The 144,179-nt window shown below is 40.3% G+C and overlaps 2 protein-coding genes and 1 pseudogene across 4 annotated transcripts; 1 reads left to right on the forward strand and 2 right to left on the reverse strand.

Moving 5' to 3' along the window:
- Positions 1–17,844: 17,844 nt before the first annotated feature.
- Positions 17,845–19,337, reverse strand: KCNE5 (potassium voltage-gated channel subfamily E regulatory subunit 5). The gene has a single exon (XM_005905779.2). It carries the CDS (start codon positions 19,140–19,142, stop codon positions 18,705–18,707), a length of 438 nt encoding a protein of 145 aa, XP_005905841.2. The 5' UTR covers positions 19,143–19,337; the 3' UTR covers positions 17,845–18,704.
- Positions 19,338–36,090: 16,753 nt separating this feature from the next.
- Positions 36,091–113,681, reverse strand: ACSL4 (acyl-CoA synthetase long chain family member 4). Of its 3 annotated transcripts, none has more exons than XM_070366143.1 (16): positions 113,541–113,681; positions 83,347–83,399; positions 69,868–70,104; positions 69,455–69,632; positions 68,975–69,084; positions 68,719–68,857; positions 65,855–66,005; positions 65,591–65,714; positions 64,769–64,840; positions 55,493–55,632; positions 54,328–54,500; positions 52,419–52,493; positions 49,782–49,973; positions 48,083–48,197; positions 45,610–45,767; positions 36,091–39,096 (listed from the first exon to the last, which is right to left on the reverse strand). In XM_070366143.1, the coding sequence occupies exons 3-16, from the start codon at positions 70,093–70,095 to the stop codon at positions 38,939–38,941; spliced, it is 2,013 nt and encodes a 670-aa protein (XP_070222244.1). In that variant the 5' UTR covers positions 70,096–70,104; positions 83,347–83,399; positions 113,541–113,681; the 3' UTR covers positions 36,091–38,938. The 3 variants fall into 3 exon arrangements, with proteins under 3 accessions (XP_070222244.1, XP_005905832.1, XP_070222243.1); XM_005905770.3 differs by having other exon boundaries at positions 69,868–70,107; XM_070366142.1 differs by having other exon boundaries at positions 69,868–70,284.
- LOC102277920 (ferritin heavy chain pseudogene) lies at positions 105,099–105,867 on the forward strand (annotated as a pseudogene).
- Positions 113,682–144,179: the final 30,498 nt, after the last annotated feature.

Here is a 144,179-nt window from a genome sequence, read left to right on the forward strand (position 1 = left end):
ACAGGGAAGCCTGGCATGCTGCAGTGCATGGGGAAAGCAAAGAGTCAGACATGACTTACCAATTGAATAAGAACAAGAACAAAAGGCTTTATTCTTCTACATAATTATGCCATCGTGTATACCTGAGACTTCCACATTTGCCTGAGCCTATACTTGAATGAAGTCCATTTAACATTATACATCACTATACATCTGTGGGTTGTCTTTTCGTTTTGTTTATGATTTCCTTTGCTATGCAAAAACTTTTGAGTATAATTAGGTCCCATTTGTTTATTTTGTTTTTCTTTCTGTTAGACTCAATGACAGATTGAAAAAGATATTGCTGCAATTTAGAAAAAAGAAAAAGAGTGTGTGGCCTACATTTTCCTTTAAGAGATTCTCACTTTGAGGTCTTTAATCCATTTTGAGCTTATTTTGTGTATGGTATTAAAGAATATTTTAGTTTAATTTTTATATGTAGCTGTCCAGTGTTCCCAGCACCATCTATTGAAGAGACTGTCTTTCCACCATTGTATAGTCTTGATCCCTTTGTCGTAGATTAACTGACCATAGGAGCATGGGTTTATTTCTGCGCTTTCTATCCTGTTTCATTGGTCTATGTTTCTATTTTTGTGAAGACATCCTTTCTTCTTTTTCAAAAGTTGACCAGCACACACTGAGGAGAAGGCCCAATGGACAGACTCTGCATATTGTATTTGCACTGGGCCTGGTCTTAAAGGAGAAATGCCACTTTTCTCTAGCTAAATGAGAGCATGTTTGTTTCACCAAAGCCAGGGACCCCCTTCAGATCAGCTGACAGTGCTCAGTGGCACATGTCCCTGAATCTGTTATAGGAAACCCTTGCCCCTACATCTCCCCTTCCAGGCATGTTGCTTGAATTCCAGTTCTCTGTTCTCCCACTTTTAGGAAAGCTCAAGTCAGTGTCACCAGATATGCATAGGTAGCAACATCAGCCTTGAGAAAGAGATCCTTCCAACTAGAAACATCTCTGAGACTGACCTAGATGAGAGGGCAAGAAGGGTTGTAATTGTGGGTGGTCCCTCCAAAGACTCAGTGGAAAGGAGCAGAAGACCAGTGGCAAAGGGAGCTAAAGAAATGGGTGGGATAGAGGGAAAATGCAGAGAAGAAGCCTAACATCCCTTCCCATGTTAGTTGCTTTCAGATGGAAGCTTCTAGAAGCCAGAGTCGACATATTGCTCAGAGAGCATTGGGTCAGCATTTGCTCTCTGTATCACTGTGAGGTGGGCCCTGATGCTAGTTAGTTGCCAGTCCCAAGAGTTGCCAGTCATAAGTGCCACTGTATGCCTTGAGCACTGGCAGATTTTTCCCCTAGGGAAAGCATATTCGATCCCTGGGTCAGGAAGATCCCCTGGAGGAGGGCATGGCAGCCCATTGCAGTAATCCTGCCTGGAGAATCCCATGGACAGACGAGACTGCCGGGCTACATTCTATAGGGTCGCACAAAGTTGGACATGACTGAAGTGACTTAGCATGCATGTACACATATATAATTATTATTGCTGTTATTATTATGAAGAAACTGAGGCTCCAAGAATTAACTCACTTACCCAAGGCCACCCAGCAAGTAAGTGGCAGAACAGGAAGTCTGATCTGTCTGCATGATCCAAGAGGCTATGCTGACTCCTTCCAAAACTTTATCAATCAATTATCATTCCCTTCACTTCATTTCCAACATTCCCCAAAGAATAGTCCATACAACTGTTTTCTGTTCCTACCACCATCTCACTCCTTACCTCTTTCCCTCAGGCTTTCCCTGTCCCCCACTAAATAGTCATCTGGAAGGTTACTAGTGACAATCACAAGCACAATCAGACATGCCCTCCTTCCTCAAACTCTGTCTCCTTTGGCCTGTATGATTTCTCCATTTCCCTGTTACCTTCCTATCTCTTCTTCTCTGTTTTCTTCCGTAGATTCCTCTTATGTTACTCTCCTTATAGATGTAGATTTTTCCTTAAAGGCTCTGCCTTCAGCCTTGCCTCTATTGTCCTAGATTCAAGTGTTCTCTCTTTGCAGATGAAATGGTCCCTGAGAGAGGCAGCACAGTATAGGGCTGGGAGCAGTGACCCTAAAATCAGTCTGCTTGAGTTCCGATCCCCTCAGACCCCATCACATGCTAGTAACTTTGGCAAGTTACTCTGTACCTTTGTTTGCACATCTGTAACATGAGGATCTATTGAGATCATGTATATAAGAGGATTTGGACCAGTCTCTAACCAGTAGTGAGCCTCATGTGTTTGCTGTTGTATAGTCTTAACCCCCAGGCCTGAACTTTCACTGTGTACTCCAGATCCATTCCAACTAGTTGCTTCATATCTGCCCCAAAGGTCTCTAAGAAATTCAACATGTCCATAATTGCCTTCATATTTTCTTCATTTCTCCTTGTGCAAAGTCTCACTTTCTATTCACTCACCTCTGTTACAGATCACCATTATGCTGATCAGCATGCCAACCAAGCCTAACGAACTTGACCCATCCATCTCACTCACCATCTATATTCCATCCATTACACAGCCCTGCCACTTGGACCTTTTCAAATTCTCCAATCTGGGTGATGAAAATGTTTTGAAAGTGATAGTGCTGGTCATTGCACACCATGTGAATATACTGAATATCACTGAATTGTACATTTTAAAATGATTCAAAGGGTGAATTTATGTTAAGTGTATTTTACCACACACAAAAAAATCTGTTTACATCTCTCCACCTCCATAGCCACCACCATAGTCCAGGCCACTGTCATTTCCTCTGGAATACTCTCATAGCCTCCTCACTGGTCTTTTATGCTCTCACTTTAGCCTACCTTCAGAGGTACTGATCTAGTAGGTCTGAGGGTAGAGCCTGGAAATCTGTGCTATTAACAAGCACCTCACAGAGGGCTGCCTGAAGTTGGGGAATCACTGCCTACGGGAAGAAGTTCAGACTCCTTAGTCTGGCAAGATCCTTCATGTCTTCCTTTAGTGTTTCTCTTTTCCCCTATATTTTACTTTTCCTATAGTTACTTTATATTTTGACCAAGGTTGATAATTGGCCATGAACTGAGGAGTAGGATGAGAACTCTCTGAACTTGAAGGAAAGAGAGGGAGAGCAAGAGGGAAAGTGACAGGGAGAGGAAAAAAGAACAGGATTTAGATCTTAGCTTAAATCTTAGCTTCACCACTTACTAGCTCTAAGAGCCAAAGTAAGTCACATAACCTTTCTGATCCCCAGTCTTATTAATTTTTAAAAAATGGTACTATGCTACAAGCTGTCTATGAAGATTAAGTTAGATAACACACCAAGTACAATGCTTTTGTTTTCAAAAATGCTCTTTTAAGCTTAGAGAGGAAAAGGAAAGGATACATGTTAAAAGCACAGTTTTTCAGTGAACATCAGTCGTTTTATCAGTACGTATCCAAGTGCATGGTCCATATCCAGAGCTAAATACTTTTGTTTTGCTGCTGTTATTATTAATATCATTAAAGCTGGAACTCAGATCAAGCACACTGGCAGAGAGCTTAACCTTGGCAAGGTGAAGGGACACATCTTCCTGAGAGCCGGAAGCGTTTGAGATGGCGATGTAGAGATGGCTCTGATGGAAGCCGAAGAAGCTCCTGTCAGTTGGCCTCAATCTTCTCACTAATGAAGGAGGTGAAGTCATCTCCTGAGAATGAGGGGGAGGGCTGGGGCTGGGGGCTTGAGGAAAGCACAGGAAGTTTGGAGCAGCTGCTGTAGGGAATGTGATAGGGAGTCAGCAAGCGAGGAATGAATGGATTGTTGAACAGCCAGAGGGGCCAGCTTAGGGTAGAGAGCATGCATTGGCAGCAAACACGATGAGCAGGGTTTCTCCCACAGGCCGAGAGTGGAAACACTCACCTTCCACTCAAGGGGTCACCCAGGGCTGCAGATTGGAAAAGCAAGAGGAGAACAAAAGTTATGGTGGTAAAGGACTCTAGGGTAGGCACAGAAACAGTGGAAACATCGGCAAACCTGGGCTAAAAAGGAGGGTTCACTTATTCATTGAACAGGCATTTAACCAACACATGCTATATAAATAATATACAGGTGCCTGGGCATGGGAGATTTGCAAATAACCAGATGCACAAAATCCCTGCCTTCAACATAGATCCACATAAAGACTTGCACACCCATGTTAATGGAAGTTTTTGTTCATCATTGTGAAAAACTGGAAACAACCCAGATGTCCTTCAACAGGTGAATGGATAAGCCAACTGCGGTACATTTCTATAATTACTCAGTAATAAGGAGAAACAAACTCTTGAAATATGCAACAACATGGGTGAATCTCAAAATCAGTTTGCTGAGGGAAAAAAGTGCATCCTGTAGGACTGCATGTATCTAGAATTCTAGAAAATGCAAATTGATCAATAGCAACAAAAAGCAGATTGTTGACTGATTATCTGGACCAGAAGGAAGAGGACACAAAGGATCACAAGGAAACTTTTGGTGGTGAAGGGTATGTTCATTAATGTGACTCTGATGATGATTTCATACATGTATACATATGTCAAAATCAACCATGTTATGTATTTTAGATTTGTGCACTTTTTCATGTTAATTATCCCTCAATGACATAACAAAAATAAATTTAAGGAATTTTAATTGACCTAAAATATCCCTGCTTTCATGGGACTTGCAGTCTACATGGGAGAGATTGACAGTAAACTATAGTATTTTTAGACAGTGCTTTGTGGTGTGAATTTAAAATAAATAGGGTAATGGAATAGAGAATAGAGTGGAGCAGATAAAAACAAGCAACTACAGACAGGATGATCAAGGCCTCTGGGGAAGTGAGGTTTGAGCTGAGACTGAATGATAAGAAGGAAACAGCCTTGAGAAGATGTCAGTCAGTCAGTCAGTTCAGTCGCTCAGTCGTGTCCAACTCTTTGTGACCCCATGGACCGTAGCACACCAGGCCTCCCTGTCCATCACCAACTCCCAGAGTTTACTCAAACTCATGGTCATTGAGTCTGTGATGCCATCCAACCATCTCACCCTCTGTCGTCCCCTTCTCCTCCTGCCTCAGTCTTTTCCAGCATCAAGATCTTTTCAAATGAGTCAGTTCTTCACATCAGGTGGCCAAAGTATTATGAATTTCAGCTTCAGCATCAGTCTTTCCAATGAATATTCAGGACTGATTTCCTTTAGGATGGACTGGTTTGATCTCCTCGCAGTCCAAGGGACTCTCAAGAGTCTTCTCCAACACCACAGTTCAAAAGCATCAATTCTTTGGCACTCAGCTTTCCTTATAGTCCACCTCTCAATCCATACATGATTGCTGGAAAAACCATAGCTTTGACTATGTGGACCTTTGTTGGCAAAATAATGTCTCTGCTTTTTAATATGCTGACTAGGTTGGTCCTAACTTTTCTTCCCAGGAGCAAGCATCTTTTAATTTCATGGCTGCAGTCACCATCTGCTGTGATTTTGGAGACCCAAAAAATAAAGTCTCTCACTGTTTCCATTGTTTCCCCATCTATTTAACATGAAGTGATGGGACCAGATGCCATGATCTTCGTTTTCTGAATGTTGAGTTTTAAGCCAACTTTTTCACTCTCCTCTTTCACTTTCATCAAGAGGCTCTTTCATTCTTCTTCTCTTTCTGCCATAAGGGTGGTGTCATCTGCATATATAAGGTTACTGATTATTTCCCCCAGCAACCTTGATTCCAGCTTGTGCTTCCTCCAGCCCAGCGTTTCTCATGATGTACTCTGCATATAAGCTAAATAAGCAGGGTGACAATATACAGCCTTGACGTACTCCTTTCCCGATTTGAAACCAGTCTGTTGTTCCATGTCCGGTTCTAACTGTTACTTCCTGACTTGTATACAGATTTCTTAGGAGTCAAGTCAGATGGCCTGGTATTCCCATGTTTGAAGAATTTTCCGGAGATTGTTGTGGTCCACACAGTCAAAGGCTTTGGCATAGTCAATAAAGCTAAAGTAGATGTTTTTCTGGAACTCTTGATTTTTTGAGAAGACGTGGAGGAACAATATTCCAGGCAGAGGAAACAGCATGCTCTGAAGCAGGAATGAGCTTGAGGTATTTAAAAAACAAGAAGAAGACTAGTATAACCTGAGTTTAATGAGGAAGTCAAAAGAGTATCAGAAGATGAGGTTGGCAAGGGTTGGTTTGCATGCGGTCTTATAGACCATGGTAAGGCATTAACATTATATTCTAATTGGATGGGTCAACCAATGGAGGGCCTTAAGTAGAGACAGAACATACTCTTCTCTATGCTTTAATATTGTTCTGGCTGTTGTGTAGAGAACTAAGGGTGAAAACAAGAGGACCAGTTAGAAAATGTAATATTAGTTCAGGGAAGAAATGATGGGGGTGTAGACTAGGGTAGTAGAAGAACAGATCTTGAGAAGAGGTCCTATGTACAATCCCTTTTGGAAGTAGAGTTCAAAGGACTTGGCTTCTAAATTGACTGTGGAAGGGTGAGGGAAAGAGTAGAATCAATATGACTCTTGTTTTTGCTTAACCATTTACAAAAAAATAGGGGCAGAGATTAATGTGGTAATGCCCTCCAACTGACAATCACCAGGAACAAACCTTCATTTGAACAGGCTGACTGTATTGCTCATGGCAGAAATGAAGAATTCATAGCATGGCAAACCATGAGTATCTAAGTAAGAAGTGTTAGAAAGGACTTATTATTGGGCTGGAGCTTATGTTAGGTTTTTTTAGGGAAGGTCCAAGGAAGCAAGTGTTCACTCTGAGTTGGATGCTGTTAGGCAGTGAGGTTAAGTCTATAATTGAGTAAATCTTATCCAAAAATAATGAAAGCTAGAGCAAGACTAAAGAAGTGATGGATAGAGAAGTAGCAGTCACTCAGATTGGCTGGGAAAGGATGCTGTTTGGTGCTTTGTGAGTTTCCCAGTAACCTTATTTTTGTCAGTACTTAAATAACATTATTAAACATTCTTATTTTGTCTCATTCAATCATGGTCACAGAAACATGTCCTATCTAATGTGGTGTTCTGTGAGATTATATCTATCTGACAGGAGAATAACATGGCCTATCTGTGAACAGCTTCTAACCAACAGTGACACCTAGACGGAAATATCAGACCCATTCCCAAATGGCAAGAAACTTTCATTCTCAAGTGGAGGAGTAAATTTTAGGGCAAGGGATTCAAAACCTCTGATTTTGGCATGTAAACTTTGAGACAGGTATAGATACCCAGATAGAGATGTTAAGTAGGCAGTCAGATATTAAACCCTGGAGTTCAAAGTAGGGGATTTCAGGGATAAATATGTATATATATTGGAATCATCATTATAAAGGTGGTATTCATATATGAAGATGATATTTTGAATGTTGGGACTAGTAGACATCACCAAGGGAGACAGAATAGATGAAAAAGAAAAGAAGTCCCAGAATGGAGCCCTGGGCAACTCAATGTTGAGAGGTTGAGGAGAGGATGAGAAACCAAGAAAAGAAAGACTAAGAAGGAAAGGAGCTGGTGAAGAAGGAGGCAAAGCGGGAGACTAAGGTGTTTTGGAAGTCAAGGAAAAAAGTTTCAAGGAAGGAGTGATCGATTGGATTAAATGCTGCCTAGTATCATAGAAAATGAGGACTGAGTATTGAGTACTTGATTCAGCAACATGCAGGTCATCAGTGACCAATGACAAAGTCGTTTCGTTGGTGTGGTGTAGGTGACAACCCTGCATGTAATCCAGGCAAGATTGGAAGCTACGATTACTGAACCTTTACCCAGAACCAGGTACTATGTTAAGCATTCAATCTTCACAGCAACTCAGGGAGGTGGGCGTTATTCTTCCATCCATTTTACAGATGGAGAAACAAAGCTTAGAGAGAGTGAAGTCCTGTTTCTGACATTACCTAGCTGATGAAAGGCAGACCATCGATGTGGCCCTAGGTAGCCTGGCTCTAGAGCCCATGCCCTATGCACTACACCATCCTACTTTCCTGGATGACAGAGAAAGTCAAAAGGTGGGGGCTTTTGAACTGACCAGCACCCTGGACTTGCTGGAGGGAAATCCTAATTTCTGAGAGATGGTACCAGTTACTTCGAGCTGGGATGGAGACTAACCCAGCTGATTGCAGAGCAGCCTCCTCTTAGCAGGGCTTGTTAGTTAGTCACAGCCTTGGTTTGGCACAAATGTATAGGGCAGTGGCAGAAAAACAATAGGAATTCCATCCTGACAGTTCTGAAGGTATCTACCCTAATATTTCTTTTCTCACTCAACTTAGCCATCCCTCTCTGGTGTCCTGTTTGCTAAATTAGCCTCCCAATGTACAGAGACCTAACTGAAGAGTAGGCAAAGGGTTTCTCATCTTTCTGCTTGTTCCAGTTACTCCTATCTCCACACCCATCCCACCCTTCCCCCCAACCCCAAGAGGCTCACCTGGAAATGCAGGTGCCCTCCTACATGGCTAAAGTTAAGTCTTCTGAACACCCGCTAGAAGGAATGAGGATAAAGAAAGAGCCAAACTTCTGTTCTCAAGTTTACCAAAACGATGTGACTGTCGGAGACGTCTTACTCAAATCAGATTTGGGTGTCCTAGGACACGTCCCTCTTGACACCTTTCTCCTTGATCCAGTGTCTAAAAGCCACCATTAAAGATACACTCCTTGACCTATGAGTGATTCATGTTGATGTATGGCTGAAATCAACACAATATTGTAAAGCAATTGTCCTCCAATTAAAAATAAATTTTTTTGAAAAAAGGTACACTCCTTGGATCATCACTGGGATGAGCAGCAGATTAGATGTATATGAATAAGATCATTCAGTTCAGTTCAGTTCAGCCACTCAGTCATGTCCGACTCTTTGCGACCCCATGAATGGCAGCACGCCAGGCCTCCCTGTCCATCACCATCTCCCAGAGTTCACTCAAACTCACGTCCATCGAGTCAGTGATGCCATCCAGCCATCTTGTCCTCTGTCGTCCCCTTTTCCTCCTGCCCCCAATCCCTCCCAGCATCAGAGTCTTTTCCAATGAGTCAACTCTTCGCATGAGGTGGCCAAAGTACTGGAGTTTCAGCTTTAGCAGACCCTGGCAATAGGGAAGAAACAGTTTTGGAGGACTGGGAATGGCCAAGGGAAGGTTGGAGTAGGACAAGGGGAAATGAGATAAGTATCAATCCCATAGTTTTACTAAGAACTGGTCCTGACCACAAGTATCCCCAGAGGAGTGGCCCCACAAGAAGAGGAGCAAAATTAATGTGCCCTCTCAGGCCCACTCAAGCTGTTTCCCCATCTATTTCCCATGAAGTGATGGGACCAGATGTCATGATCTTAGCTTTCTGAATGTTGAGTTTTAAGCCAACTTTTTCACTCTCCTCTTTCACTTTCATCAAGAGGCTCTTTCATTCTTCCTCACTTTCTGCCATAAGGGTGGTGTCATCTGCATATGTGAGGTTACTAATTATTTCCCCCAGCAATCTTGATTCCAGCTTGTGCTTCTTCCAGCCCAGCGTTTCTCATGTTGTACTCTGCATAGAAGTTAAATAAGCAGGGTGACAGTATATACAGCCTTGATGTACTCCTTTCCCTATTTGGAACCAGTCTGTTGTTCCATGTCCAGTTCTAACTGTAGTTTCCTGACCTGCATACAGATTTCTTAAGAGGCAGGTCAGGTGGTTTGGTATTCCCATGCCTTGAAGAATTTTCCAGAGTTTGTTGTGATCCACACAGTCAAAGGCTTTGGCATAATCAATAAAGCAGAAGTAGATATTTTTCTGGAACTCTCTTGCTTTTTTGATGATCCAATGGATGTTGGCAATTTGATCTCCCATTCCTCTCTACCTTTTCTGAATCCAGCTCGAACATCTGGAAGTTCACAGTTTACATATTGCTGAAGCCTGGCTTGGAGAATTTTGAGCATTACTTTACTAGCATGTGAGATTAGTGCAATTGTGCGGTAGTTTGAGCATTCTTTGGCATTGCCTTTCTTCGGGATTGGAATGAAAACTGACCTTTTCCAGTCCTGTGGCCAGTGCTGAGTTTTCCAAATTTGCTGGCATATTGAGTGCAGCACTTTCACAGCATCATCTTTCAGGATTTGAAACAGCTCAACTGGAATTCCATCACCTCCACTAGCTTTGTTCGTAGCCATGCTTCCTAAGGCCCTCTTGACTTCACATTCTAGGATGTCTGGCTCTAGGTTGGTGATCACACCATCGTGATTATCTGGGTTGTGAAGATCTTTTTTGCATAGTTCTTCTGTGTATTCTTGCCACCTCTTCTTAATATCTTCTGCTTCTGTTAGGTCCATACCATTTCTGTTCTTTATTGTGCCAATCTTTGCATGAAATATTCCCTTGGTATCTCTAATTTTCTTGAAGAGGTCTCTAGTCTTTCCCATTCTATTGTTTTCCTCTATTTCTTTGCATTGATCACTGAGGAAGGCTTTCTTATCTCTCCTTGCTATTCTTTGGAACTCTGCATTCAAATGGGTATATCTTTCCTTTTCTCCTTTGCCTTTCACTTCCCTTCTATTCACAGCTATTTGTAAGGCCTCCTCAGACAACCATTTTGCCTTTTTGCATTTCTTTTTCTTGGGATGGTCTTGATCCCTGCCTCTGTATAATGTCCTGAACCTCCATCCATACTTCTTCAGGCACTCTGTCTGTCAGATATAATCCCTTGAATCTATTTGTCATTTCCAGTTTATAATCATAAGGGATTTAATTTAGGTCATACCTGAATCAGATCAGATCAGATCAGTCGCTCAGTCGTGTCCGACTCTTTGCGACCCCATGAATTGCAGCACGCCAGGCCTCCCCGTCCATCACCAACTCCCAGAGTTCACTCAGACTCACGTCCATCGAGTCAATGATGCCATCCAGCCATCTCATCCTCTGTCGTCCCCTTCTCCTCCTGCCCCCAATCCCTCCCAGCATCAGAGTCTTTTCCAATGAGTCAACTCTTCGCATGAGGTGGCCAACGTACTGGAGTTTCAGCTTTAGCATCATTCCTTCCAAAGAAATCCCAGGGCTGATCTCCTTCAGAATGGACTGGTTGGATCTCCTTGCAGTCCAAGGGACTCTCAAGAGTCTTCTCCAACACCACAGTTCAAAGGCAGCAATTCTTCAGCACTCAGCCTTCTTCACAGTCCAACTCTCACATCCATACATGACCACAGGAAAAACCATAGCCTTGACTAGATGGACCTTTGTTGGCAAAGTAATGTCTCTGTTTTTGAATATGTTATCTAGGTTGGTCATAACGTTCCTTCCAAGGAGTAAGCGTCTTTTAATTTCATGGCTGCAGTCACCATCTGTAGTGATTTTGGAGCCCAGAAAAATAAAGTCTGACACTGTTTCCACTGTTTCCCCATCTATTTCCCATGAAGTGGTGGGACCAGATGCCACGATCTTCATTTTCTGAATGTTGAGCTTTAAGCCAACTTTCTCACTCTCCACTTTCACTTTCATTAAGAGGCTTTTGAGTTCCTCTTCACTTTCTGCCATAAGGGTGGTGTCATCTGCATATCTGAGGTTATTGATATTTTTCCCGGCAATCTTGATTCCAGTTTGTGTTTCTTCCAGTCCAGCGTTTCTCATGATGTACTCTGCATAGAAGTTAAATAAGCAGGGTGACAATATACAGCCTTGACGAACTCCTTTTCCTATTTGGAATCAGTCTGTTGTTCCATGTCCAGTTCTAACTGTTGCTGCCTGACCTGCATACAAATTTCTCAAGAGGCAGTGGTTTTCCCTACTTTCTTCCATTTAAGTCTGAATTTGGCAATAAGGAGTTCATGATCTGAGCCACAGTCAGCTCCCAGTCTTGTTTTTGCTGACTGTATAGAGCTTCTCCATCTTCGGCTGCAAATATAATCAATCTGATTTCGGTGTTGACCATCTGGTGATGTCCACGTGTAGAGTCTTCTCTTGTGTTGTTGGAAGAGGTTGTTTGCTATGACCAGTGCGTTCTCTTGGCAAAACTCTATTAACCTTTGCCCTGCTTCATTCTGTACTCCAAGTCCAAATTTGCCTGTTACTGCAGATATTTCTTGACCCCCTACTTTTGCATTCCAGTCCCCTATAATGAAAAGGACATCTTTTTGGGGTGTTAGTGCTAGCAGGTCTCGTAGGTCTTCATGGAACCATTCAACTTCAGTTTCTTTGGCATTACTGGTCAGGGCATAGACTTGGATTACTCTGATATTGAATGATTTGCCTTGGAAACGAACAGAGATCATTCTGTCATTTTTGCAATTGCATCCAAGTACTGCATATTGGACTCTTTTGTTGACTATGATGGCTACTCCATTTCTTCTAAGGGATTCCTGCCCACAGTAGTAGATATAGTGGTCATCTGAGTTAAATTCACCTATTCCAGTCTATTTTAGTTCACTGATTCCTAAAATGTCTATGTTCACTCTTGCCATCTCTTGTTTGACCACTTCCAATTTGCCTTGATTCATGGACCTAACATTCCAGCTTCCTATGCAATATTGCTCTTTACTTTACTTTACTTCAGACTTGACTTCCATCACCAGTCTCATCCATAACTGGGTGTTGCTTTTGCTTTGGCTCCGTCTCTTCATTCTTTCTGGAGTTATTTCTCCACAGATCTCCAGTAGCATATTGGGCACCTACTGACCTGGGGAGTTCATCTTTCAGTATCCTATCTTTTTGCCTTTTCATGCTGTTCATGGGGTTCTCAAGGCAAAAATACTGAAGTGGTCCGCCATTCCCTTCTCCAGTGGACCACATTTTGTCAGAACTCTCCACCATGACCCATCTGTCTTGGGTGGCCCTACATGGCATGGTTCATAGTTTTATTGAGTTAGACAAGGTCCATGTGATCAGATTGGTTAGTTTTCTGTGATTGTGGTTTTCAGTCTGTCTGACCTCTGATGGAAAAGGATAGGAGACTTATGGAAGCTTCCTGATGGGAGAGACTGACTGAGGGGGAAACTGGGTCTTATTCGGATGGGCGGGGCCATGTTCAGTAAATCTTTAATCCAATTTTCTGTTGATGGGTGGGGCTGTGTTCCCTCCCTCTTATTTGCCTGGGGCCAAACTGTGATGGAGGTTATGAAGATAATGGTGACCTCCTTCAAAAGGTCCCATGCATGCACTGCTACACTCGGTGTCCCCAGCCCTGCAGTAGGCCACCACCGACCCGTGCCTCTGCCAGAGACTCCTGGACACTTATGGGCAAGTCTGGGTGACCTCCTCCAAGAGGCCTTATGCCATACCCAGGTCTGCTGCACCCAGGTCCCCTGCCCCTGTGGCAGTCCACTGCTGACCTGTACCTCCACAGCAGACACTCAAACAGAGTTCTGTCTCAGTCTGTGTGGGGTCTCTGGGTCCTGGTGCGCACAAAGTTTGTTTGAGCCCTCTGAGCATTTCTGGCAGATATGGGGTTTGATTCTAAATGGGATTTCGCCCCTCCTACCGTCTTACTGGGGCTTCTCCTTTGTTCACCTCTCCCCCAAACACCTTCCCCATCCTGCGTAGACATTTCTGGATAGCTCTCCTTTCAGAGTCCACTGAAATTCACAACTCAAGATTCTTTCCTCAGGTTTCACTTGTACATCGCCCTAAACAGTCTATTATAAAGTGTGAATACCCAAAAGGGTGAGTCATATGAAGCAATAACTAAGCCCTGCTTCTTCTATATAATTTAGCTGCTTGCTTTTTCTCTGACTTCAAGGGCACTGTGATGGAAACAGTATGAATGTACTTAACACTACAGAACTATATACTTTTGAAAGTGGCTAAGATGTTGAATTTTATGCTATAGGTAACTTATCACAATTAAAAAAAAAATGTATCTGAACTATTCCCCCATTGCTCTGACTACACTCTCTTCAGAGGAAGAGGCCCAGGCCACAGCTGTACCAAGACCCTGCCTGCCTCAAAACACAGCTGATGAGACTCACAGATATAGAGAAAAAACTAGTGGTTATCAGTGGGGAGAAGGAAGGGGGAGGGGGCAAGATAGGGGGAAATGAGGGTATTTGTGGGATTATATGAAATTACGTTTGCAACTTTTGAAAACTGTGAAGCACTATAGAATATAAAGAATCTTTAATCAAAAAAATCAGCTGATGAGGGACTGGTCACCTGGTCCCATGCTGAGATCTAGCAAAGAAGACTTCCTAGATAGGCTGCAGGGTAGGTGAAGTGACAAAAAGGGCTAAAAAGTGACTTTCCATCCAACTTCTTCTCCCAAAGCCATTCTGATGGTTCTTCAACAAGGCTTGGCTATTAACCAGTCTAATCTATGCACCCTTGGTGGTCTTCGTTCATGCTCCCTTGCCTTCACAGAACATTCTATATTGCTCTTCCTCCTAAGTCCCTCATGAAGCCCACAGCCTGTGATTATGGCCCTTCATTCTCTTCTCTTATGTCCTTTCTTAATCCCTGACCTGTGTCTTCAAAGTCTAGACATCAGTCCTGGTGAATTCCTGAAAATACAGTATTTATTATTTTTTTAAGGGCACTTGTAGGCCTACTGATAAATGGGAGTAGAATAGGAATGTGAGACCGTTTTGCACAGATTCCTAGTTATCCAAGATTTCAAGATGGGGGGAAAAGGCTGACAAATCTGGGAGCTAGTGGCCAAGTAACTGCAATTCTCTTCTTTGAACAATAAAAGTGAACCACACAGTAGAGAGCGCTTCCCTGGTAAAGAATCCACCTGCTAAATCAGGAGACACAGGTTCAATCTCTGGGTCAGGAAGATCCCTGGAGAAGGAAATGGCAATCCACTCCAGTGTTCTTTCCTGGGAAATCCCATGGACAGAGGAGCTTGGCAGGCAACAGTCCATGGGGTCACAAAGAGTCGGACACGACTGAGTGACTAAACAGCAACAACGCAGCAGAGAACTTTCTCTTCCTCACTTTTCCCACACACCCTCCCGAGAGCACTCCCCTCAAGAAGGAAAAGAAAGTGAAAGTGGAAGTGAAGTCGCTCAGTCGTCTCCCACTCTTAGCGACCCCATGGACTACAGCCCACCAGGCCCTCCGTCCATGGGATTTTCCAGGCAAGAGTACTGGAGTGGGGTGCCATTGCCTTCTCCATTAACAGCGGCTAGGCATATTATATTTACAAAGGAAAATATAAATGTAACACCTTATTCTCTAGTTGCTGTACTTCTTTCCCGTATGGTATTTCACTCGATCCTCAGTTCCCCACAGCTGCGGAGATGGGCCCAGAGAGGTTAAGTAGCTCACCCTGAGAAACAAAGCCTGTTAAGTGGCAAATCTGGGGCTGGACCCCAGTTCTCCCAGATTCTTGTCCTTGCTTTAGCTGTCAGGCAAGATTGTTTGGAAAGCAGCCCAGTCCCCTTCCTCTTATTGATACAAGTTGTGTGCAGATCTTTGGTTTCTAAAGGAGATGGCAAATTGTAAAGAAGATGGTGACTACAGACAAATGAAAGACCCCGTTTATATCCCTCTAGAAAAGTGAACTGACAACACAGAATTATGTCTGTAATGGGAGGAAAGCTTCTGTTTATTTTTGCACTGTCAATGAGCACTTCCAGACACTGGAACTCAAAACATCTCCTAGCCCCACTTGGTTGAAAGCCTCAAGTTACAAGTAAGTAAGCATTCTTCGTTATTATTATAGAGCAAAGATCTGAACCTGAACTGAAATAGGACCTACTCACACAGAAGAATTAGCCTGCTGTTGGGGGGTAGATTGAAAAAAAAATCACTCTAATTGATTAGAATCACATTAAGGAGAAGGTGAAAAAATTTCCCAGTTTGTACAGTCAGCTAGTGCTATTCAGGAATACATTATTAAAACCACAGGCTGGCCAGGTCCCTTAAGGTCTTCTTTCTTCTAGCTCTTGTTGACCACAGTGTGAGCACTTCTATGCTGTTGACACCCCCACAAGTGGTAGAGAGTTGAGTGTCCAGACATGTGGGAAACTTCATTATCTGGGACACAGTTACACTCCTGAAAGTGCTTGGGAAAAGTGGCTGGCCAGTCAAGCAAATCACTCTCCCCTATCCAGCTCATTTTTCTCACTGGGAAAGCTCTTTGGCTAATCTCACATGAACTTAATGAGGACCCTCATCATCCTAAAAAGGTTAAAATGTTAATTGCAGGGCAGCAATGGAGACACAGATATAGAGAACAGAAGACTTATGGACACGGTGGGGGTGGTGAGGAGAGGGTGGAAGGTATGGAGAGAGTAACATGGAAACATATATTACCATATGTAAAACAGATAGCTAATGGGAATTTGCTGAATGACTCAGGGAGCTCAAACAGGGGCTCTGTAACAATCTAGGAGGGTGGGATGGGGAGGGAGATGGGAGGGAGGTTCAAGAGGGAGGGAACATAGGTATACCTAAGGCTGATTCATGTTGCTATTTGGCAGAAACCAACACAATACTGTAAAGCAATTATCCTTCAATTAAAAATAAATTAATTAATTTTAAAAAATTTAAAAGAAAATGAAATTGAAAAACAAAAGGTTAAAGTGTGCTTAAAAGCAGGAATAGTTTGGCAACGGGATTTGTTTCCCACAGCTGGCACATTCATGCTTTTTATGGACATTATCCCAACTGCTCCCAGCTGCCCTTTTGGGGGCAATATATATTTTTAATGTCTTTGAAAAAATAGTACAGATGTTTACAAGATTTCAACACTTAGAGCAGTGATGATGCTTCATTATCAAACAACCTCGTGTCCCCAGTTATGTCAGATCAGTGAGGGACATTTTTGTACCCAAAATACTGGGTTGGCCAAAAAGTTCGTTCTGATTTTTCCATAAGATGTTACAGAAAACTCTGAAGGAATTTTCTGGCCAACTAATACAAGGCTAAGGCTGCCACTGCTCCCCGTCCCCTGCCATGCCCCTGGCATGGATGGATATCTGTGCCCTCCTTCCATATCCCATTCAGGCCCCCTTGCCTGGCCCTGAGATGATTCTCACAGCATCATCTCTTCTCTTCTCATTGTCTTGGACCACTGCCCAATCCCTGGCCCCCCCACCTGCAAGTTCCTAGGGCTGGAACTAGGACTGGAGAGGAGCCAGTGGGGCAAGGCCAGTATATCTTCAAGGAGTGTATCCTGGGAATGAAAGTAAGTTCATCTAACTTATTAATAGCTCCAGTAAAATACCATATGGGCTACAAGGTCAAAACCAATGCCTTGAATGAGGCTTATGTATTTTCAGTGCATTTAAGTAACCCATAATATCGTTGTCCTGCTACTACTGAGAAACCAGCTGTCTTGAAGCAAGTTGACTTACTGCTCAGGTGACTTCATGTGTGTTTGATGAGGCTCAAACAGTCATCATCAGGTATAAGCATTTAAGCCCTAAGCAAGCAAGTTTCTGATGACCTTCAGAGGAGAATAAATCAATAAACATACACCTCTAACTTTACCCATCATTGGTTATGACAGTGTAAGCATGTCCTCTCTGACTTAAGATTTACACTCTTTGGTGGCTTTTTCTCTTTTAAATAAGTCACTTCTTTGAGAGAGTTACAAATGTGGCTTCTAAAAATTAACTTTGATAATAGCTAATAGAGATGGGTATGAGATGTTGCTTTCATTTAAAGTCTATGCCAAAAAACTGCAAAAGGCAAGTGAAAATCCTTATTCAGCACTGTGATATTTGAAAGTGTTTCAGAATTAAGGGAAAAGGAGAATAAAGCCATTATAACTTGGAAACATTTGAAAAAAAAAAAACCCATTTAGCCATATATAAGCCTTTTCTTCACTCACAGTGACATCTATGGCATTGGAACTGGATATCACAACAACCCAACACCCAAACCTAAACATTATTTCCAAAAAGCAAAACGAATTCATTCTGTATATAGTGCTGGGTCTCAGTGCTGGGATCTTTGAGAAAAGAATCTTAAGCCATTTTTAAACGACCTTTATTACTTGCCTCTGACAGTCCCCAGGTTACAGAGCAGGAGACAACTGAACCTCATATTCCATGGAGGAAGCAGATAGCTCCCCTAATAACTGAATCAAGATAAGAAAGGCACGGGAAAGTACTGGGGTAATACACCCAGCAATGTTTATCCACGGCAGAAGATGGCAAAGCTGCTCAAAAGTAGGCAAGTTACCTTTGGGATGACAACTGGAAGCAAGAAAACCATACAGTTGGGACTCACACGTCTTCCCCACCCCTAAGCCCCCTCCCCAACCAGTCCCCATCAAGTCCGTTCTACACCACAGACTGGTCCTAGTGTCTTGCTTAGCTCCTGCTGAAGGAGGAGGGAGGGAAAAGACGTCTGAGGTCTCTTCATTTTCTTTGTCTCTGTCCCTAAGGCAACAGGAAGCTGGAGCCGCAGCGGCCGGCCTGGCAGTGGTGGCAAGCGCGTTGGCTCTGCAGAGTCTGAGCCCCTGGAGCAGCTGCCAGTTAGATGGCCCAGAGTTCAGGTAGACTTCATTGCTTCAGTTCAATGCCAAGTGTTGGACGTGTTGGATTCAGTTCCCAGGGGGCTGGAGCTTGGTGTCGGGGCTGTCTGAAGACAGGGCGCACAGAGGCAGTTTAGGGTGGTGGGATGTGCGGGGTGGGGGTGGGGGTCTGAGGTGGTTGGAGAGGAGTGAGAGGCCGGCCCGGAGGGTAATGCTTCTTTCACGGCCTTCCAGGCGAGGTCTCCTGGCCTCTCAACGTCTTCTGAGCCTCAGGTGGGCAAGCCCTGGAAGGGGAGGAGAGGACACGGCGAGCTGAGGAGGGAGCGGGTGAGCCAGCGAGCTGGATGGCGGTTCTAGACCCCCTCAGTGCCCCGGGCCAGGGCCGGAGCGGGCAGCCCGCAGGGGGCGAGCTGGCGGCGGCCCTCGGCGGGCGAGCCGGCCACTGTCGCGGCGTCGGCGGTGGCCGGGACCCCTCCCGGGAGCCACTCGTGCTGAGCGCAGGCCTGGGACGGCTCGTCCTTGGCCTCGACGAGCTTGCGGGAGCGGGTGTAGGCCAAGATGAGGCCGCCGGCCAGGCAGGCGTAGAAGACCATGATGAGCAGGATGTAGAGATAGGCGTCGTCGCCCTTGGCGCTGGTCACCTCGCGGCCCACGAAGGGGTCGGGCACGACCCCCATGCCCATGCTCGGGCCGGGGCCGGCGCCCAAGCCACTGGCGTTGCCCCGGTGATGCAGCTCCAGCAGCAGGCGGCTCAGCAGGGTCCGCAGCCGCTGACTCTCGCTGCAGTTCATGGCTGTCGGGGAGTGACACGGCGGCTCCAGATCGCTGCTGACCTTGCCCCCGGGCCAGGCCGAGGGGATGCGGGCGGGCGAGCGGCGGCGGTACCCGGCTCCTCCGGGCTGGCGGCGGAGTGGCTGGGGGGCCCCGCCGCCCGGGCCTCCTTATTCCCTCACCCCCGCACCTCCTCCCCTTCCCCACCACGCCCCCTCGGCCCGAGGCCGCCTCTTCCCAGGCTGTCTCGCCGCCCGGGGGACAGGGGACAGCTGGTGGGGGGAGGAGAAGGGGACGAGGGAGGGGGCGAGGCCAAGAGCGGGGCGGAGGGGGCGGGGGCGCGGAATGCGCGGGGCCCCCGGGTGGCCAAGCCTGGCCCGGCGGCTCACTGGGGCCAAGCCTGGACCCCAGGCTGCGGCGGAAGAGAATTCCTTCCAAGTTCTGGCCACCTGCCCTGAAGGCCCAGTTTTGGCCCAGTTACAGCATCTGCCCACCTCCCGCAAGGATGACCCTGTGCGAGGGTTCCATCAGCTCTCACAGAAAGTGGCAGCAGACACCGCTGGTCCGCCTCTCAGAGCTGGTGATTACTGATGTAGACAAGGCCCCTTGCCTAGCTTCCCAGCCATCATTGCTTCCCCTGGACGGGAGAGGTGAGCATCTTATTCAGAAGATGCTCAGGACAAATTTGGCGACTGAAGTGGAGTAGGATGCCCCAGGCTTCCAAAAAGGCTTCTGATAATATACTAGCCTCCTGGGAAGTACCCCTGCTCTGATCTCCTATCACATTTTTAGAGGGGCCTCCACATCTTAGCATGTGAGTGTAACATCTGTTATGTGACCCTGTTTTCCCTTGGGTGGCAAGTCATCCTCCCAGAAATGCAACCAAGTTCTTCCATTAAAAGTAGCAGGGACATTTAAAAGGCCATTTGGCTACACTCTAGACATCTCAGGATCTGAAAAGTGCCAATTCTAGAGAATATGCTTAACTCCACACCCAATTAGCCTGATATCCAACTCTGTGCCTCTGTGGGGCTTGGTAACAGGTCTTGGCCCTGCTGGGTCATGCAGCAGTCATTTTTTTTTTTCCCTCATAGGGTATTCCCTGGTGGCTCAGTGGTAAAGAATCTGCCCGCTGATGTGGGTTCAATCCCTGAGTCTGGAAGTTCCCCTAGAGAAGGAAATGGCAACTCACTCCAGTATTCTTGCCTGGAAAATCCCATGGACAGAGGAGCCTGGCAGGCTACAGTCTATGGGGTCACAAAGAGTTGGACGTGACTTAGCAACTAAACAACAACAACAGTCTTCTTTTAGGGGGAATCAAGGTTCTAAGACAGAGATAAGTTCTTAGTATGTCCAACTGGAAACAGACTGGGATTCACAAAGAGAACTGCTCAAAGGATTGATTTCTAAACAGCGAGTAGGAAAAAAAAATGAAGTATCGTTGGTCAGGTCTTCTTGTATATGATTGCCAAGTAAGAATAAAAGGAATTTTTAAAAAAGCTATATGCCTGTATGCACCCCATGCAAATCAAGCTGCCTGTTTAAGACCATTCAGTCCAGGGGCCATTTGATCTTCAAGGACCATGGGTTTAAAAAGAGATGTTTTTCTGATGTCTCTGCTTCAGCCACCCTTCAACTAGCGGGCCAGCCACTGCGGGGCTGTAGCCTTCTGTATGTTGGAGTCAAGGTGGTACCAAACCATATCCAGGGTCTCAAACAGAACCTTGCTTGGCAGCCTCTACATACCTCTTAGAGACATTCCACATGACCCTGACCACTGCTTCCCTCCTAATCACCTTGCCTCAATGTCCTCACTTCAGAGGGACTCAGGGAAGAACTGTTCAAGTGAATTGGTATGACTAATGCTAGAGGACACAGCTAGGAAATTCTCAAGCACTGCCAACCTAAGGACAGAACTGTTAAGCTAAAAAACCTCTCTGATCTGTTAAAACATGACCATAATATCTAGGGTTTTTTGTTCGGGGGAGTGGGAGGAAGAAGCCTCTTCACTGTAGCACGAATACAATCATTGAAACTTTTACTTTCAACAGCCTTATAAGCCAGTAGATTCAAATGGTTAAGCAGCAGGACTAGAATAATAAAGTTTGACCTTGTTCTATGTCATAACACATGACTCTTGTCACATGGGCGGTATCCATGAGCTGTCTCCATTTTCTCACCCCTCTCTTTCCCTTCCATTCCTGGAAACTTCTAGAGTCCAGCACTTTTGGCCAAAACTACTCTCTGTAAGTAAGTTCACCAACACCCTCAGGGCCAAATTTAAGGGTCTCTGCTCAGTTTGCATCTTTGACCTCAAGGGTGAATTTGATACCATCAACCGCCCACTTCTTCCTGTCCTACCCTTGGCTCTGGTGGTATTGCTTTCTCAAGTTTCTCTTCTTATCTCTCTGATGCATCATTCTCTGTCTCCTTTGCTGGCTCCTGTTCTTTCCTCCTCCCATTAGCTGTTGGAATTCCCAAAGACTCAGTCCTCAGCTATTCTCTTAACATCCATTTCCTTGGAAAGTGTCTCCTTACATGGTCTCACCAACCACATGGTATTTATTTAGCCAAATCTGAATCTCTAGCTCTGATTCTTTCTTGGTAACATTTTTTAGATCCATCTGCTCCTTCCTTTCTGGTTTAATCGCCACAAGCTTAATCCAAGCTCTCATTACCTCAGGTCAAATATGCAAACTGAGAGTCTCATGTCAGATCGCCCTGCCTACAACCCAGTTCACCTTGCTATGACTGAAATAATTCTCCACCAACACCACTTCCATCCATTCACCCCTGCGTTCAGAAACCCAAAATTGTTCCCCGCTGCTTCTTTAATGGAGTCCAATCTTCTTTGATGGGTCTGAAGTCCTCATCACCAGTAGACACCACCTTCTTCCTTTGCACTTGCAAAATAGCATATTCCTGGAGTTCCTCTCCAATACTCTGGGTCTTTCATCTTCCTCAAAATACATTGACAAAAGGAAGTCTTGCTTGATACCCTTATTTGTGCTCTCAGAGTCCTTACAACACACCCCGCCTGAAAGTGCCCCAACTCAGACTGCAGTATTCAATGCATAAAATTTGGAAAACACAGAAAAACACCAAGAAAAAGAATCCCCAAGAGCGCACAAATGTTGCACGTGAACATACACACATACAGGCACACACCGTACATACATCATTATTATGTAGCCTCTTTCACTTAACAAGATACTGGGAATTTTTCCTCATGTCAGTAACTATTTTTTATAACATCATTTTATTATCTACACAGTATTCTGGACTATGGACCTTCTATGATGTATTTAAATGAGCTCTTATTGTAAGATTTCTGGTTAATTTCCAGGTTCTTGTTATTAAAGATAATGTTTTCATGAACACATACAAGGCTAATTCTAATTCCTTTAAAGGAAATAATTACCAGAGAGAAAGCAAGTTACACATTTACAGAAGACTGGCATAGGGAGAGAGAGATGTATAGAAGGGGGTGGAAACAGGAATGGAGACTAGTCATAAAATTTAAAAAGGCCCAACCCTCTGAAAAAAACAACAGGTGTGTGTGGGGGAGACTCTGGCTTTCTTTTCACTCAAGGGGCTGGCTGCTGGAAAACCCTACAACCCCAGCCCTGAATGGCTGAGATGCCAACCCCCTCCAACCCCCTACATTTAATGAAATTGTGAATCCATCAGACAAGGATTGAATCTCATTCCTCCCCAGCTTTCCATCCCCTCTACACCTGTCCCATACCTGTCACATAATCATCTGTTTATCCATTGTCCAGAACTCACTTATTTCCTGACTGGTAATCAAGTGTGTTGACAAAGGGAAGGAATTTATAATCATGTGTTTAGACTTTCAAAAAAGTCTTGGAAAAGGTTCTGTTCCATGCCAGGGTTGTTTTAAAAATACAATTGAGGCGCCATGGGCTAGGAAATGCTTTCACCATTTCTTGAAACTGTGAATGTTTCCTGCCAATAGCGCAGCTCCATGGAAGTTGGTTGAATTGAACTGAGTTGAGTTTGGCTAGTTGCCAAAGGACGGGCACAGATGGTAAGCACTCTTGGAGTCCAGGAGGCTGGCAAAGCTACAATGGGCTCCAAGGGAGGGGAGGAAAGAAGGCTTCATGAGCACCAACTACAGACCGAGAAAGAATCATTCATTCATTCATTTCTTCAATGAGTACTTGTTGCATGTTACACTGTGCTGGATCCTAGAGACACCTCAGCAAACAAGTCACACCCGTGAGCTGGCTGTGGCTTTGATGGTTCACAGACACTTCTTTGTGAACTGGGCCAGTGGTCATGAAGGATAGCCAAAATTCTGATTGGGAGAGCATTTTGAGTCTGGACCTAAGCATCAGAGTCCAAAGACTTGTTTAAAAAAGGAAGATTCCCCTTAATTCAAAAGAGGGAGGAGAATAAATGGGACAGTTCCTGGATCCCACTGGGACTTCTCAGTTGCTTCATGGGATTGTGTGCAGTATTGGGGGTAGAGGGACTGTGGTTTGATAAAATCAATATTTATGGGTTCAAATGAACCCCAGGGGCTTCATGTGCCTACTTTGGAGATTTCTTGGAGATGGGTTTGTGCTGAGGTCACCCTATATCCAGGCCACATACGGGAGCATGAAATATGGCCCCTGATCTCATTTATCAAATGCCTGTTGATGTTGTTCAGTCACTCAGTTGTGTTTGACTGTTTGCGACCCCATGGACTACAGCACGCCGTGCTTCCCTGTCCTTCACCATCTCCCAGAGTTTGCTCAAATTCATGTCCATTGAGTCAGTGATGCCATCCAACCATCTCATCCTCTGTCGCCCCCTTCTCCTGCCCTCAATCTTTCCCAGCATCAGGGTCTTTTCCAATGAGTCGGCTCTTTGCATCAGGAGGCCAAAGTATTGGAGCTTCAACTTCAGCGTCAATCCTGCCAATGAATATTCAGGGTTGACTTATTTTAGGATTGACTCTCCTTGCAGTCCAAGGGACTCTCAAGTCTCAAATGCCTAGCATGTGCTATTAATTAACCTCACAACAACCCTTTGAGGAGGGTAGGGTTGTTATTAAAAATATTTAACAGCACTATGTCTTGGGCACTGATGGATAAGCAAATAATCAGAATGGTTTCGTCGCTAAGTCGTGTCTGACTCTTGTGACCCCATGGACTATAGCCTGCCAGGCTCCTCTGTCCTTGGGATTCTCCAGGCAAGAATACTGGAATAGGTTTTAGATGCTGACTATAAACAACCAATATAGCCTCACAGAGCCACAACATGGGGCAAAGAAGTAGAAGAAAGGCACAGACTAAAGAGCTTCCTAGTTCCCAGAAGACGAAACCAAGATCTCATCTCCTTGGGGTTCAAAGCTGTCCTGAGTCATTTTTGAATCTCTTTTCCTCCCTGCCAGTGCCTCCACTGCTCCCTGTGTTCACAGCAAGTACATGAAATATCCCTTGCCTACTGACTCCTCTAAAGCAATGATATCTACTGCAGCTGCCCCTCTCTCCCAGCAGTTTTCTAAGGATGCCACTTGTTGGCTCAAAATTCTTGAATGGGCCTCATTGGCTTGACAAATTATCACCTTAGTGTGGCCATCAAAACTCTCTGTGCTCTGGCTTGAAGATGCCTTCCAGTCATATTTGTAGCAATAACTACCCAACATGTCTCCAATACCAGAAATCTTTTCTCTTTTTTTATAACTTATTTTTATTGAGATGTAATTAGTACATAACACTGTGTAAGTCTGAGGTGTTAAATATGTTTATCTGGTACATTTGTATTGCAAAATGATTACTGCTGTAACATGAGCTAAATCTTCTTTTATCACCTGATATAATGATCATTTCTTTTTGGTGTGGAGAGCTTTTAAGACACGTTTTCAACTAGATAACATCTCTCCATCCTTAGCAACTCCAAAGCATAGGATACCAGTAATATGTGTGCTTGTCAGATGGTCCCAACAATCCTTTTGAGGGCAAGGGCTGTGTTCTTTCTCTTCATATTCCTTGTCTAGCCTGGAACAGTGCCTGGCATACAGTAGGTGATCAGGAAATATTTACCTGGGTCTGAGGTCTGCCTTCTTCCAATGAAGCCTTATAAGTTTGAAAGAAATTGGCTCCATTCAGGATATGGAACTTTGTGGATACATTTTTTTTTTCCAAAAAAAAGAGAATATTATGCAATTTCAAACATACAGCAAAGTTGAAAGAATTTGCCAGCAGCACCTTGTAACTTATTAGCCAGATCCTACCATAAAGTTTTCTGATACTGGCTTTATCCATCCTTCACCTATCCATCTGTCTGTCTATCTAGTGTCCTTTCTTTCTTAAGTTGCAGGTATCAGTACATTTTACTCCTAAACACTTTCCCCATGTGTGTGTATATGTATGTGTGCATGTGCTCAGTCATGTCTGACTCTTCAAGACACCCTGGACTGTAGCCTGCCAGGCTCCTTTGTCCATCAGATTTCCCATGCAATAGAGTGGGTAGCCATTTCCTACTCCAGGGGGTAGGGTTCAATATTTGCTTGTTATTCTTTTGTTTTACTTTTGAGGTAAAATATATCTATGATGAAATACGCAAACATTAACTGTACATTTGCTGAGTTTTGACAAATGTAACTGTGTAACTTAGCTCCCTACTAAGATGTAGAAGATTATTTCCATTCAAGATTAAGCTTCCTCTTGCCCCTTCCCTGGCAGTCCTCTCCCTTCACTCTTAGAGGTAATCACTGCTTTGATTTTTTTCCATCATTGATTAGTTTTACCTATTACAGAACTTTATATGAATGGAATCATATAGCATGAACTCTTTTGTATAAGACTTTTTTGAAAAGATGCATGCTAAGAAAAGACTTCTTTGACTCAGCTTGAGGTTTCTGAGAATCATCCAATCATGTACCTGTCATTTGTTCCTTTTTATTGCTGAATAGCACTCCATGGTTGACAATACCACAGTTTGTGTATCATTTATCCTTTCTCCTACTGATGGACACTTGTATTGTTTTCAGTTTCTGTCTATTAAGAGTAAGGTGGCTATGAATATTCTCATGCAAGTCTTTTTGTAAACATATATTTTCCTTTTTCTTGGGTAAGTACAGAGGGAGAAAAATTCTGGGTCACAGGGAAGATGTGATTTAGTTTTATAAGAAACAGCCAGACCTTTTCCCAAGGTGGTTGTATTTTTTTACACTCCCACCGATAATGTATGAGGATTCCAACTGTTTGTGGTTACTTTTCCATCTCTTTGCTTCAGTCCCATACTTGGCTTTGTCTTGTGCCCATGACACGCATTTACTCTTAGAATAGGGCCAGGCCTGTTTGTGGTTTATTACTTAAAATCTCCCCCCATCACCCATTTTGCTGACTACTAAATGTATATCCAATCTCTAGATGGAGTTGCTAAAGTGTGGGTCAACTCTGTGCAATAATAGCTTTTACTGAAAGTTTACATGTGCCCAGCACTGTGTTAAACACTTTATATGCATTATCTGACTTAATCCTTACAGGAACCCTGTGAGGTAGGTACAATATCATTCCCATTATACAGTTGAGGAAACTGAGACCCAGAGAGGTTAACTTGCTCAAAGTCACAAGCTTGTAGGTGGCCACGACTTGAACCCGAGTCTGTAACGCACTGCATGCATGCCATGTCACTTCAGTTGTGTCCAACTCTTTTCCACATCATGGACTATAGCCCGTCAGACTCCTCTGCCCATAGGATTCTCCAGGCAAGAATACTGGAGTGGGTTGCAATTTCCTCCTCCAGGGGATCTTCCCAACCCAGGGATTGAAACTACATCTCCGGAGGCTCCTGTATTGCAGGCAAACTCTTTACCACTGAGCCACAGGGGAAGGCACCCGTTAATGTACTACCACTGTGCTACAATGCTGCTGTCTGATGTCCTTTGTCCAGAGGCTAAAAGAAAAAAAAAAAGAACTTCACTGTTCACTCCTAACCCCTTTATTTTTCAGCTGAGCATATGGAAGTCCAGAGAGGAGAAAGACTTGACTGAAGTCCCCAGGTGCCTCAGTGGTTAAGAATCCACCTGCTAGTGCAGGAGACACAAGAGACCAGGGTTGGATCCCTGGGTTGGGAAGATCCTCTGGAGAAGGAAATGGCAACCTGCTCCAGTATTCTTGCCTGGAGAATTCCATGGACAGAGGAGCCTAGTGGGCTACAGTCTGTGGGGTCACAAAGAATCAGACATGATGGAGCACACACACACACACACACACAGCCATCAGAATCCTACCTTCTAGTCAGGAAACCTTTCCACTCCAGTACACAGTCTCCTTCAATGTTTTGGGTAATTTGGATTTTATTTCTGCCTTTTTAATGATGACAAGAGTCTGAAAACCATTTTGAGATCTCTGAAAGAAGTGTGTGAATCTAAGAGAATGGAGTAGGGTCAACCTTCCCTTTAAGGCCAAAACATAAGGTCACAAATTAAATTGTCAAATTTGTGTCAATTCATGCCTAAACATTATCTTGAAAAATGTTTCTCCCGCCCACTCAGTCTTCTCTGGAAAAGGAAAGAAAACAAATGTGAAGACTTGAGGTATTCTGTGGGAAAGGAGTTGGAAAGGAAGAAGCCGGGGGCACTTTTCTCTTGGACTGCCACAGCGCCATCTGGTGGAAGGCTTGCGTTTTTGTTTTTCTTCGTTTTTCTGTTCACAGGTTTATTGCCGGTTTCTGTGTCAGGCCCTGGGTTAGGACTGGAGAATTCAGATGAGACTCGCTTCCTCCCGTAATGAAGCTAACATTCTAGGGTGTGGGGGTTACCCAAATCCTTACAACACTGTGTGGTAAAAGTCCTATTAGAGACAAATAAGGCAAACTTGCATTTTCGTTCTGGGTTGGCAACTTACCAGCTCTGTTACCTTGAGCAAAGTCACTTAACTTCTCTGTGTCCCAGTTTCGTCTTTTGTAAAATGGAGATAATAATAAAAGTGCTCACTGTAGGGTTTTGTGGCAGGATTGAATAAGATAATGCTGAGAAAGCACTGAGAATAGTGCTTTGAGCATATTAAATGTTTAAAAATGTCAGCCGTGTTTAGAGGTGTGCTCAGTTGTGTCTGACTCTTTGCAACCCCATGGACTGTAGACCGCCAGGCTCCTTTGTCCATGGGATTCTCTAGCAAGAATACTGGAGTGGGTTGCCATGTCCTCCAGGGGGGATCTTCCAGGATCAGGGATCAAACCCATGTCTCCTGCACTGGCAGTCAGATTCTTTACCACTGATCCACCTGGGAAGCCCTCAGACATGGTTACTTCATCATTAATGATAAGCATATGGTGCTGTGGGGCCCAGAAGAGGGGCATTTAGCTCATCCTCAGAGAGCTCATAGCAGCCATCCCTGAGGATGTGACATTTGGGATGTCTTGAATAGGAAGTAGTCAGTCGGACCCTTCCTCCACATAGAAAGCAACGTCCGCAACATGTGGGTAAGGAAAACAACAGTGTTCACCTCCCCTTACCCCTGCATCATGAAGGGCTGGCACACTGGCACAGCATTCTTGCTTCAGGAGTGCCGGGGGCTTCGGTGAGGGCCTCTGAGCTGGAAGATGGTGTGAGAACATTTAAGAATTATTGGGTTTGGGACCCAGACCAAGTAAGAAATCAGTTCCCACAATGGATAAGCAAAGCTTGACTTGAAATTAGATGCTAAAAGAAAAATCAAGACCAGTTGTGTCAACTACCACGTGTTTGTTTTAATTCTGACTTTGGGGGAAATAGTGCTTCATTGGTTCTTTATTCACCCAACATAGGCATGCTGGAGCCTGGTAATTTCCCACTGCCTCAAAACATGAACATTTCTGGGTCCCTCTGTTGCTCTCCAAATTGTGCCTGGCCCACATCATGACCACATCTGATTCTATTCATATTGTTTTTCCCTGCAAACTCTTAAGCCTTCTATGTTGTCCCAATTTTACTCATCCTTCATGGTCTAGACTTTCTCATTTGTTCGTGAAATATTTTCTTTTTTATATTGAGGTATAATTGACATATAACATTAATTAGTTATAAGTGTACAACATAATGTTTTGATATTTGAATATACTGTGACATGATCACCACAATAAGGTGAGTGACCATCCGTCACCACACACAGTTACAAAATTTTTTCTTGTGATGAGAACTTTTAATATCTACTTCCTTAGCAACTTATGAATATGCAGTACAGTATTATTAACTATAGTCACCAGGCTGTACATTACATCCCCAGGACATATTTATTTTATACCTGGAAATTTGTAACTTTGACCCTCTTCACCCCTTTCTCCCACATACCTCCCAACAACCACCAATGTTTTTTGTATCTATGAGCTTGTTTTTCTTTTTTTTAGATTCCACACATAAATGAGATCATGCAGTATTTTTTTTTCTCTGACTTATTTCATTTATTCCATTGTACATATACACCACATTTTCTTTTTTCATTCATCCATCAATGGACACTTAGGTTGTTTCCATATCTTGGTTATAAATAATAAATATTACATTGAACATGGGGATGCATATATCTTTTCAAGTTAGTATTTTCATTTTCTCCAGATAAACACCCAGGAGTGGAATTGCTCAATCATATGATAGGAACCTCGATACCATTTTTAATTGTTTGAGGAACCTCCATACTATTTTCCATAGAGGCTGCACCAATTTACATTCCTACCAACAGTGCACGAGGGTTCCCTTTTCTCCACATCCTCACCAACACTTGTTATTTCTTGTCTTCCTGGTAATAGCCATTCTAACAGGTGTGAGGTTGTAGCTCACTGCGATTTTGACTTGCCTGAAATATTTTCTGAGAATGTACTATGTGCCAGGCACAGTGGCAGACACTAGAGATATAGCAGTGAACAAGACAGACACAGTCTGTCTACCTTCCCAGAGCCGACAGTCTGCCTGGAACTATGACATGAAAACAAAGCGTTGTGACCGTGAGTCACCAGAGTTTTCTCAGAGGAGGGATCTATCTAAAATAGTGCTTTCCAATTGTTTTCTTCACATAGCACACATAGATAACATATATGACCCCTAGGATAAACGGGTAAGAAAGTAGCCTGCCAGGGAGCTCTGGCCACTCCAAGGGCAGAGGGCATCAATATCTCGGGCATACCTAGCATCTCTGGTTGAGAATCTCAAGTTATAACCCACGGCACTGTTGTTGCTCTCATCTCACTTCGTCCTTGTAGGCTGATGGGCACAGAAGGGATGCTGCTGCAGATGAATAAGCAGTCTTTGTTATTAACTAGAAGTTGGTAAGAGTCACTTTGGCCTCTTCAGCATTAGGCTTAGACTGGAGGCTCCAAGGAAGGCTTCCTGGACAACTGAAGCCTAAAAGGATCTCTTGTCTCTTCCAAATTCCTACATACAGTCTTCAGTTCACAGTTCAACTTCTAATTCACCCCCATAGTCTGATATTGCATGCTGACAGCACAAGAACATCATCTCCCCTATAGCATCAAGCAGTACTATACAAGAGAGGGCTCCGAAGTACTTCTTCAGTGTCATGTTTCAAGACCAAAGAAATCTTATTGGAACTTAAGAGGGTCTTAAAATAGAAATAGCTTTGTTATCTAAGAAACATTCAGTGCTGAAGCCATCTTTTAACACTTCAGAGAGAAAGTCCCAAAGCTGTAAGAGAATGAAGTAATTGGCCTTCTTCCTGGAAACAGGATGCTGAAGCCCCACAGCTCCAGGCCAGTTTGGAGTTTTTCTTCTCAGAACACAACCAAAGGTCAACCAAGATATCCCACAACCCCAGGAGATAGGGTCGAGGGAGCTATTGTTTATAACATAAGCAAAAGGGAAGAATTCACAAGCAAAGAGAGCCCAAGGGGTGTCTTGCAGAGAAAACAAAGACTCCTGCTGAAATGAAACAGAAGAGTCCACATCCTTTCCTTCCCTTGGACTCCCTGAGAAAAGTTAATTCTCTCACCATCATGAATCCTAATGGCCAATGAAATGAAGATTTGGGTGAGAAATGATGTGATCTTGAGGAAGGCTGGGGTTCAAATGTGACAAATTTTAACTCCTCTCTTTGCATTGCCTGCTCAAATAGTTCATGATTCAGTCACTAGACAAGGAGGCTTCCTGATTTCCCTTTCTGGCCCCGTCTCTCCCCCATTCTTTTAAACAAATTTTTTAGAATATTTATTTTATTTATTTGACTGTGCCAGGTCTTAGTTGCCACACACGGGATCTTTAGTTGCAGCACAGGAACTGTTAGTTGTGGTATGTGGGATCTAGTTCTCTGACCAGGGATCAAACCTGGGCCCCCTACACTGGGAGCACAGAGACTTAGCCACTAGAGCACTAGGGAAGTTCCTCCCCCCATTCTTGGGGAGCTACATTGCTACTTTCCTATGTTGATGAGTACAATTCACCATCCCAAATTGAAATTGGGCATTGGAGTGCCCCATCCTAAGGAATGTCAAAGATACAGCTAAGGTAGAGCTGCTGGCCATAAAGAAAATATGTGCGGACATGTCTGTAATACATATGTATGTATACATATACATATATCTGACTCTAAGCTTCTTATAATTCCATGAGCTAGCAAAAAGCTGGCCACAAGAAGAAATACCTGACTTCAAAAGAATCATTTTCATAATTCTGCTTCAAAAAGTCTCTCTGGAGAGACACATGGATAGGTCAACATATTCTCTCTTCTTTTCTCTTTTTCCCTGTCCCTAGGAGTCTCTTGGCTCTTATTATTGTTGTTGTTGTTGTTGATTTCTCACAGCCCCAAGGCAAAAATATGAATTAGATAAAGTTGATGGTTAGCACTTCCAAGTGGTCCCACCACTAAAGCCCTTTTCTGATTCTTGTTACCCTTAGAGTGTCTTCCAAGAAACTGATTCAAGATTTCATTCTCTCAGAATCTCTCACGTTTTCAGGTGTCAAAGGAAATAGATAATCTGTCCTACAAAAGAAAAATCAATCCCATATCAACAGTAGAGGGTTAGGGGAGCCAACAGTTAACCGGGAGCCTCCTATCTTGGTAAGCTGTGAAGACTGCCCTCTCTTCTGTGAATTATTTTGTATAATAGTTTAATCTAAGGACAGGTGTTAAAGGAACTTACAGATCTAGGGAAAAGGTCACTGTTGACCAATGAGAGAGGATGAGGCATGGATACTGTTTTTTGTTTGTTTGGGTTTTGGTTGTTGTTATTGCTGTTAAACTTCCCATGTGATTCCTAAGTGAAGGCAGGATGAAGAACAACTTGGAGGGATGAGCTTGGCAGATTGGAAAACACAGACATGAAAGAGAATGGAAGGTTTCTGTTGTGGAGATATGGTAAGACAAGTAAAGAGAGAGCTTCTGATTCAGGGACTTGAATACCAAGACATTGTGATTTGAATAAAAACAGCATCAACAAGGTGGTATTTTAAGAAGGTTAGTCTGGCAGAGCTCTGTACAAGATGGAGTATACTGAGTATACTGGCTGTGATGGAAAGAAAAGACTTGCCAAGAAACTAGTTGGGAGGTTAGTATAGCTGTTTTGGTGACTCAGACGGTATAGAATCTGCCTGCAATGTAGGATACTCAGGCTCAATCCCTGGGTTGGGAAGATCCCCTAGAGAAGGGAATGGCTACCCACTCTGGTATTCTTGCTCGGAGAATCCCATGGACAGAGGAGCCTGGCAGGCTACAGTCCATAGGGTAGCAAACAGTCAGAGAAGACTGAGTGACTAAGCACTCAGGCATGCATAGCTGATTTAGGTGAAAAGTAGTGAAGGTCTGATCTACGGTAGTAATTGCGGGAAGAGAGTAGGAAATGAACTTCAGGTACATGAGGTCAAGTCTCCCCAAACTAAGCCCAACTGAGACCGAAAGCAGATGCAAACAGTGAAATATACTGACATACTCCAGGTATTTTAAGTTCACCCAAGTTGTCTGTGCCCCTTATTTCACAGCTGCCTAGGTCTGCTTCCTCCTATTCAAGCTCACAAAGATGTTACTCATCAGATGAGCCTTTCAGGTTCTCCCACACCCTTAATTAAACACATTTGTTCCCAAAATTGATCAGTTTGAGATCAATCTGATATTCTGTCCAGTATATGCTGGACAGAATATGAGCCTAATTGGTTCATCCTCTTCTTCAACACACCCAAATACACCCAACCTTCAACTTCTCCTATCAGTCTTGCCTCCTCAGGCCAGACATGTCTGATCCTACTTAGGATGCTTGTGTAAACAAGATATAGGGCATTTTCAAGATGCCAGGAGATTCCCTCATGCCCCTTTCTAGGCAACACCACCACTTTCTTCAGGGAAAACCATTATTCTGGGTTCCATCACTGTTGTGGCCATGCTTCATATAAACTTCATATAAATAGAATCGTAACGTACTGTGAATAGCTTCTTTCGTACAGCATAACTATCTGTGAATATAATTTATCCATATCTTTGCATGTAGCAGTTTATTCTTTTTACTTGCTATGTAGCATTTCCTTGTATGAATATACCACAATTTATCTATTCTCCTGTTGATAGCCATTATAGTTGTTTCCGATTTGTGGGTCATTATGAACAGTGCTGACATGGGGTTTCCCAAATGGTCCAGCCAAATCACCTTACAGCAAAGCTTTTTTAACAAACTCCACCCACGTTGTTCTGGGTAATTTTCTTGAATACTTGAAATCCCCCCCACTTTTTTTGGTTCTCTCTCTCTCAAAGTTCTGTTGTTCAAATGATGAATCACCTGGACTGACTCTTTAATACCCTTACCTTTTTGTTCCCATTTTTCACCTTTAAAAAATACTTTGTTTGGAATTAGGTAGTAGTGATAGTGGCACAACACTGTTGTGAATATACCACCACCTAATTGCACGCTCAAAAATGCTTAAAGCAACATTTCGTTATATATATTTTACCACAATATTTGGGTCCCTCCAAAAATTCTACTTTCTGAGAAATTGCCTCTACCAGTTCTTTCAATTTTTCATTTTAGCCATCATATTTATAATAAGAGCTGGGCTTTGTTTTCTATACATTAGTTTTGCTGCAGCTCTCTGCTCTTATTTAATGGGAGTTTTCAAGTGTTTTGTGAACATTTTTTTATCTTACAGAACCAATTTACTCCAATTTGCTCTTTTCTCTAGTCTTCAAAGGTAATCCTTGCTTTCTCATCTAAGAAGAAAATACTAGCACTGACTGGGAGGTCTAACAGTGTGGTTGTCTCTGAGATAGAGGAGGTGGGAGGATGAGGGCAAGGGATAGCTTTCTTTCATGGACTTCATATGATAGCTGACTTTCAACCTGTGCTTTCCAAAGAGTGGCTTGCAGACTCTCTAGAGCTGTGCTATCCAACATGGAAATGAAAAACTCAGTTCCTCAGTCACACTAACCACATCTCCAATGCTTGATGGCCACACGTGATTAGTGGTACTATAATGGATAGGACAGATACAAAACATTTCCAAACTCACAGAGTCCCATCGGACAGCACTATCTTGTGGGGTCATGAAATCAGTATAGAGGGTGACAACCAGCATTTAAATAAATGAAATAGAGTCACTGGTCATCTCATTATTATTGTTTTTTCCACATAAACATTGTCATAAAATATTGTTTCATATACACAGAAGCAGGGGCTTCCCAGGTGGCTCAGTATAAAGAAACGGTCTGCCAAGGCAGGAGATGCAAGTTTGATCGCTGGGTGGGGAAGATCCCCTGGAGAAGGAAATGGTGACCCACTCCAGTATTCTTGCCTGAAAAGTCCTATGGATAGAGAAGCCTGGTGGGCTACAGTCCGTGGGATCACAGAGCCAGACACAACCGAGGGACTGAGCACGAGCAGGATACACATAAGTGTATGGTCACAGCATCGTGGATCATGTTTAAAAAAAATTGAAAGCACTGTTGAATTGTGTGTGTGCACAGCCCTGCTTTTTAAAAAGAGAACATGGGAGTGACAGAAACTCTTGGTACCTAGTAGCATGGCATCATCTACAGCCTCATATCCCTATAGGAAACTTGGGACCGAGGGAATCTTAAAAAAAAAAAAACAAAAAATCACCTTGGGATAGCAAAATCACAATAAGAAAGCTAGATGTGATGGGACTTAGGGTCAATTACACTCCTTATTTCTTCTGTCATTCATCTTTCTCTATTTACAAAGGGCTTTTTTTTTTAAGTCCAGTCTTCCCCCTTTCTTTCTTTGATATAGGAAAAAGAAACTAAAGCTAAGGGGAGTGTTATGAGATTTGTCCATGGCTACAAAACTAGCAACAGAGTGAGCCCAGGTCTCCTCACCTCTAAATCCAGAACTCTTTCTACCAAGCCTTCAAGGACTAGTAGTCCTTTGAGTCCCTGAGTGTGCCAGCCAATATGTTAAATAACCTGACTGATGAATGTTGCCTGGATACAACAATGATGATGATAACAGCTAACATATGTTTTTGTTGGTGCTGGTAACATATGCTTACTATGTTTTAAACAGTTTAACTCATTTTACCCTCACAACCATCCTATTATCAAACAACCTCATTTCTCAGGAAGGAGAAATGCAGTGGAGAGATGTTAACGAACTTGCCCAGTCACACACCTAGTGAGTGGCAAAGCCAGGAAACAGACTCAGGCAATGGTTCCCAGTCTCTAATACCATTTTATATACACCCTTGTATAACTCAGGTAAATTAATTTCTCCCTAAATTTTAATTAGCCTGAAGGTAACAATTATTTATTAGCACATGCTAACAATCCACACAACATGAATATGTTTTGTCCCACAGTATCCAGTGCTACAAAGGAATTTTACTCTATTAACCGTACGAAAGTAACAGCTTTGGGTTCAATCCTCCAAACTAATGGATGTGATTTCTACAAACCAGGTTATCTGCTAATGCAATTCTATAAACCTAGAGATGAGTACTTTTGAAATATGTATTTAAAGGTTTGGTTAATATTCCTCAAATTTGTAGATTTTATCCTGGCACATAATTAAGCACGAATTGGCTTGATAACATGGGTGGATTTATTTCTTAAGATTCGAGTGCAAACTTAAAAATCAGAACAAAGCTTTTCATCAAGGAAAACACAAAAATCTAAGTAACAATCCTGCAATCGTGCAATTTAACAGAAAATACAAATATGAATACATTCTAATTTGTAACTACATTTGAAAATTAAAATATTTCTCTCCAAATCCCAAATACCCCACAATCTTTAATCTGTTTTCATCTTGCTATTCCAGAAACATCTGTAACGTGCCATCAGGAAAATATAGGCAAAGATTATTAGTCAATCTTTATGACCACAGAAACATCATTCTTAACTTCTGACTTTTTTAATCATCCATCTGTATCTCAGTTCCAAAAAGTGATACAATTATACCTCCACTCCAGAAAAAAAAAAAAAGAATCAATACAAATATCAAGGAGGCAAGATACTTTCACATAATTAAAGCAAAAGTCACAGGTGTTTGACTTAGAAATGTACATACTTGTAAGAAATTTTGGAAGCAAGATACTTTCATGTAATTAAAGCAAAAGTCACAGGTGTTCGTCTTAGAAATGTACATACTTGTAGGAAATTTTTTAAGTACAATTTTATTTGATGGCTGACATGTAATAATAACAGTGAACGATTTAAACCGGTATAAAAATGTAGGATCAAAATCTTTAGGCTCAAATACTTGAAAAGTCACTATGAATATGGAAAGATCTGTTTACATAAACAAGTGTATTTTTTGATGAAAAATCGGGGGGTAGTGGCATCTCCCTGGTCCCTTAACAATATTTGGATTTTCACAAAGAATTAGCAGCACCCATCCTTAAGTGTTAATTACATGTTTCTAAAGGACCCATACAACAGATTAGTTGGCAGTGTTCTAGCTTTTGGGAGATGGGAGTGGGTGGGGGTGCAAATATCTGAGTATGTATGCATGCACTCACACATTTAAAATCACCATTCCAAAAGGGGGGGTCACATACTGAAAAAGTCTAAGTACATCATCCTTAGAGGGTCAACAGTGGGCCAGGAACAGCAGAAGCTGAATAGTAGTCTACTTGGTAAGAATGGTTTTTCACACTTCAAAGGCAATTTGGGAAGAATGAGAATACTCACATACACGTAACTTCAGGGGGCCTTGCTTCAAATTTTACATTGCAGACACTGAACATTCTTTACAAAAACCTTCATTCTTGCTTATAATAACACCAGATGATTTTTCCTTTTTACCACCATATACATAACATTTAAATATTTTCTTTATAAATATTCTAGAGCAAAAAGAATGTGTTTTGTTGCAGTGGTGGCCCACAACTGTACAAAGCAATATAAGCAACATATATATATATAGGTGTATATATATATATGTATATATATAAAATGATTAAGAAAAAGTGCAAAGAATAACAGTATTAAGAAGTTTTGTGGTTTTGTTTTTTTTAACAATAACTATGTTCAAGTGTGACTATATTTCAGGGATATATAATCCCAGATTTCAATTAAAGATTCAAAAAGAAGCCCACACACAAAGTCACTGCACAAATATCAGTCCCTTATTGAGTAACTTCCCTTCTCCCAAATCCAGCATTTCCAGTTTCTAAACTCTTCTTACAAACAGGAAAAAAAGTAGTAACAGTGTGTTCTTCCCTTTAACTTCCCCAAATTCATCCAAGTTAATTAATCATTCATAGATTCAAACAAGATAGCAGGGAATTCATTTATCATAATTCGCTTTGCTAAAATTAAAGCAAAATGAAATACTTTTAGAAATACCAATTGATCAAGAATCAAATCAGCAACAGCAAACAGACCTTAAATTATAAGTGTGATTTAATACAATTTAAAATCAATCCCTGTTATTAAAGATAAATTCAGAATCTAAATCCTTTCCCAGGTTCAATGCTATGCAAGGGTCAGGATTCGAAATACTCAGGATTTCATCACCTTTTCTAACAGAGAAAATGCTCCCACTAAAATTTGATTAAATTTCTATCATTTTAACTCTTGGTTTCAGTCTTATTTTGAACAAACAGAGAAAGGAAATTTTCAGCATTTTGAAGATGTACTTTTATACTTAAGCCATTCAAATAATTACAGCTACTGATTTTCCATCTCCAAGTTTCAAATAACAGTTCAATTTCCCTTTAAATGTATTACTAGATATTTTTGGTGCATTTATATGTTTTTTATTCTAACTTCAGGCACTGTAATTATTCACAATATTATAATGATTCTACATCTAACCTACACAACAATTGTGAATCCTAAAATGGTTTCCGATGTTTTTATTTGATTCTGTATATTACATTACAAATCAAGACAAATGGTTGGAAGAGAATTTTAAAGCCCTGGAGCACTTCTGCTTTGAGTAGTGTTAATACATTTTTTTGGTCATGCTTAATATTTAAGCATCTTTTGAACTAGGAAGACAGTAGATGTTGGAAGTTGCAAATTTCCTCAAACTACATTCTACTCCAGCTCTAATTTATTTTGTTCAACATTAATTTTTTTTCTTTAATGAAACATGTATCAGTTCAGTTCAGTCGCTCAGTCGTGTCCGACTCTTTGCGACCCCATGAAGTATAATCTTAGGCTAATTTTTAAAAACAGAAGTTTTGTTCTAAAATTAATAACACAATTACAGGGAAATAACTTTTCAATTTCAGCTTCACTAGAACATGGAAACTAGTTAAAGTGGACTTAATCACTTTTGGTTTTGATTTTTTGTTACTATGTCTTTAAAACGATACACTTTACATTCTAACAGACAGTTCAACAATGCGAGGCTTAAAACTCTAGAACCAAAAAAAACACCAAGCCACCTTCAGCACAACTGTAAATACAAGATCAGCATTTTATTTGCCCCCATACATTCGCTCAATGTCTTTGAGGTAATGGTTCTTCAGTTCCTTCCTTTTCAGTTTGAAAGCATCAGTGACCAAACCAGTTTCAGGGGTCCAGGGCTCTGGGCTTAATCGAACCTTGATTGGGATTTCAAATCGCTCCAGTTTCACTGAAATGAGAAGTGTGGGGGCAGGGAGAGGAACAGGGGAGAGAGGGAAGAAAGGAGGGGGAAGAGCAAGAGCGAGAAACAATTAATAAAACATGAATTTTGCAGGATTTAGATGATGCAGGTGATGAGATAAACTTACTTAGTGGTATGTTATAGTTAATTAATAATACCACCACCTTATAATTTCATTTTACACTTCTCAAAGTACACATCAATTGTTTCAGTTGGATGGTTTTGGTCTATGCAGTTTTTTTTCCCTAATATATATGTCCCCAGGTGGTGCAGTGGTAAAGAATCTGTCTGCCAATGCAGGAGATGCAGGTTCTATCCCTGGCTCAGGAAGATTCCCCAGAGAGGGGCATGGCGACCCATTCCAGTATTCTTTCTTGGAGAATCCCATGGACAGAGGAGCCTGGCGGCTATAGTCGACGGGGTTGCAGAGTCGGACATGACTGAGTACACACACACACACACACACACACATATATATATATGTGTAGACACCCTCCTATATAGAGTCTATCTGCTGCCCCCTCTGCCTGGAATGGCATTCCCTATTGTAGCTGCACAGCTCACTTCCTTACTTTATCCAAGTGTCTGTTCAAATGCCACCTCCTCAGAGAGGACTTCCCTGACCACTCCTAACAAAACAGAAGTCCCTTTGTCTCTCTGTATCCCCTTATGCTATCTTTTCTTCAAAATACTTATCACCACCCCATACATTGTATATGTGTCTCACTTATTAAAATGTAAGCTTCATGAAAGCAGGGGCTTTGTTCTATTCGCTGCCATTCACAGGCTACATTGAGCCCTCAAGAAGCACATACATATTTATTCACTCATTCCACAGAAAATTAGCCTCTAGATAACTGTTTTTCAGAAACTTTATTATAATTCAAATAATCAAAAGGGGGTTGTGAATTTCATACTTTTAAATGATACAAGAACTGATGTAGCACATAATGGGTTTGAGTTAGACAACACTTATTGAAAGAAATATAAGAAAATGGTGAAAATAAAGAGAAGCGATCAATATAGTACTCAGTGATTTTAAATCTCAATAAGTTATAGTCAGTGAAGTTACTTATTATTAATACAACGTCTTCTTTAAGATTCTGAAGGCCCACTACTAACAATAATGTTAATCTACAGATGAGCTTTATTTTATACACTATTATTTAAAACAGCAGTTTTGAAGACACAAACATCCGCATGCTTTAAAACTACTACTAAACAGCCTTAGGTAACTTTAGGGATAACTTGGTTTTAGTGATAGGCACAAAGAACTCAAATTCAATGAAGCTTTTGTTCTAAGGCTAGTCTAAGTTTTATGAAAACTTGGTTGAATTAGTGAGTTTCTCGTTAAAATAAGAGAAAAATATAAAGCTGGGTATGAAAAGTAATCTTTTGACCTACTTAAAACCAACTTCCTAAAAGTGATGCCTAAAAAGGTAAATAAAAGGATATGAAACTTGTTTCCCTGGTTGCTAAGATGGTAAAGAATCCACCTGCAATGCAGGAGATCCAGGTTTGATCCCTGGGTCAGGAAGATCCCCTGGAGGAGGGCATGGCAACACTCTCCAGTATTCTTGCCTTGAGAATTCCATGGACAGAGGAGCCTGGCAGGCTACAGTCTATGGGGTTGCAAAGAGTAGGACATGGCTGAGCGACTAACACTGTCAAAACTTGTTCAAATTAACCGTATTTACTCCGATGATACATTACAGCTCAGTTACACAGAGGTCCCTGAAATAAAGCCAAAGTTGAAGGGAATAACTCAAGTATTGATCAGGCTCCAAAACCTTTTATTTTGTATTACTTTCCCTACTTACCTAGGTCCTATTCCAGAAACACTGACAACAATGAGACAAAACAGGCATATTATTTCAATTGCACACAAGCAAATAAAGCATATATATTTTTAAAATGCTGCATCAGAGGTTTCCCAGTTTCGGAAATGCCTAAACATTATCTAGTACCACAAGTTATAGAGAACAATAGGCAATCACACAGTTTCCTATAAAAAGGAAAAATTGCCAATAAGTGAAAAAGATTAGGGGGAAGAAAAAAAGACAATTGTAATCATGGCATTTTATCAGAATCACCTCGGACATTATGAAATGTGACCTGCAGGTGGCAGCAAATGTCAGGGTTTTTAGCCAGTGATAATTGTCAAATCACCCCAAAACAATTATTTTGTATTCTTATCAATACCTTGCACTTTTATTTAAAACATGAAGAGGCCTGCTGTGAACAATGCATGATTTCAGGCAGATTTAGCTGAGATCAGTCATAACTATTTTATACTTTTTGCCTTAGTCTCTGAAATTAGGGCTTCTTTGGTGGCTCAAAAGTTAAAGAATGGGAGACCCAGGTTCTATCCCTGGGTTGGGAAGATCCCCTGGAGAAGGGAATGGTTACCCACTCCAGTATTCTTGCCTGGAGAATCCCATGGACAGAGGAGCCTGGTGGGCTACAGTCCATGGGGCCACAAAGAATCAGACACAACTGAGTGACTAACACTTTCACTTTCTGAAATTATAATCTGAAGCAAAAGATTAGTAAAATAAATCTTTTGCAGCACAGACAAGCTCATGAATTATACAGACTTAACTCATGATTACTGTTCATTAACCAAATCATGAACTGTTCAGTTTCATGCCCATTCCAAACACAGGAAAGTTATGTAGATGTATTAAGTCCTAGAATTTTATTCCATTTTCCAGCCTGAAAAACTTCCGCCATTATTGCTTTCACACAGTTAAATATTCAATGATGAATTATTCAAATCACATTCCAGTCCATTAGTACTTTGAGAGTGACTAACAGCCTATTGACTGAAATTGTTTTTAAAATACTATATTTAAAGAAAAAAATGAGGATTTGTGTCAAAGAAAATTCTGGAAGCCTGGTGATATTAACATAAAAAGTGTGATATGTCAATAATACTATAACAAAACCAACTTTAAGAAAAAATTAAGCCACTGTCTTTATGATTATAAAGTAACATACTTTTTAGATTATGTTAATAACTGTTATCCAAAACTTACAGTGACCAGGGTTAACTAGAAGAATGTTCTTCTTGGGGGAAATAGTTTTTTAACTTCAACTTGCTAACAAATGTTGCAAACTATTTAAACCAAAGTGGAACTCAAGTAGGTAATCTATAAAAATAATAGTACCCTAGTTAGGGCAATAGGTGTGCTCATGTATCTCTAACAGGAGTATAAACTAGTCCAATTTTTCTAGGGGAAGAGGGAGTTATTTGGCAATATAAGGCATGCGTGCTAAGTTGCTTCTGACTCTGTGCGATCCTATGGAGTACAGCCTGCCAGGCTCCTCTGTCCATGGGGTTCTCCAGGCAAGAATACTGGAGTGGATTGTCATGCCCTGCTCCAGGGAATCTTCCCGACCAAGGGACAGAACCTTCGTCTCATGTCTCCTGCACTGACAGGCAGACTCTTTACCACTAGCACCACCTGGGAAGTCTAAGGTAAACCATAAGCCTTTAAAATATACATTTTCCCTAACTCAGAAATTTCATTTCTGGGGCTTCCCTGGTAGCTCAGTGGTAAAGAATCCACCTGGCAATGCAGGAGACACAAGCTCACTCCCTGGTCTGGGAAGATCCCACATGCCTCAGAGCAACTAAGCAGTGTGTCACAACTATTGAGCCTGTGCTCTAGAGACCAGGGACTGCAACTACTGAAGCCCATGTGCCGAGAGCCTGTGCACTGCAACAAGAGAAGCCACTGCAATGAGAAGACCCCACTCGCTGTAACCAGAAAAAGCCCACACACAGAAATAAAGACCCAGCACAGCCAAAACTAAATAAATAAAATTATTTTTAAAAAAGAAATTCAATGGCTAAGGATTCACACTAATAAAATAATTACATAAGGAAAATTGACTGGAGGCAACAACAGGTGGGGGTCTATTTGTTTAACAGTAGAGGGAAAGTCTAACAAGTAGACACTCCTATCAGTTCAGTTCAGTTCAGTCGCTCAGTCGTGTCCGACTCTTTGTGACCCCATGAATCGCAGCACGCCAGGCCTCCCTGTACTGGAATACTATTTAGCTAAAAAAAAAAGGTAGTGCAATTCTATATCTACTGACTTAGAAGAAAGTAGATGACATTGATACATTAAGTATATATACCAGAAAGTAATGTCACCACCCAAAGGTAACTAATATCAAGTGATTTTTGCTTCCTCCTTTAAATTTTCTGTATTGTCCAGTAGTTTAGAATGAATATAGGTAACCTATCCTCAGAAAAATGATATTTTCATTTTTTGGAGGGAAGCCAACAGGTTAAACTAGCATACAGTTAAGCATAAATTAAGCATACAGAGTATACAGTTTATACAGGTCCCCCTGGAAAATAAGCAGTTTGAAAATAATTTTTTATATTAAAAAGGTATTAACCTCACAGACAAAAAACAGGAACATGAGAAAGAGAACAGTGGGTGAGAGGACTCAATAAAATCTTAGAAGACCAAAAGCAAACGGGCTAAAAAGCTGCTGCTGCTGCTGCTGCTGCGTCGCTTCAGTCGTGTCCGACTCTGTGCGACCCCAGAGACGGCGGCCCACCAGGCTTCCCCGTCCCTGGGATTCTCCAGGCAAGAACACTGGAGTGGGTTGCCATTTCCTTCTCCAATGCATGAAAGTGAAAAGTGAAAGTGAAGTCATTCCGTCGTGTCTGACTCTTAGCAACCCCATAGTCTGCAGCCTACCAGGCTCCTCCGTCCATGGGATTTTCCAGGCAAGAGTACTGGAGTGGGGTGCCATTGCCTTCTCCGGCTAAAAAGCTAACTGCTGACATTGAAGGACACTGACAGAGGCAAACCGACTTCCCGAGCCCATAGACAGAAGCTACAGGGGCCAAAGAAAGGGAAGAGAGGCACACTGCAAACAGGAGGGCTGACCCCCGCCTCTTCAGAGGACAGTTCTCTCTTACTCTGCTTGTCCCCAACCAGGCTGGAGATAGGTGTGCATGTGTGCTAAGTTGCTTCAGTCATGTCCAATTCTTTGTGACCCTATGGATTGTAGCCCGCCAGGCTCCTCTGTCCATGGGATTCTCCAGGCAAGAATATAGGAGGGGGTTGCCATGCCTTCCTCCATGGGATCTTCCCAACCCATGGATCAAACCTGCATTTCTTAAGTCTCCTGCATTGGCAAATGGGTTATTTATCACTAATGCCACCTGGGAAGCCCCAACTGAACTGGAGACTCTGGACTCAAGGACACCAGGTACAAGAGAGTGAGGGAATAAAGCTGAAAACCTAAGAATTCAGTGAGGAGAAGATCTACATACCCCAACCCCAGCCCCGAGTCCCTTTTGTGGCTGCCAGAATACTGACACTCAGGTTAATATCACTCCAGGGAAGAGAGTGGAGAAGTCTTCTTTGCAGCAACAGTATTACCCAAGATATTAACATTTGAGTAACTTTTCAGTGAAGCCCAGTAAGTTTTCCAAATAGCTTTTTAGTACCTTGTTCTCAAATATGAATGGACAAAGGTCAGCAGATGTATGTGAGGCTAACCAAAGCAAGCAGAAAGTGGAACTTGGAGGAAATAGAAACACTAACAGAAGAAGAAAACTTCATAGAAGTTATCCTCAGAGGATGACTGCATCCCTGAAAGAGCAACTGGATGCTACTAAAAGGACACTGAGAAAGCAGGAAAGAGCTCTTGAAAATCTAAATTCTGATATTAGAAGCTGGAAATTCAATAGACTGAAGCAATGATAAAGTTGAGGGATCTGCCAGCATATAAAACAAAATGGACAAGACACAATACGAAAGAAAAAATAGATAAGAAAATAAGAGGATGAATGTAGAAGGTCAACAGTCATATAAAAGTAGTCCCAGATAAAAACATGAACCCGAAACTTAAAGGGGAGAAAGACTATGAAAGAAAAGCAAACACACAACAAAAGGTCAATGGATATTTCCCAGAAACAAAGAGCAGAGATCTCTAGATTAAAAGGGCCCACACCAAGTAAGTACACATAATAGTAAATGATAAAAGATTCACACCAGGGCACATGTGAAAGTCGCTCAGTCGTGTCCAACTCTTTGCGACCCCACGGACTATATAGTCCATGGAATTCTCCAGGCCAGAATACTGGAGTGGGTAGCCTTTCTCTTCTTCAAGGGATCTTCCTGACCCAGGAATTGAACTGGGGTCTCCTGCATTGCAGGCAGATTCTTTACCAACCAAGCTATCAGGGAAGCCCAATGAGAACAAAGACAGACCATTCCAAACACAGGCCAGATGACCACTTAGCAGGGATGCTGTGACATGCAATAAAGAACTAGATAGGTTACTTCACCATATAACATTTAAAGATCCTTTCAACAAGAAAATTCATTATATATAATTTAAGAGTTTTTTTAAAAAAAAAGCTTGGATTTTATTGTCAAAACAAATAAACATCTTGAAAAGCCTAATGCATAGGACCTCATTAAATAACTTTTGAGGACTTCAGCAGACAAACAATTTCTTACTTACTGGTATTTGCAGCTTCTCTAATCTCTTTCAGTATTTCAGCTTCCATGGCAGGGTTATTGCAGATATCAACCCAAGTTCCTTCTACCCCTTTCTGTTGTGCCAAAAGTGTCAACTTTTGCTGATTAGGAACCACAAAACTTATCACATAGGACTGGTCACTAAAAATTTAGATAATAAAGCAGAACAGAAATTTTAAAACATAAATTCAACGAAAATAGTACATATAAGTCCAAATATATATTTCTCTTTTTATAAGTTCATTAAGAAGTAATAAAGCCCATAGTATTGCCATAAACACAGACATATAGATAGACCAATGGAATAGAATACAGTCCAGAATAAATCCTTGCATATATGGTTAAATGATCTTCAACAAGAGCACCATGACCACTCAATGGGGAAAGGACAGTCTCTAAAACAAATGGTATTGAAAGAATTGGATAGTCACATATAAAGGAACGAAGCTGGATCTGTATCTTATAGCACATAGGACAATTAAACTCAAAATAGATCAAAGACCCAAACATGTAGGATCTAAAATAATAAAACACCTAGAAGAAAACAAGGGGAAAGATTTATGACATTGGATTTGGCAATGCTTTCTTAGATATGATACCAAAAGCACAGGCAACAAAAGAAAAAATAGATGAAGAGTACAAGAAAAATAAAAAATTTTTTGTGTATCAAAGGTTACAACAGAGTATAAAAAGGCAATCTATGGAACTGGACAAACTATTTGCAAATGATATGTCTGATAAGGGGTTAATATCTAGCATGTATAAAGAATTCATACAGCTCAATAATAAAAAAAAATAATTCTATTAAAAAATGGGCAAAGACCTGAAACCATAAAACTCCTAGAGGAAAACAAAGGTGGAAGCTCTTTGACATAGGTGTGGTAATGACTTTTTAAATTAGACACCAAAAGCAAAGGCAACAAAATAAAAAACAAACAAGTAGGAGCATATAAAATTAAAAAGCTTCTGCACAGCAAAGGAAGCCATCAACGAGATGAAAAGGCCACCTACAAAAATGGGAGAAAAGTATTTGAAAATCATATCTGATACAGGGCTAATATCCAAAATATATAAAGAACTCATATAACTCAACAGCAAAAAATATTCAGTTAAAATAGGTATGGGGATCTGAATAGACATTTCTCCAAAGAAGACATACAGATGGCCAACAGGTACATGAAAAGGTGCTCAATACCAGGGAAATGCAAATCAAAACCATAATAAGATATCACTTCATACCTGTTAAAATGGCTATTATCAAAAAGTCAAGAAATAACAAGTTTGGGGGAGGATGTGAAGAAAAAGGAACACTTGTGCACTGTTGATGGGAATGCAAATTGGTGCAGGCACTATAGAAAACAGTATGGAGGCTCCTCAAAAAATTAAAAATGGAACTATCATATGATCCAGTAATCTAACTTCTTGGTATAAATCCAAAGGAAATGAAAACAGGATATCAAAGAGATAGCTGGTCCATGTTCACAGCTGCATAGTCCATGTAATGGACTGCGTGCATTAGTCTATAATAGTCAAGATACAGAAACAAGTGTCTATCAGTGGATGAACGGATAAAGATGTGGTCTATATGTACAATGGAATACTACTGAGCCATGAGAAAGAAAGAGATTCTGCCATTTGACTGCTCTAGATACCTTGAATAAACAGAATCATATGGTGCTTATCTTTTTGTAACTGGATTATTTCACTTAGAATTTCCCTCAGGGTTCATCTATACGGTAGTATGTATCAGAATTTCCTTCCTTATTAAGGCTGAATAATATTCTAGCCAGTCACAAAAAGACAAGCATTGTATGATTCTATTTATTTAAGGTATCTAGAGTAGTCAAATTCACAGAAACAGAAAGGAGAATGTTGGTGGACAGGGGGTGGGGAGGATGGGGGGAAGGAGGAAATGTGGAGTTGTTTAATGGATATTGAGTTTCATTTTTGCACGATGAGAAGTTCTGGAGATTGGTTGTACAACAATGTAAGTATACTTAACCCTAGTGAACTGTCTTAAGAATGGTTAAGATGGTAAATTTAGGTTTTGTGATTTTTACAATTAAATTTTTTAAAGGGGGTAATAAAGTCCAGAAAAATAAATCATATTAACATACAAAGAAAGAAAATGGTTCAGTCTCTCAGGCTTTTTATTTAGAAAACTTACACTAGTTGTGTTACCTTCCTAGGAAAATTACTTACGCTAAGTTTCAGTTGTTATGGATGTTAAACCAAATAACTGTTGTGGCATAGCAAGATGTTGTAGGTGGTCCATAAATGGTTAAAATGTCTGGGTTATCTCAAATGACCTTTAAGCTGTTGAATTCAAGAACTTTCATAAAATGTATAACATTCCCCAACTCTGAAAGTTTAATGTTTCCCTTATGATTGTATCAATATTTTCCCAATTATCCTGTTACTGTAAGTATATGAAACAAATGCGACTTTAAAATTACCTTTTGGCAAAAGCACAGATGTTATCAATAAGTGGACAGTTCTTCAGTGCAGCTTCTACTTTCCCGAGAGACACATATTCTCCCGCTTGTAACTTCACCAGATCTTTCTTACGGTCTGTAAGTCATGAAGCATGTTAGCTTACCCGCAGTACAGGTATGTACAATTTTGATTTCCTTTCCATCCCACTGCCTTAACCTTTAGTTATAAAGATACTTCTAAAAGCTTGTTATATAGAATGCCTGCTCACACACATCAGTTAAAAAGAAAATGCCTACTTAAAGAAGTACTGGCTAAAATGTTATATCCCACACCAAAAGTTTTTCAATTTTTTATTGTTAAAATGACTGTGCTCTAATAACATGCTGGCACAGGATGGCACAGCGTGGCTAATCATCAGGTTGTCTTATATCCCTACCCATGGGCTGGGAACCCACTCTACATGCCAACAGAGACAACCTTTGATTCTAGCACAATTAAGGATCAAGGCGAAAAAGGCAATGAGGTTGTTACTGGTTCTAAATCAAGCCATGCTTCCAGGAAATTTCCCTGGCAGATCAAACTTCTAGGCGAAGAACCAGCTTTTCTCAGGAAATCTCTAATTCTATTCAGGTCACATACGGGTCCAGAGACAGATTTAAATGGACCACTGGAGATACGACTGAGGAAATTTTATGGCTTTAAAAGGGCCTGAATGAGACCCAACGCTGTGATCGGTATTAGCTAGTCAAATTTTTCACTTTTGCCTGATTAAAGTGAGTAGCGTAAGGGCTATTTTGGAGTAGTTTTGAACTTCAAAGTCTATTCTAGTAGGCTCAATAAAGGCAGTGCCAAGCCAACTGACATTCTCAGAATAGATTAACGTTAAGAACTGAGATGTGTTGGCCAAAAAGTTCGTTCTAAGAGTCTAGGCTAGTTAGAGTCATAATAGTACTGAGCGACTTTCACTTTTCACTTTCATGCATTGGAGAAGGAAATGGCAACCCACTCCAGTGTTCTTGCCTGGAGAGTCCCAGGGACGGGGTAGCCTGGTGGGCTGCCGTCTATGGGGTCGCACAGAGTCGGACACGACTGAAGCGACTTAGCAGCAGCAGCAGCAGCAGGGAAAATAATGTGTCCACAATGCCTCTTGGGTGGGGAGGTAAATGGTGAGGAAGCCCTAGAATAGGGTATGTTGCAGTACATGGTTATATGTAACCAAATGTAGTTGATGAAAAAAGGAAAAAAACCCACAACCAACCAACCAAAAATCCCTCTTCTGAGCAATTTTTGTTTTCTCATCACCAACTGCTATTTTCCTGCTTTTCAACATGGTATTTAAAAAGAAATGGTTGTTTGCTCATAGAGCACCAACAATAATGCACATAATTAAAAAGTCACAAAGAAGGAACACTTTTAGAAACTTCAAATTTATGTCTGCTCACTCTAATGTTGCTTCTACTACCACTTACTAAGGTGAAAGCACTGCCCTGCTCTAAGCATTTTATACAAACTCATTTCATCCTAACAAAACCCCTGCCAGGTCAGTGTTGCTGTCCCTATTTCACAGATGGGGAAGCACAGACATTAATTAAATAACGTGTCTGAAGTTTAAACCAATGGAACCATCATCAAAGTTATTAATGACTTGATCAATATTACCTTTCATAGTTGTTGAAGCTGCAAAAACTACAGAAAAGCACAAAAAGAGAACACACTGACCGATAATCTGTAAACACCCATCGGGATGGAATTCTCCAATATCACCAGTGCAAAACCACCTTTGGCCATTTTCATCCACAGAATAATCCTCAGCCGTTTTCTCCTCATTTTTAAAATATCCCATGGAGATATTCTTTCCACCAATTACGATTTCACCTCTGGGGTTTGGCTTGTCATGAATTGTATAGCCGCCTGGAGGTCATAAAAACTATTTAGTTACTGTTCCAAAGCAAAATTTACTTGCATTAATTCTTAAAGATCCTTTGCTAATATTTTTTGCTGGTCAAATTTTACTTCACTCTACAGGACCATACTAGTTAATATTTACTGAGATTTGTGTGAGGACAGAGGGTGACTGTGACTGCAGAAGTACCAACCCATCTGAAACCTTTCAAGGACCATAAAATTTCACACTCAGAACATCATTAAAGCTTCACAGACATCATTAGGGTTCACAGACATCTACTAAAATAAAATCACCCCAAGTAGGATAATATTTGAAGCTGTTATAAATAAATTATTAATATTTTGATATCAAATGTGTTTCAAATATATTGTTTTAATCAAAGAGAGCAGTTTGAGAGTAAGTGCTCTCAAAGGCAACACCATGAAGTAAGAAAGTGTTAGTCGCTCAGTCATGCCCAACTCTTTGCAACCCCAGGGACTGTAGCCTGCCAGACTCCTCTGTCCATGGAGTTCTCCAGGCAAGAATACTAGAGTGGGTAGCCATTCCCTTCTCCAGGGGATCTTCCTGACCCAGGGATCGAACCTGGGTCTCCTGCAGTGCAGGCAGCCTCTTTATCACCTGAGCCACCAGAGAAGCTATGAAGTGAGAGGGAAACATTATTTTCTTCACTTTGCCTCTGGTCAGTCATGGCTTTAAAAGTGAAAACACCGAAATCATTGACAATGAGTAATGAAACATTTTATTACACTCATTACTTGTTTATTACTGAACAAAGCTTACTCTAAGGAAAATACACAAAAATTCAAATTGATAAACTGAGATGCTGGTTAGATTTTAAGTCATAAAAGAATTAAAAGCAGAGTTCTTTCCAGCTGTTAGCTACTCTTATAAATTTAAAACAATTCAATATTTTAATATGACAAAACTCACTGTATGTAAAGCATGAACATCATTTGTATTATATAAAGCAAAGATTCTTTCATAGCAAGGAAAACTCCAAACATGGACCCACTCCCCACAAAACTGACATTAAAGCCCAGTACCAGAAAAATCAGAAAATAAAAATTAAAGGCAAAATTATTCTTACCAAGTTTTATAATATACCTTGTTTCTCTGATTCCACTGCTTAATAAATAACCCACTGACTACAGCAATTTTGATGCTGATGCCCAATATACATAGACACACAGCCCCTATATTTTTTCAAATTTTCATTCTAAAGCTGCAAAGGCACTACCATGGGAGAATGAAGTCTTATTTCCAAGATGTAAAACACCTGGGGATGAAACTGGCTTTTCAACATGGTATTTAAAAAGAAATGGTTGTTTGCTCATAGAGCACCAAAAATAATGCACATAATTAAAAAGTCACATAGGAAGAACACTTTTAGAAACTTCAAATTTATGTCAGACAAAGCACATTCATTTTCTTGGGTTTGAACAACCTAAGGGATATGTACAACAAGATAACTGGTCCTTTAAAATTTCAGTCTATGACTCCATCCTAAGGTGAATACTCCCTTTTTAAATGTTAAGCTTTGATTTTTTCTTAACAGACAATAATATTGTACTATATCCATCAAACTTGCTTAGAGACTAAAACTTAACTATCCCATCCACTATAAAGAAAAGGCAATTATGTAATGTAATAGAGATGCTGAATGTCGCTACAGCAACAATCATATTACAATATATAAAGGTACCAAAATAACATGTTGTATGTCTTCAATTTACATATTATATACCAAATACAGTAAATTAAAAATAGAAGGAAATCTTAAACTTTTTAATTACTCTTCATTTAGCATGGCTAGGTTGTTAATTATTTTGCAGTTAATGAATATGCTTAATGTTTTTTCACAATTTCATCACAGGAAGATTGCCTTACTTTTGCCTTCAGCTGATTTATAGAAAAGGATTATCACTAATGTCTGTAAAGCACAGGTCTCTAAGTGGTTCACCTTCTACAGTTACTTATAAAAATTAAACTATACAAAGATAGACAGTGGATTCTCAACTATAAAAATGTTTGCTGGGGTCAAGAGCTAAGAAGTTGGGGGAGTGTGTGTGTGATTAGTCACTGTATCCCCTGAAAACCTGGGGTTTCATTTCTCAGCCCAAATCTACTCACTAGCAATCTCGAGATTCAAAGGATAGGATAATATATCCTTCTCTGAACCCAGGGAATGCCCCATTAAGAACGTTTTCCTTTTTACCATCCATCAAGTACTCCCAAGTTCAGAATCTTCATGCCTAGATTCTAGAGATTTTCTTTTTCTATTGGGAACCTAATGATGTTACTGAAGAAAAAGAAAGCGCAAAAAACAAGCAACAGCAAAGGCTCACTTGCTACCATTGACAACCTAACACTTTTAAAAAAATGGAAGTCTAGAGGCTCGTGGTGATTTTCAGCATATCTAGAAACACTAGAGTTTGTCATAAAATGCTTACCTTCCTGCCAGTCTTTTAGCTTAATTTCACAGCAAATAAGAGGGGCCCCAACTCTGCCAGTGGTATAGTCAGTAACTATAAGGGAAAGAGTAACAAGGATATTAATTAGTGCATGACATTTCACTGATGATATTGTCCTTTTGTAGTATGTGATTATTGTGTGCATTAATCAAGTATTTATGGACAACTTATTATGTACCTTAGCATTACATTAAACATTGTGAGAAAAACACATTAAAGGTAAGGAGACCCTGCCCTCACCAAGCTTACAAACAAACTACCTGGAGAGAAAAGCACATTAAATAATTTGGAGCATATTTAAATAGTAAACTGCATGGTTCTGAAGGTGAGCACACTAGCACCTTGGAGGCTAGAAAGATCAACATAAAATGAAATGGCTGGGAAAGAAGAGTTGCACGTGAGAAGATGGCTGGGACCAGACAGCAAAAGGGGCATTCCAAGAGAAGGGAACAGAAAATACAAGACAGAGAAGATTGGCTTGTCTGGAGAAAAGAACCCAGGTGTATACACAGGTGGGAAATAATGATGAATAGGTACAATGGTGCCAGGTTAGAGATGCTTGAAATCTAGGTTCACCAGGTATGAAGCAGTGTTTGATGTGGACATGTCTAACAGAAGAATACAGGATGAAACAGAAGTGATATAATAGAGGCAGACACAGCAGTTGAAAGACTGTTACTTTAGGACATGGTGAAGTAATAAAAGGTGAGATGCCAAAGGTGGCAGCCAGGGGAGGGAGCAATCCAATGAAAAACATGGGGAGATCGAGTGAAATTTAAAGATATTAAAAATAAACAATCCAATGACTTCAAAGCTAATGCCCTGAATGGTTTTATCACTGACTCGATGGACATGAGTTTGGGCAAGCTCCAGGAGTTGGTGATGGACAGGGAAGCCTGGTGTGCTGCAGTCCATGGGGTCGCAAAGAATCGGACACGACTGAGCAACTGAACTGAACTGAATAACACTGTCATACACAATCTTGCAATGGACAGATGGTTTTGGACAATGGCACTGACTTTGGACAGGAGTTTAAAGTGAAAGTGAGATAACAAAAAAGATTGCTCTACTCCATTGTTTCACAACCCAGGGATACTTGGCAACAACTAAAGATATAATTCATTGTCACATCATCTGGCAGCTATGTAGCAGCTAAACATCCTACAATATGCAGGAGCAGTCCCAACAATAAAGAATTATCTGGTTCAAAATCTCAACAGTGCTGAAGTTGAGAAACCCTGCTGTAGGCTGTTGAAAATAACAGAAAAGAAAGCAAACAAGAAGTCAGGATAGGAACACAGGTTCAAGAGGGAGCACAAAAGTATAAAAGCAGAAACTAATACAACATCATAAAGCAACTCTGCTGCTGCTGCTGCTAAGTCACTTCAGTCGTGTCCGACTCTGTGTGACCCCATAGACGGCAGCCCACCAGGCTCCTCTGTCCCTGGGATTCTCCAGGCAAGAACACTGGAGTGGGTTGCCATTTCCTTCTCCAATGCAGCTCTACTCCAATGATAATAAAAAAAGAAAGCTAGGAGAAAAAAAAAGTGATACCTAATCCAAGAGTGCAGTGCTCTGAGGAAGTGATCATTTTAGAGAGAGATTATGAGACCAGGGTAAAAGAACTTTGAGGACTGACAATGTGTCATAAATATTTATGAGGCTGACAAATAAAGGGTACACATGACTCAACTAAAAGTTTCTAAAACTAAAATATGTAGATTTGCACTGAATCCAATATTACTTAAGAGGCATAAAGTCACCACGGTTCCCAATAGCAATTATAATTATATAATTATTTGCCATGTTAAAAATGCTTACGTTCAAACAAAACACTGTAAAGCAACTATACTTCAATAAATTTTAATTAAAAAAAAAACAAACTTACCTTCAGTAACTGTCCCAGCACCACACGTTTCTGTTAATCCATAACCCTGACCAACTGGGCAGCAGAAGCAGACATTCATGAATCGCTGTGTCTGCGGAGACAGGGGTGCTCCACCAGACAGCATCATACGGACATTCCCTCCCAGCAGAGCCTTCACTTTTTTAAACAGTATCCTTGATAAAAAGGGGCAATAAATGATTTTTAAAAATCTTTTATTGGAAGATAATTGCTTTACAATATTGTGCTGGTTTCTGCCATACATCAACATGAATCAGCCACAGGTATACATATGTCCCCTCCCCTTTTAAGCCTCACTCCCATCTCCCATCCCATCCCACCCCTCTAGGTTGTCACAGAGCACTGGGTTGAGCTATCCATGTCACACAGCAAATTCCCACTGGCTATCTGTATTTTAATGTATGAATAGATTATTCTTGGTGACTCACCAAGCGTCATAATTCATAGCCTCTGGAAAAGATGTCTCAACTTTGGTTGAACATCTAAATTTTGGGACCATTGTGATAATGAGAGGCGATCAAAGCAACAACTAGTAACACCTTAAAAAATGCTAGAAAAACTCTGAAAAATGCAAGAAGAAAACTGTACAGTGTTGGGAAACTGCTTTGACACATAGTAAATGAAAGAAAAGGATGACGTCAATGGAAAAAACGTAATCTTTGGAACATTTTGTCATCTATCTTATTTCCCTTCCAATGAAAAATGCTTCCTCATCTTGACTCCCCAGCACTACATTTAAAGTAACCATTATATTCATATGCTTAATATTTTATGAATACAATAAATCAGAAACCTTCACACAAAATAAATATTGAAAATCACTTTTTTAGTTAGATGACTTTTTTCTCAACTATCTTGAGAAAAAGTCTACTCTAGTTTTTCTTCATGAGACCAAATTTTATAATTAAATCTTAAATATGTACACCAATTATTAAAATTTGTTAAACTGCCAAGATTAGAGTTCAAGGTCCTCTGCTTGCTATATAAGCAACAAAGCTTAGAAGTGAATAAGAGAGAAATTCAATGTTATGATCATGGTGGTGATGCTCAAACTAAATTAACTTGTCATTTACTTATTCATCTTCCAGATATTAAAACACAAAAATATTTAAAAGCTCAAACTACAGAGTCTGTGAAATATACTTACAGATTGCAAAGTGGTGCATCATATCCCTTTTTAATCTGTTCCAATTTGTAATCATACCCTATCTTGAACAGAGTTTTCTGAATATAATTCATCTCTTGGACTTTGCTCATAACATTCTTATAAATTCTATCCATGATTTCCTGAAAGGTAAGCAATATATTAAATAATATGAAAAGAACTACATGAACACTGAGATAGCCTTTAGTCGAAAATACTCTATTTACAAAATCTTAATAGTCTTTAACATAATGGAAATATTTACTTTATTAAAGAATTAATTTCACTAACTTGTTTACTATTTCAAAAACACTAAGAGCAAGTAGAGGGGTTTCTTCACTTCTTTACACTAACTTTATCTAAAATTTCTTACAAGAATTCCCTGGAGGTCCAGGGGTTAGGACTCAATGCTTTCACTGCCATGGCCCTGAGTTCAATCCCTGGTCGGGGAACTAAGATCCTGGAAGCCACGTGGTGTGGCTAATTAATAAATCTATTGAATGGAAGTGTTTTAAACATTGACTAAATTGATGTTTTTGAACTGTGGTGTTGGAAAAGACTCTTGAGAGTCCCCTGGACTGCAAGGAGATCAAACCAGTCCATCCTAAAGGAAATCAGTCCTGAATATTCATTGGAGGGACTGATGCTGAAGCTGAAGCTCCAATACTTTGGTCACCTCATGAAAAGAACTGACTCACTGGAAAAAAAAACCCTGATGCTGGGAAAGACTGAAAGCAGGAGGAGATGGGGACAACAGAGGATGAGATGGTTGGACGGCATCACCAACTCAATGGACATGAATTTGAGCAAACTCCAGGAGTTGGTGATGGACAGGGAGGCCTGGCGTGCTGCAGTCAGTGGAGTCGCAGTCAGACATGACTGAGTGACTGAACTGACTTGAACTGAAAGTATAAATAATTCGTCCACATGTAACATAAAAATAACTTTAAAATATTTCTTTTCTTTTAAATATATTGACTTGTTCTCAAACAGCACTAAAACATCCAACAATGTTGAATATAATCATAATGTTGTTCTTACTGCTACCTTATAACTCTCACAGCCTGGCAGAGAGTTTTACAGTTTCTTAAAATTATTTCCTTATACATGAGGCATTCCTATTCCATCTTAATAGAAGCTAAGTTAACAACAACAACAAAAGGATTCTTCCTCACAGCTCTTTGGAAAATTAGAAGTAGTTCAAGGTTTGGGATATACTAACTCCCAAGCTAATACGTAGAAAACAGAAAACAAACAAAACAAACCAACCAAGCAGTAAAAGCCCCAACTATCACTATATCACTAGATGATGTTTTTTTGGCATTACTTAGCACAAATCAATAAGAATTATTACATAAAGCATACACATGTATACCTAATTTAAATATTTAAAATAGCAAGTAATGTAAATTCAGTTGTGCTACAATGAATAACTCTATGGATGGCTCTTTTAATGCTAGAACAGAGTCATTCTCAAATGAAGACAGCAGAATCAGCCCTTACACTATACTCAGTGAAAGGAGTCAGACAGAAAAAGCCAACTACTGCATGATCTCGTTTATATGTGAAACATAAGAAAGCTGAACTCATAGCAACAGAGAATAAATTGGTGGTTGCCTGTGTCTAGGGGGTGAGGGAAATGGGAAAATGTTGGTCAAAGGGTATAAACTTCCAGTTGAATAAGTCTAGAGATCTAACGTACACCATGGTGACTATGATCAATAAGATTGTATTGTATACTTGAAAGTTGGTAAAATAAAATCTTAAATGTTCTTTTCATAAACACACAAATAGTAACTATGTGAGGTGATAAATGTTTTAATTAACATTGTGGTAATCATTTTGCAATACATATGTATATCCAATCATCACATTGTAGACCTTAAACTGACACAATGCTGCTAAGTCGCTTCAGTCGTGTCCAACTCTGTGCAACCCCATAGATGGCAGCCCAACAGGCTCCCCTGTCCCTGGGATTCTCCAGGCAAGAATACTGGAGTGGGTTGCCATTTCCTTCTCCAATGCATGAAAGTGAAAAGTGAAAGTGAAGTCGCTCAGTTGTGCCTGACTCTTAGCGACCCCATGGACTGCAGCCCACCAGACTCCTCTATCCATGGGATTTTCCAGGCAAGGGTATTGGAGTGGGGTGTCATTGCCTTCTCCAAAATTGACATAATGCTATATGTCAATTATATCTCAATAAAGCTGGGGAGGGACGGTTGCATGGCAACTCAAGTATGGTACAATGTTGTTTCTCTCCATTTCCTCAAAAAGAATCACTATTGGATACACTGAAATCCTTCTTTATATCTGTGACTGAGAAATCCCAAAGACTCTCTAAAAGGATTTTAACATCCTATAACTATTCCTCTTAAGAAAGTGTATGGTATGCAAATGACAAACCATGTAGTACAAGTACACCTAAAACTAATATAATACTATACCTTAACTCGGAGAAGGCGATGGCATCCCACTCCAGTACTCTTGCCTGGAAAATCCCATGGACGGAGGAGCCTGGTAGGCTTCAGTCCATGGGGTCGCTAAGAGTCGGGCACGACTAAGTGACTTCACTTTCACTTTTCACTTTCATCCATTGGAGAAGGAAATGGCAACCCACCCCAGTGTTCTTGCCTGGAGAATCCCAGGGACGGGGGAGCCTGGTGGGCTGCTGTCTATGGGGTCGCACAGAGTCGGACATGACTGAAGCGACTTAGCAGCAGCAGCAGCAGCATACCTTAACTATATTTCAATCTAAGCCCCCACCAAGGTAAATAAATTGTACCATGTGTATCCTACCAATAAATCATGTATCAGTTCAGTTCAGTTCAGTCACTCAGTCATGTCTGACTCTTTGTGACCCCATGAATTGCAGTACGCCAGGCCTCCCTGTCCATCACCAACTCCTGGAGTTTACTCAAACTCATGTCCATCCAGTCAGTGATGCCATCCAGCCATCTGATCCTCTGTCATCCCCTTCTCCTCCTGCCCCCAATCCCTCCCAGCATTACGGTCTTTTCCAATGAGCCAACTCTTCACATGAGAAGGCCAAAGTATTGGAATCTCAGCTTCAACATCAGTCCTTCCAGTGAACACCCAGGACTGATTTCACTTAGAATGGACTTGTTGGATCTCCACACAGTCTAAGGGACTCTCAAGAGTCTTCTCCAACACCACAGTTCAAAAGCATCAATTCTTTGGCGCTCAGCTTTCTTCACAGTCCAACTCTCACATCCATACGTGACCACTGGAAAAACCATAGTCTTGACTAGACGGACCTTTGGTGGCAAAGTAATGCCTCTGCTTTTTAATATGCTATCTAGGTTGGTCACAACTCTCCTTCCAAGGAGTAAGCATCTTCTAATTTCATGGCTGCAAGCACCATTTGCAGTGATTTTGGAGCCCCCAAAAACAAAGTCTGACACTGTTTCCACTGTTTCCCCATCTATTTCCCATGAAGTGATGGGACCAGATGCCATGATCTTCGTTTTCTGAACGTTGAGAGTTAAGCCAACATTTTCACTCTCCTCTTTGACTTTAATCAAGAGGCTTTTTAGTTCCTTTTCACTTTCTGCCATAAGGGTGGTGTCATCTGCATATCTTAGGTTATTGATATTTCTCCTGGCAATCTTGATTCCAGCTTGTGCTTCTTCCAGTCCAGCATTTCTCATGATGTACTCTGCATAGAAGTTAAATAAGCAGGGTGACAATATACAGCCTTGACGAACTCCTTTTCCTATTTGGAACCAGTCTGTTGTTCCATGTCCAGTTCTAACTGTTGCTTCCTGACCTACATATAGGTTTCTCAAGAGGCAGGTCAGGTGGTCTGGTATTCCCATCTCTTTCAGAATTTTCCACAGTTTATTGTGATCCACACAGTCAAAGGCTTTGGCATAGTCAATAAAGCAGAAATAGATGTTTTTCTGGAACTCTCTTGCTTTTTCGACGATCCAGTGAATGTTGGCAATTTGATCTCTGGTTCCTCAGCCTTTTCTAAAACCAGCTTGAACATCTGGAAGTTCACGGTTCACGTATTGCTGAAGCCTGGCTTGGAGAATTTTGAGCATTACTTTACTAGCATGTGAGATTAGTGCAATTGTGCGGTAGTTTGAGCATTCTTTGGCATTGCCTTTTTTTGGGATTGGAATGAAAACTGACCACTTCCAGTCCTGTGGCCACTGCTGAGTTTTCCAAATTTGCTGGCATATTGAGTGTAGCACTTTCACAGCATCATCTTTTAGGATTTGAACTAGCTCAACTGGAATTCCATCACCTCCACTAGCTTTGTTCGTAGTGATGCTTTCTAAGGCCCACTTGACTTCACATTCCAGGATGTCTGGCTCTAGGTGAGTGATCACACCATCGTGATTATCTTGGTCATGAAGATCTTTTCTGTACAGTTCTGTGTATCCTTGCCACCTCTTAATATCTTCTGCTTCTGTTATGTCCATACCATTTCTGTCCTTTATTGAGCCCATCTTTGCATGAAATGTTCCCTTGGCATCTCTAATTTTCTTGAAGAGATCTCTAGTCTTTCCCATTCTCTTGTTTTCCTCTATTTCTTTGGATTGATCGCTGAGGAAGGCTTTCTTATCTCTCCTTGCTATTCTTTGGAACTCTGCATTCAGATGCTTATATCTTTCCTTTTCTCCTTTGCTTTTCACTTCTATTCTTTTCACAGCTATTTGTATGGCTTCCTCAGATAGCCATTTTGCTTTTTTGCATTTCTTTTCCATGGGGATGGTCTTGATCCCTGTCTCCTGTACAATGTCACGAACCTCCGTCCATAGTTCATCAGGCACTCTATCTATCAGATCTAGGCCCTTAAATATATTTCTCACTTCCACTGTATAATCATAAGGGATTTGATTTGGGTCATACCTGAATGGTCGAGTGGTTTTCCCTACTTTCTTCAATTTAAGTCTGAATTTGCCAATAAGGAGTCATAATCTGGGCATCGGCCAAGAGGAGCTACCCCACGCCTGAGGTCAGGGGCGGTGGCTGGGAGGAGCTATCCCACACCTGAGGTCAGGTGCTGTGGCAGCAGGGAGGAACTACCCCACGCCTGAGGTCAGGGGCAGGGCTGAGAGGAGCAACCCCACGCCCAAGGTCAAGGGCAGCGGCCAAGAGGAGCTACCCCACGTCCAAGGAGCGGCGACTGAGCAGGCGCAGGAGGGCCGAGAGGAGCTACTCCACGTTCAAGGTCAGGAGGGTCAGCCGTGAGGAGACACCCCTCGTCCAAGGTAAGGAGCAGTGGCTGCACTTTGTTGGAGCAGCCATGAAGAGATATCCCATGTCCAAGGTAAGAGAAACCCAAGTAAGATGGTAGGTGCTGCGAGAAGGCATCAGAGGGCAGACACACTGAAACCATAATCACAGAAAACTAGTCAATCTGATCACAGGGACTGCTGCTGCTGCTAAGTCGCTTCAGTCGTGTCCGACTCTGTGCAGCCCCATAGACGGGAGCACACCAGGCTCCCCCGTCCCTGGGATTCTCCAGGCAAGAACACTGGAGTGGGTTTCCATTTCCTTCTCCAGTGCATGAAAGTGAAAAAATAAAGTGAAGTCGCTCAGTCATGTCCGACTCCTAGCAACCCCATGGACTGCAGCCCACCAGGCCTCTCCATCCATGGGATTTTCCAGGCAAGAGTACTGGAGTGGGGTGCCATTGCCTTCTCCAACAGGGACCACAGCTTTGTCTAACTTAATGAAACTAAGCCATGCTGTGTGGGGCCACCTAAGACAGATGGGTGATGGTGGAGAGGTCTGACAGAATGTGGTCCACTGGAGAAGGCAATGGCAAACCACTTCAGTATTCTTGCCTTGAGAACCCCATGAACAGTATGAAAAGGCAAAATGATAGGATACTGGAAGAGGAACTCCCCAGGTCGGTAGGTGCCCAATATGCTACTGGAGATCAGTGGAGAAATAACTCCAGAAAGAATGAAGGAATGGAGCCAAAGCAAAAACCATACCCAGTTGTGGATGTGACTGGTGATAGAAACAAGGTCCGATGCTGTAAAGAGCAATAGTGCATAGGAACCTGGAATGTCAGGTCCATGAATCAAGGCAAATTGGAAGTGGTCAAACAGGAGATGGCAGGAGTGAACATCGACATTCTAGGAATCAGAGAACTAAAATGGACTGGAATGGGTGAATTTAACTCAGATGACCATTATATCTACTACTGTGGGCAGGAATCCCTTAGAAGAAATGGAGTAGCCAACATGGTCAACAGAAGAGTCTCAAATGCAGTACTTGGATGCAATCTCAAAAATGACAGAATGATCTCTGTTCGTTTCCAAGTCAAACCATTCAATATCACAGTAATCAAAGCCTATGCCCCAACCAGTAATGCTGAAGAAGCTGAAGTTGAATGGTTCTATGAAGACCTACAAGACCTTTAGAACTAACACCCAAAAAAGAGGTCCTTTTCATTATAGGGGACTGGAATGCAAAAGTAGAAGTCAAGAAACACCTGGGGTAAGAGGCAAATTTGGCCTTGGAATACGGAATGTAGCAGGGCAAAGGCTAACCGAGTTTTGCCAAGAGAATGCACTGGTCATAGCAAACACCCTCTTCCAACAACACAAGAGAAGACTCTACACATGGACATGACCAGATGGTCAACACCGAAATCATGTATAAGTCATTTAAAAAAAAAAAAAGGTTGGGTGGAAAAGAGCACATGGGAGTGAGGCAGATGTGTGAGAACTACTTTCACCACTCCTTCCAACACTAGATACCAGTCACAGATACAGAAAGGCCTTAATGAATAAAGAACTCAACACAGTTGCAACACACTGGCAGGGTTTATTGTTAGCACATTCAGTCACCCTTTAAATCGACCTAATAATATTACATGACATTCAACAGTCATTACTTATAAGTAGTGATTTACTGTGAATTCTCATCATGTACGTGAATATTACAATACTAAATGTATCTTTTATTCTGACTCAGGAAAGAAACTGAGAAAATAGTCTACCAGAAACAATTCTCAATAAAAAGATTTTTTAAGGCTTATTTAAAGAGGAGTGGAAAGAGCTAAGGGAACCAATAAGGTATGGTGAAGCATCAGTGAACTAGCAACATAGGAGATGGTTTACTATCTCTAGGTCTGAAGAAGTGAGAGGAGAGAAGTATTACTAGAATCTGATGGAGGACCATTGCCATGGGAAAGACCTGGTTAGAGCCAATAGGAACTAGACTATCCAATGAGCACTGGCAACAACTACCAAAAATGGCAGCTTAGCAGGGAAGAGGCAAAGTCAGTAAATAGGTAGACCTCTCTCTCCGTCCTCTGATCTCTCATGAGCACCAACAAGTGGCTAAGCCCCACCAGAAATCAAAACACGTGCAAATCCTCCTGGAGTTATCCTCCCAAGACACAAAGTAAAGAATGAAAAACAGGTAATTAAAAGATACACAGCATATCAGCTAACTGTTGTTTATCTTTCAGGCCTAAATTCAAACATTATTTCCTAGACTCCTCGGTCCTTCCCCCTCCCTAATTATGTCCTCTGATACGGTTTCCTAAGAACTTCTGGGTAATAAACCCAACATACTGTTTCCCAAAGACAATCGTAAATAGACAGCCACAGTGGTTAAGAAGTCTCTGCCATCACAGTTCAAGTTTTAATTACCATCTATGGGCTCTGTGACCTTTGGCAAGTATTTTTTTTTTCTTTATACAAGGACCCACCTAGCAGAGTCGGACATGACTGAAGTGACTTAGCAGCAGCAACAGCAGCAGAGTCTTAGAGAGGATTAAGCAAGATGATCCATCTAAAGCACTTAGCACAGTGTCTGGAACATAGTTAAGTACTGTGAAACCTATTATCAGCATTTTATGATGCTTTTAATCAGAAGACTCTCTTTTCAGTTTGTAAACTTGCTGAATTCTACAGCACCGCCTCCTCCCCCGTCTTTCAACCTGGCTTCCTTTCCTCCCTTGAAATCTTTGCTTGCATTTAAGGGCTTCCCTGGTGGTGCAGAGATTAAAGCATCTGCCTGCAATGTGGGAGACCTGGGTTCCGTCCCTGGGTCAGGAAGATCCCCTGGAGAAGGAAATGGCAACCGACTCCAGTATTCTTGCCTGGAGAATCCCATGGACGGAGGAGCTTGGTGGGCTCCACGGGTCGCAAAGAGTTGGACACGACTGAGCGACTTCACTTCACTTTCTAAATAAAAATGCAAATGCTACTCTGATCGAATACTTTGGTTATTTTGGTAATTTGAAGGTAAAAAAAAATTATCTTCCATCTGTAATTCTTAGAAAAACTTGGACTGAACACTTCATTATCTAATCACAGGCTTTCCATATGCAAAAATAATTCTTAGAAAGATAATCGGATAAGATGTAAAGTCTGATCATAATACAAGCAGTAGTGATACTCCCACTGGAGTTTCTAAAGCCTAAAGTGCTAGAATATATTTGACTATACAAGTTAGAAACATTGTTAAATATTTAATAATTTATCATTACAAGGCTATAAAATGTAACATCTTATTTTTATGAAAGGCAATATTTCACATAAAGATTTTTAATATCTAGAATTCAATCTGATGTGACGAGCTCACTCATTGGAAAAGACCCTGATGCTGGGAAAGACTGAAGGCAGGAAGAGAAGGGGACGACAGAGGACAAGATGATTGGATGGCATCACCTACTCTATGGACATGAGTTTGAGCAAGCTCTGGGAGTTGGTGATGGGACAGGGAAGCCTGGCGTGCTGCAGTCCATGCGGTCGCAAAGTCTCAGACACGACTGAGTAACTGAACTGAACTGAAAATTCAACTTTTTTTCTCTGGGAGTTCTCTCATATGACAGTTTCCTTAATCTTTCTTAGCCACCATAAGGGTCAGCAGCTTGGATTCTAGATTCAGCTCTGCCATGAACCAGCTCTGTAACCTTGGATACACTGCCCCAGTTTTCTAGGATGGCCTCAGTTGCCTCATTTTTAAATGAAGTGACTAAACTAAATGATCTTTGGAGTGTCATCTATCTTTATAGTATTATGACCAATTCTCAGACTAGGTAATTTGAGCTAGGTCAGTTTCATCACTTAATTTTCAAGAATCAGCAAACCCTTACAGGCATCCACTTTAGAAGTTTGCCATTTCATCTTTTCCAGATACTTATCTAAGATTTTAAGGGACACATTTTACTGTAATTTCCACAAAGTACAATTGTTTAAAAACGTTGACAAATATTTAAGAGGGTTACTTTTTTTAAAGTCCAAGTGCAGGCCATGGACGACACTGACATGCTATACTCACCGGGACAGCAGCCATGAGTGTAGGCTTCAGTACAGTACAGTCTCCTTTGCTTCCCTTTTTAATTTTGCTGGACTAGAGTAAACAAAAAGTAAACAGGATCAAGGAAAGAAACCTTAGCAGGAAAAAGGTTATAATTTAAGTATTAGCAGGAGCAAAGACAGACATTTACACATGGAATTTGCTCTGTACTGCTCTGTGAGTTATCTGTTCCAACTATCATAACCTACAAGTCTGAGGTATGAGGATATTAGTGTTTTTGTCCTGTAGATGATTTCTTCTAGCACATTTCAGTCTTTCTTATAGGAGAAACTCTGATCCAGGATAAAAGAAAATGGGGTATTTTGGTAAACTGAGCGTTTTTACTAATAACATATCACACATAGCACAGACTATCCATTTTCAAACAAAAACAAAAAAAGGTGAAAAAACCTAAACTAAGGTAGATCAAACACTAAAACAAAACTGAAAAAAATTTTAATTTTCTTTGATCAGCCAGAAGGCAAAGCCACATCTCAAAGTCATCTCTATGAACATCAACTAGCATCATATAGAAATACTATTTTGGTAACATTTTGGTTGATAGAATACTGAAGACAATGAAAGTAATTATCAGTCTCAAAATAATTTTAAAATATATAGATAAAGCAATGCTAACAAATCCTCAAGGTTATTTTCTATAGCAACATACTGCTCATGGGAGCTATTTTTGAAGCCAAGGAGAAAGTTTTAGCTGAATTAAAATATTTCATGTTTTAGTAAACTGTTCTCAGCCGAACACTGTAACTTAATATGATCATGTCAATAGACTGAAAAGCTTGTCACCTGGTCAGAGAGTGTAAGTGGAGAAGAATATCCAATCCTACAGCCATAGGTAAAGCAAGAGATCTCTGCTGTCAACTCAAGCACATGAGCCAAAGGCAGGTAGCCAATATACGTATCCTTTGGTCTAAAACAAAGTAAGAGAAAGATTCTAGCCATTCTTAAAAAGACATTGTAAATTAGAAACATCAATTATTGTTTTACTATAGTCTGAGTTTAGAGAATGTCAAACATTAGTTCTAAGAACACTCAATAATTTTCTCTTACCCCAGCCCAGGAATTCTCTCACACTGGCCAGTCATTCCAGCTATCAAATTGCTATGATGCATCATCACTCCCTTAGGTCGGCCAGTAGACCCACTGGTATACATGACAATAGCCAAGTCTGAAGGAGTTGGTCTATTTGGAGAAACGCTCACTAAATGAATGAAAAAGCACATTTCCTTTAGTTTAAAAGTTAAATTGTTAAACAGAGATAAGATTTTTAGATTCTGGTGTAATGATAAACTATTTAAAACAAATACTCTCTATTGATCATCAACAAGAAAATGGTTATCCAATTCTGGTTACCTGCAATGAGAACTTCAAACTTAATTTGGCCCATTTTCTGAATGTTTAGCCTAATCCCTCTCCACAGTGCTGTTTACAGGGTTTTGTTGTGGAAAGATATCTAAGATCTGGAAAATTAGGACGATAGAGTACTGTGTGTGAGCTCCTCAAGCCTCAGTTTTCTCATGTCTAAAATGAAATGGTTGGACTAGATTTTGGTTCTTAACCACTGGTGGGCATAAGAATCGCCTGTGCAACTTAAATAAAATACTATCTCTGGACCCTAGCTCTGAAAATTCTGGTTTTGTATGTCTGGAATGGATCACAGGCTCCACAGGTGACACTCATACACACTCCTGATTGAAAACCAACTGGACCTGACTCTCTTCAAGTTTTTAGAAAAATAATTTTATTTTAAAAAATAATTGAACCATGGATGTTGAGTAAGATAACAATAAGATAACCATTATACATTTAACATATTTTTTTAATTAGATTCCAAGTAGCAAGTAAAATCCAAAGGACATCAAACCAAAATGATGTCTGTGTTTTGATGGTTGCTTCTTGAAATCTATAAAGGAAATCATTTCTTGAAACTGCTGAAAGTGCAGTGACATAAAAACTGTAACAGGAAGTTGTTTCTCTCTCTGCTACACACACACATACACTCACTCATGCCTGTAGTTAGAATATTTGGTATGTGTCTGGATTGGGGATTCTTTTGGGTCTTTCAGAATTAATGCTTCTTTCCCTATCAGGGTCAGACCATACTTCGATTCTTTTTAATCAAAATCAAACAGGAATTTTAGGAAACCAAGAAAAAGAGACAATTTAGAGGGGCTTAGATGGCCTTCAATTCCCACCAAAGGTAATATCTAAACAGTTTCTAAACTTTGTTTCTTCTTGCCGTCTGCCTTCAGGTAGGAACGTTTAATCATCTTGTGTCCTGAGCTCCAGAGCCGCCTCTGCTTGTTGAATGATTAGGGGAAAGAAATAGAGAGGTCTTCCCAACAGATTACAGTTAGCTGTCTTGAGCAGGGATCAGCCAACTTTTATTGCAAAGGACCATAGAGTAAATATTTTAAACTTGGAGGGTCGTATGGTCTCTCTGCCAAAGCTACCCAGGTTTGTTACTGGAGAGTGAAGGAAACCATAGGCAGTTGTTAAACAAATGGATGTGACTGTGTTCCAATCCAACTTCATTTAGAGAAACAGATGCAGGTTGAAGCTTGCTAACCTGTCTGCTAGAGTTGTGCTTCTCAAACTATGAGGACCTTTTTTCCCCCTAATAATTTATGAATGGATGCATTTGTAAAATACAATAAAAGAAGGTAGAGATGAGTGGACTAGGTAGGATATGTGGGTCTATCATGTTATGGCTCACACAAAATTATGAGGACCCCTACCTCCAATAGTTTTATGCCAACAAATCCCAACCAATCAGGACTTGTCAGTCAACTTTATCCCAATCTTGCAGTGTCAACCTGGTGTTGAGACACAACTCTCCATGGGTCTGTTGAGTTTCTGCACATCTTGTGAGCAGAGGCACTGACTTTATTCTGGACTATCTTTTCAAGGATGATTCCACAGTGAACAGCCTTGGAAGACAGAAAAAGTGTCTCCCTCTGGAGCAAAGAACAGGCGTGCTCACTGTCCAGTGCAATAAAGATAATACTTTTCCTCAGAGCAAAGGGCAGGCATGCTGACTGCCTGTTATAAAAGACTTGGCTTCCTCATCTAGCAGAGTATTGTGATCTTCTCATTAAACATGTGAAAGAAAATAATTTAAATGGAATATTTCAACTGTTCAACCCTCTCTGACCTGATGACCAACTGACATTTTGATATGACACACTTAACTTATTTCAAATGGAATACCAACTACCATACCAGTAGTAGAATAAATCCAAGTATGGTTTTATTTATGGTTTGTATCCTCAGAGATATGATTAAAATCAGTAGCATTAGCACTAAAAAAAATAAAGGAAAATTTTACTGAATGGAAGGCCTGAGATCTGTCCCTTACATGAGGTTCAGACTGGAAGGTTATAGTAGGTTTTTAAAAAAAAAAAAAAAGGAAAGAAAGTTTGGCAGCAGCTGCCATAAATCTGAATCATCAAATGCATGCATGCTTAGTTGCTAAGTTGTGTCCAACTCTCTTCAACCCCATGGACTGTAGTTTGCCAGGCTCCTCTGTCCATGGAATTCTCCAGGCAAGAATACTAGAATGGGTAGCCACTCCCTTCTCCAGGGACCTTCCGAACCCAAGGATCAAACCCTGGTCTCCTGCATTGCAGACGGATTCTTTACCATCTGAGCCACCAGGGAAGCCCTGAACCATTGAATACTTCTCAGTAATTTAGTAAATTTTCAAACAGTGGTTACCTTTTTGAGGAGGGAGAGAAAATCTTAATATTATATGGTCTTGATAGTTTTTAAACATTTTTCATGTTATTTTTTATTGAGTTATACAAACCTTTTTTTTAAATCAGAGAACTTAACAGTTTTCACTTGTATTATTTCTTTAATTTACTGGAATAATAAGCCTTGAATCAATTAATAAATTTGTTTGCTTTACTTACAGTTTTCTGGCTTGGATCCCAACTCTTCTACTGATTGCATGCTGTGAATCTCAAATCCTTCAGGGTATTCTGCTTTATTGATAGTCTTATTGTCCACATAAATGATATGTTTAACACAGTTGATATCTATCAATGCAGTCTGTTGAACAGAAGGAAAATCCAGCTATTAAATATGGGCCCGCAATCAACTTCATTACTGAATATTTTCCTATGCTGTCAAATGCTACCATAAATTAAAAGAAAATGTCATATTTACCTTAAGTTTACTCTCCAGAAGTTCAACACTAGTAATCAGATATGTAGCCTCAGATTCATTTAACCCATGAACTACAGCTTCTCTGCCAAGGGTGGCATATAAAGTCACAACTACATAATAAAAAATAAACACAAACATTAAATGATAAACATTTCTTAGATATATTATTTCAGCCAACTTTTAATGGTAGACTCACAGACATGAATATATTTTATAATCTACTTTGCTTTCATAGTCTCTGCTCTTACCCTTCCACTTTGCCTCAAACTTCCTGGCAGTTGCAAATGTGTCTTACAAATTCTCAGGATTCTAACTCTCTAAACCTAAAGAAACCAGAAAATACTAAAAGTGCCACAAACTGGGCACAAATTCATCAGTTAGGATTCTCAAGGTCAACAGGTTCTGGCTTAACACTTGCTCAGGACAGTTTCATGTATAAGAACAGCCCACTCTCTCCCTCCAAAACCACCAGGCACTTACGAGGAAAATTGTACTTAAAGCAGGTCTGTGCCGCAATCATCCATTCAGCCCTGGTCTCACAGAAAATGGCAATGGTGCTCTTTGGCTTCAGTCCCAGTGCAGTGAGTCCACTACCGAAGTTATTCACTCGGCGGTTCACTTCGAGATAGTTCAACCATTTATAATTCCCGAGAATTAACTGTTAGAGTGAGAGATGCTGTAATATTAGCATATGTGCTCAAACAAGCAATTAAAACACTATTCAATGGGGAGAACTCAAAATTGCCCTTAAGTGAATATACAGACGCTAGGAACAGCTTTGGAGAATTAGTTACAGGCACTATAATGAAATGTTGGCATGTTTTAAATGCACTTGATTTATAGTCAAGTGTACCTTCCCCTTAAAAAAAATAGAAAGCCCCAAAATGCTTTACCTTCTTAAAAACCTTTCCATTTGGCTGCATTTCATTTTCTTCACTTAGGACTTCCCTGGTTCCCAGGCTCTCCTTCTTCCCAAACTTGGAGACAGCATGATCGAATAATTTATCCAGGGTGTCTGCTCCAGGGATGTCTATGACAGCTAGCGAGTCGAAGTGCGTGACAGAACGATATGGACTTCCAGGTTTGTCTGAGGTGGGCTTAGCTTTTATTCTCTTTGCCATAGCGTTTTTCTTCTTAGCATTGGTAAGAAAATACCATGGAATAAATATAAGGGCACTGTATATTGTTATTAACAGGTGGATAGGCAGCAAAATAATGGTGAGCACACTTTGCTTAAGTTTCATGGTGGCAAGGCTTCTAAAATGATGTTTATTTCTTGTTATTCTTTGGCTTCGGAAAGCCTGATTTTGCTGAAGAAGGCAATAATGGGAGCAGCAGTAAGAGTAGCAGAATAGTCAAGGCAGTTCAATTTTAATGATACAGAAAGAGTTAGTAATCTTTGGAAGCCGACAATAAAGTACACCTGCAGGTGAAGACAATGAACCAGGCAGAGAGCAGGGAAAACAAAACAAAAACAAAAGAGTATTAACAAGTTGATAGCACCATTGATTTAAATACTCAGGTTTTTATTAGTTTCTAGCATTGATTTGATACGAGAAAGCAGAAATAACTGGTCTGAAAGACTGGTATTTTCCAGTTTTAATCATTATGGCCATAAATTTTAGATGCAATTTTTGTAGGTTATCTGGTATACTGCACGTGACTCTACAAGTCAGTTGTATAACACTATAGCAACTATATGAGCACATGCCTGTGATATTTAAGTTTGGCTAAATTTTAGGAGAGTAGAGAATGCCAATACTGAGGTTTCTCTTCAATATGCACATGTAAACTGAACAGCTTTAAATAGTATTTGACTTTTTCAAAAGAGGGGAAATAAATCCACCAGTTTTGGCTTATTTCTCAATGATCAACCCAGAAATATTCTGAGTTCTTCATTATGATAATTTTTTAGTAATGCTATTCATTATCGCCTATCCCCCAAATTGGACTAATATAATCATAAAATCATTTCCTACATGTCTGTTTTGTGCTCAAATTGCACCAGTTGCCTGGGAGTGGCAGTATTAAGTCCAAGGCAGTGTAAGTCTCCTGGCCCCTGCTCATTATGAGTTAACAGTTATGAAGTCATCAGCACACAAGATAGATCCAATGTTTTTCAAACTTTATTTGCAGGAGAAAGGGGCAGCTAACCCATTTCATCAAATAAACACTAGTGAAGATTTCCCATCTGTAAACACTAAAGTAGAATTGCTCTGGCGGAAGCAGGGATTGGGGGTGCCCTGAGTCCCACCCTGGACTTCCTGGAACCCCATTCTCAAAGTGACCACTCGACCTTCTTTCCAACGAAGAGTCTGTAGAAATACCTAAGTCCTGTGGTGCACAGTGCAAGCAATTAATGTGATAGCAGTTCAGAGCAAGTGCAAAATGGTCCACAGTTACAAAGGGAAGCTTTGTGGAGATTAGACTTAAGCTGGACCTTATGTTGGGGATCTGGAAACAAAGGAAAAGGACAGAGGTCATTCTGGGCTGGGGAACCACATGAAGAGAGGAATGAAAAGACTCTAGGAGAGGAATGAGTGCAAATAATAAGGACACTCGCCTGACTGGGGCACAAAGTATTCGCCACAGCAGTACAGGCCACAGTAGTACATGATCTGACAAATCAGGCGAAGTAGTTTTCATTTGATTTGGCAGGAAACTGGAGGCCACTGCAGGTCAGAAAAACAGTGCCAACTGGAAAGGAACTGCACAAACAGCCTCATGGAGAATAATCTTTCTCCAGGAGCTTGCCTTCAGTTGAGAAAGCTATTTTGGTGAGTGGCAATATATTTCAACTAGAAAAAAGTACAGTATTAGCTCACTTTGAGGGGCCAAAGCAAAGTGCATCCTTCTGCAACTCCTGTGAAAATCAACTACTGACCCCAAGACAGTTGTGCCTTTTTACACCAATTACTATAAAATGGTAACATAATCCTTAAGCCTGCTCTGCTGTTATTCATGTTGTTCAACTGAGCGTGGTGAAATGAGCAAGAAATTACAGATGAAACGACCTGTGATTCAGGCCCCATCTCTGTCACTGACTAGCTGTGTAACCTTGGGCAAAGCCTCTGAGCATAAGATCTGGCTAGATCAGTAGGCCTTAACTTCCTAGGGGTGATGGACCACTTTCAGAATTCAATGAGTACTATAGACCCAGTTCTCCTCAGAAAGATATGCAAAATGGTATACTCAAATTCAGGGAATTCCTGAGTTCCCTGGAATCCATCCATGAACACCAAAGGTTGACACCACCCTTACAATTTCCTTGGGCCCTTGCAACTTTAACTTTATGCTTTACTATACCTAGAAAAGGGCTTCCCTGGTGGCTCAGTGGAAAGAATCTGCCTGCCAATGCAGCAGATGTGGGTTTGATCCCTGGGTTGGGAAGATCCCCTGGAGAAGGGAACAACTACCTGCTCCAGTATTCTTGCCTGGGAAATCCCATGGACAGAGGAGCCTAGAGGGCTACAGTCCATGGGGTCACAAAGAGCCAGACACAATTGAGTTACTAAACAATATACCTAGAAATTGCTTTCTCCATCTCTCTGACAAGTCTCGTCACCCTTTTTTTTTTTTTTCAAGATAGAATACACCAAGGGTCTATCATAGTGCCTGATCCTCAGTATGCAAGATCCCCTCTAATAATCCTCTCCTCCATCAAACATTCCATGACTACCCAAATCCATGATAGTCTCTCCTTTTCCTAATTTCCCACATCACTAGAAATGTCTACCACTCATTCTGATCCTTGATTATGTCATCATTTTTAAACATCTAAGCATCTAAGTATGCAGCACAGACCAGTAGTTCGCAACCCTATCAAATCCAGCACCTCTTTATTATAACAAATATTTTATAATACTCCTTTATAAACCCTAAAGGTACTCAGAGATGATAGTCTACTTACACACACAGTTTTAAAAATAATTCCTTACTGATAATATAAAGAAGTACTGAAAGGAAATTAATTCAAAATAAATACTTATTTCAATACATAAATTCTCAGGGACAATACCAGAAGACAAACAAAAGTCTTTAGACTGATAGAATCCCCCTAAGTGGGGAATATCACCTCAGTCTCATTTGAAAAATGGGGCTGAAGAAGCAGAAGACAGCTTTTGACAATATTACAAACTAGCTGGATTTAAACTGTGCTGCATGCTTTTCAGTCAATTGTTTTGTTATATACACTTAATTTTTTACACAGACTTCCCTTAAGTCTTAGAGGTAGGGAAACATCTACTTGATCCTCATAGTACACACACATACATACACACACACACACACACACACACACACCCACACACCCCACAAGGCTCAAAGAACACTGAGGTAAAGAGAGATCATTTAGTTTAGAAGTTTTCTATTTTTTCTGGTGGTGCTGAGGCTGGGGGCATGGGGTGGGTATGGGTCACTCATTTGAATAAAATCTTATATGCACATGGAAACACAAGTATAGATAAAAGAAAAAAGCAGAGTTGCTTCAGTTGGGGAAGCTGTGTGAGCACCTGAAGGGACTCTATGGAACCTCCATTTCAGCTGAGTATTTGAGCCACTGATGCTGTCTGATCTTTCATCTCCAAGGGAAGTGAATGAGTGACAGTGCAAATTGCATCCGAGGTCTGTCCCCAAGTTTGGTGCTCTTTCAAGCACCCCCCGCTCCCAGGCAGCCTCCGCTCACTTTGGCCTATCATTTAAAAATCCTTCTGTATCAAAAATTTTCCAGCATTACACACAGTCTGCTGATAAATTAATTTTTTAAAAAAATTTGAACACCTACTATGTATGTTTTGAGCACATAATACAAAGATGAGTAAAACATGCTCTCAATCCTTTGCATGCACATCTGCATGTCCATATGTATGGTAGGGGGCAGGGAGATGAGTTCACAAATATATACAGTAGACTATGATAGATCCCATCAGAGAAGCAAGAACAAAAGGTATTCAAAAAAGGGATGAGATTACACCCAGTTTGGGGATCGGGGAGAGATGGAGGACGAAGGAGAACCACCTAGGAAGGTTTCACAAAAAAAGCACGGTATTTTGGGTTGGTGTAAAGGATGGGAACATTTTCAAAAGGAGAGGACAAAGACTGGGAAATGAGGATGGTCCTCATGGACTCTGGGGAATGGCTGGCAGCAGAACTGCAGGATGTATCAGAAAACAGCAAGCAGCATGGCAGATGCTTTCGAGCTTTCTGCTTTTAAAGTGCTGGTCCCCTTTTGTGATCTAAGTCATATTATTTCAGAGTCAATGCTACTAGAATGTCACTATAAGAGACACATGTGTATAGTGATTTGGTAACTTAAGATTAAACACCCTGCTATTATATTAGAAGAAAGCCTATGATAGGTTGGGTGGTAAACACCCTAATCAAAGGAGATCTGGCTTCTCAACTCAGTATCTGCTCTTAAATGTGACTCTGGACAAGATATACGACCTCTCATGTAAAGCTCTGTACCAGCGGCATCATGTGCAATCGGGAATACTGCTTGTGTTCTACTTGCTTGCCATCTACTTCATGGCACTGTTGGGGAAGTCCTCTGTCTGATCCAGCTTCACTTCCATGGGTGTGTGGTATTGGTCCCTGGAATACACTCTCAACTCTCTTGCCCCTCTCCCACTTTGGTGTACTCACTCAGCTAAACCACGACCTGGTTAAATCCAGTTTACCACCTTATCTGCACCCTTCCCCATGCAGCTGAATTTGGCTGGAGAAACACCCAACAGAGCCAAACATCCCCCTTTAGATCCATGGCTGCTCCCTCAAATGGACCCTTGAAGCTGCAGAGAAGCCATGCTGCCCTGCCCTAGGCCATCCACAGGCTTGCTCTCCTGGGGTTCATGCTTTGTTTTCTCTCTTCAGACCACCAAGTCTCCTTCACTGTCCTCAACCTCAGCTGCTGACCTGGCTTACCATTTGGCTGAGAAAACTGAAACCGTCTGAAGAGAACGTCCACAGACTCCCACCAGTGTCTCTGCAACTACTCGCATCTGTGGCCACATCTCTCCTCTCTCCTATGACTAGAGATGGGCTGGTAATGCTCCCAGCCAAGGCCGACCCCTTCTCTCATGCATGAAGCCCCTGTCTAGACTAGAAAGACCTTGATGCTGCTGCTGCTAAGTCGCTTCAGTCATGTCCGAATCTGTGCGACTCCATAGACAGCAGCCCACCAGGCTCCTCTGTTCTGCTGCTCTATTAACTCTTCCTTCTCCTGCCTCATTAATTTCTCCTGCTCTGCTGAACTGGTCCCACCCACATTCTAACAGGCTATGATTTCTTTCATCTTAAAAACCATTCCCTCTCTTGTACCTTATTCTCTGCCTGTGGCTCCATTTCTTCTCCTTCTCTGTGTGTGTGCTAAGTCACTTCAGTCATGTCTGACTGTTTGGACTATAGTCCGCCAGGCTCCTCTGTCCATGGGATTCTCCAGGCAAGAATACTGGAGTGGGTTGCTGGGCCCTTTTCCAGGGGATCTTCCCAACCCAGGGATCAAACCTATGTCTCTTAAGTCTCCTGCATTGGCAGGTGGGTTCTTTACCACTAGCGCCACCTAAGAAACCCTCTCCTTCTCTGTAAGACTCCTTTAAAGAGTTGTCCCCATGCCCTGTCACCCAGTTATCTCCCATTTTCTTTTGACCCCACTAAGCTCAGGTTTCCTCCTGCTGCTGCTGCTGCTGCTAAGTTGCTTCAGTCGTGTCCGACTCTGTGCGACCCCAAAGACAGCAGCCCACCAGGCTCCGCCATCCCTGGGACTCTCCAGGCAAGAACACTGGAGTGGGTTGCCATTTCCTTCTCCAATGCATGAAAGTGAAAAGTCAAAGGGAAGTCGCTCAGTCGTGTCCGACTTTTCACGACCCCATGGACTGCAGCCCACCAGGCTCCTCCGTCCATGGGATTTTCCAGGCAAGAGTACTGGAGTGGGGTGCCATTGCCTTCTCTGCAGGTTTCCTCCTACCATTCCACAAAATTGCTTTGCTCAAGGTCACCAATGACTTCCATGTTGTCAGATCCCAAGGTCAATTAAAGCTCAGGCCTCACCCTGCCCTTGACCCACCACCAGCCTTTAGCCCAGTTGACCCCTCTTTTCCTGCTGGAAACTTCTTCACTTGGCTTCCAGGAGAACCCATTCTTCAGATTTTCTTCCGACTTCCCTGACAATTCTTTCTCCATCTTCATTGCTGCTTCTTATCTCCCAGACCTCTCAATGATATAGTGTTCAGTCCTTGAACCTCTTCTTTATCTAAGCTCACTCCCAAGGTGATCTCATTTAGGCTCATAGCTTTAAACAACATAAATATGGTGATGATCCCAAAGTTTCTCTGCTAAGCCTGGAGGTCTCCCTTAAGCACTAGGTTTGTATATCCAACTGCTTCCTCAACAGATCCATTTAGATATCAGTTACATACTCATTTAATACATATGTATTAATAGGAAATTGAGCTGCTGATCATCCTTCCACAAATAGCCCACTCAGTCTTGCCCGTCTCTGTAGCTCCAGTTGCTTTAACCAAAGGCCTTCAATCAGGTTCACTTTCATCCCCCTCTCTTTCTCACAATTCCACAGCCAATTCATCAGCAAATCCTACCAGCTCTACTCACAAAACAGATACCAAAGTTAACTACTTCTCACCACCTCCACACATACCAACCTGGCTCAAGCCACTGTCTCCTCTCACCTGGAGAACTGCAATACCCAATGTGAGCTCCCTGCTTCCACTTTTATAACAAATTATAAACTCAGCAGCCAGAGTGCTCCAGTTCAATTGTAAGCTAGATCATGCCATTCCTCTGCTCAAAACCTTTCAAAGAATCCCCATGTGACTCATTCAGAAAAAAACATAGTCCTTACTCCAATCTATAAGAAGGGACCTGTCCCCCACCTCAAGTTTCTGCCTTCATCTGCGACACTGTCCACTTCCTTCTGCTACCATGCCAACTTGTTCCTTGATGTTTCTGGGACACAACAAGCATGATCCTGCCTCAGGGCTCTTGTACACGCTATTCTCTCTACCTGGAATGTTCTTCCAAGATACCTTCCCAGCTTATTTTCTCATCTCCTTTTTGCCTTTATTCAAATATCACTCCCTCAGTAAGGTCTTCCCCGTGCTCAGTTGCTAAGTCGTGTCCGACTCTGTGACCCTATGGACTATAGCCTGCCAGGCTGCAGTCATGGGATTTCCCAGGCAAGAATACTGGAATGGGTTGCCATACCCTCTTCCAGGGGATCTTCCTGACCCAGGGATCAAACTCAGGTCTCTTGAGTCTCCTACATTGCAGGTGGATTCTTTACCACAGAGCCACCTGGGAAGCCCAAGGCCTTCTCCAGTCACTCCAAAATCACAGCCCGTTTTGATTTCTCTCCTTAGTACTTAACACTACTACATCATATGCTTTATCTTTCATGTTTATTTTCAAGGCCTCCATTAGAACATAAAGGTTCCGTGAGGCAGAGTTTATTGTTTGCTGCTGAATCCTCCTACACTTGTACCTCTGTGTATGAAGTGTTCAATAAACTTGTTGACTGAAATAAGAATGGAGATGGGATTGCTCTGAAACTATAAAGTAAAAATGTATGTTAAGGGCAATAGCCAGAAGACAATCAATCTTAGTCATCTTTTTAAAAAATCACTTGTCCATGCCAACACTCCAGGAAATGGTATACTCTTAAAATTCCTGGTAATTACCTTGAACATGTGTTTAGTTGCTTGATAGAAAACATGAAACTGGACAAACTGCCTTTTCCACAGAGGAAAAAGACAAGTTGTTACAAAAGCAAGAGGATTATAGAATTTGTATCATGTGCCTTTTCACGGATGCCTTTCACAAATGCTGTCCTGCCATGTATGAAGAGGGATACTGCTGTCCCACCAGGAGGACATGAACTCTGAGTTGCACTTCCTTAAAATCAAATAATGCACTTGTATTTCAGCTGGAAAGGGCAGGGCGTCAGCTTCAGTCAGGGGATAGCGAATCATTCCTGTTGATGTTCAGCATTCCATTTGGGAATCGGATTGCATGCTCACTCAGTTGTGTCCAACTCTTCAGTGACCCCATGGACTGTAGCCTGCTAGGCTTCTCTGACCATGGGATTCTCCAGGCAAGAATACTGGAGTGGGTTGCCACGCCCTCCTCCAGGGGATCTTCCTGACGCAGGGATCGAACTTGCGTCTCTTGCATCTCCTGCATTGGCAGGGAGATTCTTTACCAATGAGCCACCTGGGAAGCCCGAGCATCAGATTAATAACCACTTATTGAGCCTGTACTATGGGCTATGCTCAGTCCTTTAGATACACTATTTCCTTTAATCCTTCAGAAACACACTTTGAACTAATATACTAATGAACTAGGGATGTAACTTATAACTGATGATATAATAGTCTCAGACATATCATTTGATCAAGATAACACAGCTAAGTAGGGATTCTGATCCAGGTCTACTGGATTTTAAAGTCCATGCTTTTAGCTGTACTGTCTGTGACCTGGGTCATACTGGTATAATTTAAATAGGTGAGAGTGACAAACTTTGTGTATGAAAAAATCCTGATGACAACTTTGAGCACTGATCTGTCCTACAGTCTAAAGCATTTTTATAGCAGTGCAGGGGGCGGGGAGCCCTTTAGCTGCCCAGTAAGTCCTAGAAGTTTAAGTGAAAATCAGGTGTAATTTTACTTTGCTTCTTGTTTTGAGGCCAAGTTTAATGTTAAGTATTTCATTCCAGTTACTTCAAACGCTCTGAGATAGTTAGGTTAAACACAAAAAGCATTAGTAATACATGAAGCTCCAGCACACAAAGTAAACAAACGTGACATACTGATTAAAGGCTGAATTTAAAAGAAATCATCATCTTTTCCAATAGCATGTGACACAACACCCATTCAGGAAAGAGAAAAAATAATAAACTAAAGTCCATACCAAGATAATTTTTTTTTAACAAGTTTTAGAAAATGGTCTAAACCAAGCAAGGATCCATGCATCTACCAAGTTGAGACACATGGTAGAGACAAATATTCTTCATCTGTCCTTGATATATTTCCTTATGAAAATGTAACAGATATCAATGTGATAATCTGTGATTAACTGTCAGTGGTACTTTAAGAAATCACATTTTCAAATCACACATCAGTTAAGAGTAATTTAAATACCAAATAAAGAGATAATTTGCCTTCTGAAAAGGATAAGCCTGTATCCACTAAACATTAAATCAGAAAACAATTATAAAAATTCCAAGAGATTAAAACAGATATGCATACCTGTTGCACTTTAAAAGATCATACTTCGACATAGATATTGCATCAACAAGACTTTTGTAAAGGGGTGGAGTGCTTTTTTAAAAATTCCTATTTTCTTTCACACACTATTAAAAAGTTTCAAGTGATTTTAAAACATATAGGAGAAAGGTTATATACCCATTAAAGAAAACAGTTGCTTTGGTTAATGAAATCAAACTTCATAGGCACTACATTACAATATAATTAACCTTATATTTCAACATTAAAACTTTTTAAATGTTAATATTTTAAGAAAATAAAAGGCAGTAAGAGTAGCTAGCATGATCTTTTGCTTTCAGACAGTTTGCAGGACTGAATAATCATGTGAAATATATATCTGTCTGCTCTATGTAAGTCTCATGTGACTCAAAGTTGGTAAGTCAATTTAATCAATATGAAATAGCTTATACAGTCAAACTTTTGAAGTTTACAGTAATTATAATAAATACATTTGAAAGCTGAAAAAAAAGCAAAAGAAAAGCAAACACCTAGGATGACTAGACAGATGCTCTATACCACACACTGTACGCCTGCCTAGCTAGTTTGACTAGAAGAGTCTCACAGCTATGACTGATCTTTGGTAACATCTCAAACAAGATGAACCAAACTTGTTTGCTTCATCACCTGGATGGATATTAACTCCTGAAGTCGCCATCCTGCTAGTCTCTTCCCAGCTTTCCCCAGCAAAGAAAGCACCTCAGCTGCCATGTTGAAGATGCCCTTTCTTGCTGGAGCACGCGTTCCCTCCCATAATGCGTTAAGAACATGCCCAGCACGTATCAGATAATGCTTTTTATAGGTCATAGGATAGTATAATTTGGATCCTATCTACATATGTTGAAATAAGGAGATGTCATGTGTTGAAATGTGGGAGCCTCATACAATGTTGTGCCTACACACCTCACACACACTGTGTACAAGTACATTTATCTTCCTCATTTTAAGTGATTGAAACACACTTGATTTTTATTTTTAAAAACACACTTGATTTTTTAAAGCTTTCCAAAGTTGAGAGTGGATTGGATATAATTTAATCCAAAGCTTACATATAAGGAATTTTGAGGATATACCATGCTAGAAGTGGCACCTGCCAACAAGACATGATGTTATAATCCAACTTTTTCAGACATCATGAAAAATGGGAGAGAAACTAAGTTCTAGGAGTTACGTGTTCAGAGAAATATAAAGGGTTCAGCGCTGTAGAAGGGAAGCAGACAACGACAATGACAACCCCAATCCCTAATCCCTGCTAAAGAGGATCTGCTACAGGTCCCTCTAGACAAAACCCTGCTGCTACATTCAACAGCCCATCATGCATGGTGTAGACTTTTTGTCTGTAAAGTCTTCCGTGTACTGGGTATTTTTTTCTTTATGATCTTAACATAAGTTAATAAAAACAATTGGATTACATATCTGACAAATTAACTCACAGTTATAAATGTGTTATCTGAATGAGAAATATACAGACTATTATCATTGCTATTTGTTACACATCTGTCTCCTATCATCTTATCTACTAATTATAATAAATCAATACAGCTGTGAGCTGCCAACCCTGAGCACAGGTTTAAAAAAAAAATCTGTTAATCTGCAGTGCTATTTCCCACAGCCTTTGTTTTACAGGGAGAATTTTGCAACTTACATCTTGGCTACATGCCCTATCCTCTGGCCTTTCCTAGAGGAGGGACCAGTTTAATAGATTGGTTCTCTATGAATGTTGTTTCCCAGTACTCACACTGTTAAAAAGCCATGCAGCAAGGTAGTCTTAAACCATTTCTTACAAAATGGCTAAATAAGTCACTATGATTCAGCTACCAGGCCACCATAATGTGAAACTGTACTGTGGTAAATAACAAACAAAATAAAACAACAAAACCTCGCTCTGCTCTTCAGTAGCAAATATATCTTATAACTGAGATTAATAAAAGAGTTCAGTGACTGATAAATCTGTTGAAGACTGAAGTCTTATAGCCATTCAAATCAAAAACCATTCAAATCTTATAGCGCTCAAATATTAGCGCTAGTAAAGAAAAGGGCATGGATATTCCAAAGACAATGAAAAAATTCAATATGTATTTTTATTATTAACATTATTATTAATGCAATACATAGTTAAATTATTCACACTGAATTATGGGTGTTCCTGACATTTGAGAAATTAAAGAATTCTTAACTAAAGAAGGATGCCACACGAAGTCAAATACAAGAAGCCATGGAAAAATACTCTGAGAGGTAATGTCTCCATGTTAAGGATGAGGAATATTTTCCATTCTGTTCTCTCTTCATGTTCATTTGTTCACCTGACCCATGCAAGCTTCATGAACGTGAGTGAGATAAGGGAATTAGGTATTTCTATTTTGAAGTGTACTTTGGGAGAGGCAAGGCACTATGCCAATTGAAGAACTCTCTCCAAAGTGTTTATTGACTCCTGAACTGGCCAGATACTCTTGCTAAAGCTTCTGGAAACTCCTGCTCTTCACCTTGGTAGTTCTTTCTCTTACACATCTAAGTGGGCTGCAGGCCAATTACAATAAATTTTTATGTGTGTGGGACGTGTGGGGTGGGGGTGGAGAGGGAAAAAGAAACAGGAAATAGATTCTCTGTGTATAAATAACTATAGGAGCCTGAATCCTACAGCCCATACAATTGCACTATGGTCTATTTCCCAAAAGAAACACTAAACCTGTTACCTTATCTCCTTTGTCAATCATGGGACAGCATGCTGCCTGTGTAGCTGAATTCGGAGACAACTAATTTTGGTCTGTTGATGAAAATCTTTGTTCATGTTCAAGATTTTTCTAATGCAGCCTAATCAGTCAACTGTAGCAATCTTTGCTATACAAGCACATTAAGTCTTTTGAATTTCTTTATACTTGGAATTCAAAAATAGTTATGAGCACATAAAAACTACTATTTCTTCTGTTTCAGTTTCATAATCTATTATAATGAGAGCGATTCTCAGAAGACCAGAAATACAAGAGAGACAGCATTGTATACAGGGCTTTGGTCCTGGCTCAGCAGCTTGACAAGCTGCACTACCTGGAACAAATTAAATTACCTCTTGTCTATTTCCTCATCTACATGAGAAAGTTGGATTCAGATTTTAAGATATCATAGACAAGTAAAAGTTTTATAAACAAAGAATGATGGTGAGGGCAATGACACAACTGCCATTTTTTTTTTTTTTGGCCAAGCATGGACATAAAAAACAAAAACCTATCATTTACTATCACCAACATTTCATAAAATACAGAACGGGTCTAACTCCTCAAAATTAGAAGGATATAACTTATAATAAGCAGCAATTTTTCAAATCGAAAAAGTTCAGCTTTAAAAATCTCATGGCCTGTGGGGCTTATTTCCCTCACTTCACCATGGGCCAGTAAAAAGTCTTCACTGGTCAGGGTACTGTCTAAAAGTAAATGTTTGGGAACTCCGGAACTAGGTAATTTTCAAGGTCCAAGGCTCAAACACTAAATTATAATTGTAGGTGCTCTGTTATATTTCTTTCATTCTATATTATAGTCTAGAGTAGGTGTTTCATGAAGGACAGCACTGATGCCTAGATTTTTGAAGATTAGAAATACATTTAAATCATTTTGAGAAATAATAACTAAAATTAAGCTTCAATTTATTGGAGGAAGTATACACTACTACAGATTCAACTTCATCAATATTAATGAACCATTCACTGGACACTTACTATTAAGCTCATTTTACAGATGAAGAAATTGAGGCAAAGGTAAACTAAATAACTTTTCAGAGACACACTGCCTCAGGAGTCAGAACTGGAACTCCAATTATGACTCCACTTTTTGGTAAAACTCAAAAACAAAAAAAAAAAGAGAGATTATATTTAGATTTTAATTATCACTTCCCCATTCATAAATGAGTGACAGATGTTTTAAATCTTAGAAGCTGTCCAGAGTAAAAAGTTCTATTTTACTTTTCCAAATAATGCCTTTTTAATATATAAATATTGGCAGGGCTTTTCCAATATAAAGAGAGAAAAAATGTCTATTAGTTTGGTCACTTAACTTTCTCCAAAAGCTGACAAGATTGCAAATTTAGAATTTTTAAAGGACAAATACTTACAGATTTTCTCTTTTTCTCTTAAGAAGAACCCGTATATCTTTCTGGATTTGAATCTGCAATAAGAGACAATATTTATGTGTATGGTGACATAAGAAAAGATCCTTTTTAAAAAGAAACCCATCTGCTTTTTCGCATTACCTGTGCACCTTAGTTCATGATAAGCCAGGTACCAAAGGAAAAACAAAAAATGACTAGAACTAGTACTATTGGGGTCTTACAAAAGTAACTGAGCCTGGCTCTAAGAAACAGTAGTCAAAACCCTACGGGAAAAGGGCAGATTAAGAAACAAGCAGACGACTGAACAGACATTTCCCCAAAGAAAATGGTCAATAAGGTACATAAAAAGGTACTCAATATCACTAATCATCAGGGAAATGGAAATCAAAACTACACTGAGTTCTCACCTCACATCTGTTAGAATGGCTGTCACTAAAAAGACAAGAGATAATGAGTGTTGGTGAGGATGTGGAGAAAAAGGGACCTCTTGAGCACTGTTGGTGGGAATGCAAACTGATGCAGGCACTATGGAAAACAGTACGGAGGTTTCTCAAAAATTTAAACAACTATCACATGATCCAGCATTCCCATCTCTGCTTATATATGCAAAGGAAATGAAAACAGGATACTGAAGATCTCTTCAATGCCTTCCCATGTTTAGTGAAGCATTATTCACACTAGCCAAGATATGGAAAAAAACTAAGTGTCTGCTAAGGAATGAATGGATAAAGAAGATGTGATATGCGTGCGCGCGCACACACACACACACACACACACACATACACACACACACACAATGGAGGTACTATTCAGTCATGAAAAAGAAGGAAATCCTGCCATTTTCAACAACATGGATGGACCCTGAGACATTATAGTTAGATTAAGTCAAAGAAAGACAAATATTGTATTATATCACTTATATGGAATCTGAAAAGGTCAAACTCAAAGAAACAGACTAGAAGGCTGGTTATCAGGGGCTGAGTGGGGTGGTGGAGGAATTGGGGAGATGCTGTTAAAAGATACAAACTTGCAACTAGAATGCTGAGTAAGTTCTGGAGATCTATAATGCACAGCACAGTAATTATGATCAACAATACTGTATTACATACTTAAAAATTTCTAAGAGATTAGATTTCAAATGTTCTTGTCACAAAAAAGAAATGATAGTTAACATGATGTGATAGTTGTTAGCCAATACAAAGGTATTAATCAGTATAATATATAAATATATCAAATCAACCCATTGTACATCTTAAACTTATACAATGTTATATGTTAATTATATCTCAGTAATATATATATATACACACAATTAAATGTTTTTAAATGACAGAGAGCAGGAGTCATGATGTAAATGGTTTTATTTCTACCTCTTCTCCCATAGTCAGGATAGGAGCCAAGTTCAGAGACAAAGTCTGACTATGGGAAACTAGTAGGTCAATCTGACTGGTTAACCCCAACCTCAATGCCCACAGGCACCCAGCTATTTTCTCATTAAAAATGAACTATTTCCTTTAAACAATACATGGCTCTTTCCAAATTCAAATACAGCACTGGTCTAAGTAGAAATGAGAGATAATTTTCATCTTCCTTCAGTGAATAAAGAGAGAGTCTTGTGACATCCTTCAAGATATATACACTGTGAAGGTTTAGGATCCATTTATAGTTGAGAGTTAGTCTATTTTGGAAAATGCAGGAGAAAACTTCTTACCATCTGAATACTCAGAACAGTAAAATAAAGCTCTCCAGTAACAGATACTGTTTACTTACATTTCAACACGACTGGGCATCATATTATGCTTCAGTTTTCTTTCCATCCAGTAGTACTTGGTACTACTTCCATATGATTATAAGAATAACATTCAAACAAAATTTTTACTCTAGACATCCCAATGGAAGTTGCAAATCAAACATCCATATAACTAATCAACATACTAACTAGCTGGTATTAACTCAAACAGTTGGTTTTCTCTTTTGCTATCAGGAGGGTGAAGGAAACAAAGGTTTATACCCAGATCAATCACTAACTAAGTATGCCAATCGTTTGGCTTAATAGAACTACTTTTCAACTTCAAGTTAATACCCACAATCTACTCTAGGAAAGGGGGCTCTGGCAGTAGTATCAGTACCTGTGCAAATACAAGTGGTTAAGATTACTTATAAACAAAAGACACACTATTTAATATTTTCTTCCTTTACTCCCTGAGGGCTAACACTTGATATTAACACCAAGAGGGGAAATCTCTGCATGTTCGTATTAAAACAAAGTCCCAAGAGCTCAAAAAGAGAACGTTGAGGAAGAAAAACTTCATATTTCTTATACAAATGCATGTATTTCCTCTTCCACACAGAGCTTAATTCAGATAACTAACAAACAACAAAAAACCAACCTTTCATAAAATCACATGAACTCATCTATAGGTGGTGCAGAGTCGGGACGGGATACAAAACTATCCAGTAGTTTGTGTAATTTGAAAAATAATTTCCATAGAGAAAGTTTCCAAAGGAGACCTGACACTTGGTCATTGGTCCTACAGAAAGAGAGGCTGGAGAGGATACTCAAAAGTATAAGAGAACTCTTTCAGTTGGATGAGAGGCCCATACCAACCTTTGGCTAATTTCCAGTCTGAGAGCCCTCAATCAATTGGGCAGGACAATGTAACTCTCAGATGTTCTTTAATACAAAAGACAGGCATAATTTTTCTCAGCTTACTTACTTAAGTTGCTTACTTAAAAGTAAGTAAGTTGCTTACTTGCTTAAAAGTAAGTAAGCAACAGCTTACTTACTTTACAGATGATAAGTAAGAAAGTAAGTAAGTTGCTTACTTAAAAGTAAGTAAGTAAGTAAGTTGCTTACTTGCTTAAAAGTAAGTAAGCAACAGCTTACTTACTTTACAGATGATAAAAGGGAATCAAATCACATTTCCTGCTGCTGCTGCTGCTAAGTCGCTTTAGTTGTGTCCGATTCTGTGTGACCCCATGGACGGCAGCCCACCAGACTCCCCTGACCCTGGGATTCTCCAGGCAAGAACACTGGAGTGGGTTGCCATTTCCTTCTCCAAAGCATGAAAGTGAAAAGTGAAAATGAAGTCGCTCAGTCGTGTCCGACTCTTAGCCACCCCATGGACTGCAGCCTACCAGGCTCCTCCGTCCATGGGATTTTCCAGGCAAGAGTCCTGGAGTGGGGTGCGATTGCCTTCTCCGAATCACATTTCCTAACTGAGCCTAATTAAGTTTCTCTGCACAACAGAAAAACTGGCACTCGCCTCTCTCTCTAGCCTCCTCCCTACAAAATAGCATCCTCCTCTTAAAGTCATCCTATTAAATTGAAGAAATAATCTGATATAAAAGAACTAAACAGATTATCAACATGCAGGTTCTCTTTACAGATGATCAGAAATATGGATGATCTGGCTAAAATTACAATGTAAATTTGAGTCATACTTTTCACTTTCACGGATATGCAAGCTTTTGCAACATAAGGAAGTTGGAAATCCTTAGCATAGCAAATTTTTAAACAGACTGAAGCATATACCATGGTTTGTTTCCACTTTATAGTCACTTGGTGGCATGAACAAAAGGAGTAATACAGCATCTAGAGTTGATCATCTTTCAATTAGGGAATGAGGTAGCTCTGAGAAAGCCTTCCCACTAAATATCAGGGAGCATAACAGTGTCCTTGCAGCTAACAAGAGAGTGACTAAGGGAAAAAGTAATACAAATAGAAGGCAGTGTTGTTCAACCTCATGTTTTGAGACAGACTTCATAACAAACCATTAATGTGTTTAGTTTTTGCCCTTTCTGTAAATAAGTTTGTGTGCTAATGAATATTTTGGAAACATTTTTCTAAAGTAAAGTCCATATACTAAAAATGTGACAGCATCAGATGGAAATGTTTCAGGCATGATCAATCATTCTTTCCTTAATGACTCAAGGACCAATCTTAGTAAGTTTAAAAGAGAATGTTTCGGGAAACAGTGGGAAACATTAACAAAGTCCTACGCACATTGTGTCCAAATCTAAAAGTAAATCCTGGAAAGTCCCTTATGAAACAATTCCCTAAGCAACAGTGTTTTATAAATCTATGTATACAAAATTTATATACCGGCAAATACTAATGGATGAAAACTGCCATGCTAGCATATATTTTAAAGGTCAGAGATGTTGAAATAAAAAATAACACAGGTGCAAAACAGTATGTATGAGTCTATCATTATATATATACATACATATTTGAGAAGGCACATATTCATAGAAAAATTAGCAAGACATGCACCAAATATTACTGCTATTATTGCATGGTACAATTAAAGGGGAATTTTACATGCTTTACTAATTTTAAGTTGTGTATTCTTTGATTTAGTGTCTTCCAAAGTTTCCAGAAATAAAAGTTGCTTTTACTTAAAAATTAGTTTTTCAAAATCCTAATGGAACAAGAAAATGACTCATTTAAAATGCCTACATGACAGTAATAAGGTAGTCAAATCACCGGAGGTACTGCTCAGAGTCTAAGCTACAATAGAATCTTTTCTTTTCCCTTTAAAAATATACTTGAGTATGAGTGGTCCAGGAGCTTTAAATGCTCCTAAGATTGTGGGTCACTTGACTTGTAAACATTAAAACTATTTAAGAAATGTTATAACCTAAGTAAAACTACCCAAAATCTATCATGAAAAGAGTACGGATGTAATTCCAGACTCTAGACTAGTCACAGACTAGTCATAGACTATAATGTTGCTTCATGGAAAAGTTAAAACCAAAAAGTGTTTATAAAATACTCATGATCTCAAAAAGCTACTTGAAAAACAAACATTACAAATTATCAAATACAAGTCAAACTATCTTTTTCATTCGATCTTCTAGAAATAAGAGCTTTAACAGTTTGGTGAATACCGTTGGGGACTTTTTTCTAAGCATATTCTAATACACACACACAATTTTTAAAAACTGAATTATACTATCTATACAAGCTTGCAACTTTCTTTTTAAAAAACGGCTCTTACATGCCTTTCCATGTCAGAATACATAGATCTAACATAATACTACTTTGTTATTGCTTTTTAAATTTTTAACAGTTATATGGTATTCCATTGTATGGCCATGTCAAAATTAAGTCTTACCAATCTACCCTGCTGCTGCTGCTGCTGCTAAGTCGCGTCAGTTGTGTCCGACTCTGTGCGACCCCATAGATGGCAGCCCAACAGGCTCTCCCATCCCTGGGATTCTCCAGGCAAGAATACTGGAGTGGGTTGCCATTTCCTTCTCCAATGCATGAAAGTGAAAAGTGAAAGTGAAGTCGATCAGTCGTGTCCCACTCTTAGCGACCTCATGGACTGTAGCCTACCAGGCTCCTCCATCCATGGGATTCTCCAGGCAAGAGATCTGACTGGAGTGGGGCACCATTGCCTTCTTCACCAATCTTCCCTATTGATAGGTATTTGGGATTTTCTAATTTCTCATCATTAGAAACAGCAATAAACACCCTTAACAATATATTTATGCCAGCCCTTCTATAGGATACATTTCTAGAAGAATTGTTAAGTCAAACTGCTAGGTTAACTGCACCTTATACCATTTATGAATTTATCTTAATCACTTCAGTTCAGTTGCTCAGCCGTGTCCAACTCTTTGTGACCCCATGAATCACAGCATGCCAGGCCTCCCTGTCCATCACCATCTCCCAGAGTTCACTCAAACTCATGCCCATCGAGTCGGTGATGCCATCCAGCCATCTCATCCTCTGTCGTCCCCTTTTCCTCCTGCCCACAATCCCTCCCAGCATCAGAGTCTTTTCCAATGAATCAACTCTTCACATGAGGTGGCCTAAGTACTGGAGTTTCAGCTTTAGCATCATTCCTTCCAAAGAACACCCAGGGCTGATCTCCTTTAGAATGGACTGGTTGGATCTCCTTGCAGTCCAAGGGACTCTCAAGAGTCTTCTCCAACACCACAGTGTAAAAGCATCAATTCTTTGGCGCTCAGCTTTCTTCACAGTCCAACTCTCGCATCCATACACGACCACTGGAAAAACCATAGCCTTGACTAGATGGACCTCTGTTGGCAAAGTAATGCCTCTGCTTTTCAATATGCTATCTAGGTTGGTCATAACTTTTTTTCCAAGGAGTAAGCGTCTTTTAATTTCATGGCTTAAGTCACCATCTGCAGTGATTTTGGAGCCCCAAAAAATAAAATCTGACACTGTTTCCACTGTTTGCCCATCTATTTCCCATGTCGTGATGGGACCAGATGCCATGATCTTAGTTTTCTGAATGTTGAGCTTTAAGCCAACTTTTTCACTCTCCACTTTCACTTTCAGCAAGAGGCTCTTTAGTTCCTCTTCACCTTATGCCATAAAGGTGGTGTCATCTGCATGTCTGAGGTTATTGATATTTAGTAAACATAAATAGAAGGTCATATAGGGCAAGGATTGTGTCTTATTATCTCTGCATCTATTTTGGCTTGAAAGAGCATTAAAAATCTGTTGGAATGGATAAAGGAAACTAACAGCTGTCAGAGAATACAGCTGGTTTAAGTCATTTTTTTTCTTCACATTTAATATCAGCTTTCACTTCATTAGTAACTATTTTTAAGACAGTATTTTTTTACACTATCAACTTCAGCAGATATTTTGGAAAAGTACTTATAACAAAAAACTACCATTATATTTTAGAACAATGATACAATGATAATCAATTTTAACCAAAGAGAAAATCCTTTGTTTTACTCGTTAGAAATTATTCTTTTCAGTGCTAGAACAATATATAAATTGCATATCCATGACAACAATGAATATTTCTTTACGTAGTTAGATCTGCAGTATTCTGCGGTAAATTCTTTGTTTCATTTTCTCAGTTTTGAAGCAATGTTTATTTATACTCTACCCATTGTCTTTACCCAAGCTCAAAGACAGAGTCCAGTTTGAACATTAAGAGAAATACTTCAACTATAGTTAAGAATTCTGTTACCACCCATTTTCTTACATAACTTTTGCCCTTATAATTAGTATGGTAAATTATATGAATTATATACACACACAGTTTCATCATTAGCATGGCTTTATATATATACATGCACACATACAATCTGCATATCACACACATATGTAAATTATGTGTATGTATAAAAATGACAAGTATCTACCTACAATATAAGTACCAGACCTCACCTGGGACAGGAAGATAAACTATACACATATAAATACCATTCCTTACCTACAAAGTTATAGACTTCCAGAGCTAAAATAGGCTTTAAAATGAAAGTTTGCTGCTGTTGCTAAGTCGATTCAGTCATGTCTGACTCTGTGTGACCCATACCCGGCAGCCCACCAGGCCCCTCTCTCCCTGGGATTCTCCAGGCAAGAATACTGGAGTGGGTTGCCATTTCCTTCTCCAATGCATGCATGCATGCTAAGTCACTTCAGTCATGTCCGACTCTGTGACCCTATGGACAGCAGCCCTCCAGGCTCCTCTGTCCACAGGATTCTCCAGGCAAGAATACTGGAGTGGGTTGCCATTTCCTTCTCCCTAAAATGAGAGTAATTAGTCTCTAAAAAGAAACTCTCTTCCCTCCCCTTCCAAATGATCACAGGAGCTAAGAGAGGATCTATTTTCTAGAACATAAGGAAAGCCTCTTATATGCTTTCCTATACAGATAATGTAAGAATTTCTTTCTAATCAGTGTTGATTAGTTTTACTCTTAAGATGAAATGTGAGAATATTAGAAAGCAAAAAATTACACTATTTCTAACCTTTTGGTTACCTAGGATGAAATTAACAGTATCAAGACAGAAAGGCACATTCTCTTTAAATGCTCTCAGTAGAACAACTGCATTTAAATAAGAAATTTTTAAAGTCACATATATCAAGAATCCTATTTGTAAGATCCACCTAAGATATAGCTTGATTATTAGGAGGCAATCACTGGGGTAGAACTGTTTTAATAGCTGAAAATTGCTGCTGCTGCTGCTAAGTCGCTTCAGTCGTGTCCAACTCTGTGCGACCCCATAGATGGCAGCCCACCAGGCTTCGCTGTCCCTGGGATTCTCCAGGCAAGAACACTGGAGTGGGTTGCCATTTCCTTCTCCAATGCATGAAAGTGAAAAGTGAAAGTGAAGTTGCTCAGTGGTGTTGGACTTGCAGCAACCCCAGGGACTGCAGCCCACCAGGCTCCTCCGTCCATGGGATTTTTCCAGGCAAGAGTACTGGAGTGGGGTGCCATTGCCTACTCGGCTCAGGAGCAACAATCTCCCAATAGTGATTTAAAAGAGTGTTTTGAACAAATTGATTGCATAATATCAAACATTGGACTTACCACATCTCTTCCTTCCAAGTTTACTCAAGCCGTGTGTTGATACATGGGTAATTCTGAATTTACAAGGCCTTTATTAAAATACTGAAGAACTGAACAATGCCTGAAAGAAGTATTTGTTACTTCAAGAGATCTTGACCAGAAAGTACTGCTGTGTAACAATCAAAACTTTCCAAAAGCTTGGGTAATTTTTGCCAGAAGTTACATTTTGTTTTTAAAGACATGACTCAATAAATAAACACACAGAGAGCACCAAGGTAATGAACAATAAGTACTCATGAAGCAATCATTTTAGGAGAAAAACATTAGCATTTTCTTCTACATTAAAGATGAGGTTGATAAGCCACTGAGAAAAGAAAATATATTTTTAGAAATACAGACTCTTAGAGCTAAAATATGGCCTGTTTTGATGACTGGGGCCACCAGTTCCTGGCGGTACTACTGTTCATAATATTGCAAGCACCACTTTCATTTCTGCCAGGAATAATTTTTATTTGCTGAAAAAAAAAAATGCACTGGAGTTCCGTCGAAAGTAGTGCCAATTAAGAATAAAGAAATTGTTCAGTGTTGCCAAATGTATACAGAAAGGCACTTTATATCCCATTGACGGAAGTATAAATTGGTATAAGTTTTATAGAAAGTAATTTGGCAATAGGCATTCAGAAGCTTTAAGTCATACATATCTCATGACTGAGTAATTTCACTCTCTACTTCTAGGACTAGCCTAAGGAAAGAGAAATGCACATGCACAAAAAAACATAGACAATAGTCACTGCTGTGATATAAATAACAGAAAACTAGAAACAACAGCAAATATCCAAAAGGAGACTGGTAAAACAATGATGTATCTTCATGATTTAACACTACAGTCATCAAACGCAGTATTGTCAAAGATTTTTAAGGATATGAAAAAACAGTCAAGATATTAATAAGTGAAATTGGTTTAAGACAAAACTTAACCAAATATATGCAGGCTACCAGCTGAAATATTCATCTCTGGATTGTAGAATTACAGGTGATTTTTAGTTTTGTCCTATTTTTTCCTACATTTTCTAAAACTGCTGCAGTGAACATATTACTTTTCTCATTCAATACATAAGTAAAAAAAAAATAGCACCAGTGTCAATTAATCCTAGTGTGTGTCTATGTTTATATGTGGGTATTGATAAGTGACAATGAACATGGCCCATAAGGTATTTGGCCCTACTGACATGGTAAAGTGATGCTATTTTGCTGACATAACTGCATTGTAGAGAGAAGATTAGATACTTCAGTTTTTAAACTAGACTCAAAGTAAAAGAAACTTCTTTTGCTCGTGTAATATGATCTATAAAGCAAAATAAAATCAGTGGGTTTTTTTCTTGCTGTAACTACACTGTAGCCTACCAGGCTCCTCTGTCCACAGGATTTCCCAGGCAAGAATACTGGAGTTGGAGTAGCCATTCCCTTCTCCAGGGGATCTTCCTGACCCAGGGATTGAACCCAGGTCTCCCCCACTACAGACAGATTCTTTACCATCTGAGCCACAAGAGAAGCCCACTGGCAAGTGAATAGACAATATCAAAAAGCCAGATAATCACAAGGGGTTCTGTACAGATAGAAATATCAATAATTTCCTTAATGCCCACAGTTCCACCCACTTATCCTATTAAAACAAACAGGAACTCAAATGCCAGGTGACACTGCCAAAAGATTTAAGAGGTATGAGAAGAGTCATACTGGCATTCTTCTGCCCCACAAAGAAAATACTTTTCAGCTAGCCCAAGTATATTAATACTAATATATTATTAATATTAATATAATATTAATATCAATCAGCCCCCTAATGGGAATTGAGGCCTGCCTGCCCCCAGGTGAGCATCACAGGCAAAAGGCAGCAAATGAGTATCCTTTCTTTGCTTTCCACATGGTGATGGGAGGGATGATACAGGCAGGGGATTTCAGAACTAAACTCTCCATCAGTACCCACTTGTTTACAACCTGAACTCTGGGACCAGTGGCTCAGAATATTAGAAGATCTCATCTTACCTAAGACTGTCTTACTTCAGACATTCCAATCAACTGTGATATCAGGTTATTAATATGTACTAGCTGACTTCAAAAAGCTGTAGGAGGCAGAAAGGGTTGAATCATTTCTTTCCCTCAAAGTTTTCATTTCAAAATGTTTCGGGCAACAGTAAAGTATCATTAAGTAATCTCATTTCCTGTAAAGGCCCACACAGCTCCAACTGTGTCCTGCAATAACCTCGACAGGGCCTAGTGGCACTGAGTTCACAATTCTCAAAATGATAAAAGGCACACAGCAGCTACGCATAACATCCCACTGCAATATACAATTTACTTGAAAATTAATGTTTTTAACTTACTTGAAAATTAATGTTTTTACTCCAAAGTTAAGGGAAAGTAGTCTGTGGCTGCTGGTTAACTCAATTGAGTTGAGCCAGTGCTTCTGAAGCTAAGCTCACAAATTTGAGCCCTGTGTGAACTGGTGAAGAATCTGCCTTCAATGCAAGAGATGAGGGTTCGAACCCTGGGTCAGGAGATCCCCTGGAGAAAAGAAATGGCAACCCACTCCAGGATTCTAGCCTGTAAAATTCCATGGACACTGGAACCTGGTGGGCTCCATGGGATCACAAAGAGTTGGACACAACTGAGTGACCAAGCTCACATGCACATGAATTGGTGAAAAAAAAAGGCAATCACATTTCTCAGCTTGCTAATGTATATTCCCTGGTTGTCATGTGTTGTCCCAGATTCTTACCAGAATTCTTATCAGAGTCATCCCCCACGCCCAACCTTTTTCCTTTTTTGGGAGAGGCAACCCTAGTGATGACCCAGTAATAACCCTAACTCTGGTCCCACAGAGAACAAGATAAGAATATATGGCTACACCAGCAGAAGCCAACCTCCACAACTGGAAAGTACTAAGTACTGACTGAATCCACAGTTATATACAAATGGGCAAGTAAATGAAATAATCAGCTTTGTGCCATTAAACACACACATGACTTTTTATTCCAAGTGTTTCAACAATATCAAATTATGATAACTTTAAATATTTTATCTACAACCAAATATTTATAATCCCACTTCTAAAATCTGTTTTAGATTTTAATTGGTAATTTCTAACTGAAGTCAATTCCTCATCTTACAAAGCATACACTTGTATATTAAGTACATAAAGGATAAATTAGATCCATTTTAAGAAAATACCTCCACAAATAGGTTTTTAACTTATGACTTTTAAAGACTATAATCCTATTTAAGAAGTTGTGTTTACCCTTTCACTAAATTAACCTAAATCAAATAGGTTAATTTGGCAATTAACCTATTGCCAAACCAACTTTGTGCTTAGGCAGTCATGTCCAACTCTTTGCAACCCCACGGACTGAGCAAACAAAAATTCTAACTTTGCAGGGAATACAAATCTGATACTCATTTCTGAAAAATACAACCGATTATAACTTGCCATCTAAGATTTTCTGGAAAATACAGGTTAGCAACCATAGAGCTGCATATTGAATGAGGTATTTGATTCCCAGTGATAAAAGACTAAAGCAAACAGGAGACATTCCAGGCTAACCCAGATGTTGTAAGCTTAAGGAATTTTTCACCTATTTATAAGCTTCAGTTCTTGGAAGAGGCTGTATCCAGTACAGCCTAATATTCAGCTTACTAAGAACGATTTTATTTAATTAGGCCCATCAGAAAAAAAAAAAAAAAAGACCACAGATGAAAAGGATAAGGTGCTATGCTCCATCAAAGGCTAAAGGGAGGGGGACAGTGAAGCTCCAGCACACACAACACACCACCCTGATGAGGGTAACTGTGAACCAACGTGCTGGAGCCAGCCGGCCTAGATCCAGTTCCTGGTGGTGCCACTTACTAGAGTTGAGTGACCTCGGGCAAGTTATGTACCCTCTGTGCCTCATTTGCCACAACCCTGAAATGGAGGGAATAATACTCCTACTTTCTGGGACTGCTGTGAAGCTGAAATGAGCTGATCTCACAGCTCCAGCCATCATGAACTTCTTTTAGGTTCTCAAAAGCACCAAGCTTAATCTCTCACCTCTGCATCTAGCACATGCTTTTCTCTTTGCCAAGAACATTCTCTTCTCCCTTTTCTTGGCTTCCTTTAGGTCTTAGTTTAAATGACACTTCTAAAAAGCCTTCCTTGACCTCCCCACTTTATGTCAGGTGCCTCTGCTGTTTGTCCTCCCAGTGCTCATATAGCACAACACCTAAACGTGTTCAAGTTTCTGTTCCCCAGCTGGGCTATAAGCTCTTTAAAGACAGAAGTCATGTCTGTCCCCATCATTGCCATAATTCCGAGAACCCAGCACAGTACAGGTACACAGTAGATGCTTACGAAACAGTTCTGGACTGAAATAACAAGTCATGCTAAAGAGGAAGGAGACCAAAGAACGAATTCCCACTTAAATCTTTCACTCTAGGCAGAAATGTATGCCTCTTCATATCTGAGATGTATAAGAATACTTCCTCTCATCTATTGAGAAGTTTGAAATTAAACATGAGACATGCCACATTCCGGTAGAATACAAATTTTATAGCCATTCTGGGTAGGAATAATGATTTCACAAGCAGAGAAAGTAACAGTCTGTTCAGTATGTTTACATCTATGATTTCATGTCTCATATTCCAAAGCCTTTACTGCTATAAGTATATCGCAGCAAAATTATATGGTTAGGGTACCACTCCGATTTTCATCAGCTGGGCTAAATGAAATCCGTTAGTGCAATTGGCACAGATGGAGAGAAGCAAAGGAAGGTGAGACCATGAACACAGAAAAACAGGAAAGAAAAAAGAGTGAAAGTAGTATTAAGAGCGGAGAAGGCAATAGCAAGCCACTCCAGTACTCTTGCCTGGAGAATCCCAGGGACGGGGGGAGCCTGGTGGGCTGCCGTCTATGGGGTCGCACAGAGTCGACACGACTGAAGCAAATTGGCAGCAGCAGCAGCCGTATTAAGAGCAACATCAGCTGCTAGTCTACAAGGAACCACTGGGTGGCGCCAGTGCCCCTGGCTTTCCAATACAGGTATGGAACCAGGAGGCAGAGCCATCAATTAGCCTGCATCTCCCAGAGCTTAGGTTAAATGCTCACAAGTTTATTTTCAGCATACTGATGGACAGATGCAATTCACCAGATTTCAAGTTCTCTGCATGTATCATTAACACAGGCATAGGTTTTAAGGATGTTTGTTTATCAGAGACACCTAGAAGGTGGTTTGTCAACATTTTTACCTGGTGAAATTTTTCATAGCTTATCATTCTAAATGCAGAGAATCTCAGAGTGAGATGCCAGGGATTCTGAGTGGAGTGATAAGGAAGGAAAGGGATCAGAATGACTTAGAAAGCTATTTTAAAAACTATTAGGTGGTATTATCCCACATTTTAAAATAAACTTTCATGAATTGATTTTGGCAGTTTTTCTTTAGTCCCTCTTAAACCACTTTTAGTAGAAATAAAGAATATACTTTGTCTTAGTAAATAAACATGATCTTTATTGGAAATTTTTCAAAATACAAATACAGATTTTTTTAAAAACTAAAAAAAAAAACTATTAAGTTGAGCCAAATAAAATTGCTGATAGTCAAAAAACTGTTACATATCCCCCAAAATAGCAATTTCAAACAGTTCAACCAAATACACACCTATTTAGAATCAGTGGTTTAGTGAGTCACTGTTACTGATAAGAGTGTCCTATCTCTCAGGTTTGTTGGGGAAAAAAGGTTGAGAATACATGCATAGTTTCTCTTTAATCATGAAGAGTTAATTGAACAAACAAATGGAAACAAAATAACTAAAGATAGGGAATTTGCTGGCTGTCCAGTGGTTAGGACTCGGTGCTTTCACTGCTGAGGATGTGTTCAATCCCTGGCTGGGGAACTAAGATTCTGCAAGCCACATAGCATGACCAAAACAAACAAACAAACAAACAAACAACACCCTCAGGATAAGGAATAGATTAAACTATATTAAAAAACAGCAAACATGGGAACATGTTCACCAAAAAAGTAAATGCTATATTAAGTGTAAAAAGCAATTACAAAACAGTATATAAAACACATTTTGTGTTTTGTTGCTGTTGTTCAGTCACTCAGTCGTGTCTGACTTTTCGATCCCGTGAACTGTAGCATGCCAGGTTTCCATGTTCTTCACTATCTCCTGGAGTTTGCTCAAACTCATGGCCATGGAGTCGGGGAAGCCATCCAGCCATCTTGTCCTCTGTCATCCCCTTCTCCTCCTGCCCTCAATCTTTTCTAGCATCAGGGTCTTTTCTAAGACCCAGTGTTTTAGGGGCATTCAAAATGTTTGGGGACATATGGAAGGATATATACTAAAAGCCTCAATAGATGTCTCTGGGTAGGGGGTTAGCCTTACTTTGTTTTGTCTTTTTATCCATACATGTTTCTAAAATAAACATGTATAACAATTTTAGATCCTGGAACAGGAAGAAAAATAAAGACTTTGGCAGAAAAACTAGGGAAATCCAAACAAATTCTATACTGTAGAGTACTGTGCCACTGTCTGTTATGTAAAATGTTAACCTTAGGGGAAGTTGGGGGAAAGACATCCAGAACATCAGAACTATCTTCACAAATTCATTGTAAATCTAACATTATTCCAACATGAAATACTTTTTTTAAAAAATAAGCCATGTATTAAGATCACGCCTTTTAAACCTAGAAGAAAAAATCCATTTGGTTAAAAAGATTCCTACATTTAAAGAATAATATTGTGGAATCCAACTTCTTTCATAGATAGAAGCTTTGAAGAAGGTATGCCTTCTAGCATGACAACCAAAAGCTATAAAGACTTAACGACATATGCATTGCCTTTCATAATATGAAAGTGAAGTTACCCTATTAGGCAAAGACTCACTGAAGCTGGAAATAAATGGCTGAGTCTCTATTTTCTTTGATTTTGTAATCATCATTGCTGAAGACCAACCACCATAAGAACATTTGAGGGAAGGAATTAAAAGTAAGTACAGCCAGTAACAACCTTTAATTCAAAAAATGTATTTACTTTTTGTCTGCACTGGATCTTCATTGCTGCACTTGGGCTTTCTCTAGTTACAGTGAGTGGGGACTACTCTCTAGTCGCGGTGCACACTTACTGCTGTGGCCTCTCTTGTTGCGGAGCACGGACTACAGCCTCTGGGCCCATAGGCTTCTGCAGTTGTGGCTCAAAGGCTCTAGATCGCAGGCTCAGTAGTTGTTGCGCACCAGCTTAGTTACCCTGTGGCATGTGGGATCTTCTCAGACCAGAAACCGAACCCATGTCTCCTGCATTGGCAGGCAGATTCTCAATCACTGGACCACCAGGGAAGTCCCAACCCTCTTCTTTTGTAATATTTTTAGTTGTAGTACTTCTAGTTGTCAAATTGCAGGCAGCTACAGGTACATGAACATGCATTCATTCATGAAAAATCCAGTGAACATTTACTATGCCCTCTCCTTCTGGAGCTTAGTGTTCAATAGATAACATTTTAAGAGGACCTAAGACTAGGCACTTCCCTCGTGGTCCAGTGGTTAAGAATCTGCCTTCCAATGCAGAGGGTGCAGGTTCAATCTCTGATCCAGGAGCTAAGAGCTGCATGCTCTGTGGCCAAAAAACCACAACATAAAACAGAAGCAATATTGTAATAAATCCAATAAAGACTTTTAAAATGATCCACATCAGAGAAATCTTTAAAAACTTTTTTTAAAAAGAGGCCATGAGACTAACACAGAGAGTAGACATACACCTGTAACAGGAAAGGAGGGTCACCCATGAGTCAACCCTCAACCCTATATGCCCAATCAGATGATCATCTTACCTTTTATTAATAAAAAGCTAATAATAATAGCTACCCTCTAGAATTATCCAGTTATACCTGTTACTGCTTAGGGACCAGCTGGCTTGCTCAAAATGTATTTTTTTTTAATCTTTAAATATTGGAGCAAGAAGAATTATGCAAAGACAAAGGATGAAAGTGAGGTTCTGAAAAGAAATAAAGGAAAGGAAAATGCAGAGCTGAAGTACACAAACAGAAAACTAAAAGGTTTTGATCAATTTCATCTGCAGACTGCTACCCAGCTGTTACAAACAGGTTACAGCTTTCTGGTTATACTACTACTCTGGCAAGTGTAAAATTTGGAATAGGTTAGTTCCATTGCAAAACACACCCAACTGAGGTTTTGTTACCTGGAAGTTTCATTAGTTGAGTATTGAAAATGCATCAGTAAGGTATGTCTGCAGATGAGACCCAAAACAAAAATTTCAAAAAACAGATTTAAAAAGAAGCACCAGTGTACTAAGAACTCCCAAGCAGAGGAGAAGTCTTTCCCATCTCAATGGAACACTACTTAAGGAAGGGCTATTATGTGTCCCCATAAAAGGGTCAGCCAAGAAACTTGCTGCAATTTCAACAGTGTTGATATTTACTACTAGTAGAAATCACCCATTTATCTCTAAAGCAATTAATTTCTGCTGTATCTATAATGTAATCTGCCTTTAAGACATCCCTTTGCAGTTATTTCTGTGAATTGTTAAGCAAAAATGTATCATCTTTAATTAAGTTATAATTCAATCCTCCTACAAACATCTGCAAACAATATGAGGAGCAGTAAAAGCAGTTTGCTTTCTCATGTACTGCATGGGGCAATACACTGCTTACTCTTCTTCAAAAGCAAAACTAAGGTCAACACAGAGGCGGTTCTGAAAACAAACGTTCTCCGTTAAGCACACATGTTGAGGTCTGATGGTTGCGTGATGGTGACAGGCCAGATTTTTAAAGAATAAGAAAAGATATTATCAAAATGCTTCCAGCACCTCAATTTGATGGTTTCCAGGGCTGCTATGCCTGAAAATAGAAGAGAAAGGTACTGAGGTTTGGCACCTGGTGCCAAGCCCACCTAGACAACATCCTGATCTTTCATCAGCAATGGGGCAGTGCTGGTAAAAAAAAAAGAAAAAAAAATTTTTTTAAGGTCAGGCAATAGCAAGACATGGCCCCAGACCCAACCAAGTACCAAACTCAAAACAAATTCTAAAAGTTTAGATCATTCCACAGAACAATTTTATGTAACTCAAATATGTAACTGTGAGGCTTTGAGACATTATTGATTTTCTTTCATGCAGCAGATAGAGGTAAGCAGTAGAGGCAACAAATCTAAGAATAGATTTTCCATCCTAAACAGATTCCTAATCACTCCTCTCAAAGCAGAAGAAACATTTCTCATGATCTCATGACAAAATGTTATGACATCTAGAAGAGACCAGACAAATAAAATGACCTTAGTGTCAAAATAGCTAGAAACGATGCAAGAGTGAAGAAATCTAGTCTAGGTTGAAAAGTAATTCTTTCAACCAGAATTAGCTGCATCAAAATGAGTTTCGTGCATTTCATCAAAGTCATTAAAATAACATATATGTGTTTCATAACAACAATCCCATATTTGAAGAAGACAAATAGAATTTTGACTCAATTTTGCAGATTTCCATTGAGGACTATGATATCATCAGATTAAACACTGCAAGGCTTCTCAATATTTTCTTAGTTTAGGGATTCAATAGGCTACAACTGGTTTCTAAAATATGTCTTTAAATTACAAACTGGAGTTGAGATTCCTAGTTTTCAAAACTCAAGGTACGTTCTGGCTAGAGACTGTATGCTCACAGCCACCTCCCACTCCTTTGGTCATGCCCTAGTATAGCATCCACCTCCTCTTTCCTGTGGGCAATGCCCTAAGCAACCCGACCCTTCAGTCAAAGGCAGAGAGGGCGGTGGACAACAGTCTTCATCAGTTGAGGACAATTAGAAGCAAGATTAATAGGAAGCACTTCCTCCTTGTGTTTTTTAGTCATGTCCAACTTTTGTGACCCCATGGACTGTAGCCTGCCAGGCTCCTCTATCCATGGGATTTCCCAGGCAAGAATACTGGAGTGAGTTGCCATGCCCTCCTCCAGGGGATATTCCCAACCCAGCAGTTGAACTGGAGTCTCTTGCATTGGCAGGCAGATTCTTTACCACTGGGCCACCAGGGAAACACGCTTCCTCCCTAAGAAGTTAAAAAAAAAAAAAAAAAACAAAACACCCTACAATCTTTAAGGGTTAGGGGTTTTATGAGAAAAAGATCAGTGGTCTGAAAGTTGAGTTAGGAACAACTCCACCATTTCACCACATGTATATCATTGCAATCATACGCCAATCACTCCACACAAACATTTCATATAACCAAAGAACAATGGCTCAAATGCAGGGTACTGCTGACATAGGACAGAGATTAGGTAACTATCTGAGCACTGGAATATTCTTCTCCCAAGAGCCAGGTAGAACAGTCTTCTTTTGCAGACTCCTTATACTTACAGTGACTGCAAACAGACCCTACTGAGCTAGGATTCAAGTCAGCCAGCAGGACTAGTGCACGTGTCTTTACAACTGCAGTGAACAATTTGTACTTCTGGGGTTGAGAATCATCATCCCTGATTCAATTCTACTCAGTCCTGAAAGAAAGACTGGAATAGTGAGGTTGGGGAACTCCATTTCAAAACAAGAATAAAAAACAGAGAATGGAGATTCACCAGGAGGTTTCCATTTTGCACTTGTCTTTTCTAAAGTTACTTGTAAAGAAGTAAATTATTTGGGGGGGGGGATACTTCCTAAAGAAAGCTACTCCCTTATTAACAGTTTAATTCTCAACGATCTCCTGGTGATTAAGAGAATATTAAAATTAATGTACATAAGGGCATAAATTAAAAACTTGCTTCTACATAAAAATCCTGGCCTTTACACTTGACACTAAAAACCAAATCGAAGGAAAGGGATCCCAAAATTTCTGGTGGAAAATCTGAGTTGTATAATATCCTTCCAAGTTCAGTCATTTTGCTTAAAAATGTATAACATGTAAATATATTTGAATGAATATGCTAATACTGACATTTCTTTCTACTGAGGGAAATAAACACTACACATTTTCCCATCTGCAGGTCGCTATAATTCACCAAACAGTGAGCCTGAACCCTGCCTTTTCTAGTTTCCAGAGTATGTAAACCACTTTCTTCACAGATATTCTAACCTACTTCTGTAAGGAAATGCACAGAGAAATCCCAAATATTTTACTAAAGGCTTTAAACCATTCTAGACTAACCTGCAACTGACCAAATCCCGAAGGTTTCTGTGGTTCCAAGTATAAGAATACCATTATCCCGGCCTGCTTTTCTCTTTTCTACTCTATTTGTCTGAAACACATTCATCTGACAGTTATTTATGGCTAGTTCTGCTCAGTTCCACCCCTGAGTCAAGTTACGGTTTTTCAACTATTCTTTGAAGCTACTTCTCAACTTAGCATCTTCAGCAGTCATGGAGAACAGAGCACCTTTTACTTGGATGCATCCCATGAGATACTAGTGCTAGTTGTGTCTTCTTTTCTGTTTCCAAAGCCATAACTGAACTTTAAGCTCATTCAACCAAGTTCCTGTTTCCTGTCTGTGGGAAGTTTTCAGCTTTCAGTTTATTTGAAAAGCAGAAATGACTAATATATTCTGAGAAAAACGAATGATCACCATTTCATAGGGAGCAGCTCTGCCCATTTTTGCAGACCTTTTTTTTTTATGACATCACCTGGGTACCCCCAGGGGAGTGGTCCTCCAAAACTCTGTCATTTCTTTTTTTAACAGTATTAGAATGCTTCAGGCACATGTTGAAGGTAATAAACAGAATACCTAAGAGAAAACAGGTATTTCACCATGCCTTCCACTGCCTTAACTTCCTAACAATCACTAGAAGCCCCCATAAATGTTTCAAATACCTCTGTTAAAAGTCTCATCTCACACACACCTGTCATTACTCAAGTGAGAAGTGGGAAAACTCTATTCTGCGTGCATGCTTAGTGGCTCAGTTGTGTCTGACTCTGCGACCCCATGGACTGTCGCTGCCAGGCTCCTCTGTCCATGGGATTTTTAGTCCCCTATAAAATCTTCAAACTTCACAGTGCCTATGAAAAAAAAAATCCTCTTGCTGCAAAATCAATTCTAGAAAGGCCTTGGAGAATGGGGTGCTATTTCAATCACCATAACGAAAATATGAGCAGCTACACTGGGCCATCACATTAACACCACTGTCTACAAGGTAGAATATTCTTTTGTTAAATACTCTATTGAATTCATCATAAAGTATTTTCACCTCTAAATCCCACAGTATAAACTCAGAAGTGGTTATAATGAGCCTATGGCAGATGTGCTTAATAAATGCTTCTCGATGACATATGAGCAGAATACATACTATACAAATCAAACTTGGTCCTGCAACACATTTCTCGTAATGTTCAATTTTACTGTAGACTGAGATACCATAGACAAAGATTCATGTTGCCACAGACACCCAGATTTTCTTTACTTTTATAAGCTGCAAAAGAACACAACTACGCCCACACATTCACCAAAAATTCGTCAGAGCGGTTGGTTTTTCTTTGAACCAAAATAACTGTTCAAGCTCAGTTTTAAAACCTTCATTAAAACCAAACCCCACCCCAAAAGATCCCTAATGACCTTTTAATATACTGTACTTATATATCATTACTAGTAACTACAACTTAAACAACATGCATAAATTCAAAACAGAACTGAACTGGTTTAACATTGAGAATTTTTTCATTCCTTGGTTATTTACTTTTGGTGGCCATGACTTTGCTTGAAGATTATAGTTTGTCCCAGAAATCAGTTATTTTAAGTGGAACACTATGTTTACCTGGCATGTGGTTGTTCTTTTTCCCACTAGTATGTCTTTTTCACTTATTCACAGTTATCGATCATGAAAGATGCTCACTGTATAGAGTCCAGTTAAAGGAAGCAAGTTACAAATCAGCATGTACACTAAGAACCCTTCTTTTGTAGAAAGAAGATACATATGTTCGCACACGTGCGTGTGTGTGTGCATGCAAGTGTCCATACATGTATGTACACAAACATGTGCCCAGAAGTTGACAATAGATCTCCCTGGGTATGGCATTATGGCGCTTTTATTCTTTTTTTATACTTATATTTTCAGTGCAGAACATTCAGAAAATACAAATAGTTTTAAAAATAATGTTCTTCCTTTGTTAAAGTACTAAGTACTCTCTAAATACAAGGCATTCACCCCATTTCTAGCACAATGTTACTGTATAAAGCACAGTGAAGAAACTGCATTGTAAATATCCTTCAATGTGTAATGTTGCATATGAAGAATCTGTAAAATTACTATCAAAAGGGTAATCATATATTAAAATGCATTATAGACAGTCTTAGCAGAGAATCGCCGCGGTTTCCTGCTTCAACAGTGCTTGAACGGAACCCGGCGGTGGGGTTCCGTTCAAGCACCCCGGCCGGCCGGCCACTCAGAGCCAGCCCTCGTCACCACTTGACAGCACCCTCCGACGGGCCCAAGGTCCCCGCCAATTGCTCCAGCGCCGCTCGGCCGTCGCCGCCACCACCACCACCACTGCCCGTTTTCAGCCGCCCACCATGACGACTGCATCCCCCTCGCAGATGCGCCAGAACTACCACCAGGACTCGGAGGCCACCATCAACCGCCAGATCAACCTGGAGCTCTACGCCTCCTATGTCTACCTGTCCATGTCGTACTATTTTGACCGTGATGATGTGGCTTTGAAGAACTTTGCCAAATACTTTCTTCACCAATCTCATGAGGAGAGGGAACATGCTGAGAGACTGATGAAGCTGCAGAACCAGCGAGGTGGCCGAATCTTCCTTCAGGATATCAAGAAATCAGACCGTGATGACTGGGAGAATGGGCTGACTGCAATGGAATGTGCGCTGTGCTTGGAAAGAAGTGTGAATCAGTCACTACTGGAACTGCACAAACTGGCCACTGAAAAAAAATGATCCCCATCTGTGTGATTTCATTGAGACTCATTACCTGAATGAGCAGGTGGAAGCCATCAAAGAATTGGGTGACCACATAACCAACCTGCGCAAGATGGGGGGCCCTGGATCTGGCATGGCAGAGTACCTCTTTGACAAGCACACCCTGGGACACAGTGAGAGCTAAGCCTCAGGCTGGTTTCCCACAGCCACAGGGGTGACTTCCCTGGTCAGCAAGGCAGTGCATGCATATTTGGGTTACCTTCATCTTTTCTATAAGTTGTAACAAAACATCTACTTAAGTTCTTTCTTTAGTACCATTCCTTCAAATAAAGTAATTTGGTACCCCCCCCAAAATAAATAAAAATAAAATGCATTATAGAATTGTATAGGGTAAAAAGTATAAGTATCTCTATAATGCCTTCCTCTTACACCACTCCCTTTTGCCCTAGAGATAACCATGCATGGTGCCTATCAGTCACACCTCTTTGTATTATCCATATGCATGGCAAGGTTTTGTCTTTTTTAGATAGGTGGATTCATGGTATATGGAGTGTTATATAATTCCCTCCATCCTTTAACAACATATTTTGGAACTCCCATGTCCATTTATATAGGTCTAAGGGATTTCTTTCCTTTAATAGCTTCATATTATTCCACAGAACAACATGTTATTATTTAAGTCATTCCCCTTCTGATGGACATTTAGCTTGCTGCCAAGTTTTCACTGTTACCAAGGTTCATTGCTTTGAAATCTTGTATTTATTTTTATACAAATGTGCAGATATTTACCAAGAATAGCTTTCTACAGAATTACTGGGTCAAAAATATATGCACATTTAAAAATGAGAGGATTTTGGCACTCTATCAAAAAGCTACACAATTCACACTCTCATTAAAGTGTATGACAGTGCCCATTCCTTTCTAAAAGTGGATATTACAGTTTTTGCCAATGTATTTGGTAAAAAAATGATTTTCATTTCCCTAATTACTAGAGTGAATTTGAGCATCTTTTCTTTTTGAATCATTATTTCAATTTCTTTTCTTTTTTTGTAAAGGCCAATTCACAACCCTCTGCCACTTTTTCTAACAGGTACCTTTTATTTATTGATCTGGAGGAGCTCTTTACATAGCATAGATATTATATAGTAGAAACCTTTTAACCTAATTTTATTTGGAACACAATTAGCTAATTTAAAAAGTCAACTAAGGTGGACAATCATAAAAAAAATATGCTCATGACAAACATTTCATTTTATCTTCATTTTATCAGTGGTAAATGTACACTCATTCATCAAGTTTTTGATAAACGGCCAGAAGGCCAAAACCTTTCTTTAACTCCAGGCCCACTGACTGTAAATAAATTTAAACTGAATTCTTAGATAATGCAGAACTTCAAAGAACTTAAAAGATACCTGTAAGGAACTATTAGTGGAGAACACTTCAGATTTATATATATATTTTATACAAATCTTTTATCATTGTCTTACACACACCTAATTATACACTTACAACTTGCTTTCATCAACTCATTTCATAATATACCATTTGTTTTGTTACAATAAACCTATCCCCCAACTTCAACTATCATCTGTATTTGCTGAATTTTATTTCTTTCACATCTCTATGCACTCTGCACCTCAACTCCTATATAATTTGAAGCAAATCCCAGACATCATATCATTTAATATGTAAATTTTCAGTAAGAACTTCAATTCCTCACTACTCAGATTGTATCGAGTTATATGAAAATAAATTTTATATTTACAAAAACAAGAACAAGCACAGTAATTCATAATAAAATAATTCATATTTTTAATTTAATTATTTTAATTCATAATAATTCAGTAATAAAAGCATCTGTTGTATTGGTGGGTTCACAAGCCTGGCGTACCAGATACCAAGTGTTCAGTTCATAGTGTGTTTTACAAAACAAACGAATAGCATTTAATATGGTGGGTCAGTTAAGTGGAAGTCAGTAAAAGCTCCCATGGCATATATAGAAATTATTTTCCTGCAGCCTGTCATATGACTTTTCAACTTTGTTATGGTGTGTTGTGCTTTCCAGAAGTTTTTAAAACATATACATATATTTTTCAAAAATACATCTTTAACTTATTTTGGAGTATGATGTGAGGCAGGGACCCATCTCTTTCCAAATATACAGTGAAACAGTCCAAACTCAGTTTCCATTTTCAACCTTACTTGTAGGTGGGGCATTCAAAAGAACTAAAGTATGAACTTCTAACTTACAAAAGGAAGCTGTGCACACAAAATAATAAACCAACAGTCTTAAGTTCAGCTTGACAGGCTCAAACTACTATGTATTTAAAGATCGCAGTAACTTTGGGAGGAGGAGCAACAGAACTGCCATACCTGGCTGTCATTACCACTCTGGCACACAACAGAATCTCCAAAGGATATGGCGACTAGATAGGCCTCCTTCTGAATCTCACCAGTTACCAAACTTGCAAACTGACATTCACACTGAAAGAGCCCACACTTGACAAAAACAACAAAATCAATTTTTCCAACTCTCCATCCATTCCTTAATGCTGCCCCTAGGATCAGTGCCTTTGGACACAATAAAGAAAATGAATACACTCTTCCAAACCACAATTTCCACATGGAAATATACCTAAGAGGTACTAAAAGTCAAGGTAACATTTGTTAAATTTCTTTTAAAGCATAGAGACTCAATAATTTATTATAAGGTTGCTTTATCTCTGGGCAAACTTTTTGTGTAAAGGACCAGAGAGTAAATTGACTTTCAGGGCCGTTAAGTTCTCTGTTTCAACTCTAACACTGTATTTTGAATGCAGCCAAACAACACATAAATGAATGGATGTGCCTGTATTCCAACAGAAACGTATTTACAAAAACAGGTGGTGGGCAGGATTTCGTCACAAGCAGTACTTTACCCACCACTGTCTCACACCAATGATTGATCTCTTCCAACTAGGAATCCACTATCTTGGCTATAAATTTATTGAGCAAATATTGTGACACTGAAGGGACAATTAATAATTTAAGTGCCCCCTTACAGAAATGAATACTCTTAAAAATCAATCACGAAGCTTTTCCTTAAGTTCTTCTCAAACATGAGCACATATATTTTTCAAAATAACACTTGTAAGCTACCTTAAAACTAATGCTTATTTTCAAAGATAATTAAAATGAACATTAAATAGCTACTATAAAAGAAAAACATACAGTCTAGACAGACAAATTCAACATTCGATTCATTATTCTGAGCAGAACAAGCCTACTAAATCTATCATCATATTCACAACTTCACTACTCAAAATGCAGAAGCAGACTTTCAAAGTACATTTAAATGAGAACTCAAATTTTTTTCTTTGGATTACTTACCAGAAATGTTGATTAGAAACTACACAGTTTTGCCAAAATATTTTAAAATTAGAAAGTGAAACCAAAAATCTCCTTGGCATATGACACATATACTTAATTTTAAAATATTAATTTTAATGTTACGGTGACTGCCTGGTAATATAGAAATTATAGTTTTAAGGCACAAAAGGATGGCAGCCATTTTCATCCAGTGAGAATATGTATAAGTATGGATTCACACTCTAAGCCATCAAGGTCACTTGTTTGAAGAATACATCTGAGCTCCAGGAATGCTCAAAGAAAAAAACATGTTCACACTGCTCACAGAAATACTGGATGTTATATAGAACAGCAAGGAATAAAATTAAATAACAAAGGTACATAAGATTCCTTCACACTATCCGTAAGAGGGAAAACTGACAAACTGGACCTCATCAAAATTAAAGACTTTTATTCTGTGAAACTTGCCTATGAAGAGGACAAAAACGCAAGCTGCAGGCTGGGAGAAGATATTTGCAAACCACGTGGCCAACAAAGCACTAGTATTGAGAATTATATAAAGAACTCTCAGAACAGTAAAAAAAAAAAAAAAAAAAGTCCAACTAGAGAATGGAGAAAAGACATGAACATACATTTCACTGATGAAAATACAGAGAGAGCAGATAAGCACATGAAAAGATGTCCAACATCATAGCCATTAGGGAAATGCAAATTAAAACTATGACAAGATATCACTGTATATATATATATATATATATATATATATATATAGGAATGGCTAAAAATAAAAAATAGTAACAACTCCAAGTGCTGGCAAAGATGAGAACCATTCATGCATTGCTGAGGGAATATAAAATAGCACAGTCACTCTGGAAAGCAGTTCGGCAATTCCTTATGAGACTAAACACCAATACAAGCATCAATTGCACTCTTGGGCAATTATCCTAGAGAAATGAAAATTTACATTCATACAAAAACCAGTACATAACTGTTCATAGGAGCTTTATTCATAACGGGTTACAAAGTACAAGAAAGAACCAGATATCCTTCAATGGGTGAATGATTAAACTATAATACATCCACAGCGTGGAATACGACTCAAGAATGAAAAGAACTATTGATACAAGATATATTCCCTGCAAGAATCTCCACACAATTACACTGAGTGAAAAAACACCAATCAGGCAAAGAAAACACATTAGGGGTTGCCAGGGGCTCAGGGAGGGAGTGAGATGGCTATAAAAGGACATCAGAGACCTTTGGGGTGATGGAACTGTTCTGTTTCTTGACTGTGGTGGTGGTTACATGTGCTAACACTGCACAGAGACAAACTGTTGTTGTTTAGTCGCTAAGTTATACCCAACTCTTTTGCAACCCCATGGACTGTAGCTGGCCAGGCTCCTCTGTCCATGGGATTTTCCAGGGAAGAATACTGGAGGGGGTTGCTATCTCCTTCTCTAGAGGATCTTCCTGACCCGGGGATCAAACCCATGTCTCCTGCATTGGCAGGTGGATTCTTTACCACTATATATTGCCTATAGAGAAGCCCACAGAACTAAGTACACACACGCAAGTGAGTGCATGTAAAACTGGAGATCTTTGCATCAGGTGGATGGATTGTACCTGCTTCGATCTCCTTGTGATATTATGCTACAGTTATGCCAGATGTTACCACTAAGAAAATTACAGGGTATTGTTTTTTACAATTGTATGAGAATGTATAATTATCTTAAACAGCTAAAAGAGAAACAAATGAAAGGAATATATAAAACCAGTCAACGGCAGGAGTGAAAAAAACAAATCTTTCATTTTTGCTAAAGTCTCAGTAATTGAAAGTCAACGAATGGAAAGAAAAAAAAAAGGAACACCAAGAAGAGAGTCTACAGGCTACAATCAACACAATTATCTCCTCCTCCCCTGTGGAGCCTTAACTTCCCCAGGATTTTATGTCCCTGATTTGACTGTTGTTAATAAAAATAAACTGGCACACAAAACTATCTCTCCACAACCCTTACCACCATCGCCTCCATCCTGGACTATAAAATTAAACTTTGGAGGCAAAGGATTGTCTTCTCGACCATCATACCCTAGAGGCCTATGGCACAAAATAAATGACAGATGGAGGAATGAGATAAGTTGAAAGAAGGAACAAATGAATGAATGAATGAGATGCTTGCATATTCTTTTCAAGTTGCCTAGCCAATTACAGTTACAAGGCAGTCTGTATACATTCCCATACACATTTCTTAAAAGCCTTGAACCTTTAAAGAAAAATAAAGTGTGGTATGCACACCCTTCACTTGCAAGCAGAAGTGAACAATACCTGACTTTTGTAGACTATATATAGTCTACAATATAGTCCCAATATATAGTCCCAATAGTCCCAATATATAGACTTTCACATAGAGTAATTCATTTGATATGGATGAATTAAGAATTATGGATATATAGATTGGAACTAGTATAAGCAGATCTTTGAGAAAAATGTTCTAAATAACTAAGGACTTAACTAATGATTTACGGCACAGCCTTAATGCAAACTGTGATAGATATGTATTGTCAAATTAGGGGACTTATGCAGATTATTGGAGAAGGCAATGGCAACCCACTCCAGTACTCTTGCCTGGAGAATCCCATGGACGGAGGAGCCTGGTGGGCTGCAGTCCATGGGGTCGCTAAGAGTCGGACACGCCTGAGCATCTTCACTTTCACTTTTCACTTTCATGCACTGGAGAAGGAAATGGCAACCCACTCCAATGTTCTTGCCTGGAGAATCCCAGGGACGGTGGAGCCTGGTGGGCTGCCATCTATGGGGTCTCACAGAGTCGGACATGACTGAAGCGACGTAGCAGCAGCAGCAGCAGCATGCAGATTATTCTGACAACATCAAGACCCTTTTACAGATGCAAAAATGAAGTGAGGTAAAGTGACTTGTTCAAGGTTATACATTTAGCTACCACTGGAACTGCACGTCAGCCTCTCCAGAGTCCCAATTCATTTCTCTTCCCACGGAATTGGGCAAGCCTCTTCTTTCTCCACCCATCCTGCCCCTACCCAAAACACTCAAAAATGTTCTTCTGAATCACTTATTTTTAAAATCAGTGCTTTAGGGGGAAAAATTGAATTTATTCAAGATGTTTATTGTTGCATTACACCTTCTGTGGATTTTTAGGTGTCAAATTACTTCTATCAGAACAATAAGGTATTTTATTCTATGTTGGGAGAAGAATAACAGCTCAGTGTTTCATCCTCTGCCAAAATGGCAGAAAGGGTGTTAATTCTTACAGGAGTTTTAGGTGTTTCACACTTCTTTTCAATCTAAAAGATGAGCTATTTTATAATTCAAGGAAGAGGCCTCACACTATGCAAATCTTAATTGATACACTCATTGACAGTACAGACATTGGATATCTCCCTACAAACTTATGCATCAAGAGCAATTAAAAGGATTTGTTATAATATAAAAGATATAAGTAATATAAACTAATATAAGTACTTATAAGTAATATAAAACCTAATGTGACAAGCAACTACTGGGAAACGTGGATTTCATCAGGTTAAATCTCCCTTACGCTGCAACACGTTACAATACTAAGCATGAATTCACAGGTCTTAAAATCAAAATACTAGAAGGAACCTTCGTTCAACACCCTCAATTTTGTAAATGAGCTAACTGAGGCGTTGATTAAACCATTAACCAATAGAGCAGACTGCTTACTTTTTCAGAGGGACTTATTTAAATGCCATTTCGCCGTTGTTTCTTAGAGCGATGATTGATTCTTTTAACGTGAAAAGAGCGATTAGAGCAAAGTCATTTCAAGAGGGTGGAAAAAAATGCCTTTGAAAGAGGAGATGCTGGAGTGAAGAGGAGAAATGACGTCTTATTTAAAATATGTAACCCCTTAATGGTGGTTAGGCAGTGAATCATATTCTCCTCGATTTTTCTCTGTGCTATAGACATCGACCACAGTTCTTTCTGTAGGGCACTTGAATGAGAGGAAGAGGAAGTGAATAAAGCTGATGCTAAATATACAGCACCCACGGAGGGCAGGGATGTAGATAGGTAGGACAGGAAAAAATAAGAGCATGCTTCTGCTAGAAACTAGTCATTTTCTAACCTACCTAAAGATAGGAAGCTAAGAGGATATCGGAAGCAAGGGCATCCTTCAAATTCGAAGGGCGGATGCTTCTAGAGCCAGAAAGAGTCCCAAGCTCTCAGATATAGAGCGACTCGAAACGGACAAAATGGAGTTGAGGTCCGGGGGCGTCCTAAAGGTCGTTTGGAGGTCTGGCGAGTCCCTGGTGTGCTCACTGGGGAAAGGTCATGGCAAAGCCTAGCACCCCGATCAGGAAGAGCTTTTGGCCCTCGAGGAGGCGGTGAGTGGCATGAAGAGGCAGACCAGGGTCTCGAAGACCCCACACCTCAGCAATGGAGATGATGCCGGCATCTCGGGAAATCTTCCCAGCCCCGGAGGAGGCGGGCGGGTAAATCGCCCAGGCTCTAGAAGAAAGCGAACGGATTTCGGGAACAGGAACGTCCCCCCCCACACCCCGCCCCACGTCCTCTGGGCTCAGGTGTGGGACGGTGGCGCGGCCAGAGCGGGGGGCCTGGGACATAGCAACGGGGTAGAGGTGCCGGGGCCGGAGCCTCTCCGATTACGGCTACTTACCCGAGGCGCTGCCTGTGGCGTGTTCGCAGCCGGCGGGGACTCGGCACTCCAGAAGCCGGCGGAAAGGAGCCGCGTGCCCGCTAGCGCTGGGATGAGGAGGGGCGCGCCGCGGACGCCGGAGAAAAAGCCGCAGCAGCGCGCGCGCACCCGGAGGGCCAACGGAGGCGGGGCGAGGCGCAGCGCCGCGCGGGCCCGGAAAAGACGCGCCCGGAGGGGCGGGCGGAGCGGGGGCGCGCGGTGGTGTGGCACAGCCGGCCGAATCGCGGGCGACGGCCCGCTCAGCCCACCCACGCTCCCGCCTCCGCTCACCCCGACGTCAGCCGAAAAGGAGGGGCGGCGAGGGCCGTTAGAACGCGGGGGGCGGGGGGAAGTGCGGGGGAACCGAGTTGGTTAACGGCTCCTCGCTGGCTTGCCTTAGGGTCCAGCTCCCGCACCCGCCGCCTGGTGATGGAGCTTGTTTTGGGGAGGTTCCGGCGCTTATCTGATTTCCGCGAGCTACCCCATGGGCCCACGCCCGTACCTGCGCTCGCTTTCCCAGAACTCCACCCTAGAATGAAAGTTCCCCTCGGGTCATATTCCAGCTGCCCTTTCAAGATACTCATCTTCGGACTTCACTACTCTTTAGAGAGGAATCTTAACGTTCTTTGCCTAAGACATCCTGCCCCTCCAAGCCCCACCTAACGCATCTCTATCGCGCCTCTCACTGCGTTAAGACCCCATACAGCCATCCCCACTTATGAAATATCACAAGAATGCAGGGTTTTCACTTTATGCCTTGTGTTTCTACGATGGTGTTGTGGCAAAAAGAGCTCACAACCGATAAGGAAATGTCACCGCAGCACTGTGACATCTTACTGGCCCTTAATCGTTGCTCCTAAGACAGTCCTACAAATAATCTTCCCAAGAGATTCAAGAAACTGCTGTTAAAAATAAAATGCTGGCGAACTGCCTTGGGGCTTCAAAAGAGACCGTAATTGTAAATAAGCCACGACAAACTGCCAAGAATATATCACCAAAAGAAAGAAAATGCCAGTATTCTTCCAGTTCCCTGATGTTTAATGGAGAACTAGCTTCCTTTTCTTGCTAGGCATGGACGTGTCATTTCACTGTTTTTCACTTTCCCATATAATTATGGGACGTAACAACGCATGTGTGTTTGCGTGTGTGTGGTGGGGGGCGGGGGGGCAACTCAGATTACAGGCTAGAGTTGTTCTTAGACTTTAGTATGCATCTGAATCATCCGGGGTGCTTGTTAAAATATGGATACCTGGATCTGAGTGGGACTGAGAAACTTGAATCTTTAATAAGCATCTCAGGTGACACTATAGGTGGTTGGAAGCCCGCAATTGGAGAGCTGAGAGCTGCAGCCTTTATACGTTACTTCTTTGAAGTGGGATTACTCATCCAATTTTCAACAGGCCCACCCACTTATATATAATATGCCTATGAATATTGCTATGGCAGTCATATAACTTCTTTTTTCAAGACTGACCTAGAAAGTTCGGGACTTCAAACAACAAGTTTAATTGTCATGTTTATTTATGAGATCTTGTTGTAATACCAGAAATAAGTAATCATTTGTCATCTATAAAATTCACTGGGCACCAACAGCATACAGAGGACTGTCAAGTATAGTAAACACAAACGAAATCAAACAAATGATCACCCCTGCCTTCAACAAACTTAGTGTCTAGTGATGGAATGAAAACACAGAGAACAGACCCAGTAGACCACATAAATCAGACCAAAAAAAAAAAAAAAAACAACAACCTCGTAATGAAAGTATATACTTTTGTCAGTTTCCTTTACTAGCAGGCATTTAGCCCAGAATTTTTCAGTTGGGTAATTTTTTCTTAATACTGAGCGCAGGTTGCTAAAGTTCCTCCAGCTTTAGAAGGTGTAAAGGAAAGAACCTGAAGCTATCAGTTTTTGTTTGTATGTATGAATCTGTGCATATACCTACCTATGTATAAGCATGTCTGTAAATACAGATACAGAGATATTTATCAGACCAAGAAACTAGTTGTATTTTTCAAGATCTTTATCACATGCTAGTCATTCATGCTAACAGTTCTGGCTACCTTTATCATCTGCCTTTTCTCACCTTTTCCTTTCTAGTTAACCACACTCAGGACGAAGAGGATAGAAGGATCTCCAAAAAGGAAACCAAGTGTATCCACGCTGTTTCTAGCTGCTTTTTTTCACTTTTTCAAGGTCAAAATAAACTGCTTAATTTCTTGTCATCAGAAACCCTCTAGAAGTGTACTACCCAGAAGCAAAACATCCCCCAAGCCACCTGTCTGACATTTTAGAGAGAACATTTGCATCATTGTTTACTAGTTTGGAAGACGTGGGATTATTATCCCTATTTTACAGATAGAGAAACAGATGCAGGTTAAACGACTTGTCTAGACATACAACTAACCAGTAGCAGAGCCTGGATTTCCCATCACAATTATGATTCCTAGACCAGGGTGCTTGCACTACATCAGGCTTCCTAGGTAATAAGTTTTACCCAGGACAACCAGTCCAATTAGAAACAGAAGAGAGAAACATATAAACATGGAGAAAAGTTAGTAAAATGTACAGTGCAATTGACAGATTCAACATGCAACATAAAAAGCACTGAAAGCATGGAAATTAAACTGAAGGCAAACAGAACTTACAGGACAGCTCTGTTAGCAGGTACTGATATTTAGACCTTGCCCATTTTACTCTTCTGTAACAAGAAGCTGAAACAGATAGCCAGGCTGCTCTTGGCATTAGTTATTTATGGAAGGGCAGAAAACAACTGTTCTTCATTGACTGTGTAACAAGCCTTTGCATGTTAAACATACTTCACATGTTTGTAAAATAATAATTTCCTTTTTGGTCTCACTACAAGCAGCAGGACTTTATAATAATATTTGCATAGCCAAGTGATGTTATGCTTTGTCATTCATGAGACCTTATTTTTTTTAGACTCAATAACCAAGCCAAATATTGTCTTCAGTGGTGTGTCTGAAACAACTGGTGAAATCAGAAACCTAAACAGAAGCTGATCTAACTGTGAACATAAATAATAACCTAAGCTAATCCTTTCAAAAATGACCATTGCCATTGTAGCTAGATTTAATGTCATTTTTTGAGAAACAACTCTTTTATCTTTTCAGACCACAATTTCTTGTCACTTTAGTACATTCCACTGGCTTTTAAACTAATTGAAAAGACAAAACAAATGGAAAGATATTGAACTCATCTGGATGGCAAAACTCAGTAAAGACCCAATTCTTCCCAAATTCATCTGTAAAGATCATGCAGTCCAAACCAAATACCAGCAGGATTTTAATGAAATTTGACTTCTGTGTCTCTCATTAACTCTGTCTTCTTAAAAATGAATTCTATCCCCTCTAGATAAGATCCTCTGCAATATCCTCACAAATTACTTTTGCAACCTTCCCAAAAAGAAAGAAAAAAGGAACAAAATATTTATGTTTATCCGTAAGGCCAGAGGCAAATTGAATGTGCAGTGGTAGTCCTCAAATCTGCAAAAAGTTACCTTTTGTATAGTTTGCCCATTTTCTGTAGTGATTCTAGCCTAGTAATGTTAGAGGGAAAGGTCATCAATATCTTTTTCTTTTTTTAGAATTTTCCTTTTTATTTTATTTACTTCTTCAAAGTTTAAACTTTTCATTTTGTATTGGGGTATAGCCAATTAGTAATATTGTGGTCATTTCAGGTAAACAGTGTAGGGACTCAGCCATACATATACATGTATCCATTCTCCCCTAAACCCTCCTCCCATTTAGGCTGCCACATAACATTGAGTAGAGTTCTGTGTGCTATACAGTAGGTCCTTGTTGGTTATCCATTTTGAATATATCAGTGTGTACAAAAGGTCATCAGTATCTTAACTCGCTTTAAATCTTTATTTTCCTTTCCTTTTCACATGCAAGAAGATTTGGTTTCTTTACCCATTCTTAAAAGATGAGTCCAGGTTTTCCTTTACTCGGGGTTTCCCTGGTGGCTCCGTGGTAAATAATCTGCCTGCCAATGCAGGAGGCACAGTTTTGATCTCTGGTCCTGCAGGATCTCACATGCCACACAGCGACTAAACCCCATGCACCACAACTATTGTCTGTGCTCTAGAGCCCAGGAGCCACAACTACTGAAGCCTATGTGCCCTAGAGCCCATGCTCTGCAACAAGAGAAGCCACGGCAATGAGAAGCCTGTGCACCACAGAGAAGAATAGCCACCCCCCGCCCCAACTGGCTGCAACTAGAGAAAAACCCACACAGCAGTGAAGACCAGCACAGGCAAAAATAACTAAACAAATGTTTGGTTTTTTTTTTTTTAATGTTCTTTACTGGGAATCATTGACTACTGGAGTCAGGAGGTCACATAGTCAGAGGAGCAGGAGAGAAACTATGGGCCTTGGACTTGGACCCCCCTAGACAAGTTACATAACCTCTTCTGAGCATCAGCCTGCTCATCTGTAAGTCAAGGATAATAATGATACCGCATTCATTATGGTAACACAGGCTTTTCTGAGGGAGGGCTAAATGAAATCATGCTCATCAAATGTCTGGTTTATGGCAAGCATAAACCAAGAAGCGAGAAACCATGGCAAGCAAGAAAATTAGAGATACCAAGAGAAAATTCCATGCAAAGATGGGCACAATAAAGGACAGAAATGGTATGGACCTAACAGAAGAAGAAGATATTAAGAAGAGGTGGCAAGCATACACAGACCTATACAAAAAAGATCTTCATGATCTAGATAATCATGATGGTGTGATCACTCACCTAGAGCCAGACATCCTGGAGTGCGAAGTCAAGTGGGCCTTAGGAAGCATCACTACGAACAAAGCTAGTGGAGGTGATGGAATTCCAGTTGACCTATTTCAGATCCTATAAGATGATGCTATGAAAGTACTGCACTCAATATGTCAGCAAATTTGGAAAATTCAGCAGTGGCCATAGGACTGGAAAAGGTCAGTTTTCATTCCATTCCCAAAGAAAGGCAATGCTAAAGAATATTCCAACTACTGCCCAACTGTACTCATCTCACACGCTAGTAAAGCAGTGCTCAAAATTCTCCAAGCCAGGCTTCAACAGTATGTGAACCATGAACTTCTAGATGTTCAAGCTGGATTTAGAAAAGGCAGAGGAACCAGAGATCAAATTGCAAATATCTGCTGGATCATTGAAAAAGCAAGAGAGTTCCAGAAAAACATCTACTTCTGCTTCATTGACTATGCCAAAGCCTTTGACAGTGTGAATCACAACAAACTGTGGAACATTCTGAAGGAGATAGGAATACCAGACCACCTGACCTGCCTCCTGAGAAATCTGTATGCAGGTCAAGAAGCAACAGTTAGAACTGGACATGGAACAACAGACTGATTCCAAATCGGGAAAGGAGTATGTCAAGGCTGTACATTGTCACCCTGTTTATTTAATTTATATGCAGAGTACATCATGAGAAATGCTGGACTGGATGAAGCACAAACTGGAATCAAGATTACCAGGAGAAATATCAATAACTTCAGATATGCAGATGACACCACCTTTATGGCAGAAAGTGAAGAGGAACTAAAGAGTCTCTTGATGAAAGTGAAAGAGGAGAGTGAAAAAGTTGGCTTAAAACTCAACTTTCAGAAAACTTGGATCATGGCATCTGGTCCCATCACTTCATGTCAAATAGATGGGGAAACAATGGAAACAGTGACATACTTTATTTTTGGGGGTTCCAAAATCACTGCAGATGGTGACTGCAGCCATGAAATTAAAAGATGCTTGCTCCTTGGAAGAAAAGCTATGACCAACCTAGACACCATTTTAAAAAGCAGAGACATTACTTTGCCAACAAAGGTCTGTCTAGTCAAGGCTATGGTTTTCCCAGTAGTCATGTATGTATGTGAGAGTTGGACTATAAAGCAAGCTGAGCACCAAAGAATTGATGCTTTTGAACTGTGGTGTTGGAGAAGACTCTTGAGAGTCCCTTGGACTACAAGGAGATCCAACCAGTCCATCCTAAAGGAAATCAGTCCTGAATATTCTTTGGCAGGACTGATGCTGGAGCTGAAACTCCAATACTTTGGCCATGTGATGTGAAGAACTGACTCATTGTAAAAGACCCTGATGCTGGGAAAGATTGAAGGCAGGAGGAGAAGGGAATGACAGAGGATGAGATGGTTGGATGGCATCACCAACTCAATGGAGATGAGTTTGAGTAAACTCCAGGAGTTGGTGATGGACAGGGAGACCTGGTGTGCTGCAGTCCATGGGGTCACAGAGTTGGACAGGACTGAGCAAATGAACTGAACTGATGGCAAGCATATAGAAAATGGGGCTATTCATTACCAACTTAGACCTCATTTTACAGATTTGAAAAAAAAAGCTAGAACCAAAACTCATATCCTTCCGTTACACTCCACCAGTCTTTCTCCAGATTCTCCTACTTATTGAGTGACTTTCTTTAAAGCCAAGGGCTAAATCCCTTTGTCTACAACCACCACCTTCACTTTCGTTCACTAAATCACTCTCTGACCTACAAGCCAGCTTCCATTCTTTTTGATCCTCTAAATGTGCCTTTGCTAATGCTTTCTATGAAATGGACAAGCCCCATCTTTATACCTAGATATTCACTCTGCTTAAACTGGCAAACTTCCATTCAAAGCAATTCTTCTTCAAACTAAAATACTATAAGAAAACTGTCTCCTTCACTTGGACCATATATAGTACCTGGTTCAGGCCAAGTTATGACTATTTAAATGGAAAAGCTTTAGTAAGTGGTTGGATAATGATGGCCACCAGCTATTGTGTACCTAGTATGTACAAGGCACTGCCACAAACACTGCATGTGTTATTTCGTTTTACCTTCCCAATGAGCCTATGAGGTGGATACTATTATTATTCCAGAGGAAATATACATATAATTGAATAAGTAAAATGTCCAATGTCCATCTCATTATCACATAAACCTATCTAGAAGAGAAGCAAAGTCTCATTTGGGAACATCCTACTTCTATATCAGACCCAGGGAAAATCCCTCCTATGAAAGGAAATTTAAAGCAAATACCTTGAAGGTGAACACATAGAATTTTTTTTTAAATATTTAACTCATAGGTTAGAAGAGTCATTTTTAGCTATGATATGTATCTAATCCACTTATGCAGGCAGATTTCAATATCACTGGCTAACCTCAACTCTCTGTAAGCTCACTTCAATGGTATTTATGAAAGAGTTCAACAAATCTGATTTTGTAGCCACTGGGAAAAATTCAGGCATGGCAGTCTAGATCAGTTTATGAATCAATTCTTTCCCTGAGACTATTCTGTCTCTTTATTGAGCCATCGTACAGATTAGGCCCTAGGTTAAGGTGGCCAAACTCTTAGTAGCTGTATACCACTGTAATACATTCCTGAAAGGCTATTAATAAATCAGATTTTCACACAGCAAACCTCATTTTCCATTGATTGCCTCTTTATTATTATTATTATTTTTACAAACGAAGTGCATGTTCACTTCTTTGGTTCAAGTGTATGAAGTAACAGAATCTCTGAGATAACTATGAATAATCTGGTATATATCATTCCAAATGTTTGTTGTGCACAGGTACATTCATATACTTATTTTTGCAAAATGAGATTATTCATATTGCTCTACAGATTGCCTTTATGCATTTTATCATACATCACAAACATTATCCCATGTCTTTATATTTGTGTGTAGATAGATATCTAAAGAATTATACCTCATCCCTTTTTCACTGTTACACCGTATTCCATAGTATGGATATACCATGATGTGTTAGCCAAAGGCCTACTGATATACAGTCAGGAGTTTTCTCTAATTTTCACAATATGCCAACTAATATCCCAATGCATATAGCATTGTGTATTTGTCTAAGCATCTCTACAGTGGAGCCCTATAAGTGGAAATGATGCTGGGTCAAAGAGTACGTGCATTCTAAATTTTAAAAGATACTGTCAAATTGTCTTTCAAAAGGGCCAGATGAATTAATACTCCTACTTAGAGTGTATAAGAGTAACGTTTTCCTTATATTCTTGAAAACATTGAATATTATCAATCTTTAAAAATCTTGCCAATCTGATAGGTAATGCCATCTCATTGTTGTTTAATTGGCTTTCATTAAAATGTTTGGTAACTGTATTTTTCTATGAAAGTAATGACTATTCATCATAGAAAATATAGGAAACACCAAAAATGTATGAAGAATGCTGTTTAATTCCACAATTCTACTCACTGTTAATATTTTGATATACTTTTATCAGTTTTGTCTTATGCATATGTCTTCCAAAATTGGATACTGTGTGCTTTTTTCACTTGACATATAACACGAGCTCTCCCCCATTTGCTAAAATTATTTAAAAATAATGTTTAGGATTGCATACTGTTCTAGCATATGAGAGTCATAATTTATTTAACTAGTTGCCTAGTCTTTGCCAGACATTTATGTTGGTTTTTAAATTTTCCAAGTATTATAAATGATGTTGTTGTGAACATTCTTGGACATAAATTTGTCTTCCTAATTATTTTGTTAGAAATAGACTAGATATAGACTTATTGAATCAAATGATGCATTTCAAGGTAATTGACTCACATAACCAAAACAATTTTCCTCTGATTTTAAAAAGAAATTGAAAACAATGATTTGTAATGATAGTCCCATTTATCAATAGACCCCAATAGGAAAAAAAATATGTGTACTTTTCTGCTGTAAAATCACAAAGGTAATTTTAAATTAAATTAAATATAATGATTCTTGACATAAGACACAAACAAAATAAATACAGCTTAGTTCAGGATAGAGAGGTAGTTTCTTTTGTGTAGGATTTGAGTTTAGGAAATTTTTTGGCAGGAGTACAATATTTTAACGTTCTACTGGGGAAAAAAGTCGAGGGAGAGATAGCTTAGATGAACAGAACACACTAACTATAAAAGTTCCTTTCAGCTTCAATCACATTTCCCTCCTTCACACCCCATACTCCACCCTGTTTGCCAGCATTTTGCAGAAGCTGCTGCTTTTGGGGAAATACACAAGCTGACCTAGGGCTAAAAGACCAAATACAGAAAACCAAGAAAAGCACTAATGCAATGTACACCTGTAAATGAACATAAAAGAAATAGTCAAGAGGTAATAAACACATGAAAAATGAGTCTTAAGATAGTGCAGAACAGATCAGTTTTCTGATAAAGTTCTCTGATCATAAAATTTCATAGAGCCTTTATCTTATCTAGGACAGTTTTTCATGTGAGAACATCTTCCAAATTGGAAATAAATGCTAATACAAAGATCACGTCAGCTTCTCTCATCTGAGATGACTAGCTTCACCCTTTCCCTTCCACTGGCTTTATGTTAATCCCGATTAAAAAAACCTCATGCTATACTGTACCTAAATGTAACACAACCCTTCCCGGAGAGATCATAAACTCTGGATTCTTCATCAGGGACTAAAGTTGCTAGTTGCACTCTCCTGGCAATGGCAATGAAATGACCCAGAGCTCCCTAGGTCTTGTGCCTGGAAAGAGACTCTATGGGTGACAGAACAGAATCACCTTACCATTTCATGTAATGTTTTCTTACAAATGAAGGGGATGGGGGAAAACATTTCGAAAGCCAGTATCTTCCTGCAACAATAAAATGCATCATCAGATTAAGTGAAAGTCAAAGTATCCTCATTTCAGACCAGAATTTAAGACTGGAAAAGTTCAGGAGATAAGAAATATTTGAGCCGCTGATTAGGAAAGAGTTCTATGTCCTGTGTGAGTCAGTTATGTTTGATAAACAAACATCTATGACACACATTGCAAAACGTAGATTAAGAAACCTCAGGGTAGAGGACAGATCATCACACGTAGAAAGCACCCAGGCATTTAGCCAGTACACAAAGAAGAGTGTGGCTCTGGAACCTGAAAACCTGTGTCCCTAGGCCTTATTTATTTTTCTTTTTAACTTTTTCTGTTGACACAGGTTTGAACTGAGGCAACGGTTTTAATTTTTACATATGTAAACATAAAAAGAGTATGTGTTGCTTCTGAAATTTAGCATAACATATGAACTTTTAAAATAGAATTTTAGAGCTGTAATGGACTTGAAGGCTAATCTAGAGTACAATCACTCATTTATTTACAAATGAGGAAACTAGGGCTTCACGAGTTTAATTTATCCAAGGTTATAAAACTAGTTGTTTCAGAACTAGAGACCAGAACATGGATCTCCTGACCAGGCTCAAAGCTCTTCCTATTTCGCTACATTGCCTACCTCATATCAGTTTGCCAGAGGTTTGATGGTCTAACAATAAGCTCGCTCTCTCTCTCTCACTCTCTCTCTCTCTGCTGCTGCTACTGCTGCTGCTAAGTCGCTTCAGTCGTGTCCGACTCTGTGCGACCCCAGAGACAGCAGCTTACCAGGCTCCTCTGTCCCTGGGATTCTCCAGGCAAGAACACTGGAGTGGGTTGCCATTTCCTTCTCCAATGCATGAGAGTGAAAAGTGAAAGTGAAGTCACTCAGTCATTTCCAACTCTTTGTGACCCTATGGACTGCAGCCCGCCAGGCTCCTTCGTCCATGGGATTCTCCAGGCAAGAGTACTGGAGTGGGGTACCATTGCCTTCTCCATCTCTCTGTCTCTCTGTCTCTCTGTCTCTCTGTCTCTCTTTCTCTCTCTCTCTCTCTCTATATATATATATATGTATATGTATATTTGACCATTCTATGGTCATTTGATATTTGAAGCAAATTGGAAAGGTTATGTTTCCATAACCACATTTATGAAAGTGCCCTGATTGCTCAGTTTTCTTTTTTTAAATCAGGAATACATTTTTAAAAATAGCAAGAAAATGTGGTCTGTTCAATTTACGTGGAATGTGTCTGAGAAAGCAAGTGGAAATTTTGAAGGAAAAGATCATTTCTGCTCCCTAATCTAATTCGTTAAGGGAAAGAAACAAACTCTTCCAATGTGTTTGTTGATTATCTGCATGTGGTCAATATACTTTACAAAGGTCCACTTCAGATTGCAACCTCTTCCTTACCCAATGGAGGCATGGAGTTGATGGCTTGCCCCATCTGTAGATGCCTTCCATATTTCCTGTCATTTTTATGACATTCCTGCAATGTCATTTAACTGTATCAGCAAATATTCAAGGCTGATAATACCTGATATCAGAAGGGAACTTTCCAGTGTTACGGAAAATGTGAAATTCTCAGGAGTTGAGGCCGGAAAGACATTTGGGGCATTTGCCAAATATAATTTTATAACACTAGTTCTCTTGTTCCTGTTTGCTTCTGATCTTTCTATTTTCTACGCTATATAAAAGAAACTGTAAAAGTTCAGAAATACTCTACAGTCAGAAATAATCTGCATGGAAAATGTACAATAAACACAGGACAAGATACTCAGCCTCATTAGTCATTAGGGAATGTAAATTAAAACTACACTGAGGTATCACTTCACATTCATGAGGAAGGCTAATTTTTAAAAAAGGAAAGCAAAAAAGGAGAAATTGAAACCCTCCCATACTGTTAGTGGGAATGCAAAATGCTATAGCTGTAGAAAACAATTCAGCAGTTCCTCAAAAAGATAAGTATAGAATTACCATGTAATCCAGCAATCCCACCACTAGGCATTTACCCCCCAAAATTGGAAACAGGTAATCAAACGATACAGGAACAACTTATGTTCAAGTAACACTATTCATTATAGTCCAAAAAGTGGAAACACCCCAGAGATCCATCATCTTATGAATGGATAAACAAATATGGTATAACCATACAATGGAATATTATTTGGTCATAAAAATGAGTGAAACACTGATATGTGATACATAATGGATGAACCTTAAAAACAGCATGCCAAGTGAAAGAGGCCAGACACAAAAGGTCACATAATGTATAATTCCATTTTTTTTCAGCCACATGGTTTGGGTTGTGGGATCTTAGTTCCCTGACTGGAATCAAATCCTGGCCCATGGCAGTGAAAATGTTGAGTCCTAAGTACTTCCCTGGTTGTCTGGTGGTTTAAGACTTTGCCTTCCAATGCAGAGGGTGTGGGTTCAATCTATGGTCAGGGAGCTAACTAAGATCCTACATGCCTCATGGCCAAAATACCAAAACATAACACAGAAGCAATATTGTAACAAATTCAATACAAACTTTTAAAATGGTCCATATTAAAAAAAGAAAGAAAGAAAAAGAAAACTTTACTGAGAAGGTGATGTTTGAGTTGAGATGGGAATGATGAAAGAAAGAAAGCCATGCTTAAGTCTCAGACAGTAGTGGTCCAGGCAGAAGGATTATGAAGTACAAAGGTTTTAAAGTCAGATGGGGCTTGCATCTTCTACAGTTGGATGGATCAAGAGAACCAAGGGCATAAGAGTATGGAAAGAAGACAGAAAGGTGGGGAGGGCCTGATTTTTTCAGTTTCATAGGCTAGCATAAGAAGTTTGACTTTATTCAGATGCACCTATGCTCTGAAATGGCTTTCAGCACCAGCAGTCATCTTGACAAAGAGGCTGGTGAAACACACACACACAATTTTAAAAGAGATACCCAAGATAATTACACCACTCTCTGTGAGAAATCAATTTGATCAAGTTGAAAGATTGTTGTTTTCCCTTCTAGTCCAGAGTTTCTCAACCTTGGCACTATTGGCATTTGAAGCTGGATAATTCTTTATTTGGGCTTCTCTGGTGGCTCAGATGGTAAAGAATCCACCTGCAATGTGGGAGACCTGGGTTTAATCCCTGGGTTGGGAAGATCCCCGGAGAAGGGAAAGGCTACCCACTCCAGTATTCTGGTCTAGAGAATTCCACGGACAGAAGAGCCTGTCCTGTGCATTATACCATGCTTAACCTTCCCATCTCCAGGCCCATTCCAAAGCATCTCTTGATTCCCAGAACTCATACATTGGTGCTAAGTAAATATTTAGTAAATTCATTCAATGTACACTACCTATGTGGACTACTGAGTCACTATACCTCTGGATTTAAATAGTCTGGGTAACTGCCTTAACTTTCCAGCTCATTTTGAGCACAGCCTAGAGAGACTAAGCCTTTTATTTACGTCTTTATAACACCAAAAGAATCATTCATTTTATGTATTCCAATGAAGTTCTCTGAAAATACAACTTTTATTCACTGACTTCAATTATGATTTTAGACCTGTATTTCCATATGCAATCTCTAGCAGGATAGAACATCCAGGACTCGAAAGTGGGGTTTCTTAACCATGGTGCTATTGATATTTGGAACCACACAACTCTTTGTTGTGGAGGTCTGTCTTGTGTAATACAGGACCAGCATCCTTGGTCTCTGCCCACTAGATGCCATAAGCACTCTACCCAGATTATTATAAAAATCTACATGTTTGTAATAAATATACAGGAGTCCATACTAATGTAAATGAACAATGAATAAATCAATATGGGAGAAGAGACAAATCTCCTGTGCAAAATTCTAACTCATTTACATAGATACTCCCCCTTTAATGCAATGCAGCATAACTACTCACCTTGCAAGTGAGGGCTACAAAAGGGAGTGACTTGCTTCCAAAGGACAGAGTATGAGATGGGTGGGATGAGGGGGGATAATGTTACAGTGGAGAAACCTCACAAATATTATCTTGAACAGGTGGTCAAGATTAACACCACTAGTGATAAGTCATGTTGATCAGTTCAGTTCAGTTCAGTCGCTCAGTCATGTCTGACTCTTTGCGACCCCATGGACTGCAGCACACCAGGTCTCCCTGTCCATCACCAACTCCCAGAGCTTGCTCAAACTCATGTCCATAGAGTCAGTAATACCATCCAACCATCTCATCCTCTGTCATCCCCTTCTCCTCCCGCCTTCAATCTTTCCCAGCATCAGGGTCTTTTGCAATGAGTCAGTTCTTCATATCACATGGCCAAAGTATTGGAGTTTCAGCTCCAGCATCAGTCCTGCCAAAGAATATTCAGGACTGATTTCCTTTAGGATGGACTGGTTGGATCTCCTTGTAGTCCAAGGGACTCTCAAGAGTCTTCTCCAACACCACAGTTCAAAAGCATCAATTCTTTGGTGCTCAGCTTGCTTTATAGTCCAACTCTCACATGCATACATGACTACTGGGAAAACCATAGCCTTGACTAGACAGACCTTTGTTGGCAAAGTAATGTCTCTGCTTTTTAAAATGGTGTCTAGGTTGGTCATAGCTTTTCTTCCAAGGAGCAAGCATCTTTTAATTTCATGGCTGCAGTCACCATCTGCAGTGATTTTGGAACCCAAAAAAATTAAGTATGTCACTGTTTCCATTGTTTCCCCATCTATTTGGCATGAAGTGATGGGACCAGATGCCATGATCCAAGTTTTCTGAAAGTTGAGTTTTAAGCCAACTTTTTCACTCTCCTCTTTCACTTTCATCAAGAGACTCATAAGTTCTTCTTCACTTTCTGCCATAAGGGTGATGTCATCTGCATATCTGAGGTCATTGATATTTCTCCAAGCAATCTTGATTTCAGCTTGTGCTTCATCCAGTCCAGCATTTCTCATGATGTACTCTGCATATTTAAGTTAAATAAGCAGGGTGATGGTACACAGCCTTGACATACTCCTTTCCCGATTTGAAACCAGTCTGTTGTTCCATGTCCACTTCTAACTGTTGCTTCTTGACCTGCATACAGATTTCTCAGGAAGCAGGTCAGGTGGTCTGGTGTTCCCATCTCTTTCAGAATTTCAGATCATAACAGTTTGTTATGATCCACACAGTCAAAGTCTTTGGCATAGTCAATAAAGCAGAAGTAGATGTTTTTCTGGAACTCTCTTGCTTTTTCAATGATCCAGCAGATGTTGGCAATTTGATCTCTGGTTCCTCTGCCTTTTCTAAATCCAGCTTGAACATCTGGAAGTTCATGGTTCACATATTGCTGAAGCCTGGCTTGGAGAATTTTGAACATTACTTTACTAGCATGTGAGATGAATGCAACTGTTTGGTAGTTTGAGCATTCTTTAGCATTGCCTTTCTTTGGGATTGGAATGAAAACTGACCTTTTCCAGTCCTGTGGCCACTGCTGAGTTTTCCAAATTTGCTGGTGTATTGAATGCAGCACTTTCACAGCATCATCTTTTAGGATCTGAAGTAGCTCAACTGGAATTCCATCACCTCCACTAGCTTTGTTCCTGGTGATGCCCTAAGGCCCTCTTGACTTCACATTCCAGGATGTCTGGCTCTAGCTGAGTGATCACACCATTGTGGTTATCTGGATCATGAAGATCTTTTTTGTATAGTTCTTCTGTGTGTTCTTGCCACCTCTTCTTAATATCTTCTGCTTCTGTTAGGTCTATACCATTTCTGGTAAGTCATGTTGATAACCTTAGATATGATGTGATAAGAATGGCACTTCACCTCTATTCTCCTTCCCCTTAAAAAGCCACAACCCCAGTCTAATCTTGAGAACAATTTCAGACAAATCACAGTTGAGGAACATTCTATAAAATACCTAAACTGTACCCCTCAAAACTGTCAAGATCATCAAAAGGGAGGAAAATCTGAGAAACTTTAACTTAGAGAAAGCTAAGGAGACATGACAATTAATACAATGTAGCTTCTTGAAACAGAAAGGAAGTGTTAGATAACAGCTAAGGACTTCTGAATAGGAATGCACTTTAGTTAATGATAATGTATCAATATTGTTTCTTTGGTTGTAACAATATATCATACTAGCAACAATATATCATACTAGTATGTCACAGTCTCTTAGTCGAGTCTGACTCTTTGCTACCCCATAGACTGTAGCCTGCTGGACTCCTCTGCCCATGGAATTCTCCAGGCAAGAATATTAGAATTGGCTAGCCATTCCCTTCTCCAGGGGATCTTCCCAACCCAGGGATGGAACCCAGGTCTCCTGCATTGTGGGGGAATTCTTCACCATCCATGACAACAGGTTAACAATAGGAGAAACTAGAGGTATTTAGGAAGTCTCTGTCCTCTGTAACTTTTTTGTAACTCTAAAGATATACTAATATTTGAAAGGTTATTTTTTAAATGTCTGCAGACATGGCCAAACATCCCCTAGCGGGCAAAACCTTCCCCAGTTGAGAACCACAGCTCTAACTCAATCTAATCATTTGCTTTTTCATTATAGCACTTCCACCCTCTGTACTGGGCTTCCCTGCTGGCTCAGTGGTAAAGAATCCATCTGCCAATGCAGGAAACATGGATTCAATCCCTGGGTCAGAAAGATCCCCTGGAGAAGGAAATGGCAACTCACTCCAGTATTCTTGCCTGGGAAATCCCAAGGACAGAGGAGCCTGGCGGGCTACAGCCCATGGGATTGCAGAAGAGTCAGACACAACTTAGTGTCTAAACAGCACAACAACACCTTATAGTATTTTACCAAGTTCGAGATTCTTCTCTATGTCTATCAAACTCTTGATGTTTAAGAATTTTTCTTAAAACTTTAAAATCTTCTGAGTCCTCACCTACAGCTTCCAGAATGTTCTTCCTCTCCACTTTTGTCTGGCAATTCACATCATACCTATTGAAGTGAGGTTCATCATCATCTCCCTCATGGGGAATGCTATGCTATGCTATGCTAAGTCACTTCAGTCGTGTCCGACTCTGTGTGACCCCATAGATGGCAGCCCACCAGGCTTCCCTGTCCCTGGGATTCTCCAGGCAAGAACACTGGAGTGGGTTGCCATTTCCTTCTCCAATGCATGAAAGTGAAAAGAGAAAGTGAAGTCACTCAGTCGTGTCCGACTCTTAGCGACCCCATGGACTGCAGCCTACCAGGCTCCTCCATCCATGGGATTTTCCAGGCAAGAGTACTGGAGTGGGGTGCCATTGCCTTCTCCGATATCTAACAAATCAAGTCTATAAATTCTTCCATTTCAAGACATGAGATAATTGTTCAACTATTTGTTCTTTTTTATGGTATGAAAATCTTCAGTGATATGACTAATTTAACTGGGCTACTGTTGGAGTTTGGGTCATTTGAATATGAGCCATTTGTTCTCCTTGAATGGCCATGCAATAATCCTTCCTCTTCTCCAAAAAACAGAATGGGGGGAGTACTTGCATGTCCTTACTGTTTCAATAATCATAGTTCAAGTGTGGTCTTGTCCTCATTATAAGGCTGCTTTGTCTGAAAAGATATTCCACTGAATTATGGAACAGAAGCCTTCTGCTTTGGCTATAAAGTAGAATTAACTTAAGGCAAAGAGGTCTATCAAACTTAATGTCATCAATCATTTTCCATAGCTTTCATAATGAAAACTCATCTTAATTCCTGGTTGTTCAATTATAAATACTAATTAATCTCTGTCCTCTCCTGGATCTAAAGATGAAGGAGACGAAGGAACAAAAGAGTTTGACTCAATATTGAAATTAAACCTGAAAAAATGAAAGAGAGCAGTAAGAAAGAATGACAAAAGCAGTCAGTCACTCTTGAAAGGTTTAATTCTCTTTCTGAAGTGGTGGTTCCTTTATACCACTGTTTTCCTTGATATGCTCTTCCTATTCCCACCCAGGATGTAACAGAAACATAAGCCTGTGTTTTTATTGTATGTATTACAGATTATCTTGACTAGGCTGGTGCTAGTGATAGAACTTTTTCAACAAATCAGATGACACCAACCCCTATTACTTCCTTTACCTGTTAGCATAATTCTGTGCACATTGAGGCTTTCTGGTTTTGCCCGAAGGAGTGAGAAGTTCGGTTTTTGTTTGTTGAGTTTTTGCTGGGGCACACAGAAGAGGAGAGAGAGCTTAAAAGAACAGAGGGAAAGGTAGAGTGTTGGTGCTCCTGCTAGCACTTTGGATTCAAGGCTCAATATGGAAGATGGAGCCAAAAACTGAAAAAAAAAAAAAAACATTTTCATGAAGGACCTTTTGTGATTCTGAGCTCAAATGTTGCTGTTTAGGGCCAAATTGATAAAATTTATATAAAGTTAGGTGAGGGTCCCAATCTCAATACCTCAAGGACTGAAAGCTCAATGCTATTTGCCCAAAGGGTATCAGCAACAGACATAGTTGATGAGGTGCCTTGTCTGATAGGCTGGACTGTAAGAATATGAATGATATTGTTACAAGCACATGTGGTAAAGCTTTCTGCAGAGGATGGCTAGAAATAACTGAAGAGTCTTTGGAAGGGGATTAAATTCCTCTGAGAGCAGGTGGGGCTTTGCAGCTGATGAAATTTGGATAGTAGCATTCATGTGATCTCATTTCACCAAATGGAAAAATCTGGCATATTTGTGTTACATAATTCTTGTTATCTAGGCCTCACTTCTAATAAAAACTCACACTTCTTAAGCTTATCTCCATCATAGAAGACTGCTACTTCTCCAGGCCTAAGCCATCATTCACATCCCACAGTTAAAGGAATTCCACTACAGCTTGCATTGAAAGTCCTTTGAGCTATCTTATCTAATGTCATATTAATGGGCTATAGTTCTTATCCTCTGTAAATTCCCAAGAGTTGCTCTTCCTCAGATAGTCTCTTAAATCAACTAGGATTCTTCTTTTTATCTCCTGTGGTAAGCCCTAAACATACCCTTTTATAAACACTTCACACAGGGAGCCACTTGCTTCTCTCAATGACCAGTATTTCTTTTCACAAAAGCAGACATTTTCAAACCATTACTTTGCTGAAAACCCAGACTTTTGCAACTCTTGGATAAATATAACATTATTTTGTTCCTTTCCTCATTTTCTTTGAACTGTTTACTTACTGTGGAATAACAAGCATTCACTTTCTTGGCATTGTGACAGATACAGAGAAAAAATACAGAAAAAAATTTCAATGAACACTAAGATTTCTAGACCATATTATCCACTAACAAAAGATTTAGCACAAATTTCTTGAAGCCTAATCCCTTGTCTTACAGCTAAGATTCAGATAAGATCCATTTAATATCCCATAATAATATGGTCAATTATATTATAGATATTGGTATCCTGAACATATCTTTTTTAGCTTTCCTAGTAGCTCAGTTGGTAAAGAATTCACCAGCAATGCAGGAGACCCAGGTTTGATCCCTGGGTGGGGAAGATACCCTGGAGAAGGAAATGGCTACCCAATCCACTTGAGTATTCTTACCTGGAAAATCCCTTGGGCAGAGGAGCCTGGCAGGCTACAGTCATGGGGTCACAGAGAGTCAGACACGACTTAGCAACTGAACCATCATGACCACAGTTCATGAGATTCTCATGGCAAGTATACTGAGATGGTTTTCCATTCCCTCTTCCAGTGGATCACACTTTGTCAGAACTCTCTGCTGTGACCTGTCCATCTTGGGCAGCCCTGCATGGCATAGCTCATAGCTTCATTGAGTTATGCAGGCTCCTTTGCCATGACAAGGCAGTGATCCCTGAAGGGGATGAGCTATAAGCCAGAATCAAGATAGGAGGAAGAAACATCAACAATCTCAGATATGCAGATGATACCACTCTAATCGCAGAAAGCAAAGAGGAACTAAAGAGCCTCTTGATGAAGGTGAAGGAGGAGAGTGAAAGAGCCGGCTTAAGACTAAATATTAAAAAACTAAGATCATCGCATCCAGCCCCATTACTTCATGGCAAATAGAAGGGGGAAAATGTGGAAGTAGTGACAGATTTTCTCTTCTTGGGCTCCAAAAATCACTGTGAACAGTGACTGCAGCCATGAAATCAGAAGACGATTGCTTCTTGGCAGGAAAGCAATGACAAACCTAGACAGTGTGTTAAAAAGCAGAGACATTACTCTGCCAGCAAAGGTCTGTATAGTCAAGGCTATTCCCAGTGGTCATGTACAATTGTGAGAGCTGGACCATAAAGAAGGCAGAATGCCAAAGAATTGATGCCTTCAAACTGTGGTGCTGGAGAAGACTCCTGAAAGTCCCTTGGACAGCAAGGAGATCAAACCAGTCAATCTTAAGGGAGATCAACCCTGAATATTCATTGGAAGGACTGATGCTGAAGCTGAAGCACCAGTATTTTGGTCATCTGATGCGAACAGACAACTCACTGGAAAAATCCCTGATGCTGGGAAATATTGAGGGCAGAAGGAGAAGAGAGTGTCAGAGGATGAGATGGCTGGATAGCATCACTGATGTAATGAACATGAACTTGGGCAAACTCCAGGAGATACTGAGGGACAGGAAGGTCTACAGTCCATGGGGTGAAGAGTCAGAAACAAGTAGGTGACTGAGCAATGAACAACAATCCTGAACATTCCCCTCAGTCACTAAGGCTGTAAAAAAAAAAAAAAAAAAAAGATTGTGTCATAGATCCATTTTTATCTTTCATAGTGAAAGTATTACTTGCTCAATCATGTCCACCTCTTTGCAACCCCATGGACTGTAGCCTGCTAGGCTCTTCTGACCATAGGATTCTCCAGGCAAGAATTCTTGAGTGGGTAGCCATTCCCTTCTCCAAGAGATGTTCCTGACCCAGGGATTGGACATGGGTGTCCTGCATTGCAGGGAGATTCTTTACTATCTGAGCCACCAGGGAAGCTAAGCCAAGACATAACCCAGCAAGGGGTTTAGAAACTTGTCTTTGGGGTAAACTTTCACTCTTCTTCTCAATAAGTATATAATTCATACAAGATCCAAGTACTCCTGTAGTCCGAATGTGTGCAATGAAAATATTCACAAGATAATATGCCAATGATCAAGGAAATAAATAGAAATACTTCTGAGGTCATATATTAGATATATCAATGGAAACATTACATAACATCCTGAGATTATCATGGAGATAGACAACTAAAAATAGTTATTTCTGTGGCCTTTTACAGCTCTAAAGGTCTATTCCCATTTGCAGTCCATCTCCTTACACACACAAGTGTAGAGAAAACTGCCTCACTTTTGAGCCTTTTCAATTATTTTTCCACACATGGGGAACTCTGCCAACAGTGGCATCTTTAAATAATACAAGAGAAGGTAATGATGATGCAGCGATGGAGTCAAATATTCATAGGTAAGAGTGGCTTAGGGTGTAGTCCCTGTCATCTGAGAGTTAACCATCAGTGAATTTTAAATCCCAGTGGTACAGGCTCATAAAAGGCTGAGACCTAATCATAGGGCTATAGTTGAAGTCCTTTTCTTACAAAAAACTTAACTCTTGCCTGGGGGCAACGATAGCTGTTTGATCAGTTGTACAGTTAATGTACAACAAAGTGCATATTATTCTAGCCTACCAAGATTTCAATAAGTAATTCACTCTTTAACACAGATCAAATTACTTTTTTGTTTTTAAAGTTTTTATCTAAGGATTGCAGAGATAACATCTATGCTAAAAGGTGGCATTAAAAACATAACAGGAACTTCTGGTTTCCTGTCTAACATGTAAAGAGCTTGGGAGTCGGCATTCCATCCTGACAAAAAGCAAAAAGCTGAACAAACTGAAAAATCAACAGTTTTTCTTAGATCCACAAAAGAAGTGAGGTCACAGGGTAAAATGTTGCTCTGAAAATTGGAGAAACAGACAGGCGTATATAGAGAATCACAGTTTATCAAAGCAGAAACCTCCAGTGGAACCTGTATTGGGTACTAGGGTAGGAAAATCTGAGATGTAAATGATGAAATGCTGGAGGCTTAGTGTGGACAGTTCTGTGAGTTAAAAACTCCAAGGGAAACCCAACATTTTTGTGAGTTTTATCTCCTGGAGCCCTACCAGGTTCTTACAGGGAGGAGAAAAAGAAAATCCCCTCAGGCTTCTGGCAGGAAGAAGGGAAAAGTGGCCACTTTCAAGTAGACCAGAGCATTCTGTTCTTCTTAACAAGACTTACCCTCAAGAGAATCTATTTTACCAGAGCCTAAACTTTTGGGTTTATATTGGAGCCTGACTTGGAAGAAATGAAATACTTAGTTTCAGCTTATTCTAGCCTTCCACCTGATGAAAGAGAAATACCCAATTTTGGGAGAAGGGAAATACCCGATTCCAAGTCCCTCTGGCCATCCTGTCTGACTTAAGGTGAAGAGGGATGACAGAAAAATACTGGTGAAATTTATATCCCAAGGGTACAGGTTCATAGAAGACTGAGACCTAATCATAGGACTACAGAAAACTTTCCCTTCTTCCTACACATTACTAGCGTATCACTAAATGCCTATCTATTGAAGATCTTTTCATTCAGTACATCATGTCTTCTTTCAATAAAAAAATAAATTATACTAAATAGTAAAAATAATACAGTTTGAAGAGAAAAAGAACCAGACTCAGTATGTCAGGGATATGGAATTGTGACCATGAATTTAAAACAACTGTTTCGGATATGCTAAGGGTTCTAAAGAAAAAGAAAGCAATATGCAAGAACAAATGCATAATATAAGCAGGGAGACAGAAATTCTAGAAAAGATTACAAAAGCAACATTAGAAATCAAACATACAAACATCTGTCCGACTCTTTGTGACCCCATGAATTGCAGCACGTCAGGCCTCCCTGTCCATCACCAATTCCTGGAGTTTACTCAAATTCATGTCCATCGAGGGGGTGATGCCGTCCAGCCATCTGATCCTCTGTCATCCCCTTCTCCTCCTGCCCTCAATCCCTCCCAGCATTAGGGTCTTTTCCAATGAGCCAACTCTTCACATGAGAAGGCCCAAGTATTGGAATCTCAGCTTCAACATCAGTCCTTCCAGTGAACACCCAGGACTGATTTCACTTAGAATGGACTTGTTGGGTCTCCACACAGTCTAAGGGACTCTCAAGAGTCTTCTCCAACACCACAGTTCTTTGGTGCTCAGCTTTCTTCACAGTCCAACTCTCACATCCATATATGACCACTGGAAAAACCATAGCCTTGACTAGATGGACCTTTGTTGGCAAAGTAATGTCTCTGCTTTTTAATATGCTATCTAGGTTGGTCATAACTTTCCTTCCAAGGAGTAAGCATCTTTTAATTTCATGGCTACAATCACCATTTGCAGTGATTTTGGAGCCCCCAAAAATAAAGTCTGACACTGTTTCCACTGTTTCCCCATCTATTTGACATGAAATGACGGGACCAGATGCCATGATCTTAGTTTTCTGAATGTTGAGCTTTAGGCCAACTTTTTCACTCTCCTCTTTCACTTTCATCGAGAGAGTCTTTAGTTCCTCTTCACTTTCTGCCATAAGGGTGGTGTCATTTGCATGTCTGAGGTTATTGATACTTCTCTCGGCAATCTTGATTCCAGCTTGTACTTCTTCCAGCCCAGCATTTCTCATGATGTACTCTGCATATAAGTTAAATAAGCAGGGTGACAATATGCAGCCTTGACATACTCCTTTCCATATTTGGAACCAGTCTGTTGTTCCATGTCCAGTTCTAACTATTGCTTCCTGACCTACATACAGGTTTCTCAAGAAGCAAGTCAGGTGGTCTGGTATTCCCATCTCTTTCAGAACTTTCCACAGTTTATTGTGATCCACACAGTCAAAGGCTGTGGCATAGTCAATAAAGCAGAAATAGATGTTTCTGGAACTCTCTTGCTTTTTTGATGATCCAGTGAATGTTGGCAATTTGATCTCTGGTTCCTTTGCCTTTTCTAAAACCAGTTTGAACATCTGGAAGTTCACGGTTCACATATTGCTGAAGCCTGGCTTGGAGAATTGTGAGCATCACTTTACTAGCGTGTGAGATGAGTGCAATTGTGCGGTAGTTTGAGCATTCTTTGCCATTGCCTTTCTTTGGGATTGGAATGAAAACTGAACTTTTCCCGTCCTGTGGTCACTGTTGAGGTTTTCAAATTTGCTGGCATATTGAGTGCAGCACTTTCACAGCATCATCTTTCAGGATTTGAAATAGCTCAACTGAAATTCCGTCACCTCCACTAGCTTTGCTCGTAGTGATGCTTTCTAAGGCTCACTTGACTTCACATTCCAGGATGTCTGGCTCTAGGTGAGTGATCACACCACTGTAATTATCTGGGTCATGAAGATCTTTTTTGTACAGTTCTTCTGTGTATTCTTGCCATCTCTTCTTAATATCTTCTGCTTCTGTTAGGTCCATACCATTTCTGACTTTTATTGAGCCCATCTTTGCATGAAGTGTTCCCTTGGTATCTCTAATTTTCTTGAAGACATCTCTAGTCTTTCCCATTCTGTTGTTTTCCTCTATTTCTTTGCATTGATCACTGAGGAAGGCTTTCTTATCTCTCCTTGCTATTCTTTGGAACTTTGCATTCAGATGGATGTGTATCTCCTCTTCTCCTTTGCCTTTCGCTTCTCTTCTTTTCACAGCTATTTGTAAGGACTCCTCAGACAGCCATTTTGCTTTTTTGCATTTCTTTTTCTTGGGGATAGTCTTGATCCCTGTCTCATGTACAGTGTGACGAACCTCCGTCCATAGTTCATCAGGCACTCTGTCTATCAGATCTAGTCCCTTAAATCTATTTCTCACTTCCACTGTATAATCATAAGGGATTTGATTTAGGTCATACCTGAATGGTCTAGTGGTTTTCCCTATTTTCTTCAATTTAAGTCTGAATTTGGCAATAAGGAGTTCATGATCTGAGCCACAGTCAGCTCCCAGTCTTGTTTTTGCTGACTGTATAGAGCTTCTCCATCTTTAGCTGCAAAGAATATAATCAATCTAATTTTGGTATTGACCATCTGGTGATGTCCATGTGTAGAGTCTTCTCTTGTGTTGGAAGAGGGTATTTGCTATGACCAGTGCATTCTCTTGGCAAAAGTCTATTAGCCTTTGCCCTTCTTCATTCCATACTCCAAGGCCAAATTTGTCTGTTACTCCAGGTGTTTCTTGATGTCCTACTTTTGCATTCCAGTCCCCTATAATGAAAAGGGCATCTTTTTCGGTGTTTGTTTTAAAAGGTCTTGTAGGTCTTCATAGAACTGTTCAACTTCAGCTTCTTCAGCGTTACTGGTTGGGATATAGGCTTGGATTACTGTGATATTGAGTGGTTTGCCTTGGAAACAAACAGAGATCATTCTGTCGTTTTTGAGATTGCATCCAAGTACTGCATTTCAGACTCTTTTGTTGACCATGATGGCTACTCCATTTCTTCTATGGGATTCCTGCCCACAGTAGTAGATATAATGGTCATCTGAGTTAAATTCACCCATTCCAGTCCATTTTAGTTCACTGATTCCTAGAATGTTGACGTTCACTCTTGACATCTCCTGTTTGACCACTTCCAATTTGCCTTGACTCATGGACCTAATATTCCAGGTTCCTATGCAATATTGCTCTTTACAGCATTGGACCTTCCTTCTATCACCAGTCACATCCACAACTGGGTATTGTTTTTGCTTTGGCTCCATCCCTTCATTCTTTCTGGAGTTATTTCTCCACTGATCTCTAGTAGCATATTGGGCCCTTACCGACCTGGGGAGTTCCTCTTTCAGTATCCTATCATTTTGCCTTTTCATACTGTTCATAGGGTTCTCAAGGCAAGAATACTGAAGTGGTTTGCCATTGCCTTCTCCAGTGGACCACATTCTGTCAGACCTCTCCACCATGACCCATCTGTCTTGGGTGGCCCTACACAGCATGGCTTAGTTTCACTGAGTTAGACAAGGCTGTTGTGCGTGTGATTAGATTGACTAGTTTTCTGTGATTATGGTTTCAGTATGTCTGCCCTCTGATGCCCTCTCGCAGCACCTAACATCTTACTTGGGTTTCTCTTACCTTGCACCTGGGGTATCTCTTCACAGCTGCTCCAGCAAAGTGCAGCTGCTGCCCCTTACCTTGGACAAGGGGTATCTCATCAGGGCCGCCCCCCCTGACCTTGAATGTAGAGTAGCTCCTCTCGGCCCTCCTGCACCTGCACAGCCAACCCTGACCTCAAGCGTGGGGTTGCTCCTCCCAGCCGCCGCCCCTGGCCTCAGGAATGGGGTTGCTCCTCTCGGCTGCCGCCCTTGACCTCGGGCATGGGGTAGGTCCTCTCAGCCACGCTTCTGCGTGGTCCATCGTAGGACACAACTGAGGATAGAAGAACCTCTGAGCTTGAGGACATGTCAGTAGAGACCTCCAAAACTAAAAAGCGAAATAAACCAAAAGCAAGCACAGGGAAGAAAACAATAAAAATTTGAGAGGAATTCCATAAAATTGAAAACAGGAAATCAATGCAGAAAATCAATGAAACCAAGAATTGGTTTCCTAAAAAGATGAATAAATTCAGTAAACCTCTTGCTAGGGTAATTAGGAAAAAAGAGAGATGACACAAATTGTTAATATTAGAAATGAAATAGGTAACATCACTGTCGGAGAAGGCAATGGCGCCCCACTCCAGTACTCTTGCCTGGAAAATCCCATGGGCAGAGGAGCCTGGTAGGCTGTAGTCCATGGGGTCGCAAAGAGTGGGACACAGCTGAGTGACTTCACTTTCACTTTTCACTTTCATGCATTGGAGAAGGAAATGGCAACCCACTCCAGTGTTCTTGCCTGGAGAATCCCAGGGATGGGGGAGTCTGGTGGGCTGCCGTCTATGGGGTCACACAGAGTCCGACACGACTGAAGTGACTTAGCAGCAGCAGCAACATCACTGAAGACCCTATGGACATTAAAAGGATAATAAAGAGATACTATGAATATTGCCACACCCACATATTTCTTAACCTGAATGAAATGAACCTCCTAAATTAAATGGAATTCCTCAAAAGACACACTCTGCCAAAACTCAAAAAGAAATAGACAATCTGAATACGCCAATATCTATTAAAGAAATTAAGTCACTGATTAATAACCTTCTAAAAGAGAAAGCACTAGTGCCAGATAGATTCACTGGTGGGTTCAATCAAACATTCATGAAAGAAATTATGCCAATTCTCTGCAATGTCTTTCAGAAAATAGAAAGAAAGGGAATGTTTTCTAACTCATTCTATGAGGCCAGCATTACCTTAATACCAAAACTGGACAAAGACATGACAAGAAAAGGAAACTGCAGACCAAATATCTCTTAGAAATATATAAGTAAAATTTATCAACAAAATATTAGCAAATCAAATCCAGCAATGTATAAAAAGAATTCTATACCATAACCAAATGGGATTAGTGAAAAAATGGACAGATCAAAGGAACAGAATAGAGAGCCTCAAAATAGACCCACAAAAGCACAGTCAACTGTTCTTTGACAAAGGAGCAAAGGCAATACAATGAAGCAAAGATAATCCTGTTAACAAACGGTGCTTGAACAACTGGACATCTATATGTAAAAAAAGAAAAAAATCTAGGTATACTCTCCACAAAAATTAACTGAAAATGGATCACAGACCTAAAAATAAAATGCAAAACTATAAAACTCCTACAAAATAACATATGAGAATATCATTGCCTTGAGTATGGCAATGAATTTTTCAGTTACAGTGCATGTGCATGCTAAGTGTCTTCAGTTGTGTTCAACTCTGTGTGGCCCTATGGACTGCAGCCCGTCAGGCTCCTCTGTCCATGGGACTCTCCAGGCAAGAATACAGGAGTGGGTTGCCATTTCCTACTCCAGTATATCTTCCCAACCCAGGGATTGAACCTGTGTCTCTTATGTCTCCTGCTTTGGCAAGTGGGTTCTTTACCACTAATGCCAACTGGGAAGCCCCTTAGGTACAACACCAAAGCAAAAATCAGGAAAGAAATAATTGATAAGCTAGACTTCATTAAAAATAAATGCTTCATTTCTGTGAAACCCAACATTAAGATAATGTAAACACAAGCCACAGACTGGGAAAAAATATTTGCAAAAAACATATCAGGTAAAGGACTATCATTCAAAATGTACAAAGTCTAAAATTCAACAATATGAAAATGAACAATTTAGTTTTAAAAATGGACAAAAGACATGAACATCAGTTCAGTTCAGTACAGTCACTCAATCATGTCCAACTCTCTGCGACCCCATGAACTGCAGCACGCCAGGCCTCCCTGTTCATCACCAGTTTCCAGAGTCCACCCAAACTCATGTCCATTGAGTTGGTCATGCCATCCAACCATCTCATCCTCTGTTGTCCCCTTCTCCTCCTGCCCTCTATCTTTCCCAGCATCAGGGTCTTTTCAAATGAGTCAGCTCTTTGCATCAAGTGGCCAAAGTATTGGAGTTTCAGCTTCAACATCAGTCCTTCCAATGAACGCCCAGGACTGATTTCCTTTAGGATGGACTGGTTGGATCTCCTTGCAGTCTAAGGGACTCTCAAGAGTCTTCTCCAACACCACAGTTCAAAAGCATCAATTCTTTGGTGCTCAGCTTTCCTTATAGTCTAATTCTCACATGCATACATGACTACTTGAAAAACCATACCCTTGACTAGATGGACCTTTGTTGGCAAAGTAATGTCTCTGCTTTTTAATATGCTATCTAGGTTGGTCGTAACCTTCTTTCCAAGGAGTAAGCGTCTTTTAATTTCATGGCTGCAGTCACCATCTGCAGTGATTTCGGAACCCCAAAAAAATAAAGTCAGCCGCTGTTTCCACTGTTTCCCCATCTATTTGCCTTGAGGTGATGGGACCAGATGCCATGATCTTAGTTTTCTGAATGTTGAGCTTTAGGCCAACTTTTTCACTCTCCTCTTTCACTTTCATCAAGAGGGTCTTTAATTCTTCACTTTCTGCCATAAGGGTGGTGTCATCTGCATATCTTAAGTTACTGATATTTCTCCTGGCAATCTTGATTCCAGCTTGTGCTTCTTCCAGCCCAGCGTTTCTCATGATGTACTCTGCAAAGAAGTTAAATAAGCAGGGTGACAATATACAGCCTTGACGTGCTCCTTTTCCTATTTGGAACCAGTCTGTTGTTCCATGTCCTGTCTAATGGTTGCTTCCTGACCTGCATATAGGTTTCTCAAGAGGCAGGTCAGGTGGTCTGGTATTCCCATCTCTTTCAGAACTTTCCAAAGTTTATTGTGATCCACAGAGTCAAAGGCTTTGGCATAGTCAATAAAGCAAAAATAGATTTTTTTCTGGAGCTCTCTTTCTTTTTCGATGATCCAGTGGATGTTGGCAATTTGATCTCTGGTTCCTCTGCCTTTTCTAACACCAGACCTGAACATACACCTCACCCCCCCCCAAAAAAAAAGATATACAGATGTCAAATAAGCATATGAAAAAAAATCTCCAAATTGTATATTATTTGTTGTTATTTAGTTTCTCAGTCGTGTCCAACTCTGTGACTCCATGGACTGTGGCCCACTAGGCTCCTCTGTCTATGGGATTTCCCAGGCAAGAGTATTGGAGTGGGTTGCCATTTCCTCTTCCAGGGGATCTTCCAGAGCCAGGATCAAACCCACATCTCTTGCCTTACAGGTGGATTCCTTACCACTGAGCCACTGCAGAAGCCCCTATCATGTATTATTGCTGCTGCTAAGTCCCTTCAGTCATGTCCAACTCTGTGCAACCCCACAGATGGCAGCCTACCAGGCTCCCCTGTCCCTGGGATTCTCCAGGCAAGAACACTGGAGTGGGTTGCCATTTCCTTCTCCAATGCATGAAAGTGAAAAGTGAAAGTGAAGTCACTCAGTTGTCCAACTCTTTGCGACCCCATGGACTGCAGCCTACCAGGCTCCTCTGCCCATGGGATTTTCCAGGCAAGAGTACTGGAGTGGGGTGCCATTGCCTAGGTGACTGTAAATTAAAACAACAATAAGGCACCAGTACCCATCTATTAGAATGGCCAAAAATCAGAACACTGACAACAACAAATGCTGGTGAGGATGCAGAGCAATAGGAACTTTCATTTATTGCTGGTGGGAATGCAAAATGATACAGTCATTTTGGAAGCTAGTTTGGCAGTTTCTCACAAAATGAAATATGCTGTTAATATATGATAGAGCATTCACACTGGTATTTATCCAAATGAGCTGAAAACTTACATCTACTAAAAAACCTGCACATGAATGTTTATAGAAACTTTATTCTATAATTCCCCAAACCTGGATGCAACCAAGATGTCCTTCAGTAGCTGAATAGATAAATAAACTGTAATACATCCAGACAGTCAAATATTACTTAAAGCTAAAAAGAAGTCAAGTCATGAAGAGATATGGAGGAACTTTAAATGCATATTACTAAGTGAAAGAAGCTAATCTGTAAAGGGTACATACTATTTGATTCTAACTATATGACATTCTAGAAAACACAAAACTATAGTCACTATAAAAACGTCAGTGGTGGGCTTCTCTGTTTGCTCAGTGGTAAAGAATCTGCCTGCCAATACAGGAGATACAGGTTCAATCTTTGATTCAGGAAGATCCCACATGCTGCAGAGCAACTAAGTCCACGTGCCACAACTATTGAGCCTGTGCTCAAGAGCACAGGACTCGCAATTACTGAGCACACATGCAGCAACTACTGAAGCCTGAGCGCTCTAGAGTCTGTACTCAGCAACAAGAGAAGCCATCGCAATGAGAAGCCCACACACTGCAACAAAGAGTAGTACCCGCTCACTGAAACTAGAGGAAAGGCCCATGCAGCAACAAAGACCCAACACAGGCAAAAATAAAATAAAATTAAAAAATTAAAAAAAAAATTTTAAAGCAGTCAATGGTTACCAGAGAATAAGCAGGAAAGAGACGGATGAATAAGCAGAACACAGGATTTTCAAGACAGTGAAAATATTCTGTGTGATACTACAATATCATTATACACTTGTCCAAACCCAAAGAATTTTTCATTGATGGGGTATAAGAAGGAATCCGTCAGAAAGGGAGGACGCTGGTTCTCTTTAAGGGCCAGTCACACTCTCTTT

Source organism: Bos mutus, chromosome X, assembly GCF_027580195.1.
Source record: "Bos mutus isolate GX-2022 chromosome X, NWIPB_WYAK_1.1, whole genome shotgun sequence".
NCBI lineage: Eukaryota > Metazoa > Chordata > Mammalia > Artiodactyla > Bovidae > Bos > Bos mutus.

Excerpts from the sequence above, each read along its gene's own strand:
- ACSL4 (XM_070366142.1), bottom strand. The coding sequence starts at position 70,218 with ATGAAACTTAAGCAAAGTGTGCTCACCATTATTTTGCTGCCTATCCAC. Across the intron at positions 55,633-64,768 it reads CACTCATGGCTGCTGTCCCG|GAAATCATGGATAGAATTTA; the intron begins GTGAGTATAGCA and ends CTTACCTTTCAG. Across the intron at positions 52,494-54,327 it reads TGCTGGGACAGTTACTGAAG|TTACTGACTATACCACTGGC; the intron begins GTAAGTTTGTTT and ends TTTCCCTTATAG.
- KCNE5 (XM_005905779.2), bottom strand. The coding sequence starts at position 19,142 with ATGAACTGCAGCGAGAGTCAGCGGCTGCGGACCCTGCTGAGCCGCCTG.